At 44.8% G+C, this 144179-nt stretch overlaps 3 protein-coding genes across 8 annotated transcripts; 2 read left to right on the top strand and 1 right to left on the bottom strand.

Moving 5' to 3' along the window:
- The first annotated feature begins 38366 nt into the window (after positions 1-38366).
- LOC307236559 (actin-related protein 2/3 complex subunit 1A-A) lies at positions 38367-51786 on the top strand. 2 transcript variants are annotated; one of them, XM_080009022.1, is made up of 10 exons: positions 38367-38458; positions 39036-39149; positions 40914-41018; positions 42029-42251; positions 42723-42830; positions 44680-44886; positions 45059-45092; positions 45323-45513; positions 46595-46685; positions 51249-51786. In XM_080009022.1, exons 2-10 carry the CDS (start codon positions 39086-39088, stop codon positions 51252-51254), a joined length of 1029 nt encoding a protein of 342 aa, XP_079865148.1. In that variant the 5' UTR covers positions 38367-38458; positions 39036-39085; the 3' UTR covers positions 51255-51786. The 2 variants fall into 2 exon arrangements, with proteins under 2 accessions (XP_079865148.1, XP_079865147.1); XM_080009021.1 differs by having other exon boundaries at positions 45059-45134.
- Positions 51787-64586: 12800 nt separating this feature from the next.
- On the top strand, positions 64587-115388 carry eci1 (enoyl-CoA delta isomerase 1). Of its 2 annotated transcripts, XR_013844400.1 has the most exons (8): positions 64587-64695; positions 68082-68207; positions 69071-69198; positions 72273-72419; positions 74365-74486; positions 76259-76437; positions 77611-77840; positions 115241-115388. XR_013844400.1 is itself a non-coding variant. In XM_080009611.1 (7 exons), exons 1-7 carry the CDS (start codon positions 64647-64649, stop codon positions 77775-77777), a joined length of 918 nt encoding a protein of 305 aa, XP_079865737.1. In that variant the 5' UTR covers positions 64587-64646; the 3' UTR covers positions 77778-77897. The 2 variants fall into 2 exon arrangements, 1 of the variants encoding a protein (XP_079865737.1); XM_080009611.1 differs by lacking the exon at positions 115241-115388 and having other exon boundaries at positions 77611-77897.
- On the bottom strand, positions 82965-136568 carry arhgdig (Rho GDP dissociation inhibitor (GDI) gamma). Of its 4 annotated transcripts, none has more exons than XM_080009613.1 (7): positions 136332-136568; positions 121939-122112; positions 120579-120662; positions 98337-98413; positions 91582-91645; positions 91058-91289; positions 82965-82989 (listed from the first exon to the last, which is right to left on the bottom strand). In XM_080009613.1, exons 1-6 carry the CDS (start codon positions 136402-136404, stop codon positions 91072-91074), a joined length of 690 nt encoding a protein of 229 aa, XP_079865739.1. In that variant the 5' UTR covers positions 136405-136568; the 3' UTR covers positions 82965-82989; positions 91058-91071. The 4 variants fall into 4 exon arrangements, with proteins under 4 accessions (XP_079865739.1, XP_079865738.1, XP_079865741.1 ...); XM_080009614.1 differs by lacking the exon at positions 82965-82989 and adding an exon at positions 90923-90935; XM_080009612.1 differs by lacking the exon at positions 82965-82989 and having other exon boundaries at positions 89018-91289.
- Between the last annotated feature and the right edge of the window lie 7611 nt (positions 136569-144179).

The raw sequence follows: 144179 nt of genomic DNA, 5'->3' as shown, positions 1-144179 counted from the left end.
ATTAAAGGAAACCATCGATCAGCGTTGTTCAGCGCTGTTCTGCGTCTTGGTAAGTGAACTGCGTTTCCTCATGTGATCTAACGGGAATATTTAACTCCACTGTTTAACATTTTGTACTATCTACTAGCACTATACTGTTGAGAGATCAAAAAAAAAACACAAAGGAACACGTATCTTGAAAAATCTAATTTTCCTTCAAGAAAGGTTTTTTCAACTTATTTTGCTGCTTCTGGCAATTTTAGAAATGCGCGAGATGGCGGCTTTTGCTGTGGTGGGACACAATTTTGTTAAAAAACATTCATTGCAATGACTCTGTCAGCCTGGGGAAAATTCAACAAACTCAGTGGTTACACTCTCAAAAGAAATTCACTCCAATTTGGCACAACCTGGATTTTCTGGGCAAAAACAAACCAATAATATTGAGGTCTTGGAAACAACAAGGAATTACTATGTTTTTGAAGACAATTCACTTTTATCTTTCCTTACCCTGATCTAAAGGTATAATATCGTTGGTCACAGTTTCCCGCAATTTCTTCAACTGCTGCAGTCTCAAAAAGTAAAAATCGAATTAACAGACATCGTACAACTATCTCCAATGATTGAACATCTTACTCATATAAGTCATCCCAAAAATCCCTTTTCCAGGATATACTAACTTTTATTAAAAGCAGACACCTTTTCTGTGACCTGCAATTCCACAATTCAACGCATCTAGTATAAGGTTTTGCACAAAGCACATATCACCCAACACAAAATGTTCAAAACGGGTTCCCTGGATAAAGACGTCTGTTCTCGTTGTTCCCTCAATACCAGAGATCATGAGCCATCTGGCTCTGCCCATCTATTGAATTCTGGACAAACGCACTCAGCTACGTGGGTGGGTGCTTGGGGCTTGTGGCCAGGTGGGGCATCTGGCCAGTTGCTGTATGGCTGGCCTCGCCTTTGCGCGTTGGTGGGCATGGGGGCCCCGCTAGTGTCAGTCTGTTGGTGCGGGACCTGGCTGCGGGCCTGTGGCGTCCGCGGCTTGGGTTCTGCGCCTGTGGGTCCGTCTTATGGCTGCATGTGGGAGTGGGTTGAATGTGTGCACTTCAAGGGTGCAAGATCTCCTCATGCTCTCTGGGACTGGTTTTGGCCGTGCGTGGATGTTGCAGGCTCCCAGCTTCCCTGGGGGCTGAGGGATCTTCTGTGGCTGCAGGGCATGGTGGTCGGGACTTTCCTGCGGTTGTGGAGTGTCTATACGGCTGCGGGACTCAGGGGTGGCTGCGGGCCCATTTCCACTGCTTGGGAGAGCTACGATATGATTCTGACCTCACACACCAGAACTAATTGGGACAAGTTCCATTCACTCACAGGTAGACACACTCATACAGGAGTACTCATCAGAGGCACATACACACCACCAGCACCTGCTTTGAACACACCCCCAAATAACCTCCTGATAACATCCCTCTCCTTTTCTCTCTCATTAATTGCCATAGCTATCACAGGAAGAGGCCCCGTGCCAAATTGCTTTTCCAATTTTCCTGGAATTAATCAACTCTGTTTTGTCTGTTAGGTCTGATGTTTCTTTGTTTATGTTTTTCCATGTATATGTTGTTTGTTTTTATGTTTGTCTCAACGTGTGGTGGTTTCCCTCTCTTGGTGTAGTAAAGAAGATCGGTAGTTTATGGACCAAAACATGGTAAGATTGTTCTCCAAAAGAGGGGGATTGGTAGCGTTTTTTTGTACCAAGAAGTTGTGCTCTTGTCATCTTACAGGTCATCTACAGGACAGTTATTGCAAGCAGTTCTGATGATTCAAGAATGATTAAAGAGCGACATTGCAGGTTGAGAAGTTGAACTCCACTTGCAGACTAACTCTGTCCTAGATGCAATGGCATACAAATACTCTGTGTTGCATGCAAAGCATGCTGAAGGCACAGGTTAAAACTTTTTTTTTTTTTGTCATTTCCAGTTTGTGAGTGGAAGATTCACGGACACTCTTGCCCGAGTGACTCCTGAGTCTTTTAAAAGATTTTCCTTGGCTATGAACAAATCGTTTGAGTCTTGCATCACTCACTTTTCATAGGCCAATAGTTGTCACAGTTCTATATGTTTGATGAAATCTTTAGTGGTTAACAGACTAGTGGTGTGCCGTGGGAATATTTAATTTTGTGACATTCAGAAATACGGTTGGGAAACACTGATATATAGACCTATCAGCCACTACATTCGAATCACTGATATATGAAGTGAATACATTTGATCATCTCGTTCCAATGGCACCTTTCATGGGCGGGTCATATGTCATATGTCACAGTCATATGTCAGCCAGCAAGTGAACAGTCAGTTGTTGAAGTTGATGTGTTGGAAGCAGGAAAAATGGTTTGACAAGGGACAAATTTTGATGGCTAGACAACTAGGTCAGAGCATCTCCAAAACAGCAGGTCTTCTGCAGTGTTCCTGGTACGCAATGGTTAGTACCTACCAAACGTGGTCCAAGGAAGGACAATCAATCATGTGGATGTTACTTTGACACATCCCACCTACCTAAACATTGTTGCAGACCAAGTACACCTCTTCATGGCAACGGTATTCCCTGATGGCAGTGGCCTCTTTCAGCCCGATAATGAGCCCTGCTACACTACAAAAATGTTCAGGAATGGTTTGAGGCACATGACAAGAGTTCAGGACTTAAAGGATCTGCTGCTCATGCCTTGATGCCAGATATCATAGGACACCTTCAAATGTCTTGTGGAGTCATGCCTTGACAGATCAGACCTGTTTTGGCAGCATTACGGGGACCCACACAATATTAGGCAGGTGGTATCAATGTTGTGGGTGATCGGTGTATAATACAGTATGTAAAACAGGGTGCTTCTTTCGAGGGTGCTGTTCTCTTTTTAGAATGTTCATCCATATTAACAGTTTAATGACCATAGAAAGGCATGTGACTGCCTTTCAGTTTTTGCGCATGTCCAATCTTGCCGGGGTTGCGTGTGCAGGTATTCTGGTCAGGAAACGCAGACCCCACCACCAACAATGGAAACAGCATTGAGAAGCACATGTGTAATGCATACAAATTGAATGGCTGTTTCTGAAAAAGTGCCAGCTTCGAGTATCAACTATGAGCATTTCCAACAGAATAACTAAATAATCTTACTGATTACCACTTTATTTAATTTTTTATTTTTATTTATTTTTTTTGCTGTGAAAGGGAAAAGGAAGTCAGTGAAAAGGAATGTAAAGGAGGAAATCCAAGACTTATCTATGGGAAAGCATGGGAATGGTAGTATAGTTATTGCCTTGGATGCACTGTGCCATCACCCCCTAACTAGCTTCAATGACACCCATCAAGTTTGTTAGTTGGAATGTGAGAGGCTTGGGCTCACCTGCTAAACGTAGCAAAATTCTAACTGACCTCATATGAACCCCAGCTTCTGTCTACTGGAAGAAACCCACCTCACTGCATCTGAGCACCTCAAACTCAAAGCTAAATAGGATAATCAGATGTTTTCTGCATCATACAACTCAAAAAAAAGAGGTGTATCTATATTGATCAATAAAAGTATCCCATATCAAAATAAAACCACAATATCAGACCCAGAAGGGTGTTACCAAATGATTAATGGGATTTTAAGTAACATCAAATTTACCATAGCTCATATTTATGGCCCCAATGAGGATGACCCAAATTTCTTTCACAACATATTTTCAAAACTCTTAGAATTTTCTGAATCAACTATCATATTGGGAGGAGACGTTCTCAAGCCAGAAATAGTCACAAATCCTGGCGTTCATCGGACACTATAAAACAACATATGAGTGATCTTCCTCTAGAGGATTGTTGCCGATCAAATAACCCACATTCTAGAGAATACACATATTATTCACCACCTCACCAAAGTTTCTCTAGAATCGACCATTTCTTGACAAGTAACTCCGCACTGTCCAAAATCACTAATCCAAAAATCCACCCTATCGTAATTTCAGATCACGGGCCGATTAGTCTCAACCGGATAAATGAAACAAACCGGATTCCTCCCGGCAGGTGGCAGTTCAACACCTCACTTTTAACAGATAAAGAGTTTAACCATTTCTTTTCCAGAGAATGGACTTCCTTCATTGAACTGAATGACTCCTCAGAAATATCACCATCCTTACTTTGGGAAACAGCTAAGGCAGTTCTAAGAGGTAGTATTATTTCATTCTCCACTCAAAAGAAAAAGAATGGACAAGAATGCCAAAATAAATTCGAACAGCAACTAAAGGAGTTACACTCCCAACAAGCCCACTCATCTTCTGAGCAAATCTGAAATGAGATCAGGACAATTACATCTCAATTTGATATAGCTTAATATCTTCCATCATAAGACACAATTCCTTATGCAACGAACAACAGCAAATTATTTTGAATTCAATTACAAATCAGGTAAATTTCTTGCCAATCAATTGAAACGTGATAGAGAAAAATCACTTATTACAGCCATCAAAGATTCACAGGGTAGAATAACATACTCTCCGCAAGACATCAATAACATATTTAGAGACTTTTATAATAACCTGTATCACTCAGATAATGAATCGAATATATCAAACATTCACTCATTGCTTGATGATATTGGCCTTCCTAAACTTTCAACAGAGCAGGCTACCACCTGAGATCAACCACTTACTCTTGAAGAACTCAGGAAAGCGCTCTTCTCTATGCCCAACAATAAAACACCTGGATCAGATGGCTACCCAGTGGAATTTTATAAACACTTCTGGCCACTTATCTCCCCATTATTCATCAGAATGGTTACAGAGGTCAAGTCAACCTCCACCATGCCTCCGCACATGAATACTGCTCTCATTTCGGTTTATCTCAAACCCAATAAGCACCCAACCCTCGCCTCCATTTACAGCCTCATTAATTGCGACCTTAAGATTATAAGTAAAATACTAACCAACAGAATTGAAAAAGTAATTCATTTATACAGTAGTTCACCCAGACCAAACAGGCTTTGTCAAAGGCAGACACTCATCCAGCAATATGCGTTTATTCAGTCTGATCAGCATATCTCGAAGGAACAACTTTAATACTATTATTGACTCTTTGGATGCCGAAAAAGCATTTGATAGAGTTAATTGGACATATCTCTTTTCAATCCTCAACAAAGTTGGCTTTGGAGAGTCACTCATTCAATGGATTAGAATCCTCTACAACTCTCCATCTGCTTCTGTCATCACCAATGGTTACACTTCACAGCCTTTCACTCTATAATGCGGCACAAGACAAGGATGTCTGCTCTCCTTTTGACTATTTGCCATCTTTATTGAACCCCTCGTGGCGGCTATCTGTCAAAACAGTAATATTGTAGGCATATAAATAGGAAACTCTGTTCACAAAATCATTTTTTTTTATCAGACGATATCCTGTTGTACATACGGAACCCAATATCATCCCTACCAGAGGTTTTCAATCTTATATCTAAATTCTCAGCTATCTCAGAATATTTAATGAATTGGACTACAACCACAGTCTAAGCACTCAGTGGGGGGAATTGTAATGCTGCAACCCAGAAACTTCACTTAACCATCACGGTCACCAACGGGCAATATAAGATACTTTGCTATTGATATCTCCTCCAACCTATCAGATTTGTTTACCCTTAACTTCACTCCATTGCTCAAATCCATTGAAGAAGACCTAATTCAATGGAACAACCTACTCATCTCACTAATTGGTAGGATAGCAGCAGTGAAAATGAATATACTTCCAAAAATAAACAATATATTTTCAATGACCCCAGTGCAACCAACAGTACATTGGTTTAATACTCTAGACTCAATAGTTAACAAATTCTATTGGAAATACAAGAAACCGAGAATTAAACGAGCAACACTACAGAAAAAAGGCTGTGGAGGCCCTGCAGACTTTAGATACTACTATCTAGCAAATCATCTTCAATTTATAATTAAATGGTTACAACCAGAGCAACAATTGGCCCATGGATGGCGAGACGTTAAACAATCTGAATTTCAGGAGTTATCATTATCTGATCACCCATTCCTTACTGAATCTATAAGGAAACATAATTGCTTTAAAAACCCATTTATCGCAACAACGCTGTCAGCCTGGTGGAAATTCCTCAAACTCAGTGGTCACACTCTATCTTCAAACAAATTCACGCCAATCTGGCACAACCTAGATTTCTTGGTTAAAAACAGACCAATAATCTTTAGGTCTTGGAAAAGACAAGGAATTACTCATCTGAACACATTTTTGAAAACAATTTGCTTATATCCTTCCCAACCTGAACCCAAAGGTATAATATCAGTGGCCACGGCTTCCTTCAATTCCTTCAATTACAGCAGTCTTTAAAAGTTAAAATCAAATTGACGAACAACATCCTACAACCACCTGAAATGATGGAACATCTCATTCATATCAGTCACTTGAAAAATCCCTTTTCACGAATATACAAACTTTTATTAAAATCAGACATCTTACCTACAATGAAATGGGAAAGAGACCTTGCTTTTCCCACCGAGATCAACCTGTGGAAGCTTATTTGCAACAACACCTTTTCTATGACCCGCAACTCAGAAATGCAACTCATCCAATATAAGTTTTTGCACACAGCCCATATTACGGAACACAAAATGTTCAAAATGGGTTTTGTGGATGAAGACATTTGCTCTCACTGTTCCCTTGATACCAGAGATGACTGCCTTCATTCCTTCCTTCCTGCCCACCTATCCTCGCATTCTGGACCAACATCACCAGCAATGTCGTTGTGCTTTGGGGCATGTGGGGGTCCTACTGGTCTGCTGGGGCTCCACAGTTCCAATAAAAATCCTAATTGGCTTTGTTAACTCCAGTTAACTTGGGGATGGGTTTTAACCAACTTCATCTTTCATTTTCATAAACTTCCTTTACTTGATTTTTCTTTAGTATCAGGGTTAGCGTTACGTTACAGATTGGGTTAGGTTAAGGTAAGGGTTGGATAAGGTTAGGTTTAGGAGTTAGGGTTCGGGTTTGGATAGCTCATTTTAGTGCAAGAATGGCAGATAAAAAAGGTATATATGGAGAGGAAGATAGAGGGAAGTAGAGGAGTTTGGACTAGGACTCTCCCCCGACGGATCGAGCGGTACACTCTACCTTCATCCACTCCCTCATTTTCATGAGGGAAAGGAGGAGAGAAGGGTGAAGATAGAAGATAATGTATTGTCAACCGATTTAAATGCTGAAAAGACGGTTAAAAGCTTGTATGTGTGCCCCACACCAGCCGTGTGTTGGTGGGGGTCGTGGTTGTGGGTTTGGGTGCCGCACCCCCTCTGGTTGCGATTCGCCTATCTCTCCCAGTGCCAAAACTTATACTCAGCACATACACCACACAATAGGCCTAGGGCTTGCGGGATGGGTGGGGTGCAAGCTATATAGGTGGGGATGCAGCAGGCAGCTGCCATCTTGCCTGTCACGCTCCTGCCCCAGCGTGCTTCTCGTCCGTCCCGAAATGTTTATCCCACTCATATTAGCTTAGAATGCATACACTCACACACCAATCCTACCCCAAGCAACACTCCACCAGACCAGGGTCTGCGGGGCAGGAGGGCATATGAGCATTTTCAAAACTTTGGACGGTTTGCTCTCTATCTGAATTAGAGAAACACCGAACCATTGTCTCTTTATAGGTGAATGATTCAGAATTCTGCAGTACACCATCGAGCTTTAATTATTATGAGGAACTATTATGTGCTTCTTAAGTGTTTCTCACAGAGTTCTAGGCCCATCTAACATGTATTTCTGGAGTTATGATCATTTTCCTCAAAGTGTGCACAGGTGGGAAAAAATGCATTTTCAGCCGATTTAAACGTCGAAAAGGCAGATCGGTTTCCCGGTTGTGGGAAAAATAAGCAAAAATAAGTACATTAATGCACAAAGCAGATTGAAATCATTACGGGTATATGGTATTTCACAGTTACCCTCAATGTGTATCTGCCATGGGCAGAACTTGTTGTATCAACTACAAAGAAGGGTACATGAAACTTTTCCATTTGGTGTTTGTTAGAAAAATAATTTTGCTGAATGCCCTGTTTTCTGATAAACAATGAAGAGGAAAGAGGTTTTAGTCTCAAAGTGAATTTATTATCTTGTACAAGGGCCGGTTGTACAAGGATTGGATCACAGATGTGCTTAAGGCAGCTCTCTGGGATCATCAGTTTATTTTGGGAAGTCATAAACAATATGTAGTCGTCACAGATTCGTAAAGAATGGATGTTGTTCTCGCCCTCTGCAACTGCGTCACGGTGAGGCCTAAACACTGATAGCTAGATAGGACTGTCTTTGGGAATTAAAGCTGTGTGCTGATATGTTATTACATAGATTTACAAGGATATATGAGGTTGTGTTCTTCATTATGTGTGTGCATAAATGTTTCTGCGATAACATAGACTTAGATATATTGTTACTGTAGTTTAGTTTCTTGATGGGTGTGATGTGCTGAAGAATGAAGGAGTGACCGCTGACACTGACTTGAATAAAATAATAATTTTATTACACAAATCAGCATCAAACCAGACTTGCCATGGATGTCCTGGGAGAGACCCGAGCCGGATGGAATCTCTGCCAAGTGACGCTCTGCATTCGCTTTTAAAGCTGTACAGAGATAACATACCACATCTGGTTCCAACCCATAGGTGCCCGCTCAGCCTATGTCCTGTCATAAATCTAAACATTTCCTCCTCTGGTCGAGCTGGAGGAATAAACAAAATTCCTCTCCCATAGGGCCTCTGAACAGAACCTTGACGTTCTCATTCTTAAGCAATAAATCTAATAATAACATAGTTAATATTATGACCGCACTATATCTCAGCTTTGGGAGCTCAGTGACCTATTCAGCTCAAACCTTCCAGACACCTCATTACACACACAAGTTTATATGGCCATGGTTACACAACATAGCAAAGTTATTAATAAAATTCCCTTCACGGGACATGACAACAAATTGTACAATTGTACTTACACCATCTCTGCTTCACAGCTCTGGGTGGTTCAATGAGAAGCGGTTGGCTGCAGAAAAGTACTTAATACCTAAAAACAACGATTATGACGATAGAAATATGCATACAAATATGTCACCTTTGTTCATTAGAAAAATATTTATTGAATTGGTTTGTCTAAAAATATAAACTCTGTTATACATTTAACTGTTCTTAAACTAAAATATGCTTCCAACATACCCATGCATGTGAGTAATGCATGGGTACCATGGGTAATACCATGGGTATTACTCCATGAGTAATACCCATGGTATTACTCATGGAGCAAATCCTCCAGAACCACCTCCATAGTCAGACGCTGAGGGAAGTCCAGGACAAACACCTATACAAACACACAAAAAAAAAGTATTTATTACAGTAAATTTGTTTTAAAAATGTAAAATACGTTCTGCAGAGCTCACAAAGCAAAAGTATTAATAGTACCAATACTACCAAAAATTGAATAAAGATCAAGTTTACCTTTGGCCAGCGACTGCAGACACTGACCAGGAGACTGCGAAAGTCTACTGCTGCCTCGTCGATGGTCCTGCTTGGCCATCAAGTCATTGCTTGGAGCTACAACACAAACTTTGTCAGGCCTCCGAGACAAAAAAGCATTCAGTACCTCCGCCCCCTGGCCTCTTCACAAATCCATCCACAATGCTCTGTAGATGGGAGTCACCAACAAGAAAAACATACTACAAACATAGAAAGTCATTTATTTTTATGAAAATCACAAGTTATTCATCAGAACAAGTATTGTTCATAAATAATCAAACAAAAATACCTTCTTATATGAAGACTCTGCTGGAATGAGCAGCTTGTGGCTTCATCCGGTCACAAGGGAAATTGGCTACAGGCGCACTTTCTGGTGATCACCTGTACCGCAGCCTGTTTATTAACAGACAAAAACCCAATATAAATACTATTGACTTTCCACGAGGCTTCTAAAAGTGTTGCGGCACAATAGATAAATAAGAACAGCACAAGACACTAATTTGACAATAACATTTTGAAATGGCTCCATAACTTAGAAACTGATAATTTTCTTGAACAAGTGTACTGTAATTTCAAGCACCCAAAAACCTTACTACTGTTAAGGTTAAACTACTTTTTCTATTGATTGGCCTAGAGACTATCATATCGGTTAGTCAATTAACTCTACAAGTACCAGCAGAATGTAGAGAAATAAGAATAATATTAACAATTAACAGCAAAACGTGGACAAATAACAGACAGGAATAGGAAGGTATGCCCCACGTTGCATGCTGGAGTTTTCACGTGGCGTACCCCATGCTTACGCGTCCTTGTGTCTCGTAAAATTTTAGCGTTGAGTACATAAATCACGGGACATTATAAAAAACTCATTGTGTGTCCAAAATAGGTTTTCAATGTTCTCCTGGAACATGAATCGTTTTAAATATTCCTTTAAATATCTGGCTCTCGAGGGGACAGGTGTCTTTTCTGCGGCAAGCAAAATGATCAGTGGGGGAGCTGGGCGTCGGGTATACAACAGGATTGAAGCAGTATTTCAGTGCGGAATTGCGTAGAAGATGATGTAAACATTCTACACGCTGTACACAGTGTGTGTATATATATCGAGGTTACAACCAGAGCAACAAAAGGGCCATGGATGGCGAGACATCGAACAAACAGAATGTCAGGAGTTATCATTATCTGATCTCCCATTCCTTACTGAATCAATAAGGAAACAAAATTGCTTTATAAACCCATCCATCACAACTTTGTGGGCCTGGTGGAGATTCCTCAAACTCAATGGTCACACTCTATTTTCAAAAAAAATCACGCCAATCTGGCACAACCCATATTTTCCGAATAAAAACAGACCAATAATCTTCAGGTCGAGGAAAAGACAAAGAATTACTCATCTGGAACATATTTTTTAAAACAATTTGCTTATATCCTTCCCAACCTTAATCCAAAGGTATAATCTCCATGGCCACGGCTTCCTTCAATTCCTTCAACTACAGCAGTCTCAAAAATATCAAATCAAATTGACGAACAGCATTCCACAACCACCTCCGATGATTGAACATCTTAATCATATACAAACTTTTATTAAAAACAGCTGACACTTTATCTTTACCTACAATAGAATGGGAAAGAGACCTTTCTGTTTCCCCGATATCAAGCTGTGGAAGCTAATTTGCAACACCTTTTCTATGACCCGCAATTCCAAAATGAAACTCATCCAATATAAGATTCTGCACAGAGCTCATATCACGGAACACAAAATGTTCAAAACGGGTTTTGTGGATAAACACATAAACTCTCACTGTTCCCTTAATACCATGAGGACTACATACAGTACATGCCTTCTGGATCTGTCCACCTATCCTAGCATGGGGTGTCCGGTCGGCTGCGGTGGTGCAGGCCTCTCCCTTGCACGGGGCGTGGGTGGGCATGGGGGTCCCGCCGGCTCGCCAGTGAGGCGGGCGGTTTGGGCGGGGTGTCAGTTTGTCGGCGCTGGGCCTGGTTGCATCCCTCTCCTTTCCTCCCTCATTTACTGCCATAACTATGACAAGAAGAGGCCACCTGCCCAGTTGTAGTTCTAGTTTTCCTGGACCTAATTAAATGTTTTTCAATAAATGTTGTCTTCCAATGTTTATGTTTTTGTGTAAATGTTGCTTGGTTCTATGTTTAATTGTCTCACTCGTGGTGATTCTCCCCCTCTTGGAGTAGTGATCAGTTGTTTATAGACCTAAACATGATAAATAGTTCTCCAAAGAGGGGGATTGGTGGTGGTTCTTTATAACCAAAAACTGCGCTCTTGTCATCCTATAGGTCATCCACAGGACAGAGTTATTGCAGCAGTTCTTGATGATTTAAGAATTTATAAAGGGTTGCATTGCAGGTTGAGAACTTGATCTCCACTTGCAGACTAACTCTGTCCTAGATGCAATGGCATACAAATACTCTGTGTTGTATGCCCAGCATGCTGACAGCACAGGTTAAAAGAAAAAAAAAAAGAAAAAAAAAATATATATATATATATTCTGTTTCATCATCACATTCTGGTTGAAATCCGCTGTTTGAAATGTTCTCCAAGTCCGGGATAATGCCGATATCAGATTCAGCATCACTGTCAGAGAACTTGCTTTAATCACGGAAAATGAAGTCCAATACACGCTGCTTACACTGACTTGGATCTATTGCACTGGTAAGTTTAAGATCCGCAAAATGATTTAGAGCATATGTGTCAAACTTAAGGCCCGCGGGCCAAATGTGGCCCGCGAGAGCTTAGAAGGTCTGATTATCTTATAATGCCGATCATGCCGATCATGTTACCCGTGAAGTGACGGCATCCCACCACTAGATTGCAGTGTTTTCACATCAGTACCAGCACATCAGTGCCATTTTCCGAATTAAGAAATACAAACAATGATCCCAAAATGTCCAGGAAGAGAAAAATTGATGCAGGCTGTTTCAAGAAAGATGGGAAGGCGAATATATGCTTGTGCTTCAAGGAGAAAAACCGGTATGTCTTTTGTGTTATGAGGCAGTGGTGGTTGTCAAAGAGTACAATCTACGTCGGCATTTTGACACCAAACACGGAGCTTAGTCTGCCAAAGTGAGCCTTCAAAAAAAACAACAAATGGTGCAAGAGCAAATTGCGATCGCAGCAGGATGTGTTCAAGAGAGCCACAAACAAAAACAATGCGGCAGTGAAAGCTAGCTCTATTGTGTCTGAAGAAATTGCCTGCGCTGCAAAGTCTTTTTCAGAGGGTGCATTTTTGAAGCAGTGCGCGCTGAAGGTCTGTGACCACAGTGACCACAGTCATGAAAACAGTGAACTTCATCGGGCGCGTGGCCTAAGTCATCGTCAGTTCCAGCTGTTCTTGCAGGAGATGGGCTCGGAGCACGGCGACGTGCCGTACCATTCACAAGTACGGTGGCTGAGTAGGAGCAAAGTCCACAAACGATTTTTTGAGCTTAGGGAAAATATTGCTATTTTCATGCAGAGTAAAGGAAAACCCTTGTCTGAACTGTCAGATCCAAACTGGCTGTGTGACTTTGCTATGTTGTGTGACATAACTGAGCATCTCGCCCAACTGAATCAGAAGCTGCAGGGACACAAACAAGTCATCACGCAGATGTCCGACATGATCACGGCTTTCCAGCGTAAACTTGATCTATGGATGTACCAAGTGAAACAGGACAATCTTGCCCACTTTCCTGTTTGTCAGAGCATCTCAGCCGCATTCCTGGTACTTTTTCATGTACTCAACTAGCTACCAAACTGAGCCGGTTAATGAATGAGTTTGATCGACGCTTCTCTGACTTTAGAGCACAGCACTCAGGCTTTGCCATCTTTGCCAATCCTTTCACCACCGACGTCTGCACTGCACCCCAACATCTTCAGGTGGAGTTAATAGAGCTTCAAAGCGATGGTGGCCTGAGAGCAAAGTTCCAGGATGCTGCATTCCAGGACTTCTAAGTCAACTGCCCCCTGGTTTGATGCCACAGCTTGGACTTCATGCTGCCCGTGTTCTGTCTATGTTTGGGAGCACCTATCTGTGCGAGCAGATGTTTTCAATCATGAATCTAAACAAGACCAAGCACAGATCACGCATCACTGATGACAACCTCCATGCTGTTCTACGGATTGCCTCAGCACAAGACCTAAAACCAGACATTGACACACTGGCCATGGAAAAAAGGTGTCAGACATCTGGTCAGAAAGAAGAAGAAGAAGAAGAAACAGTCTTTATTCATCATGCAACACACCACACTATTACACATGCTTGCACACACATACACACACATGCACATGCTTTGATGGTGGCCGGTGAAATGGTTCCTCTGCATTTAACCCATCCTGGCTTGTCCTTCCTCCGGGGCCACAGCCAGGAGCAGTGGGCAGCATACGTAGACGCGCCCGGGGACCAGGTGATAAATGTCCATTGCTGGTCAGACCATGATGGGTGCATGTTTTTGGTGGGGGTCCTTACTGACGTGAGGTGGAGGAAACCCCATGTGAGCACGGGGAGAACATGCAAACTCCACACAGAAAGGTTTATGTGTTTATGCAGATAAATTTTCACTGTAATGAAACCATCTTTCATTAGTTGGATGTATCCCCTTGCAAGGCTGTGTGCGGCCATTTGTTTATGTAAAATGCTACACCTGTCACACATGTTCTTAGCAGCTTACAATTGTTGGTTGGACCGTTATTCTGCCCCTCTCAACTATGACAAAAAAGTTGTGAAAGTTGTTGATGTCATAACTTGTTATTTATCCTTATTCACTTGGATAGTTTGATCGTTGATTGATGGAGTAATGTGGATTTCATAAGTTGACGAATTAAAAGGATTTATGTTATAACAGAGCAACAAGCAAACATTTATTTATACATTTATGCAAATATATATGTAATATTTGTAAGTTGAATAATAAAAATCCAGAGTTATTTAACATTAAGGAGTAGTTGCATTTATTTTACATTACATTTAGCTACATTTATACTGCCTCAAAGTTACATCCGGCCCTTTGAGGGCAACCATTATGCTGATGTGGCCCTCGGTGAAAATTTGTTTGACACCCCTGATTTAGAGCTTCCACCACCCGCTTCTCATAATACATAAAACACGCCCATGAAAATTTCACAGACAAGTGAAACCGAAGTCTCCATGTCTTGTTTACGGAAGTGACGTCAGCTTCTCTTCTTCGCGGGTTACGCCCCCTACGCAAAAATAAATACAGGTGTGTAAAACTAGTATGATTTGAAGGTTGAACTCTATCAAAACGGTTTCACATTGTGACTTCACATGACATGGAATTTGGAGGAATGATCTTCACCTGGACAGTTGCTTTAAAGAAAACGATCAATCTGCATTGTTCACCGCTGTGCAGTGTCTCACTAAGTGAAGTGCGTTTCCCCATGTAATCTAACTGGAATATTTAATTTGACGGTTTATCTACCAATTATCAAAGCCAGTTTTCAAATTGCATTGAGAGATAAAAAAACAAACAAAAAAAAAAAAAACCCAAAAAGAAACACAAATCTGGAAAAATCAAATGTTCCTTCTAGAAAGGTTCTTTCAACTTATTTGGCGGCTTGTGGTGATATTAGAAATGCGCAACAAGTCAAGTTTTTCTGCGGTCGATCACAAATGGCTTCACCCAGCTCGCCGAGATTAAACATGCAATGCAAGTTGGGGGTGAGCAAACACATCATTGCATACACAGATTCAGTGTATGCATCATGTTTATGGCAATATATGGAAACAGAGAGGTTTCCACAGAGCCGGTGGCACACCCATCATTCATGGAGATGCCATCACTCAGCTGTTAGCAGCCATGCACCTCCCTACCGCGCCTGCATCGTCAAATGCCCAGCACACCAGAAAACAAACACCATCATAGCCAAAGGTAACAATGAAGCAGCCTGACATGCAGCATCACTCAATTCAATAGAACCCCTACCGGTTGCAGAGGACCTGGCGCCGATCATGCCTCTGCCCTTACTCATATAAGGCCAGAGCAGTGCTGGTGGTCTCGAAAAATCTGTGTTGATAAAAAGATGGGCGATTCCAATATGCAAGACGAGTCCCAGAATGGCTTGTGGTGGAGCAACGATGGCCATTTTGTGCTACCCACATCACTGCTACAATTTGCCATTATCAACATGCACAGAGGTGCTTCCCTTGGGGGGGGGGGGGGGGGGGGTTCTGGTTAGGCGTTCTGTCTGGTCCTGTCAACCAGGGTCCTGAACCTGTCTGGCTGTGATAGGCGCGGGGCTCACCATGTGGCCTCCTTCGGTGGGGTTCAGTCATCACACGGGCTGCCGGGGTACCTGTCCTCTGCCGCTCTCAGTGTGCAGGGTGCTCGGGCTGTGGGTGGGGGTGCCGTCTGCTGCCCTATGTTCTGTGGTCCGCATGCTCAGTGGCTGGGGGCTGACCAGGATTTGGATGCCTGTATCATCCTCAGTCGCAAGGGACAGTCTAGTGCGCTAATGGAAATTTGAAGGCTAAATTGGCCATACCACTGTCCATGCAATCAAGCACTAACAGAATAACACACCTAACCCCGCATTAGTGCTGTGCCTTACCTCAGAGGTCCATATGAAGAACTCCCACATGAGCAACTGGAAAGGGAGCTGCAAAGCCACCTATCACATCTAACACAAATACATAAAACTGTGTTCCTACAGGTGAAAGGTGCCACAGACGACAGCGAAGCAGACATCCCTGAGGACCAACAAAGAATACAACCAAGGCACTGGGCATACTTCAAGGTGTTCAAAAAAAAGTGGAACCAACCTAGGTGCGAGGGACCGTTCAGCGTTAGCAAACAGAACTGCCCTTAAACTAGAAGGTAAGAAATTCTGGTTCCACCTAAATCACGCCTGCTGTGCAGAAGACCCAGAGACAACATTAGCAGCTTAATAGAATAGAGCAACCACCCTGGGGGCAGAAGGGGCAGGTGAAACCGCCCCGCAGGGACAGGTGGAATAGAAAGGGCCAGGTGAGATGCCTCACAGAGACTGGAACACCCCGACGATGGGAAAGGTGACGCCTCCCCGCTGGGAGAGAGACGATCCCGGAGACTGGCTGCAAAGCGGAGAGCCACGGGGCATGAAAGCAGAGACACGACAAGCGGCAGCCCAACATGCAGCAGCTTAGCAAGTAGTGAGCAGCACCACTAGCAGCATTTCAGTTTTGTGTAGTAAAAGGACAAGAACTACGCAGAATGGTCACTTGATACACCACAACCCTAAATAACACAGAAGGTTTAGTGCAATGTAAAATCAAAACATGATTCCCGAACAACGTCACCACTACCGACTACCTGACCTCTCTAGAGGAACTCTCCCCCTGGCGGACCTGTTCTGGTTTTGTGAGGAAAATTATCAAGTTGTGTCCCAGCTCCAGCCTAACTGGACAAGAATTTGTGTGCCAGCCCTGTTGACAGGCCAATTAACAATACTAGCCCCTCCACCAGAGGAACCAAGTAAAAGACACAAAAGAAGTGCGGCCACCCCATGGAAACCAGATCCCCAGGTATATGTCACATTTAACAAGGAGCCGTGTTGATATAGATATGCGACTGGCCGAAGATCAGGGGATGTGTGACATTGTGGAAGAGAAGTTTTGCACTGTAATCGCCATGCATGGAGGAGAAGGAGGTCCCCACACTGGCTGATAATATTTGGAAACTTCTATCAAATCTGTCCTGGTCTAAGGTCCTCAAAGCATAGGGATCTCAATTGGTATGGTTCTATAAATAGTAATAATGACATACCACCTGTATAGCCTCCCCATCAATACCCAGGCATGTGAACCCACAGGTCAGACAGATGGCTACCACCCCGTAAAACATCCCCAACAACACTCAGGCATGCTAACACAAAGGTCAGATGGACCCCTACCACTTGTACAGTGTTCCCACCAACAACCAATAGGCTCAATTTTTCAATTCAGGCCCTTTGATAGTACCTCCTATCAATCTTTCGTTCACAGGGCCAGGCTCTATATCACTGTAAATGCTCCCCCGGCCTGTCCCCCTGGAAAACCAGTGGTCTTAAAAATAGAGATTTCTAACAGCTAATCAATGACCCCAGAACCCCCAAAGGTACCACTCAGGTGAGTTCACACCCATGCAGGCCCAATTCCCCGTAGGCCCACACCCCATAGCCCACAGGGCAGGCTCCACCTTTTCAGGTAGAGCGGCCGCGATCCCAAAAGCAGCGCCAGGCCATGCACTTCCAGCACCAACGGCCTCCGCCACACCAGCTCTAGAATGAGCATGCTCTACCACCTCAACCCACACCACGGTGTCCTACTGCCAACTGCTGCATGTTCAGCAGCTGCGAGGGGGACTTTGTGGACTTCATTACCAAAGGCTACCAAGGATTAATGGTTTCTTATATACCTGTTTGTGGTGTGGGAATGATCTGGTTTGAGCAGCCACACCTGACCGGGATCTAGCTGATTGGGATCAGAGTGGATGCATACCTGTTGCTCATTGGTTGGTCTACAGAGCAGCAGGTAAAACCCCCATCCCTACACACACTCAAGATAGGGGCCTGTGTCATGACATGTGTCTATCTGCTCCTGGGCTAATTCCAGCTAACCCATTCTCTGCAATACACTTGTGTTTAAAACCTCCTGTCTTCTGTGTCTCTGTGCCAGAGTTCCCTGAAAAAGCCACTTGGGTGGGGCGTGTGGTAGGTGAAAATGCCACACTGTTATATTGAGGCTGTTGCTGCATTATGGTTGATATTTGGTGATCTTTTTACGTTCATACCACAGAAAAGACGGTTTTGCATATGTTTATCCATCACAAATATTATTGAGTGTAAACTGTTTTTTTTCCCTGATAACCAAATATAACCACTCTAATGCATACATGCCAAACTCCATACGCGTATTTTTAACATAATTCACTGATCCTCACATCTCACATTTGTTGTTATCCTGCTAATTCGCACAATGTATCCAGCATACTCTGCGTTACCACTTAAAGTCATTAGTTTATCCTCGTAATTCTGTTGGAGTGTGACTTTAGTCACGGGGGGGGATTAATTATTAACCCCCACATGACAAGAAACCTGATTACATGTTGTACTAAGCCACGAGTCCATAACTAAATGTTCAAGTTGTATGTAATTAAAAACCTTTTATTTAAATGTACACTAAGAAATCCCCAAAATACTGGTGACACATGATCAGAAGAACTCCTGCAGAAACATGCACGAAACATGCCTGAAAATGCACAGACAAGACACCAGTAATTCAAAGGTGTAGGACTCAACATGCACAAACATGTCCAAACATGACACAAGTACTCTATGAACCGTGATGAATTCCCTGAAATATAGGCGGATCCCAAAGACTGTGATTGGTTCTTTGGAATACATCCCACAAGACTGTGATCGGTTCCTTGGACCTTCAGTCGGTCTCCGGAGTCCACTCATTGTTTATTGCTGTACTTGACTCTCAGGTACACAATAAACCCTTTTGCATCAGACTCTGCTCGGTTCCAGTTTTGTTTTTTTTTCTAAATTTTGAGACCAGAACAGACAGAAGTGTCATCCAGAGATCCAGACTTTTTACACAGGCTATGGGGTTGATAACATACCAGTTTGGTATGTTCTCAACCCCATAGCCTGTGTCTCTGCACCGGATGGCCCTGAAAACGCCACTCGGTTGGCATGTGGAGGCGAAACTGCCACAATGGCGCCTGAACAGAGAATCTCTCCCAACTTGCAGCAGCATCATCCAGGGTGTCCAGTGGAGGACCAGAGCAGAAGCAGCTGCAGCAATCACCATGGGTAACCACCTGCGGCTAGCTGCTCCACCCAGCAGCCACTGCCGGGAGTATCCAGCAGCTCAGCAGTCAGGCCACCCTTCCAAGCAGCCCCTGCAACAACCAAACCCTGCCACGGCTTGAACAGCCTGCACAGCAGCCCGAGGCCCTATGCTCCAGAAGGGAAGAGGGGTAGTCTGCATCATTGCCCTGTGGGAGGGTCGCCGGTGGACCGTGCTTTTCCGGGGAACCAGACCCCTTGGAAGAGAACCAGTTTGGTTTTGTTTCACTGTTTTGTTAGTTTGGGAACCCTGTTTCAGAGTTTTTTTCAGAGTCCAGTGTTTTTATTTATTTAAGTTATAGAGTAGAGTCTGTCTTTTTAGGTCTGGTAACAATGTGTCAGAGTTTGTATTTTTAGGTAAGGGAAACCTGTGTCAGAGTCCAGGCATTATTTATTTATTTATTTATTTTTTCTCTGGGTAGTTGGGGGGGGGGGGGGGTAGGCTTCAGTTTGGTGTCGGGGGTATGTGGTATGGGGATGTTGCTCGTTGGTTGGTCTAATGAGCAACAGATAAAACCCCCATCCCCACACACACACAAGAGAGGAGCCCTTGTCATGACATGCTTTCCATCTGCTCCAGGGCTTGTTCCATCTTGCCCACTCTCTACAATAAACTGGTATGTTCTCATCCCCATCGCCTGTGTCTCTGTGCCGGAGGGCCCAGGCGAAACTGCCACAGTACACACAACCAGGAGACTGAGTTCTAGTCCAGAACGTCAGTGAATATAGCCAGGGAACCGGATGAACCTGCAAGCTCATGTCTCATTTCAAACAAACAAATTTCCACCCAATCCTGCCTAATATGGGGCGGGTTTGATACATTGACGATACAGAGGAGTGCCGTTGATGCATTTTCATAAACAACCAAGATAGCTGCCGCTTTTGTGGAATGGTCTGTTTAATCCGCTATCGCAACAGTATTTAACAAACTGGACAGTATATTTTCTCTAAAAAGCTTTTGTTGATAAGAAAGATGTGTTTGCTGTACTTCCAAATGGATTTGGATTTGATAAAAGTTTCATTTTTCCATCTCACTCGCATTGCCGTCACACATTTCGTTGCTGTGATTGGTTGTAGGTCTATCCAATTGCATCCATAGACATTTTTGTCTGTGCATTGGTAATGCCCCTTGGAAATTGAAAATGAACGGAGCGATTCCAGACTAATATGCATTTGTTTAATTAGGCTGGCGATGCCAGGCTACAGTGAACAGATAGGACCAGGCAGATTATGATCGTACTGGGAGAAGACGATTTACATTGTCTGTCCTGAAACAAGTAGAAAACCAGAACACTGCATTGCAATCTGATATTGCTGGTAAACGACTAACCTGTTGAAGTCCCTCCACCTCATGCCAGACCTATCCCTGAAAGGAAAACACACCATAAACAAAAACCAAGAAAGAGTGACAGACATTCAAAGACAAGCAGACACAAGACACGAACAATGAAAATTATACAGATGATGACTGTAACTGGAGATACTGGTTAAGGATACCTGCAGAAAGAACAGAGAAAATACTTTTTCCCTAGCATAAGCAGCTCACCATGCATCAGGGGGAACCTATCTGAGAAAAAGATAGAAAAGACTCAGCTGTTCCAGCACCTGCAAGGAACGAAAGTTACACTATACTTGAATACAGCACTTACTAGACCCTGTCCTGTTACTTGAAGAAAGTGGAGCTAAAAGGAGACAAGATACTGATGAAAGCCTACCTGACCTGACCAGACCTGAGGAAGTAAGAGATAATGGGCACCTAGATTCTGACTCAGAAGGTCGACCGCTGACCCCCCGTGTAGAGCACACTAACTCAGAGGTTAAAAGGTCTACTCCACGAAGGTTTCTCACATATGAGTCATTAGGTGAACCGTCAGTGCAGTCACATGCTACAGTTAACTAAGTAGCTGGACACACAGTGCCATACTTACCTGGTGCACCTCATCACACTTCACCTGCACACCTACGAGTGCCTATTTGTATGCCATGCTCACAACCCATCTTTTACACCCAGATACCATATATGCCATATACTTACCATGCATCAGCTACAAACACTTCACCCACCATGCTTGTCTGTTGAAGAGACTTGAGGACTAGGAAGATTGAGAAAAGTTAAAAGTCATATATTAAAGATTTGGGGGAATGCCAGGAGCCATTTTTATTTTGTCAGGGAATGTGTGATCACACTTGTGTAAATAGAATTATTTGGGTTTTAGGGTGTTTGATATTCTGAGAGTATGTGCGTTTTATTTTTTCTTTAGAAAATAGTGTCTTTGAATTTTATATGAGTAATCTGGTTTTAAACCAGAATAATTAATCTGCTGTAGCAGTTTTTCAACACCAGGTGGCAGTACAAGGCCGTGGCCAGTCAGGAGAGCATGCACAGGAGCGATACCAACACAACTGCGTATGGTTCAGCAACGTCCAAACCATGACTCCCTGTCTCAGTGTTTCTTTCCTGTATTTCCGGTTGGTAATGCGTCAAAAGCACACCGAAATTACTGTAGTGTGTAAACTAATGCTGAGAAATAATTTGAGTTCAAATATAATATTAAAACGGGCAGTGAAAGAGTTTGTTTGTCTGGTCTGAAAACCCATTCTGTTGCGTAGTCTCACGTGGCATAATGTATCCGAAACTGTGTCGAGTTATATAGTATATAAGTATAGTATATAAGTATATAAAATGATAAAAATGTTCAGTTACTAGTGTCGTTATGGGCAATGAGTGATCCTTGATAGATGTGTCAGCTCATTAATGATGCAACTATAGCCAAAACTTATTTGGAAATGTGAATGTAGAGATATGAAAATGACAGAGAAAAAAAAGGTGTTTGTACTGGGTTTGACATTTTATTTTTGGATATGTTTTATGAACATGGAAAATATGTCTAGAGAGACAAATGTCCAATAATAATAAAAGGACAATGCACAGTATACAGTGAATTTCTTTACTGTATTTCAGGATCCATATAACTGTTTATGGGTGCTGCACCCCAATACCTGAAACACATAGACTAGTCTATGGCCCATAATCTGCAACTGCAGACAAATTACAGGAATGACAGATGCAATATCCCATTTACAGCACTTTATTAATAATTATTTTTGATACAAGTAAACATTAAATCAAGAAGGAACTGGGACTCAATGCATTTAGCCTATCAAGTTCATACAACATGTAATTATTTTTTGTAATACAGCTGCAATGAAAAAAGTTGAATTATTTGAAGTACATGAAATTAAACAGAAACCCGGGGTAACTGACAGCTGGCAAATTCAAAATAATGCAAATAATTCCTAGATGAAAAGGCTGTTCTTACTGCCGAGCTACACCTGTGTAGACAGGCTTGGCTGGTGGCAATGAAAAGCCAATCAACTTGGACGATCCAAAGCTGACCTTTCACCTCTAGCCAATCACACTTGTCACTATGGAAAGTCCCCTCCCTCTTGGGTGGGTTGCGCTTAAGTTGTAAACACACAGGCAGCGGTGGTCTGGTGTCAGATGTGCCACAAGATCTACCATTGAAACCCAATTGCTCTTTTATCTGTAAAATTGGACACAGAGTAATGAGCTCATGATAGGCAATTTGAACTTGATCCCTAACCTTTTGATCCACAGCCAAACACACTACCATTGCGCCACAAGATATACCATTTGAAGTCAATTTGTTTTTAAGCTGTGAAATAAAACACAATGTAATGAGATCATAAAAGCCAATTTTGATTTGAGCCCGCACTCTTCAGACCTGGAGTCAGTTGTGCTACCGTTTTGCCACAAGAGCTACCATACTAAGGCAGTTACTCTTTACTCTGTAAGAAAAGTAAGGCGCTCATATAGAAAAGATCATTATAGCAAAATTTAATTTGATCCTGACATGATTTGAACATGCAACATTTTGATCAATAGTCAGACAAACTACGGATCCGTCACAAGATGTACCATTGAAAGTCATTTGGTTTTCAAATTGTGTAATATTTCATATGGTAAAGAGGCAAAAAATAAATCACAAATTAGATTTGAACAAGAAGTTCTGATATGGAGTAAGACGCACTACCCTTGCACCACAAGGTTTACCATTGAAGGTCAACTGCTATTTAAACTGTGAGAACAGTCGCATGAGTGGTTGCTGTTGATGGAACTAGAAACAAGCACTAGGCGCTAGGAAGGGAGCCAGTAGCTGTACAACTCGGGTAAGCTAGTTGACGGTCTGGCAAGAAATGACTGGGAAGCTGAGACTTAATTGCTGTGCAGGTAATTGATCCCAGGTAATTGTTACTGATTTGATAGGGGCTTTGTGTGGTTCGTGCAGATCGGCTCTGAGGCTGGGCAGTGAGTGTTGAAATAAGCATCTGGAGTCACTCAGCGCTGTGGGCAGCTGATCTCGAGCGGGGGGTGATACTGGCTGACCTTTACTGGAGTGGTAGAGCCTCACAGGGTGAGCTATATCAGGACACAATCAAATGTAAAATTAAATAAACTAAACAATAAACTAAAGGTAAATCAATGAATGTAAAACTACACTTTAATATACAGGCAAAATAAAAACAAACAAAAATAAATAAATAAAAAAGATAAATAAATAGGCGAACAAAATAAATAATTAGAATTTTTAAGGATGATTAAATAGATAAAGCAAAACTAGGTGCGATAAAAGAAAAAAGGTCGTGTGCAAATTTTAAAACAGCAAGGATGATGATGGCACCTGTACAAATTCTGGGGAAATGGTTCCCACAAAGTAAGGAAGAAATAAAATAAACATCTCAAAAATGGGCAAAACATACTAAAAAGCTGATGACTATATGGCCGAAGGAGGGAACATTTGACACAGCATTGTGTTAGGAAATGGAAACTCTAATAAAAAACTATAAAACAGGAGACAGAAGATGTTAAAAGCTCTTTCGGCCAGAGTTCTGGGGACGACCAAGATGGAAACTGTACTGGCAAATGGTCATCTAGACTGGATGAACAGGACAGTGGAGAACAACGGTGTGGGTTTTGATCTCTACAGACATGAAACATGGGGTGCACTGAGGGAGGAATTCCTATCTCGAATAGACCAAGGAGCGCTACAGGGGCAGGCGCTGGGGGACACAGAGAACCCTGCCTCCTACATCCAGGAGGAGGTCAAAAGGTGGTGGCTGGAAACCGAAAGAGGTCAGGAGACGGACACATTAATATCTGCCATTTTCAGGAGATCTATGGTAGATAATGTGTTAGGATTAACCTCATCCAAGAACCATATGGAGTTTTGCGACCATGCCATCCGTGCGGTCGATAAATTTCGCCTGAATGAAGAAAAGCTGGCAGAGTAAGGCAAGGAAACACAGAGAAAACTGTCTAAGCTCCAGCTGGAGGAATTGACAAAGAAAGAGAAAGACAAAAAGAAAATGCAAGGCGTGGCAACCGCAGCTGAACCAGGCATCGTGATACCAATCAATCAGCCTGGTCCGCCCACAGTTCAACAACCTCAGAGTCAAGGGTTACCCACCAATCCTCTAGTAACTGTATATACACAAAGTATGGGCCAACCCCCGAAGCTACAATAGAAGGTTTGAAAGCAGCAGGGGTTTTGATAGAAACTCAGAGTTGTTGTAACACCCCTCTGCTGCCAGTGCTGAAGGCCGATAAACAAAAATGGCGGCTAGTTCATGATCTAAGAGCTGAAACTGATGTCGTAGAGGATCAGCAGGCTGAGGTTCAAATCAAATCCCCACACACTGTTGGCTAATGTCCCCCCAGACGCCAAGTACTTCACAGTAATTGATTTGTGTGGAGCTTTTTTCAGTGTTCCACTAGCACAGGAGAGCAAGCATATATTTGCATTCACATACAAAAGAAAACGGTACATGTATACGCGCATGCCTCAAGGTTTTAAACAGTCACCACATATTTTTAATCAGGTTTTGAAAGCTGACATAGAGGAACTGGTGTCATAGTGATTCCATGGCAATCACAATGTTGTCAACCAGAGCAGGATTGTTTGGGCCGGACAATAGCCCATCAAACAAAAGCAATTGCTCCCGGTCAGCTGGAAGGGGCCAGCAATGCCCCACAGCCGCAGACTGTGAGACAGATGATGACGTTTTTACAAATGACAGGATTCAGCTCCAATTGGATTGAGAATTATGCTCTTAAAAACGCCACTCTTAGAGAAATAATAAAAGATGCAGGCCAGACTAATTTGCATGCTCGGTTGACATGGAACTGTGATGCTGTAACAGCTTTTAAAAAATATAAACAGGAAATGCAGGGTGCTAGCACGTTAGCAAACCTGGATTATACAAAACCATTTATTTTGTATGTGGCTAATCGTAGTCAAAACTATGCTTCTGCCGTTCTGATGCAGGAAACATGCAGTGGCCGTCGAAAACCAGCCATAGCATACTATAGCACCAAACTGGATGCAGTAGCCCAGGGCTACCCTCCATGCTGTCAGGGCCTAGCTGCCGTACAGTATGCATATGGCAAAGGGTCAACGATTACAATGGGATATCTGGTAACAATATACACCCATCACAAAGTGACAGAGATGATAGAACAGGGAAAGTTTGTGCTAACCAATGCTAGGCTTTTGGAACATTTAACTTTGTTAACATACCCAGCTGTAATATGTAAATCCAGCAGAGAGAGTCCCTCATGACTACCAGGGCACACCGCATGAGTGTGTGACAGAGTGAGGCTTGTCTACAACTATGCTCAGCGCAACTGGCGGAATTGAAAGCCCTAACAGCAGCATGTAGAAAAGGTGAAGGACATAGAGTAAATATTTATACTGATTCTGCATCACACTCAAATGTTTGACTTAATGACAGCGTTGCTGTTACCAACACAGGTGGCAATTGTTAAGTGTCAGGCGCATAAAAAGGGCAATGACTACATAATCGTTGGCAACAATATAGCAGACGAAACAGCGAAACTAGCTTCAAAATGTGCAACAGGAATTCAAGCAACGCTATTATACCCTAGGCAGCGCCAAGCTTAGATGATCTTATCAGAATGCAGGAGAAGGCGGGTGTGTATGAACACAGTATGTGGATGAGAAGAGGAGCCAAGCGGGCTGAGGACGACCTGTGGAGGGCCCAGGATGGACAGTTTGTGGCTCCTACAGCATTACTAGAAATTCTCATTATCGAAGCGCATGGTTTTGACCATTGTGCAAGGGGGGGAATGCTGAGAATTAAAAAGCAAGGATATTGGTCTCCATATCTTCAATCAATGGTGGATGCATGCCTGGCTGAATGTGAAGTATATGCCCAAAAAAATGTGCGAAAAGGCATCACTTCACCATTAGGACAAATTCCAATACCAGAAGGACCTTTTAGACAGTTACAGATCGATTTTGTCGATATGATTTAAAAGGTCAGTGGTAAAAGGTATATGCTGGTGATAGTAGACAGATTCAGTAGATGGGTGGAAGCTGTTCCATCAGCAGACTTGGGAGCAGGGACAGTGATAAAGTTCCTGACTAGAGAAGTAATACCTACATTTGGTATTCCAACAGAGATAAGCTCAGATAATGGATCATCATTCATACAGAAGGCAGTGAAACAAGTGATGCAGCACCTGAAAATAAAGCAAAGACTTGGATATGTGTATCACCTACAATCACAGTAAAGGGCTGAGAGAGTGAATGGCATGCTAAAGATGAAAATTAACAAAATATGTGCAAGCACAAAATTAAACTGGGTGGATGCACTCCCACTAGCACTAATGAGCTACCGTATGCAAGCTAACAGAGAAACACATCTAACCCCGCATGAAATGCTTACAGGTCGACCCATGCCTGTGCCTGTGTTACATGGACCACATAAAGGTCCACTGTCAGAACAATTGCAAATGGAATTAAGAGAATATATCACACAACTAACTACAATTCATAAAGTGATATACCAACAGGATATCACTGCGGCACCTGCGGACTGGGAGCCCCCCGAAGATCTGTGGAAGGAGAGCCCCCGGAGGAGCCCCCAGAAGGGGGGCCTCAGGGGGAATAAACCCTGTTTTCAGACTCTTTGGTTACTCAGGTTGCTGTTGATAAACTGTGAACCATGGCGAATCCTGCTGGCTCAAGGGACAAATGTGGAAGGCCCAAATGGGGACCTCACCACTGACCAATTTGACAACACCTGGTCTAACAACCAAACATCACAAAAGGAGGGTAACTACAAGACACATGGTAGCATAATACAACCAGAAAAGGTTTGGTTTGTCAAATGTTTGGTGAGCAATGTTGTACATTTCTTCCCAATAACACTTTACCTGAAGGGAGTTTTACTCTTGCCATGAATAAACTGAAGAATTTGAGGAGGAACGTAACGGCTGCTGCGGATAAGGGAGCCCACACATGGGATTGGTTAGAGGGTAGCATAGGAAGATGCCATGCTTACGAAAAAAGGGATAGTGACAGGAATAGGGCTTGTCATAGTTGGATTAATCTTCTGTTGTTTACTTCCAGTACTGAGAATGTTTATTACTAAAGTGCAGACATCCATCCAGGCTGCAGTCAGTATTTCAGATCACTGTTGCATTTTCTTTGAAGTGTCTGCTCTTCCTGTACAACAGAGGGGTACCCGAACAATTAAAAAACGTATCATTAACAATAATACCATTGAAACCTTTAAGAGAAATGGAAATAAGTTACCGCTGTTCAAGACATCATCAACTGAGGATCCTGTGAACAACTTCAACTCCAAAATACAAAATATCATTGATAAGATTGCACCTAAAAACATAGAAAAACAAAAAGCCTGCTGGAGAAATGGAGCAGTTGTTAGGCAGCTTATGAGAGAGTGTCGCCAGGCAGGACGAAAATGGAGAAAGACAAATCTTCAGGTTCATCATGAAATTTACAAGGATGGACTCAATCGATACAATATAGAAATTAAACAGGCCAGACAGTCTTTCTTCTCTAAAATCATTAATGAAAACCTCAACAATAGTAAAGTGCTCTTCTTCACCTTTGATCGACTTATTAATCCACCATCTACAACCCTGTTAGAGATGTTCTCCACTGAAAAATGTGAGGCGTTCGCTACATTCTTCAGTTACAAAATTATAGCAATTAGACAGAATATTAGTGCCTCAACATCCAGCAATGAACCTACTCTTCAGTTCCCCAGTAATATGACTGCCATGTCTCATTTCGTCCCCTTAGACATAAAAAGACTGGACGATATTGTTGGTCAGCTCAGGTCCGCCACCTGCTTCCTGTACCCCCTCCCTACCACATTTTTTAAAACAGTTTTTAACTGCCTAGCACATGAGGTATTAGAAATTTTAAACAGCTCTCTTCAATCAGCTATATTCCCTGCAGCATTTATAACAGCTGTCATTAAACCACTCCTGAAGAAGAGCAATCTCGATGCAACAGTTATTGCCAACTACAGGCACATTTCCAACCTGCCGTTCCTCAGCAAAATACTTGAAAAAACTGTTTCAGCTTGACAACTATCTAACCTCAAACAGCCTTTTAGACACCTAATCTGGCTTTCGAACTCACCATAGGACAGAAACAGCACTTATTAAAGTTCTGAACGATCTACACATAAACATTGATGCAAAAAAAAACCGATCTGTTCTTCTGCTCCTGGATCTCAGTGCTGCCTTCGATACTTTTGACCATCAGATTTTATTAGCGAGATTACAAAAATGGGCTGGCCTATCTGACCCAGTTCTAAATTGGTTCAAAACCTACCGACAGGACGGGCAGTTCTTCATGTCCATTGGAGATTTTGTGTCAAACAAGGTGGATATTGTATGTGGAGTGCCCCAAGGTTTGATTCTGGGACTATTATTGTTTAACCTCTATATGCTTCCACTGGCACATATTGTAAAGAAACACAAAATAAATTACCATAACTATGCAGATGATTCACAACTGTACATATCCCTATCTCCTGATGACCTCCTCCCCATACACTCCCTTACTCAGTGTATTAATGATATTAATGCATGGAAGTCAAATAACTTATTACAACTGAACAAAGACAAAACAGAAATGCTCATCTTTGGTGCAAAGGCTTAAAGACAAAAAAATTGCAGCTCATCTTAGTTCTCTGTCCCTGGAGAGCAAGAATGTAGCAAAAATCTATGTGTAATCATAGACGGCGATCTAAATTTTAAGAGCCATATGAATCAAATCACAATATCAGCCTTCTACCATCTAAGAAACATTTCAAAATTAAGAGGCTTCCTGTCAAAAGGAGACTCCGAAAAATTAATCCATGCATTCATAATGAGTAGATTGGACTACTGTAATGGCCTATTCACTGGCCTCCCGAAATCAGCTGTGCAGCGGCTACAGTTAATCCAAAATGCGGCTGCACGCGATCTCACTGGGACAAAAAAGTTTGAACATATCACACCTGTTCTTAGATCTCTACATTGGCTCCCTGTCAACACTAGAATTGATTTTAAGATTCTGCTTATGTATATAAAGCTATAAATGGCCTTGAACCTCAGTATATAAAATAAATGCTAATTATAAACGAACCAGCAAGAGCTCTCAGGTCCACAGGCAGTGGTCTTTTAACTATCCCTCGTACCAACTCGGAAGCAGGAGAAGCTGCTTTCTGTATCTATGCCCCAAGTAAATGGAACACCCTACTGAGGGACCTGAGAGAGGCCCCCACACTGAATGCTTTTAAAAGCAGGTTAAAAACCTTGCTGTTCGCTAACGTCTATGACTGACTGACATCTGTCTGTCTGTCTGTCTGTCTGTGTGTCTGTGTTACTGGTGCTGGTGCTGTGGCTGCTGCTAACCTTATACCTAAACTTAACCCTTGCTATGCTGCTATTTCTATTTCTGTTGTTGTAGTTTCTGTTGTGATATTACAGTGAGAGGATTATAAAAAGGGTGTGTTTTCAGAGAGATAGTCAAATGGATCTCCCTCCCGAGGTCAGAATGAAAAACTTGACATCTTTAACATCTCTAACCTGAGTGACTTTTCCGGTTCCGGTGAGGCTTTTGCGTGTGCGTTTCTGTTGTTGCTCCTTCTTTGGTTTTGCTGTTGTTGCTGCTGGTGTTGATGTTGCTGCTATTTCTGTTCCTGAGGTTGTTTCTGTTGTGATATTACACTTAGAGGATCATAAGAAGGGTGTGTTTTCGGAGAGAGAGAGAGAGTCAAAAGGATCGCCCTCCCGAGGTCTGATTGAAAACTTGACCCGTAACTTAGGGTCGCTAATTAAAGGACCGTGACTGGATTAAGATGAGATGGTGCACACAGTTTAAATTTCCGTTTCCGGTGAGAGCTACCACTTCCGGTCCCGGTGATGTCTTTGCTTGTGCGCTGTTGCTGTTTTTGTTGCTGCTGTTGTCTGCTGCTGATATTCTCACTGCTGCCGTTGCTGCTGCTGCTGATGCTGTTGGTGCCCCTAACCTTATACCTTAACTGGTGCTGTCGTTGCTGCTGCTTAGCTTATACCTAAACTTAACCCTTGCTTACCTTATACCTCAACTTAACATAACCTTATACCTCAACTTAACCATTTCTAACCTGAGTGACCTTTCCAGTTACAGTGAGAGCTACCACTTCCGGGTCCGGTGACATCTTTGCGTGTACGTTGCTGCTGTTGTTGTTGCTGCCGGTGTCGATGTTGCTGCTGCCGTTGTTGTTGTTTCTGTGGCTGTTGTTGCTGCTGTTGTTGTTTTCTGTTGCATGTCTCAACAGAGAGGCCTCGGTAAGTGGTAAAGCCAGAGAATGGCGGCTTTCTTTGAGTGACCTGTGACCTAAGTAATTATCTCCATATGGTGTTTAAGCTCAGAAAAACATGAAGACAAGGAGGAGTCAATGCTTTGAGAAGAATATGTAACGTTGTAAACCAAAGAGTTTTTCAGTGTACACTGCAGACCTCTCACACTGGTTATTTCTTAATAAAGAGTCTTATCTGTGTATACAACTTACCTCAAGTGCTGCCTATTTGTTTAAAGACCCTAAGGGTGGGGTGTTCTCCATGACAGTTTCCACAGTTCTATTGAGACTGTAAAGTATGTGAAAAAAGATGATATATGATGATATGACATGATTAAAAGGGAGAATAAGTAAACACCAATTGACACAAAGGAAATCCCCAGGTTAAAAGGCAATCATAAATAGAATATTGTTGTACTTTCGTCCCCAACAACAATGCCGACAGCCATGTCATAGACCAAGCTTTACATACGCTTACCAAATTACGCAACTGTTAGGAGGTGTGCTGAGTGAACCCAGGTGCAGAGAACAAGGCAGAGGCGAGGTGGCAAAAATAGAGGTTTACTCAAAACAAGTACAAAAACAGGGCAAAAACAAATAAGAAGTCTCGGGAGCTTGGAACAAGAGTGTTGTCATGAGGTTAGACAAACTCAAGACTGAGCGCCCGAGGACACAAACGACAGGGTCTAAATAGGGACGACCAAACGAGACACAGGTGAAACATATCATCTAATGAGGCAGGGTAATCAGGAACAGAAATAGGTGAAGCAGAGCAACCTTGAAAAGGCAGTACTGGCGGCATCTAGTGGCTGATGCTGGTAGGACCCGGGTGAACCCTGACAGGACCCCCCCGTCTAGGAACGGCTCCCGACGTTCCTCCAGGGAGTGTCGGGTGGCGACGGCGGAAATCCTGGATCAGAGGGGTCCAGGATATCCCGGGCCGGAACCCAGGAGCGCTCCTCCGGCCCGTAACCCTCCCAGTCCACCAGGTATTGCAGGGCCCCGCGGGAGTCCAGGAGCCGGCGGACCGTGTAGGCGGGCTGACCGTCGATGATGCGAGGCGCCGGAGGAGGCCTCGTGGTGGGCGCCAAGGTGCTGGTGACCACCGGTCGGAGCCGCGACATGTGTAAGGTGGGGTTTATCCTCATGGACCTGGGGAGCAGAAGACGGTATGCGGCAGGATTGACCCGCCGCACGATCTTGAAGGGCCCAACATACCGTGGCGCGAGCTTGCGTGATTCCACCCGTAATGGAAGGTCCCTGGTGGACAGCCAGACCCTCTGGCCCGGACGGAGCATAGGCGCTGGTCTGCGCCGTCGGTTGGCCTGGATCTGCTGCTGCCGGGATGTCCTCAGCAGGGCCTGACGAGCCCTCTGCCAGGTCCGTCGGCACCGCTGGACGAACCGCTGGGCTGACGGCACTCCCACCTCCGCCTCCTGCTCCTGAAACAGAGGAGGTACGTACCCGAACTGGCACTCAAACGGGGACATGCCAGTGGAAGAGCAGCGCAGAGTGTTGTGAGCGTATTCCGCCCACACTAGATGGTCGCTCCAGGAGGCAGGGTTGGAGGACACGAGGCTCCTCAGTGTTGTCTCCAGGTCCTGGTTGACCCGCTCCGTCTGGCCATTGGATTGCGGGTGGAAACCTGAGGACAGGCTGACGGAGGCGCCGAGGAGCTGGTGGAATGCTTTCCAGAACCGGGATGCAAACTGCGGACCGCGGTCTGACACCACGTCCAGGGGCAGGCCGAACACCCTGAAAACGTGCTGCACCATGAGCTCAGCAGTCTCCAGAGCTGAGGGGAGCTTGGGCAGAGGAATAAAACAGCAAGCCTTGGAGAACCGGTCTACAACGACAAAGATGACAGTGTGGCCCCGAGACGGTGGATGAAGTCCACTGAGAGGTGTGACCAGGGCCGACTGGGGATGGGAAGGGGATGCAGCAGCCCCATGGGACGTGACCGGGGGTTCTTGTTCTGGGTGCAGATGGTGCAGGCAGCGACGAAGGACCGGACATCCTGCTCCATGGTAGGCCACCAGAAACGCCTGCGGAGGAACTCGAGGGTCCTGGAGATCCCCGGGTGGCCAGTGAGGCGGGATGAATGCCCCCATTGCAGGACTTGTGATCGGACAGCCTTCGGGACAAACAGGTGACCCGGGGGCCCGTTGCCGGGATCCGCCTCCCTCCTTTGGGCCTGCCGGACCTGCGTCTCGATTCCCCAGCGGACCGGAGCCAAGATGCAGGAGCTCTGGAGAATGGGCTCGGGGAGTTCAACCAGCTCAGGAGGGTCAAACTGTCTGGAGAGAGCGTCGGGCTTGAGGTTCTTGGACCCAGGACGATACGACAGGATGAAGTTGAACCGATTGAAGAACAAGGCCCATCGGGCTTGACGGGAGTTGAGGCGTTTGGCCTCCTGAATGTATGTCAGGTTCTTGTGGTCGGTCCAGACGACAAATGGGTGTTGGGCCCCCTCCAGCCAGTGCCGCCACTCCTCCAACGCCAGTTTGACTGCCAGTAGCTCCCGGTTCCCTATGTCATAGTTCCGTTCCGCTGGGGTGAGGCGACGGGAGAAGAAAGCACATGGATGGAGCTTCCTGTCGTGAGTCCTTTGGGACAAAACGGCCCCCACTCCCACATCGGAAGCATCCACCTCCACCACGAAGGGTAGGGTAGGCTCTGGTGTGGCCAGGACAGGGGCAGCGGTGAACCGCATCTTGAGAGCCCTGAACGCCCCCTCAGCCTCCGCAGTCCAGGCGAAGCGGGCTGTGGATGTCCTAGTGAGGGCGGTGAGGGGAGCTGCCACCGTGCTAAAACCCCGAATGAAGCGCCTGTAAAAATTGGCAAACCCGAGGAAGCGCTGCACCTGTTTGACCGAGGTGGGTGGTGGCCAGTCCCGGACGGCCTCGGTCTTGGCAGGATCCATCTGGACGTGACCCTCGGTGATGACGAACCCCAGGAACTGAACGGTGGTGGCGTGGAACTCACTCTTCTCCAGCTTCACATAGAGGCCATTGGCAAGCAGGCGGTGAAGGACCTGTCTCACATGCTGTATGTGTTCGGGAAGGGTCCTGGAGAAGATGAGGATGTCATCGATGTAGACGAACACGGAGCGGTTGAGAAACTCACGGAGGACGTCGTTTACAAAGGCCTGGAAGACAGCGGGAGCATTGGCCAATCCAAAAGGCATGACCAGGTATTCATAATGGCCGGTAGGTGTGTTGAAGGCGGTCTTCCACTCATCCCCCTCGCGGACGCGGACGAGATTGTATGCGTTTCGAAGATCGAGTTTGGTGAAGATGGTGGCGCCTTGCAGTTGCTCGAAAGATGTGGACATGAGAGGAAGGGGGTAGCGATTCTTGACCGTGATCTTGTTCAGACCACGGTAATCAATGCAGGGACGCAGGCCGCCCTTCTTACCCACGAAGAAAAACCCTGCGCCCGCCGGGGAGGTAGAAGGGCGGATGAACCCTGAGGTGAGGGCCCCCCGGATGTACTCCTCCATGGCTGTAGTCTCAGGAGCAGAGAGAGAGAAGAGACGCCCTCCTCGAGGAGGGCAGGTGCCAGGCAGAAGGTCGATGGCGCAGTCATAGGACCGATGGGGAGGAAGCGTGGTGGCCCGTCTCTTGCTGTAGACCTCCCTCAGATCGGCATACTCGTGGGGCACTCGTGAAAACTCGGGATGGACGGGACCTTGAATACGGACTGGAGCCAGGACACGGACAGGAACTCCGGAGTGGGCAGGGGCTTGGGAAGGGGCCCGAGCTTGGACACGGACTGGAGACTCGAGAGGGTGAGAAGACGGACTAGAACGAAGACAGGTGGTGTGGCAGGCAGGGCCCCATTCGGTGAGACGCCCGGAGGCCCAGTCCAGATGTGGGTTGTGACGGGCTAGCCATGGGTAGCCCAGGACCAGTGGAAACTCAGGAGAGTGGATGAGGTGGAGCTGGATTACCTCTGAATGTTTTCCCTCCAGTGACAGCCAAAGGGGGGCGGTGAGATGGCACACTCTACCGGAACCCAGTGGTCTTCCATCCAGGGCTGTCACCGTGAGAGGATGCTCTAGAGGTGCCAGAGGGAACTTTAGGGCTTTTGCTAGCCCTACATCCAGGAAGCTTCCTGCAGCGCCGGAATCCACCATAGCTTGGAGGGAGTGATGTTGATCTCCCCAGGCGAGGGAGGCAGCCAGCAGGACCCTGGTCGCCTCGAGCTCGGGAGAGAAGGTTGGCCTCGTCGCAGTTCTCCCTACCCGGGACGAGAGTTGGCTTTTCCCGAGAGCTCAGGGCAGGAAGAACGGAAATGCCCCGGGATCCCACAGTACAAGCAGCAGCGCTCTCTCATCCGCCGGTCACGTTCGGACCGAGAGAGCCGTGTGCTGCCTACTTGCATCGGCTCCTCCCTTGATGCTGGAGGCGAGCTCGGGATAGCCAGGAGATGCTCGGGAGGCCTCGTCCCCAGAGCCGCTCTGCGCGCTGGTGTTGGTGAAGCGGGGAAATCGCGTTCCCTTTGTCTCTCCCGGAGGCGGTTGTCCACCCGAATCGCTGCATCGATGAGCGTGTCCAGGTCCTCCTGCGCCTCCCGGGATGCCAGCTCGTCCTTGACCCCCTCATTGAGGCCCTCCTGGAAGACCGCGATGAGTGCCTCGCTGTTCCATCCAGACGCCACGGCGAGGGTGCGGAATGCGATGGCGTAGTCCGCCACGCTCTGTCCCCCCTGGCGGAGCCGGAGTAGCCGTGTCGACGCCTCCCTCCCACTGACTGAGTGGTCGAACACTCGGCGCATCTCTCCGGCAAAAGCCTGGTAGCTGGAGCAGGCCGGGGTTTGCCGATTCCAGATGGCTGTGGCCCAGGAGAGTGCTTTGCCGGTGAGTAGCGTGACCACGTATGCCACCTGTGAGCGCTGGGTGGGGAACTGTGACGGCTGGAGCTCGAAAGCCAGGGAGCATTGTGTCAGAAAGCCACGACAGCCCCCTGGGTTACCGTCGTACCTCTCTGGCGCCGGCAGTCGTGGTTCGCGGTGCTCTGGAGGACGCGGGTCCATGGGAGGCAGCGCTGGCGCAGGGGCCATAGGTGGAGCCTGTGCCTGGCTCTGCTGGACGGCCTGGGCGAGCGACTGCAGGTTGTCCAGGACTTGTTGGAGAAGCCGCTCGTGTCGGCCAATCGCAGCCCCTTGGTTCGTCAAGGCCACCCGCAGGCTCTCCACCTCTGGAGGCTGGCTCTCTGCTGGGTCCATGTTGTGGCTCAGTCTTGCTGTTAGGAGGTGTGCTGAGTGAACCCAGGTGCAGAGAACAAGGCAGAGGCGAGGTGGCAAAAATAGAGGTTTACTCAAAACAAGTACAAAAACTGGGCAAAAACAAATAAGAAGTCTCGGGAGCTTGGAACAAGAGTGTTGTCATGAGGTTAGACAAACTCAAGACTGAGCGCCCGAGGACACAAACGACAGGGTCTAAATAGGGACGACCAAACGAGACACAGGTGAAACATATCATCTAATGAGGCAGGGTAATCAGGAACAGAAATAGGTGAAGCAGAGCAACCTTGAAAAGGCAGTACTGGCGGCATCTAGTGGCTGATGCTGGTAGGACCCGGGTGAACCCTGACAGCAACGTTACTCTCAAGGAGGAAGTCAACGACGCTCAGAATGGGTTCTGGTGGTTCATTATGAATTGGCGCCACTGGCTCACTCTTTGTGCCGCTGCTTTGCGGCCCTGACGACTATCCCGACACCCCTTCCTTACAGGACACTCGAATTTAAAACCACCCATCATGCGCTACTTTGAATCTTTGTGAATTTGTAGTGTTGATGTTCTGGTTTCCTCATATGTATAAATATATACAGTTCATATAATATATATATATATTTTGTGCAATTTGCTATTGTACCATTTTTTCGTATTTTATTCCACACCAGCTGTGACATGGTGTTTTGAATCTTCATGAATTATCACCACTGATGATTTATTCAGATATTGTGTTTTGTTTTGTTTTTTCAGCATTCTATTATGACATTTTACATTTCATGTTTTAGTGTTTACGTCTTACAGTGGTGTTTTATTATTATTTCTTTATGTGATTAAAAAGGGTGGAACGTAACAACATATCTAAATCTATGTAATCACATGAAAATATATGCCCACACATAATGAAAAACACAACCCCATGTAACCTCTGTCACATGTCTTAATTTCAGCACACAGTGTTAATTCTTTCAAATATCTCTTTAGGTTGATTTCTTCACTAGACTCCTACGGTGAAGTTCGTCTTTTCATAAGGTCTGCCTTCTTTCTCATGTTGTGAGGTTTGCTTTGTCTTCCTGTCATAAAGTTTGCCTTATCTTGAGCACCTTCCATTTGTCGGGTCAAACTGACCATATATTCTCTGACTCCCTGAAAATAAACTGTTTGAACTGTAAAACTGTAAAATCACAGATTGACAACCTGCAGATTAAAGCGACCCTTTAATTTCTGTAATAGATTTACATTAAATTGCAAATTGTTTTCAAACCACAATATTTACCACAATGTAACAAGATGATACACAAAATGTGCCACAAGCTCTACCACAAACTTTGACACAAACGAATGAGTTTAAGTCGTTTGAAAATTGTAGTTAAAGTTGACACAAAGTCCTGAGATGATACAAAACACAAAGTACGCCACACTATCACCCGTTGAAAAGTCAATACCGCTTTAATGCCGATGTGATTCATACATGGGTCAGGAGTCACAGGTATTTCTATTGCGCCACAAGATCCTCCACTGAAATTGGCACTTGTTTTCCAAACTGCAAAATTGAACAAGAAGATGATACACGACGATGAACAACTGATTGATAAGATTAGGTTCACACATCTAATATGCAATAATATTTGTTAGCTGTGTCTGTGTGTCTGTACAGGCCTGAGGACAAAGAGTCAGTGTGTGTACTGTATCCAGATGTACATGTTCATTGTATGTAGGCCTGGGTATCAAAGTTCAATCCCCTTATGGCACTGACCGAATAGTATTGAGTGTCGAAACATTCTGCACCACTCCATACCAAAGTAGTGTATCCAGTGAGCCAAGTGACCAGAGAATAATGGTCTGCACAGCCACAAAGAACCTCCAAATATGTTTTATTTTTCATTTAAAGGATAGGTTCACTATTTTCAACCCATGCCTTATTAAATAACTGCCAAATAACTAACAAGTTTCATCTCAAAATCAGTTATGGAGTAAATTTTATCTAACTATCTCCCGTGATCCTTGTTCAGAAACACCTCCCTCCCGCCCTCCCTCCATCCCTCCCTCCATCCTTCCTCCCTTCCCTTTAATCTTCAACCACTGCTCCCACCACCATTGACTCACACAGCCTCGTTCTTGTTGACTGCCCACAGTCCACGGATATAGTCCAGGAACCATCTCTGCTGCGACCACAAACTCACAGAGTCAAAGGTAATCTCAACTACTTATGTCATATTTGTGTCTCAAACACAGGTGTAAGCTTTAACGCCTAATGTGTAGAGCTACAAGGCATTAAACAACAATTCCAGACTGTTTTGATGTGCTTCTTTCTAAAAGCACTTACCCTTATTAGATAACTTCATATCAGGTGAAATGAGAGTTACTGGGAGTGAGTTACAGTCATTGTGTTTTCAAGGAACAGTGGAAGGAAATATATATGTTTTGCTTCAATGATTTGGTACCTGTTTGATCTCTGACTGGAATGTTTCTGCGATAAATATCTAGTCTGACTTGGTTACAGTCCATTCCTTGTAGTATAAAATGATTGGCATTTAAAAACCAAGGCATTTGCTCTGTCCAAACCGGGAACTTCACAATCAAGGTGACAATCAAGGCATGTTTACATCAAGGCATGTTTACACACCTATGCTTATAATCATCCACTACTAGTTAAGCCATTACTCATTGAGCTAACATTGACTAAAAATGTCAGTTGTGTGTCAACCCCCCCCCTCTCTCCATTGCCTTTCTTCATTCCTGGACATGCTGCTGCACAATTTCTTGACAGGCACTCCATTCCAAGCTGCATTCCAGAGCCTTCTACCCCTCCGTCAAGACATGTCTCTGTATAGCTTTGGCTTGGAGCCCCTATCCTGCCACGCCTGGAACAAAGACGGGACGCGTACGTCTGCAAACCCCTCAGGCCACATTCATGCAGGAACACACAATCACAAACACACTGCTGCCGTACACCGATTCTCTCAAACCTGCTGCCAGGATGACCTAAGGGGCCATTCTCAGATGTGTTGCGCTCACAAATGCACCCCGGGGATGCATTTACTCTTTCTCCTGTAATGGCGGCCTGTCTCGGTTGTCTGGAGGGGCAGAGTAAATTAGTTTAATAGTAGCGGAAATTTATCCAAAGAGTGTCCCAATGCACTTCAGTCTCTGCTAGCACTGCTTTGCTCAAAGCTATTGTCTGTCCAGCGGAACTTGACGTTGCCCTGCAAAGCAGGTGCAATATTGTTCTGTGACAGTGTCATTCTCAATATGAATATTTATCGAATGACATTTGAACTTCCATTTCAATTGGATACAGTAAGCTGCTTAATAGAGTCTGATTATTTCACCACTTTAATGTCTCTGCCTATTTCCATTTCTTGGACAGAGTTCCCATAGCGATGCAGGACTCATAAAGGATTTGCTCCACTCAAGATTCAGGAGATACTCGGGCAAAAGAGTTAGTCATTCGCTTTGTAACTGCAGCCAGGCACACAGGCATTCACTTGAGTCTCGAATCTTTATGCGCTAACAAAAAGAGCCGTGAGCTGCGGGCTATACGCCTCAAGCATAGGCAATAAACTAGACCGCCTAGCAACATGCCCAACAAGCTCTTTAAGTTTGGGTTCAGTGAGTGAGCCAGTGAGTAAATCTTCAACTCATAAACTACAAATAATTAAGAGTACTAAATTAATGTGGAAAAAGTCCAAGGCATTTCGTATAATTCATATTCAATGTGACTCATTAACACTTTCAGTTTCACCAAACTTAATCATTCTGACAGAAGTAAATTATTTTTGAGAGATTATGTCCAGCAATTCTGTCTATTCACAATTCAACAGAGCAACTGACTCTTCTGAGTCAAAGAAACGAAGAGTCTGAAAATGTATCCAAGTCAAGAACCAAATCTAAAAAAAGAGACAAACCTTTCATTGCTACTTCCTTTATATCATAACACAGTTCACCCAGGAGAAAGTCAACATAGTTAGTACTTAAAACACCAGAAGCCCTGCTCTTTCGGGAACACCTTAATACTTGATCCTATCTTAGCTATGACTAACTATTCTTGTTCTCGTTGATGTTGACTTAATGAGTTTTAAGTTGTTGTATTGATATATTATACATATGGGTACGTATTGTGAAGAAAAATATAACCTAATAACACAACTTTTATTCTGATTCCTTACAGCTATCTTGCACTTGTATCTGGTTGCATTTATAAACAGGTGCTCATGCACTTAAATTCGAGGTTACTCCAGAGGTCAATGCATGCTTTGACTGTTTCTAGCCTCTTGTGTAAGTTGCTTTGGACGAAAGCAGTATGATAAATGAATGAATGCAAATAAATGAAAATGTACTTGCTTTTCACAATCACTAGTCCAAAAGCGTGATGGAGTCTATAAAGACAACTGACTGGACAGGGGTTTAGCAAACAGTCTGTTATTAGAAAGTATGGTAGCCCTGGGGAAGTTCTGTAGTAAGTTTATGGTCATGACTTGTTTTACTTTGGGGTGAAAAGAAGCAATTCTAAGCTTTATTGCTGTCTTGATCATATGACCTATTTATTGTTCATATGACCTATTTATTATCACACTGTGATTACTAAGCATTAGTGATCATGTTGACATGCAATGAACTGGGGACGTCCTCACCTGTTTGTCTGTAGAGATTGCGGTGAGCCCCAACAACAATGTGGTGATCATCTATGAAAAGAAGGGCAAGGAATGGAACAAGATCCACGAGTTAAGTGAGCACAGTGGGAGAATCACAGGTATGACTGCCAAAATTATGCTTATAACGGTTGACAAAAAGGTATGAGAAATTCCCATTCAGGTAGTTTTATTGAGGTCGGCACTCATGGCTCTGCTGCCTCAAAACTCCAGAGGCTAACTTGAGACACCTAAACTGTGTGTGTAAGTGTAGTTGTAAATAGCATGTGTTTCAGCCTGTAATGGACAGGCTGTCTCCCTTTTATACCAAAAGACAAAAAGACAAAGAAAATGAATGGGTGGACGGTTTTGTTTGTGTCAAACCTGAGATTTTATGCTAGGTTCAAAGTAGGAAATGGGTCAGATTCTCTTATTTAGACATTGACTTCACTTCCCTATTCAAATTTTAAATGTTAGAAAATCTGGCAAATTTTGAGTTTGACATTTTCACTTTCCTTGTTTCATATCTTGTAGACATGAAATGACTGACGTCTTCATGGTGGACAATACTTCAAATTAGCTTAATTTATGGGCAAACCGTCAAGCCTTCCATAAAGGCAGTCATACTAGCCTGCACGTTATTTTGTACTGGAAATGCCTGAACTCTAAATGTGCCAAATTTTACAAAGATTTTTAATAGATTTTAAATTTTAATAATAATATACTAATAATATATAATAAAAGTCTATGTCCTGTTCTGTATGTATGAGCCATTTTCTATTTTTAAAATATATGAATTAGCATTTGTAATTGAATATAAAATGAACGATGATACACTGATTAGTTGGGGTTAGCACTTATAGTGTTATGGGGAAATTAACTTTATATCTATCTTATCCATATTCAGAAGAAGAATAATGTCAACATCAATTTCATTCCTGTGTGTCCAGCCCCGAGCTAGCGATGGGCTGCATGCTAACTGCCGGGCTCCGTGCAAGGCTGCAGAGGGAAACTTAGTTAGCTACTCTGAAATTACGGAAATATTTTTATGTTTAAGGGCTTCACAGCTGATAATTAGTGTGCCCAGTGGATAGAGTGGAGAATATTTCCTTTATGGTAAATGTGCTTCCAGGCATTGACTGGGCCCCGGAATCGAATCGCATTGTGACATGCGCCGCCGACCGGAACGCTTACGTTTGGACCCTGAAGGATGGGACATGGAAACCTACGCTGGTGCTGGTTCGGATAAATCGAGCTGCCACCTGCGTGAAATGGTCCCCCCTTGAGAACAAGTTTGCTCTTGGCAGTGGGGCCCGCATCATCTCCGTCTGCTACTTTGAGAAAGAGAATGATTGGTGAGCACTACAAAGTAAAAATATCTATACACCCCCCCCCCCCCCCCCCCCCCGAATAATGCGAGTTAGTGCAAGTAATAGTTAAACACATTTTCTAAAATTCATGACTTATTTCGATTTTATAAAGATCCCAAGAATTTTCAAGTAGGCTGAATGGCCTTATACACACCATTCATTCTAGGCCACTCAATTTATCTTAAAAACAAAACAAGGCATTCCATTTATTTAATTTTTTGTAGTGCACATTTCTTTTTTACAAACATAACTATGTTTCCAACAATCTCTACAGACACCAAATGATGAAATATAAATGTGTGGGAAGCAATAGGGATACAAGTAATAAATACTCTGTGAAAGGCAAGTAGCCGATGTATGTACATACATACGCTTGTGTTACGCATATGTCTGGATGTCCAGGAAACAGAGAAACTCTGTTTTTTGTTATCAAAACACCCTTATATTTCCTTCCAGGTGGTTGAGCAAGCACATTAAGAAGGCTATTCGTTCGACTGTGCTGAGTTTAGACTGGCACCCAAACAACATCTTGCTGGCTGCCGGGTCTGCGGACCTGTACTGCAGGTCAGAGACCCCCTGCATGGTTTTTACTATTTGTATATGTAGCTTAATACATACAGCACTTTCAAATTAGAGTGATGGCAGCACATTAACATCCTTGTTGATCTTCACAGGCCGGAAGCTCAGTCTTAAAGGGGTACTAATACTATGGATTTTGGACGAATTCACTTTTTGACATTCAGATGAGAAGGTCAATACTAATTTAATCTTCGTGTCCTTATCGAGATAGGGATGGGCTGCATGCTAACTGTGTTAGAGTCATGCAAAAGCTCAAAGCTGAGTTAAACAATATATCTTTCATCTTCATGGTGAGAAAAAATACAATACATACAAACAAGATCTTAGTTCTTTTAAATGTATTCTGAGATATATATGATGTATAGCCATTATCCATCCAGTGATTATCAGCTGTGAAGCATGGCAAAAAATAAAGTAATAACATATTGATGAATCAAAATTGTTTGCTTAATACTTGTGCACGTTATGCACAGTTTCTATTGCCATTGTTTACATTTCCCGGGATGACGCAGAGTAAAAAACAAACAAAGGGGCATTGTAATGCAGAGATACGAGGGGCAGTCATTATCCCAAAGCACGTCCAATTCATCAAGTTTTGTCTTTAGCCACAACATCTGTGTTTAAAAAACATCAGTCAGGTACGTACGTGTGTAGTCAGGGACTAGGCTTGGGCTGATTTACGATTAAATTGTCTATCGGCGATCGACACAATCGACAATTGATTGATTGACATTGATGACAGACGTTTTTTTTGTTTTTTTTATCAACCCGGAAAAATCTGTCAACACTATCAACACTTCAAAAATCTCTTTACCGTGTTCTGAAACTGGAGCTGTGAGAGGGAGAGAGAGGGAGGAAGCTCTCGCCCTCTCCACTCAGTGCTGTTGAGAAACTATTCGGGATCTCACTTCCCCTCTACAATCCCATAGAGAAACGTTGCCCCAAAAAAAAAAAAAAAGGCACATGGACCCCCAGCTCCGGTTCTAGGCATTTTGCCGCTCTGGTCAAACAGAGTAGCACAGCGGAGCGCTGATCACTGGAAGGAGCGCCTGTGATCTGCACTCCACTGTGCGCACGTTGCAGCCGAACCCCACCACGCGAGGGCCCCCGATAAAATCGTGTATCGCCGTTTCCTGGGGGGCAGCAATCAGTGATTGGAATTTTGAATATCATCCATCCATTATCCATTATCTCCCTATTGGGAGATAACCCACCGTGCTCCGTGCTCCCAAATAGGAGCCTTTCTGTGTGGAGTTTGCATGTTCTCCCCGTGCTCACATGGGGTTTCCTCCACCTAACGTCAGTAAGGACCCCCACCAAAAACATGCACACATCATCGTCTGACCAGCGAGGGACACTCGTTACCAGGTCCGGGGGGGCGTCGACGAATGCCGCCCACTGCTCCTGGCTGCCCCCCCGGAGGAAGGACAAGCCAGGATGGGTTAAATGCATAGGCCTCATTTCACTGGCCACCATCCAAAGCATGTGCGTATGTGTGTGTGCATGTGTTGTAGTGTGGTGTGTTGTGTGATAATTAAAGATTCTTCTTCTTCTTCTTCTACATATTGCACTTTCCTGGCAGTTTGATTAAACTAGATCAAAAATGTTATTCTTGGATTTCTGCTTTGAAGATGAGAAAGCAATATTCTTATCAAACCGTTATTAGATAAACATAACGGCAGTCTTTCCGGAAAATTTCAAGTTTAAGATTGTGATATTTAAAATAAAACAGCTTAGCAGAGTTAAACCTTAACTTCACTTCAGTAGATTAACTAAAGCTTTTAAGCGGGCTTGGACCTGATTGAATACTGTGTCTGACCACATTTACATTCAGGGTATTCTCCGCCTACATCAAGGACATTGAGGCCAAGCCAGGCCCTACAGCCTGGGGAGCCAAGATGCCGTTTGGGGAGCTGCTGCTGGAGCATAAAGATTGCGGAGGCTGGGTGCACAGTGTCTCCTTCTCTCCCAGCGGGGATCAGCTGGCCTGGGTGGCGCACAACAGCAGTGTCACGGTGGCTGATGCCACTAACGGGAAAGAGTGAGTACTGCAGAGGAGTTAAGAGAGTATTCTCACAGGGTATAGGATTAAATATACAATATTTATCATGCAACCAATGATTTGTGGATCCTGAACTTCCTCACATGCCTTTTTCAAGTGTGTTGCTCCATTACTGTATGGCAGCTCTAACCTTTGACTTTGTGACCTTCAGGGCAACCCAGCTGACAACTGAATATCTGCCTCTAGTGAGTGTGCTGTATGTCAGCCCTACTGAGTTAGTAGCTGCAGTGAGTATCAGCTGTTTACACATGTGTGTTATTCTGGGGGGGTTGATTGGTGGGTTGCAGTGTTAAAAGTATTGGGAACCACTCGTGGGAATCGCTTGTGTTTATTGTGGAAGAAGGATTCCTAGTAGCTTTGATATGAATTTTAACCCGTTCAAATTTGTTTTTAATCCTTCATCCTTTTGTATTAGGGTCATGATTGTTGCCCATACAGGTTTACTTATAAGGTGCCTGGGGCTTTGGAGTTTGTCAAGAAACTGGACATTCCAAAGCAAACCTCCAAGGGTAGCATTTCGGCCATGCAACACTTCAAGAACCTGGACAACAAGGCCACCGAGGACGCCAGAAACGAGATGACCACCCTGCACCAAAACAGCATTATGTAAGGATAGATAGGAAGGAAGATAGACAACATTGGTTACAAGGGAACATGACTCTCCACTGCAAGCCATTATATAACCATGGACTAGTGCTTCAATAGCCACCCCTATAGTCAGAGATGCTTGTATGAAAGTGTGCACACCCAATGCTCCACATTTTGATTATGTGTCAATTACGAATACTGTAGAACTACATATAAATACTTTTAAAGAATAAATACTACTTTCACTACCATAGAGGCAAGGAAAAACTGCAACAGGATCTGATGATGATAGTTGAGGAGTTATTAGAGTTATTACATTGCATTATTACAATCAGGCCTATTTATACATAGGCCTGATTGCTCTTTTTTATGCACTTTTCTTTTTACATTTGTTAATTCCATTCTGTCTTTTCATTTTCTGTCACATACTCCCTATACTCTTGTGGCACTGGCCCCCTTCTCAAAAATTCTTAAGAATAGAGTGCAGACGACCACATTGTGAGATGATTGGACAAAACTACACTGAATTATGGCTGATTTTGTGTTTGCGAGATCCAGTCTTTGTGTCAAACTAGGTCCAGTGAGGCTGTGGTGCACAACTGGCCTTGAAAAAATAAAATTTTCCAAAAATTCAAAATATTTAAGAGCAGCTTTTCTGCATATGTGTACAATGTTTTGTGTTCATAAGACATTCAGACATAGGTTCTAGGAGCTATGGTCACTTAACTCAATCTTGAATCTGTTGTGCCACCATCACACTGATCTGGATATTTCTTTTTGAGAAGCATTGCCAAGTGAACATCTATGCATTTGCAAAATTGTATTTCTCTATCATTCACCATATCACAGGAATTTGCATAATTTTTTTTTAGAAAAGAATACAGTAGGAGATTTAATCCCATTTTTTAAGTCTTAAACATTTGCTTAATTTGACTGCAATTTAGCACAGTGAGAAACTGCCTCAAAGTGGTGCATTTTCAATAGAAAACCGTCCAGCTAGGTTATGGTATGAACAGTTATTAATTATGGAACAGACATATTTAACACTACAACATATACAGAGAAAAAAACAGTACGGCCTTTCGTATGTTTTCTGCAGCCAGCTGCGTGTTATATCTGGAGAGAGGGACAAAGTGGAAAAGTACAGCAGTGTGGGCCTGGATGGAGCAATGGTGCTGTGGGAATTTAAGGTACAGTATGTTTGTTTTTCTTTCACTTTTGCAATTATCAAATCAGAAGTAAATCTGTAAATTGCTCAAGTTTGCTTGTCATCTGAAGTGCACCTTTTGTTTTATTGAATCTTTTCCACTTCTGCAAATCAGCTCTTTTGGCTACATCCATGCTAACCTAAGACCAGAAACTTTCCCCTAGTGATGGGCGATGCCAAAATTTTGTATTTGATATGGATATGTTCGAATACATACAAATAAGATATTTTATGTAACAATATTACAGATAAGTTCTTAAATGAAAATGCGATTTTTTTTTTTTATGAAAATGATAGTAATTTCTTTCTTTATTCTTATTATTAATTGGTATCAGTCCGTCTATATTACTGTTATTGGTAATATAGTACTGGCCACTATAACAAATGTATTACAAAATACAAATATAAGTAAAACAAAATACATAAAACTAAGATTTCTTCCTTTGCTAATAGACGCAAAAATAGGCCAGCATTTTACAGAAAATAAAGATAAATATAAATAAATAAATAAACAACAAAATAGTATGCACATTTGTACTTTCATAAATATTTCGTTTTGAACCAGAACTATGAACACTTCCAAACAGCAACTTTTAAAAAGCAAAGTCCTTCCTTCATTCAATTTACTCAGTGTTCTCAAGAAAAAGATGTTGGGAGTATGCTATTATTTTACAGAACAACTTAAACGGATCCCTTCCTAGAAAGAAAAAACAAAAGACCAAACTAAATTAACATTCCGTTATCCCTTCATGTGTTCACAAGGTAAATATCTTGGCATTTTTTTAACTAAATAAGTAAGTTGCAGATTGGTGTTTGTGGAGGTGTGTTCTGGCCCAGGGCCAGGGAATGAGGAAGAGGCGGTAGACGGAGGCAAAACAGGGTTGGTTGGCGTGTACTTATCTTCTGGTTTAAATAAAAAGGTTTCTCATAGGCCAAAAAGGAAAACGCTTGCAGGCAAAAAATGCTTAAATTGTTTGTTCGGTGCTTCGATGCGCTCCTCATGTCGCACTTAGGCCAGGTGCTGTCCGGCCGACAGCCACCCCCCATCCCCCACCCCCCCGGAGTGGGAGAGGAAGTCGGCTACGATTAAATCCAGCGTCGTAAAAAAACGAGCTGTGTCTAATCGGTTGAGAAGCTCGTCAACACAAACAGTAGCTCAAAGAAAACCCTCTGCCGGACTGGGGAACCTCCCGCACCGTGAACAACAGGGGGTTCAGCCATGTGCCCCAATTGCGGCTGTCATTGTGGACTAATTTCCAAATCATGTTTTTCAACGTGTTGCTGAAGCACTCGACCAGGCCGTTTGTCTGCGGGTGGTAAACGTTGGTCCTAATTGAGCGGACACCAAGTAACCTATGCAGTTTGCGCAGTGTGGGTGACAAACAAAGTGCCCTGGTTGGTCAGGATTTCCTTTGGAATCCCGACCCGGGAGATGACCTGAAACAGCGCCTGCGCTACATCTTTGGCCGTAATACTGCGCAGCGACACTGCTTCTGGGTATCAGGTCACGTAGTCCACTAGGACTTACACAAATCGATAGCCCTGAGGACTGCGTTCTAATGGCACGATGAGATCCATAGCGATTCTCTTAAACGGCGTCTCGACTAAGGGACAGACTCACATACTACACTTGGGACAGGCAGCACGGTGCCGCCGTTTTCTCGATTCCTAAGTGACAGGCCATCGGATTATAATGAGCAGCCTGAAGGCTTTTATGGACTAACAATTGGGTAACCTCTTCTCCCCCTCTCCCTTTTCTGAGTGTCACAGTTCACTTGATATAATCTATCCCTAATCACTGCAAAATACAGGTGAGGGAGCACAGCATCCGGACGCACCAACACGCCATCGATTTTATCTACGCACTCAGAGGCCCCACGAAGCGTACCGTCCCGCGATTGTTCCAGGGGAAAATCCTCCATGGGATGGACTGGGGGTTCCAGGGAAGTTACCACCTGGCACTCCCCCTCCCCTGCTTTGGTGACCTCTGCCGGTGCAACCTCCGCATCGCCCTGCTCCGTGCAACACTTAGTACGCGCATACCTACAGACCGTGAACGCACCCCCCCTGCTTCTCTCATTAGGACTGAATTGAAACCCAGCCAATTTGTACCCAAAATCAGGGGGTGGAACAGGCGGGGCCTAGGGAACCTTTACCATATGCTTTTTTCCTTCATAGCGAATTTGGATATGTGAATATCCCCATGCACACAACAAATATCCACCTATGATGCCTCTACCAAAGCCCCAGGTCGAATGAGGTGTTGCTGAATCATCGTCTGCCAACAGCCTGAGTCCAGCAAAGCCTGATGTCTACTCCCTTGTAACCTTACCAGCACACGGTAGGTCCCTTCTCGACCGGGGGAGGGATCCAGCGGACCGGCCGCCCGAACGATCTGACCGACCTCCATGATTGGGCAGTACTGGAAGTCGTGGTCGGGTCGCCGGCATCGCCAGCATACCTGCCCAGGAGTCTGCCCAGCTTCCAGTGGTCCCGAGACCACTTGGCGGGGTGGAGCGGGGTAGGTAGGTAGCTGGTCTCCTACCGGTGGTCATCCTTCCTCCGCCAGGGGGAGGGGCAAAATGAGGATGGTGATGGCCGCCAGGTCCGCGGCGCTGGTACTGGCCATCCTGGGATGACTCCAACGCCAGATCCAGGCGCGGGCCCCTCAGTGGTCGCTGACAGTTGGCGTACCGCTGCTCCCTCGGTGGGCCCCTCTTCAGTCCGGTGCGGTATGCGGCGGTGTGGGCGTACCCCTCAGCTATGGCGACTTGGAGGGAGTCTTGAAGGGAGGCTGGCCGGGGGCAGCGCACTCAGCTAGCGGCGCGGGCCGGGAGATTGTCCACACACTGTTCAGTGGCCTGATTGATGATCTGGTGTGGGGAGTGCTCCTTCAGTTGTATTCACCGCTGGGCCACCTCCAGGAGCAGCTGGGCATGCAGGAATGGCTGGCCCGTGGTGTCGTAGGGGAGTGACCGGAGGCGGAGGCGGTAGCCCTCAGGTCTTCTCCCAACACGTTCCATCAGCACCCTCCGGAAGACAGCATAGCTCGTCCGCTGCTCCGGTGGTAGGCCATGCGCTGCCAGTTGGGCTTTTCCCAAAAAGAGGGGAACGATCGCCTCATCCGGCCGCCTCGGCCATCAGTTCAAAGTTGGCGAGGAGCGTCCTCCCTTGTCATCTTCTGTACCGGGGGGACAGGGAGGCCCGGCAGTCGTTCCTCGCCCTGTCTGGTGCGCTCCCGGAGGAGGACCTGGATGGCATGGAGCACCTCCTGGTACCACTCAATGACCCTCGCCATTTCCCAGAACTGCAGGGCTTGTTGTTTTTGCATTGTGGCAACGGCTGCCACCATCTGTTCCAGGGGGGAAGGTGTCAGCGATTCTGCCTCGCGCTGCTCCATCCTGTTCTAGTGCCAGTTGTGGGGGTGTGCTCTGGCCCATGGCCAGAGAATAAGGAAGAGGAGGCAGGTGGAGATAAAACAGCGCTGGTTGGCGTGTATTTATTTGCTGGTTTAGGATCGGATGAATCAGCGGAGTCCCTCCATTGATTCGGCCGATCCGCAGCAGCGGAGTGGCCCCTGGATGGTAGCCTGCACTGCCTGCCTGCAGTGGCGGCTTGACTACACCCCCTTGGCCCACCACAGTGTTGAGGAAAAGTAGCACATTAACATTTTCAGCTTAAATTCGATTTTGCCTGCTTCACCTGACTAATTGTCTGTTCTGCCTTCGAAAACATTCTCTCTGCTGGAACAGAAGTGGTGACAGTTTCCAGGTATCTCTTTGCTGAGGACTAGAAGTGTGCTCTCATTCCTTTTCCCTGCAAGAGGCAGGAAATGGGTGAATCAATCCTGTGAATACCACATGATTCTTGCTTCACGTGGGCGTCGCCCATCTCGTGATGCGCGCCAACAGTGCCATCTATCTTACTCCTGTCTCACGACTGCTGTTTTTTCATTGGCAGAAACATGTGCTACGAAAGTGCAGAGAAGACACGGGAGTGACGCAGCCGCATATTGAATAAAAAAAACAAAACTTTTAAATCAATACTTTTCAAAGGGAACCGATACCCAATGAGTAGTATGTGAGTATCGATACTGCAGTATTAATCCAGCCATCCCAAATTTCCTCCTCTCCAAAAGACTGTAGCCAGCCCTGCGCTTTGGATGTTCTGCAGCAATTACAAAAATGTAGTTCTAAATAAAATGTATCTAATTGATAGTATTGTGCTTTGCTAAAGTAGATTTTACATTTTTTAAGGGTTAAACGAATGCCCCATGGTGCATTTAAGCACCATTGTGGGATGCTAAAGCAGAGCAGCAATTTTCTTAATAGCAAAATGTTCAGCAGGGTTGTGCTATGAACACTTATAAATGATTGGAACCAACCAATAACCAATAACCAATTTTTCTGGGTCGAAAAATAACAAACCTGTCCTTGAAATTGCATTACAAGGACATTACTTGCAAGGATTTTTTTCTGCTTCTGGTGAAATGCACTGGAATATGTGCATGTAACATATTTTTCTTGTTTTCTTTTTTTTTTTTCAGCATTAGACTGATGGACGTTGGTACTCCTGAGAAAGGACCTGTGAATATATTGTCCAGTGCTTTTCCGATTCTCCCAGACAAAGTCGATCTCCTACCCTCCAATTGTATCAGACCACTTCCAAGAAAATGTAATAAATGTGCCTTTTTGGTGTTAGTTGATAAATTACTGCTCTTAAAATTATGAAATAAAGACCCCTTTTTTTTTTTACTGGCTAGAAACCATTGTCTGTTGAAATTGATATCATCGTCCATAAACGCAATGAAAGCTAAGTTTTCATTTTATTTGCTACAGCTACCAGTTGTATACGAGTCCGACAGTCTTCAATGGCAGTTAATTGCACATGACAGAACTACACAGTGATTTTAGGTAGCTTTCAAAAAGCTGCAGCTCCAGTGACAACATCCTGGAAATTGGTGGAAGACATGGCTTTCCATAAAGTCTGAACTGGGGCTTGTTCCACCTTGCCCACTAAATAATGCAATAAACTGGTGTGTTTTCTACTCTTTCATCCGTCTGTCAAATAAACCTTGAATCCTCTTGAATCTCTTATTATGTTGACAGCGCAAGTGCAGCACAACACTAGCAAAATAAAATGTCTTTAGTGCCATAATTAAAGCCCGCTCTTTAAAGGTTCAATATGTAGCTTTTCACAGACATTGTCAAATGTCAATTGCGTCATATCCCCTTTACCCCTTCTACTTCTGCAATAAGTTCTGTGGAAACACAGGGAAGACCGAATGATAGTAGAGAGTGAGGAGGGGACTCGACTTGGTAGCTAACATTAGCTAGCCACTGTTTTGTACTATAACATGATATGGAGTGGCATGGAGACACGTCAGATTGATTTTCATTGGCAATGGTGCAATGAAGACAACTTCCATAATCCCACACTACTTCACAACATCATCAAACTCTGTCTTTTGTTATTGTTTTTGATTGAGAGACCCCTAGCGGCAGAGATTACATATTGTGCGTTTAAATAAGAATTTAAAGTATTCCATTTCCTTTAGATAATAGTATTAATTTAAAAAAATTAATCAATAAGCAATCAAATATGCAGCAGCAAAATGTCAGTTGGCATGAAGACCAGGTCCACAGAGCCCGTGGACCCTGTTTTTATAGAGGGACATCTCCGGTGCAGAGGAGGACCAAAAGCTTCCAGTTCTAGGAGCTCCATTGTCTGCTTCTTTGGGCAGCAGGGACAGGGCGGTCCAACGACACAAGGCGGCAGGCCATCCTTGAGGTCTTCTCCCAGACGGCTCGGCGGTCCAGCTGCACGGCCTGGACAATGAGCTCAAGGACCTTAACTGGGCCTGCCTCCACATAGCCATGGCGGTGTGAGCCATCATGCACCAGCACAGCTTGGCAAAATCCCCTGGGTGTCCCCGAGTTGTGTGCTTGGGGGAAAGAGACCAACCGCCATGTCATGTGGGACTATCAATTTGCGGGTGTTGTGTGGGTGAGGGCGGGAGTCCTGCTTTGGAGGGTAAGCGAGGATTATGACATGACTGGGAGAGGGTAGAGAGCGGGGTTGGTAGTGTGGGCAGTAGGAGTGAGCATTTCCTGCTCTGGCTGATCGCACGCCTCTTCAAAAAGACTTGTGGGTGGCCAGGATGGACCTCATAGGGCACAGAAGGGACTGGGGGGTGGGGGATGGATCTGAGAGGGAGGATCAGGACAGATGTGAAGCGATGGGGCCAGCATGCTGACCTGGAGAGGTGGAAAGGACATTTGGGTTTGATTTAGGTGTTCAGATTTTAGCGGGTGGGCAGTTTATGGTTTGTCTGTGTTATGTAGTCACCGGTAGGTTTTGACCCGATATATGGGGGTGTGCTGATATGCCCTATGATGTTGTGTTTGAAATAAAACCATTAACAATCAAAAAGAAATCGGTCCATCTGATTTATAATAATACTTTTCAGACTCAGTTCAGGTTCCAGTGTTTTTTCTTCTAAGTTATTTGAAGCGAGAATAAGATAGAGACGTCCTGCAGAGATCACGATTTTTCACTTGCCCCAATTCTGGACCTCTGTTTAGCCATGACACCACCACCCACCCAAGGGCGGGCAACCCCAGCAGCGGGCCGCCCACCAACCACAGGGCCAAGACCTGGCCCCGCAATCCACACCCCAACCCATTCTTTATCGCATGTCAATTGATTAGCAGGAAATTTACCTGATTTGTCATTGAATTCAAAATAATTCACTCTTGTTCATTGCTTGAGGAATTGTGATCAGATAACACATGGCCGTTATCAAGTTAAGGTTAATTGTTTGGATCTTGTTTTTGATTTGCTCAGTGGTTGAGTGGGCTTGTTGGAGTGCAAGTCTTTAAGTGGTTGTTCTAGTTTATTTTGGCATTCTTTTTTTTGTGAGTTGAGAATTGAATAATACCTCTCAGAACTGTTTTTGCTGTTTTCCAGAGTAAGGATGATGGTATTTCTGAAGAGTCATTCATATGCCTGCTTCACCTGACTAATTGTCCTTCATCCTTCATGGACATCCTTCATATATGAAGGATGTCCATTCTCTGGAAAATAAATTAAATTTAATTCTTTATCAGGCGCGACCCGACCACGACTTCCAGTACTGCCCAATCATGGAGGTCGGTCAGATCGTTCGGGCGGCCGGTCCGCTGGATCCCTCCCCCGGTCGAAGTGAGCCACCTGCCACTGGTGTTGAGGTTGGTTTTGTCGTGGACAAAGAATAATGTATCTGCATAATGTTTCTATCTTATTCTAACTTTCAAAATTTTGAAAAAAACACAATCTGATGCGATCAAGTTGTATTGTGTATCGGGAAAACAAACACAACAACAAACTCAGAGTTGGCTTTGCGAAACCAACTGATCTTACATCCCTTTGTTCTGATTTGTTCTGTATACCTGGGAATCTAGTGGGCCATGGGGTGGTCGCACTTCGTTTATGCCTTGTACGTGGTTTCTCTGGTGGAGGGGCTAGTATTGTTAAATGACCTGTTAACATAACCGGGGTGCACATTCCCGTCCCCTGTCAGCGTTTTGTTTAGTCTGGCTGGGCAGACGTTTTGGTCGGCACTCTATCCTGTGGTTGTTACCCCTCCTGCCATGTGCATTGTGCACTTGGAGAAGCAGTCCAGGTGTGGGCAGTCTCCAATTTTTCTTCCTGGAATTGACCACGCAGGTCTCATGACTGACTTTCTTGGCTAAAAACCCTAGCCATTTATAGAACATATTGGACCTCCACTGTGATGTTCTTTGTTTACTCAGTCCTACCTGACGCTTTATCCCTGTGCCCTTTTTACCACTGTAATCCTGTGTGGTGGGCATAATCAGCCCGTCACTCTTCTGCATTACTCCCATTACTTCTGCTGCTAAAGTCCCGTTTGCTGTCTGTATCTGTGTTCTGTTACTGATGGTTGGAATTAACATAAGTGTCAGTATTATTATGGCTGCCACTATTGTCAAACCAGGCCTCCTAGGTATAATTTCTTTGGCCCTTCTCCTAGGATGGTGTGTTATGTCCTCATGTTGTTGACCCTCCCGTCTCAGGACAGGTTGTCTATCCAGTCTGACTTCCTGCTGGGCTAGTGGTTTCACTACTGACTCCTCCTCCCCACCTGCTAAAACGACAGCCCATTATACGGATGTATCTCATTTTCCCTATGTGTTATGTCATGTCCACATAGTCTGTCGTTAAATGTCTAAAAGGGTGGTGGGATGTGTGCTAAGGGAGCGGAAAATGCTTTTCTGATGTTGTAATGTGCGCACACTTCCCATTCAGGCAATGCTCATGCAATGCACCCAGCGTTTAGAGGCGTCTTATAACCTCTCCTCTTGTGCACTGATCTCTATGAGTGTTCCTAATGGCAAAGTGTAATAGTGATGTAGGTAGCACAAATTGGCCATTGTGACAACACCACAAGCCATTCTGGGGCCCCTCTTACGTGTTCGGAGTCGCCCCTCTCATCATCCATACAGATTTTTCCAGAGCGCCAGCTCTGGTTTGGGCCTGTATGAGGGAGGGCAGGATCATGATGGGTGCCAGGTCCGCAGCTACGAGTAGGTGTCCTATTGAAGTGAGTGATGCTGCATGACTGGCTGCGTCATCAGCGGCGTTGTTACCTTTGGTTATAATGGTGTCAGTTTTGTGGTGTGCTGGGCATTTGATGATGGTGAGCGCAGTAGGGAGGTGCATGGCCTCTAGCAGCTGGGTGATGGCATCCCCATGAATGATGGGTATGCCGTCTGCTCTGCGGAAACCTCTCTGTTTACATATATTGCCATGAACATGACATACCCCGTATGCATATGCTAACTGTATCCCGCCATGCCCAGGAAATACAGCATGTCGCCCACCTTTGTGGTTTCAGGGCGTTAACTACTGATTGTATTTGTGATGGGACGATTAGTCTCTTGTCGCCCTGCAGTTGCATCCCCAAGTAGTTAACCTCGGGCAGAATTGTTGCTTATCTTTGCAAACTTTGGGGCCCCTAGTTCCCAGTCCCAGTGCTGTTAATGGCCCTCAGATCATGTACCAAACGATAAGCATGAGAGTGTGGTTTCTTAATTGAGAAGAGGAGTGGACTGTTGCAGGAACTTTGAGGTTTTCCTCAACGCCACGCTGTGTTCAGTCCTGCGATTGTGAGACTGATCCCTTCAGTGGCATGTGGTTTGAGAGGATACAGTTTTAGGTGGGGTAGTCTAGCTCCTTTTTTAGTTTTATGTATACAGGTTCTGCTGACTTTACATATCCTTCATCTGTCTGTTTTGTGTTTTGACCATACTTCCTGTGGTACTTGGTTTAGCAAGATCTTGTGTTCTAGGGCCATAAGCTGTCTGGTGGGGACACGCCAATTCCTTAGGATGCTCTCTGCCTGTCCTACATCAAAGACTTGCCCTGATATTCTGATGAATTGGTTATCGGGAGAGACATGGATGTTCTTATTGCTGGTGGGCTTCTAGTCGTGCACCTATAGCGCTGCGTTGACCATTGGGCCTAGTTCATGAGCCTCGTGTCCTTCGGGGTAGAGTTCTGGATCTGAAACTACTCCTGTAGTTCTGGTGACAGTGTTACAGCTGCGGCCACAGCTGCGGCCACAGCTGCGGCCACAGCTGCGGCCACACCTTGGGGCCCGATGTATAGGTCCTGGCTGATAATGGAGAACAGTTTGCCGTTGATTAGCTCTTTCGAACATGCGTTGTAATCGGTATGGCATTGAGGTCAGTCATATAGGAGCGTGCAGTGTAGGGGCAGGACTGGACTGCTGTGCACATAATGTTAGCTCTTAGAGGGCACAGGATGTCTCTTCCCAACAGACTGATGAGAGTGTTTGCTGAGTATAGAAGTGGAGCAACTATAGTGCATCCTGCGATCAGTATGGGATCGGCTGTGTAAGGGGTGTATAACTTGTGTTTTCCCAGAAAAGCCTATTGTTCTGATGGACGAACTGGACAGGGGGAGACTGGAGCCGTTTTTCCCAATGCATGAGTATGTCTTGCCTGTATCTACCATAAAGCTGTGTTCTTTCTTTTGTATTAGAACTGGTATGATTTGTTTATCCTGTGGTTGTGATGAGATGATCGGTGACATCACTTCCCCCTCCAGCTTCCACCGCTAGTATTGTCAATTCAGTGGTGGGCCTTCCCCGTGAGACGTTTGGTTCCCTGATGGTTTTTTAGGGCAGTCCCTTCTTAGGTGGCCGGTTTGCACACATCCCCAGTATTGGTAGCTGTGGTGTAGATTTGGGTTGGATTGGTGGGATCTGTATTGTGGTGGGAGGTTGTCTTCCGCCCCAGTGCATCAGTCGTCCTCGCATCATAGGCCTCCCTCGTGGCGTTGTGCATCCTCTGCCCTGCATGGGGCGAGTTGTCCCTTGTGGGGTTAACATGTACATGAATTGGCTGAAGCGGTGCTGCATTAGGGTTGAGCAGTGCTCCTGGAATCTGAGGGAGAACATGAGCACCTTGAGCACCACCGGAGCTTGAGCCGTTGTTGCTCCTGGGTTTTGGGTTTGGACAGTCATTATCACAGTGACTTGGGTCTTCATTTTTTCTTTCTTTTGCTTGTTCAGTTCCCCCAGCTGCAGTTGGGTCAGCTTGTTGGCCAGTTGTTTGTTTAATTCCTCTGCGTCTTGTCTTTTCTTCCTGCAGTTTTCCACATGGTGGATAATGTGTTCGGAGAACACGGGCCAATCCATCTTCATCAGCCCCACGATGTTGTCAAATCGTTCCTGCACTTCCTGTGGCATCGCCTTTTTTATCATCAACATAAACAGTCGTTGTGTGGTGCTGTTGGTATTCCAGGTGCTCTCTGTCTCATCTTTCCACTTGCGTTGGAAGGCGTGTATAAACTTTGATGGACATTCCTCATCCTTCAGAGTTTCTCTCTCGTGTAGTTTCTTGTTGAATTTGATGTGTTGATGATGAAGGAGAGACCACTGACGCTGACTTGAGTAAAATAATAGATTTATTACAAAAGAACAGCATCAGACCAGACTTGCCTAGTACATCCGGGAGAGAACCGTGCCGGATGGATTCTCTGTCGAATGAGACTCTGGCAGACTTTTATGCTTGCCCAAAGACAATGTTGACCCTTTGGTTCCCCTACATAGGTCACAGGACACATTTCACCTCCCTTATCACCGGGCCCCCTGGCAATGGGCTCTCTCTCTTGGGAGCCCTGGCACTGTCTCTTAGTATTTATCTTATACGATGGTGCTGTCTTGGGACGCCACACATTCCAAGGCCCCTCACTAGCTTGGATAGATCCATTTTCTCTGGGTAATATTTTTTTTAGCTCTGCCCATATCTGGTTGTGGTGTCCACCAAAACCCACGTTGTTGGCACTATTGCTGGTCACTACTCTTGACAGCATTGCTCCGCAGAAGATTTCTTCTGTGGTGTGTTTCCCTGCTATGTGCATCAGCACAGCCTTGATGTCTTCCAGGGCCAGTGTTACTCCTGCCGTGCTTTCTTCCAGTGCTGTTATCCATTTGTTTGCTCCTTCGGTGAGAGCTGGCAGTCAGTTTGCTAGGCCCACCATTTCCATAAACGACCATGGAACATAGCGTCGATCGCGTCCGGGCCCTTTTATTACTAGGCGGTACATGATTTCCCATTATTTCTCATCGTCGGAACTGCTTCTTCTGTGCAGCCGTCCTGCGTCACTTTTCCACGTTGACCGACACTTTTGCTTCCAAAAATCGACTGTGTCTTTGTCCTTTTCTTTTTCTCCTTCAATATGTTGGGACTTGAGCATGCCGTTCAGTACAGTGTTTCCCCCTCTTCTTGTCTCCATTTACTATCTGGGTCTCCCCGTGATTTCCTTGTGGATGTTTTCCTGTGTTGATCTTAGAGCTCTGTTGCTATGACTTCAGTGCTTTTGCCCACTCTGGACAGCATTTCCTCGAGTTTATTTCTTTTCAGTGGAGTCTGTTTGATTCTGTGCATTGATGAGGCACATGGCAGTTTAAGCTGAGCCCACCTTCCCTCTGTTGGGGTCTTGTTTGTTTCCTGTCCTTGGGGGATCATGTATCCCTCCAATTTGATTTTCTCCAGCACTTTTGATAGTCCAGCCTATCGTTGAACTCTGCTCTGGTGTCTCCCTCTACTGTTGTTTGTTGGTAGTGTGATTGGTCTTGGATGTTCTGTGATGCCGTTTCTGTGTGTGAGTCATCAAGCTCTTCTTCCGGCCGGGTGCCGGATTTGTCTGCCTTCCCTTTCTTGTATTTTCTTCTTTTGCCTATCTGTCCTTCCTTTAGTGTTAGGGTTAAGTCTCCCTGTAACTTTCTTGTCACTTCTCATTATTTATCTTGGGTATGGCCCTGTGGGTATTGAGCCTATTCTAAACAGGTTCTTATCATGTGGGTAGGGTGGTGGGTTAGCTGAATAAGGGGGAACTGTGGGGTGGGGTCTCTGACCTTCTTTTATTTATTTCCCCTTTCCTTTCTCTCCTTTCCCTGGCTTCTCATTATCCTCCATCACTATCTTTCATACTGCTTTAACTGTTTGTTGGTGATTATTTCCCTCTGTCTGAATGAACTTAGCATTTCCCTTTCTTTTGCTCTTTTCCCTGCCCTCATGTCCCGTGTCTTTGGCTTTGTGATGTTTTATGTTAGTTTACATCTCGCTACAACACGCCACGTTAAAAGTGTCCTCTTTTGACCACTGCTGGATTCTGTCATGCCATTTTTTCATGCAGTTTTGAATTTGTTTTTTGTGATCTGGATGACGCCTTATGATAAGCCTCACTGGTGACCCCTTTGTCGTCATAAAGATTACTCAGGCAGAGGCCTGTGAATTATTGCGGTCGGAAAGATTCAAGCCAAGGGCTGTGAATTATTGCAGTCGAAAAGATTCATGGACGAGGCCTATGAATTGTTGCAGTTCTTGACATGTAGCGCATGATTTTACTTTAGTCTCCATATCCGCATCCATGTGAGGCCACCACATGTAACTTCTTGCCAAACCCTTCATACGGCTCATTCCTGGGTGTGACTGGTGTAATTCTTCCAGCATATGAGCTCGTCCTCTTTCTGGTATGACAACCGGGCTCCCCACAACACACAGCCATCTTGTACACTCAACTCACATTGTCTCTGCCGATAAGCATTAAAGTCAGTGTCATGGTTATCTGGCCAACCTCTCAGGATATACTCTAGCTCCTCTGGTACTGACACAGGACACTCCGGTAGTGGGAGCTGGCTAAGAGCATCTGCGTGGCCATTGTTACCTGCTCTGTAAGCAATGCTGTACTCGTATGCTCTCAACAGCACAGCCCATCTCATGATCCTCTGTGACGCCATCTGTGGTACCGCTTTCATCTCGTGAAGTAGACTTGTCAAAGGCTTGTGATCAGTGCAAATCACAAACTTTCTCCCATAAAGATACTTATGGAAGCGCGTTACACCGAAGACAATGGCTAGACCCTCTTTATCTAACTGGGAATAGTTCTTTTCTGCAGCATTGAGCGTTCTTGACATAAACCCGATGGGTTTCTCCTCTCCATCTGGCATGCGGTGTGCTAACACAGCTCCAACTCCATACGGCGAAGCATCGCACGCCAGTATTAGTTCTTTGTTTTCATCATAGTGAACTAACACACTGCTTGACTGTAACAACTCCTTGGACTTAGCAAAAGCTTTCTCCTGCTCTGGCCCCCAAGTCCATGGCTCCTCTTTTCTCAAAAGCTTGTGTAGTGGTGCCAGGAAGGTCGATAGGTTTGGAAGGAACTTGTTGTAGAAGTTTAACAGTCCCAAGTAAGCTTATATTCAGTCACTGACGTAGGTGCTGGCGCTTCCTGCACTGCTTTCACCTTTGCTGGCACTGTATGAAGTCCCTTGGCGTCCACTCGATGTCCTAGAAATGTCACTTCCTTCTCCATGAATTTGCATTTGCTTCGTTTTAGGCGCAAGCCTGCATCTTCTAGTCGCTCTAACACTAAATCTAGTGTGTGGATGTGGTCCTCATCATCCTTTCCTGTCAGAAGTATATCATCTAGATACACAGCCACATTCTTTAGTCCCTGTAGCACACCCTCCATTGTGCGCTGGAAAATAGCTGGACTAGAGCTCACCCCGAAAGGTAACCTTGTGTATGTGAATGTGCCCCTTGTGTGTATTCACTGTTGTATATTTTATAGCTTCCTCCTCAAGCACAATTTGTTGATATGCATGACTCATATCGAGCTTACTGTACTTCTCTCCCCCATCTAAGGATGCAATCAGGTCCTCCATTCTTGGAATGGGGTATTGTTCAAATGGAGACACTTTGTTTACTGTGAGCTTATAGTCTCCACAGATTCTCACTTCACCATCTGGTTTTAAGACAGGCATGATGGGTGCCGCCCACTATGAGAATTTCACTGGCTCTATGATTTTTGTTTTCTCAAGCCTCTCCAGTTCATGTTTCACTTTTTTCTTCATCGCAAAAGGTACTGATCTTGGCTTATAAAAGCATGGGGTGGCGTCCCGAGCCACATGTATTTTAGCAGTGAATCCTTTCAGCTTCCCTAACTCATCCTTGAACACTGTTTCATGCCTTGAGAGTACTTCCTGTACAGTAGCCTCACTATCCACTATCTTGTGTACATCTTGCCAGCCTATGGGTATTTTTAGAGCTTTTATCCAACTCCGCCCGACTAGACTCGGTCCCGAGCCTTTGACTACAACTACTGGTAACATCTTGGAACTGCCTTTGTACTCTACTGTTAGTTTTGATGCCCCACGTACTTTTACCCTGTGACCACCGTATGTCCTCAGGTTTATCCTACACTTCTGTAGTCTAGGCTTCTGTACCCTTCATAAGTTGCGGAATGTTGCCTCTGCCATTATGGTCACCCCGCAACCTGTGTCTACCTCATAGGTTGCTCTTGTGCCATTTACACTTAGTTCTATCTTGATGGGCTCTTCTTTGGGAATCACTATCTCTACCTGCATGTTATAGTCATTTCTGTACTCTTTATGCTGTGATAGGCAAAACCTCATCACTGCTACTGTCCCCTCCATCTTCTTGCATGAAATTTGCTCTCTTATCCTGCTTTTCACTCCCCCCTTTCAGCTTTTTCTCGCCTTTCCTCTTCCCTCTATCAACAGGTTTTGACCTGCAGGCTCTCTTAATGTGACCCACCTTCCCACAGTTATGACACTTTTCATCCGCAAACCTGCATTCATTGGCCATGTGGCTTATTCCCCCACACCTGTAGCATTTCCCACGTCCAACCTGCTCTTTTGTGTACGTATCGGACACTTTGCATATGGTACATGTCGCTCGGCTCCATTTAGCATTGTCTCTCGTACTGTTCAAATCTTTAATGTCCTTGTTCGTAGCCTTCATTGCCTGCGCGTACCTCAGTGCAGTCTCAAGCGATAAGCCATCCTCCGACAGCAGCCGCCGCTGTATGCGGTCATCGTTCATTCCACAGACTAATCTGTCCCGCAACATTACCGTCAGGGTGTCTCCAAAGTTGCAGTCCTGTGCAAGCCTCCTTAGCTCCGCCACGTACTCTATTACACTCTCGCCGGAATTCCTACTCCTGGTATTAAACTTCCACCGCTGCACTATCTCACTAGGCTTCGGGTTGAAATGGTTCTTTAACAACCTCACCAGTTCCTCGAACGACTTGTCTCCCGGTCGCTGCGGACTCAGCAGATTCCTCATCAGCGTGTAGGTCTTCGCGCCCACACAGCTCAGCAGCACGGCTCTTTTCCTCTCTGCATCGCCGATTCCGTTCGCTACGAAGAAATGATGCAGGATCTCGCAGTACTCTTCCCAGCTCTGCGACTCGTTGTCAAAGGGTGCCACCGACCCCACTGTAGCAGCCATGTTTTTGTCTTTGTCTTTACTCCGTGATAAAGGGAGCGCCCAGCTTCTTCACGCTTGTAGCAGCACGCCCGTTACCGCGATAGCCTTAGCTTTAGCTAAGCTAGCTACGCTTCACTCGGTAACAACTTTCTGCTCAAACTCACGCCACGGTTTGTCGAACATTCTTCCGGTTTATCCTCGTCGCCATATGTGGTATCTTGGTATTTTGCCGTCAGGTAACAGAGACAAACTCCTGGTTTGTTCACCTTTTATTAACAGTCTTCAGCAACAGGTGGCGCGGCCGTAACATGCCAGGCTGGCTATCAGTGCAACAACTTAGCAGAGAGAGCGAAGGAGCATTTACTTAAGTTAGAGTCCCTCTACTGGTGAAGTCATATAACTGCACTCTATCACATATATACACACACTGAACTTAGAACAGACCAGTGTTTCTAGTTGCAGCAGCGCAATACTTCAATAACACAAATTGTCAAGTAGGGATGGTGAAATTAAGCTTTCTGAAAGCATAACTGTTTACCCAACACACAAACTGTGTTGAAAATGACAAAATAAAAACCTAACGACTACCAAGTGAATATATACAGTAGAAGAACAATCTTTTATTGTCACACAGCACACCACACTACAACACATGCACGCACACGCTTTGGAAGGTGGCCGGTGAAATGAGGCCTCTGCGTTTAACCCATCCTGGCTTGTCCTTCCTCCGGGGGCACAGCCAGGAGCAGTGGGCAGCATTCGTGGATGCGCCCGGGGACCTGGTGATGAGTGTCAATTGCTGGTCAGACGATGATATGTGCATGTTTTTGGGGGGGGGTCCTTACTGACGTTAGGTGGAGGAAACCCCATGGGAGCACGAGGAGAACATGCAAACTCCACACAGAAAGGCTCCTATTTGTGAGATAGCCCACCCGGAGCACGGTGCCAAAAGCGCCCCAGGCGGGAATTGAACCCAGGACCTTCTTGCTGTGAGGCAGCAGTGCAGCACCTGATGAGGTTTTTACACTGTTTGTGATATTGTGTTTTATTTTTATACCAGAACATATTATGATGAATACACCTGTGAAGTATTGTTGTAATGTAATGCAATGGCCCACAAAGTGAATGGCCACCCGGCCATATGCTGGTTGTGAGTAGGTTTTGCCCCCAGAAATAGTCATGGTCTGGGAGATTTCCCTACTCATTTGTGAGGAATTGTAATATGGACACTTACGTGTCCAAGGAGGGAATTGTCAAGATAAATACGCACACATACATATATATTAATCACACAAAGCATTGTGTAACAACTGTCTTTGAGACCTCACACAACATCCCGCGATAACTCACACGCACATAGTCAGCAGTCTCAAATAACAAGGAGCCACACTCTGAAAACGGCCATCTGTGTCGATTGAAACTGGTAAACCAGTCTGGAGCTCGCCCAGAAAACTGGAACTTGCCCTGCAAGTTCCAGGAGGCACACTGCTCATCCCCCATGGAGGAGCTAACACTATATAAAAGACATACACACAAAGAACTCTGGACATTCGTGGCTTAGAATCTCACTGTGCACATTCAAACTAGCATTCCCTCCATTTGCTTGCTAAAGAACTGCCATGAAAATCAAAACCAACAAAAGAATCCAAGCCACATGCCATCTATACAAAGAAAAGAACACCGCAGTATTCACCACACTAGCGTTCGCAATCGCAATCGCGAAATAACACAGGTATCGCCTATCTACCTATCGCTTAACGGCCTGGTCTCGGAAAATAACTTCGGTTGTTAAGTGAGGAGTACCTGTACAACACACACACATCAATATATGTGTGCAATACCCCATATTATTTATTTATTCTTAATTGTTAAATGTACCTCACAGGCTCAAGGCTTTATAATGATATCCTATATATAAATAATAATAATAATAATAATAATAATAATAATAATAATAATAATAATAATAACTAGTAGTTAACAACAAAATAATAATAAATGACTCCCTAGTTTAGAGTACAATTGGTCCATCTCAGTGGACTGCTGCGCCCTCTAGCTTTTCGGAGGGCTGGATAATATTTGAAAGAGGAAGAGACTGCGGCGACGACGACGACGACATGGCCACGTCCAGCCTGTTGAGGAGTATATCCAACTGTGGCTTCTCAGGTACACCAAACAAATGTCAGAAGGAATTCCAGCCCCTGCGTTTTACTGAATATTGTTTGTACTGTGGTAAATCGCGGCCAGCGCGGGCCGCTTTGTCCTGACGTTTAGGTCTCGGAAAGTGGGACAAAGGTCACCGTGCTTTGATCGGTTCAAGAGGTTTATTCGTCACATACATACAGTATACTGTACATACGTTCATAGGTATGTATTTGTCACATACATACAGTATACTGTACATACGTTCATAGGTATGTATTTGTCACATACATACAGTATACTGTACATACGTTCATAGGTATGTATTCGTCACATACATACAGTATACTGTACATACGTTCATAGGTATGTATTTGTCACATACATACAGTATACTGTACGTACGTTCATAGGTATGTATTTGTCACATACATACAGTATACTGTACATACTTTCATAGGTATGTATTTGTCACATACATACAGTATACTGTACATACGTTCATAGGTATGTGCAGTGAAATGTCTTTGCAACGCACCGGGAGATTAGGCACAATAAGTTCTAAACCGAACATAATTGCTAACCTAATTTCTACCTAGGTAATTAACTGAAACTAACTGATTCCTAAAACGTAATGCAGTTAATGAATAGAATAATATAAAATAAAAATAAAATCAAATAAGACTCCAAAAGGTAATTCAGAGTGGGGGTACGAAATATAAGTAAAGGGAATAGAGTCATGCATATGGGATGGGCTATTTGTATATACAGATATGTGCAGTAAAGTGTATGTGAATAAAGTGTGTGTGGAGATATACAGTACAGTATACAACAGTACGACACAGCAATACAGTAACACCGAACAGCACAGCAATACAGCGCAGTAACCTAGAACTAACTTGTATGTCCACGCTCAAGAATAAACATTTTTTTAGTTGGGCAAAACATCTTCCTGAGTTTTAATTAGCATTAATATTTCAATTTTAAAATATTAGTTTCTGCCTACATATATATATAATTGGCAGAAATTAATATTTAAGTTCAGCCAGGATAGCTCCAAATAAAACTGTTAAACTTGACAAAAAAAAAAGAGCTGTTCATCACCCAGCGAGACTCGGTTCCCTTTATTCCTACAAAAGAGAAGGAGAAGGAGGAGTTTGTAATAAAGAGGGACACGGCCATCCCGGGGTTTAATTTTCCAACTGGACACCTGATTGACTGCACTCTTGCACAGAAACATTTCTATGTAGTTTTATCTTGTGGTTCTATGACAAAGCTGCGTGGCTGTGCGCACTTGGGGGAAAAAAAAAATATAGACCTCTCGCGCAGAAATAGACAACAGCTGCACGGCTCCACGCGGACCCTGCATGACTGACGTGGCTGGTGGAGCAGCAGCAGTGCATGCAATAAGAAACAGCATTTGACTCGGCCAACGCGTCTGGTGGACTTCTACAGTGATACCGTAGTGATATCGCGTTCCCAACGGTTTGATATCATACTGTGTACTGTTGAATACCTATGGACATGCACCATGTTTGAACACAAGCTGCCTCATAATGCCGAGTTCAGACTACCTGATTCTGGCCTGATTTTCAACTCGCCGACAGGTTTTTGGAGATCACCGAGCTAATCCCCAGATGTGAGGAAAATCATAGTGTGGACTGCTCACGACATCCGACAGCTTGCCGAGCAACTTGCAGACACCGGCGAGTCCCGCACATGGTTTCCATGGTGGCACTTCTCTAGTGTGTTTTCATGACAAAACGTAGATTGGAGACCTGACAGATTCGTCTGGGATGGGATGGGAAGTTGCTGAGGAAAAGCACATCTGATTCGCTCTGCTAAGCCTGCTGGCTCCATGACCCAGACCAGGAAAACTTTCAAGAAAATTAATGAATTGCATAATCATTCTTCAGGACTTGACCAATGTCAATAAAACTAAATCACTGCAATATCCAAAACCAATGTCAATACAGTTAATGTAATGCAATAAATACAATTGGGAAAAGGCTCATGCAATGCCAGTCAATACATTGCCAATACCTCAGGACCCATACTAGTCCTACATAGAAACCAATAAGTAGGCGGCTACAGTGCCTTGATACATACAATTTTACACATAACTGCAGGCTGTACGTTCTATTTAGTGTGAAATTATTTTATTATCATGGGCAAAGGTCAAGGTTTGTTTCTGGTGTCCTTGTTCGAGTATGACGTAGGGTTAGGATGATGGGTAGATTATTTTTATTAATGCATTTTTTTCTCCCATTGTGATTACCTGCTGGGTGTTGGTGAGAGTCTGAATCTGTCTTGTTTGTTTTTCACTAATAAGGATGTTCACAAAAATATGTGTCCTATGATGCAACAAATATATTTGTTTCTTAACAAAATGTAAGGTAAAGTGATTCCATCAGCGTTTCTGTTATTCAGTAATTGCCAGTTTTTGACCGGGAATATCTGTTGAAGTCTGACATATCTAAATCTCTCCAGTCATAACGTCCGTTGAAAATCCTCCAAGCACAATTTGAATTAGTGCTGGTTGGATCGTTTCGATAAAAAAAATTAATTTCCGCGCTCTGCAAGTTGCAACGGGAAGTCAATCAGTTTGGATGATCTGAAAGCTTTACCTCTAACCGATCACGTTTGTCGATAAAGAACTAAGCCCTCCCCCGTGGACACACGGAGTGGAAACGGAGCCGCAGCTTCTAGAACTTTGAGGAGAAAGTAAGATAATGTATTGTTGGGACACATACATCCATAGTTGGGCTTTTTTTTGGGGGATATTTAAGTTCCGACCTGAAGCAGATGGTAAATATCCATTGTGAAAAATATATAGACGGTCCGTCCTGATGAATTTGATTCATTTACCGACTTGCCATATATATTTTGTTTTTGATTTGATCAAAATTTTATTTTAGTGAAATGGTAATTAAAGCGACTGCACTTGTTATTTATTGTTCACTAACAGAATTTATTTGATTTCAAGTAGTAATCATAATTTTTATTTATTTTTAAAATGGTGTTTACTGGCGGGACTTATTTTCTTTATATTCAATAAAAAATATTATACATCTACATGCCTTGATGATGTCATTCTCTATATAGCCTGCTTATCAATTGTTTTTAAGCTCAATAAACAAAGATAATATTTGACCGGAATCTCTACCATTTGTCCGGGAAATTGGAATCTTCCAGGACATGTTGATCGCGGAAACTCTGGATTCCATTACGTTTCTGTGCCATGAAATTTTCATGTCCTTCCATGCCTACAGTATGTAGGGTCATCTATTGGTCATTGGTCATAACTCCTGTCAGTCAACTTGCATATGTTTATTTTAGTCATGCTTATGTACTGCTAAAATGCATGTGTATATGTCCAGAAAATGACATTTCTGATGGTGTTTTCCCAGGTCTTGTGTCTCGGTTGGCCTTGTCCAGTCCACATGGCAGAGTGTGTGTGTCTCCATGCCTGCACTCCCAGCAGAGGAGCAACTGCACCTCGTCCAAGATTAAAGTAGACCTTAACAGTAGCACCGGTAAGTTTTATGCATATAATAGTAATTTCAGCAAATGGCTTCAATGTTCTTACTCACCTTATCTCTTTTATGAAATAACTTGGCTGTTATATACAGATAATTATCTAAATTGATTTAAAGTATTTTTAATTCCAATGTATCATTGAGGGTAGTCACTGGACATGTCTCTTCCATGCATGTATACATGGAATGGTGATGAGCTGGGGGTCATTTTTTTGTGTGCTTTATTAATGCCCCTGACGGAAATTGGAGCAGTGCGGTTCTGAGATGCCTAGTTCTTCTCACTTTTCTGCAAAAAGGGAGACATGTATTATTACAGTATTATGATATACTCTTATAGAACAAAAAATACAATTCAATTGTCATGACTGATTGTACCGCAAGCGAAAGAAAGAAAATGTCAGCTGTTTGGAGGTACTTCAAGGTAAACAAAGAAGATAAAAATCCAACGGAATGCAAGCTCTGCTCAGCCAAAATATCAAGAGGTGGTACGAAAACTAGTTCATTCAATACTAGTAACATGATAAAACATCTTAAATCGACATGAGGTGGAGTTTGCAGCAGTTGACAGCAGCAACTAGGCTTGGGCCATTATTCGATAATATCGCAATATTTTCCACCATATGCAATATTTTCAGAGTATCAAAATATAGCTGCTAGGGCTCAATGATTTGGGAAAGTAATCAAATTGCGTTTTTTGTTTGACCAATATTGCGATTTAGTATGCAATTTTTTTTTTAAGTTCTTATGTATTATTCACTAAACACAAGCAATTACTCATTCCATAGTATGACCAACAAAACATTGGATACCGTCAATATATAAAGTGCTCTTTCCTGCTTATTCATGTGTTGTGCTTCCAGGTGTGGCGGTGATGCAGATGCAGAGTCCTCCAGTCAACAGCATGAGTTTAGAATTCCTCACAGAGTTCAACATCACCCTGGAGAAGCTAGAAATGGACAAGAGCTGCAGAGGACTGATCCTCACCTCGGTATGTTGTGGGCTTCTGGAATAGTCACCTGTTCATGCAGCAGTACAAGGGTGATGATTGCCCAGGGGATTGACAATTAACTCATCTCAACCAAAAAGGTCCTGGGTTCGATTACTGCCTGGGGACACTGGGTCATACTTGCATGGTTCTCCTCCAACATGAAAAAGGACCCCAATTAAAAACATGTACTACGCAGCAGGGCTGCCCACTGCTCCTGTCTGCCCCTGGGGGAAGGACAGCTAGGATGGAAGAAACACAGAGGACAAAATTCTCTCTCCTCTCTCTACTTTTCCATTTATATTTACTTTTCGTGTAAGTGATGCAATGGTACAGTGGGCTCATGGTTCGGTATGTATCACTGTTTTGGGGCCACGCTACGGTATCGGTATCTTTATAAAATAATAATAATTATATATATATATATATATATATATATATATATACACACACACACACACACACACACACACACACACACACACACACACACACACACACACTGGTACCTTGATTTACGAGTGCACTAACATACAAGTTTTCTGAGTTCGTTCCGCAAGCTTCAGGTACGCCACCGCTAGTTGGCGTGGCGAGCGAATCCGGCCAGCATCCCGCGTCTCACTCCTTCACTTCACGTGGTTACCTGACCGTGAAAGCATCTCTTTTGCGTTTTCTGCAGTTGTTTTGCCCCAAAAAAAGTGTTCTAGCCATGGGTCCTAAGAAAGTAAGTGCTGAGAAGAAGAGGATTATGTCGATTGAATTAAAGCATGAAATCATAGAAAAACATGAGCAAGGTTTGCGTGTGATGGAATTGGCAACTTTTTTGAAGTGAAAGTGAAGTGGAAAAAAAAAAAATTGTTACAATTTAGTTCAGCAATAAAGTGTAGCAACAAACAAAACGACCGAAAAAGCACAAAACTAACTCCTCCAACCTCCTCCGCCTATCTCCTCCACCCTCCACCTCCGCCAGCATCTTTCGTTAGTCCAAGTCGTCTGATCTCCAAGGTAAATACACTTTATAAAACCAGTTTATTTCTTTACATTCTCTTTTATTATGTTTTATTCTTTTTTTATACAATATTTGTTATTTATAAATACATTTTCTTATTTAAAAACACGTAACAAAAAAAAATTGGGGTCGTTTTTGTGGGGCTGGAACGGATTACGGCATTTCAATTAATTTCAATGGGGAAAATACGAGCAGACTGAATTACGAGCTCTGTCACGGAACGAATTAAACTCGTAAGTCAGATATATACATATATTTATTTATTTGGTCATTTATTTATTTTGTAATTTTATTTATTTATTTACATTTTATTTTATTTATTTTTTTAAGTTAAAAGGTGTAAAAAATATTTTTATAATAGTCTGCCATTAATAACTAGAGTAATGCATTGTGTGTATGACTGGGGACGGGGGGTTAAAGTTCATTGGTGGGTTGTAATAATTGGCATAAGTTCATCTGATTGGAGGGAAGGTGTCCAGGATAGTGGATAATTAAAATATTAATTTCCATTAATATTTTTTTATAAAAAGGTACTCCTCACTTAACGACTGAGTTCTGTTCCTCGGGCCAGGTCATTAAGCAAATTGGCAAGGACCCGTGTTATTTCTTGGTGGTGGTGGGGGGGGCGATTGCGAACACTAGTCTAGTGAATACTGGCAGACTGCGGGAACGAGACTAAGAACGGTGATGCGCCATGAGATGCTTGATGCTGAGACGCCGCATGCCTCGGTATTGTACGCAGCGCACAATACTGACTGGGCAGAGAGTTGGTCTTAAGTCTGAACAGTCGTTAAACAGGTAGGTCGTTCAGTGACGAGTACCTGTATATAATATTTTGAAAACGTTTCACAATAGAAAATAAAACCGGTATTATAGTTAGTTATTTTTGTGTAGAAGAGGTTTAAACAGTATTCTTCACACATAAATAATAATAGTAACTTAATAATAAATAATGACTTAATGAAATAAAACCTCACAGCCAGACCAGTGCATGTGTGCCTTCACTTTGTGAACCAACATGACAGTGAGTGCGCTCCTTTTCAGCCAGGGCAGGCTATAGGCTATCTCTTACATAGGGTGGAAACATTTGCCAGTGGCAGGAGACGGCATCTTAAACAAACAACACAACATGAAACTGTAAAACTTGACCAAAAAAAGAACGGCAGCGAGACTCTGTTCCGTTCATTCCAACAAAAAGCCTTTCAAAAGAATCAAATCGTTCGTGAACGACCCAACACTAGTGCGAGTGTCTGAAGAGAAGTCCGTAATAAAGAGGGACGTGGCCATCGCAGGGGGTTATTTTCCCACTAGATACCTTGATTGATGGCACTCTTTACAAAAGCATTTCTACCTAGTTTTATCTAGTGTTCTTATTGAAAAGTTTTTTGTTTTTTTTAAATAGACCTCACACAAAGAATAGAGAAGCAGCACATGGCACGCCGCGCCCGTACACTGCACCAACATCTTCGGTAGACTTCTACCAGGGTATTGTAATACCGCAGTTCACGTGTGCATATAGAACCATAGGGGATGTACCGAGCGGTTCGTGTGTGTGTGTGTGTGTGTGTGTGTGTGTGTGTGTGTGTGTGTGTGTGTGTGTGTGTGTGTGTGTGTGTGTGTGTGTGTGTGTGTGTGTGTGTGTGTGTGTGTTGCATTGCACCTTTGAGATCAATAAATTATGATTCTTCTCACTTGGCGTAACTGCCATTTGCCCACATTGGGCTCACTAATGCTAGTAGTTGGGATAGTGCTACTCCATGTTAACTCTGTGGATAAAAATTTTCATATTTTGTTTTTTATCTCCATCATACTTCATATCCCTTTCTTGACTTACACTGTTTTCTGCTGTTGCGACACTTGAGGAAGTTTGATCTTGGTCTTTGATCTTAATTGATGAAAAACTACATTTTAATGAGGCCTGGATTGAATATGGACTTCAAATGGTTTGCAGAAATTCAATGTAATTACTCCAGAAATATTGAGCATCAGATAGAAGGCCTGAGTTGCAAAATAGTGAACCCCAATCCCTTTAATTAACCTGTCTCTGTGTGTGTCTCTTTCCATCTAGTCCCTGCCCAAGATCTTTTCGGCAGGGCTGGACATCATGGAGATGTATGGGAAGAGTCCAGAACGCTGTGGCGAGTTCTGGAAAGCTGTGCAGGAGATGTGGCTCAAACTCTATGGCTCCAACATGGTCACCATAGCCGCAATCAATGTGAGTATCCCGATTTTGAGCTATTCTAGGAGCGTGATGAGATCTGTGATGAGTGCTCGCTAGACTCCTGGTGTCCTGTCGATTCTCAAGGTGGAGGAACCTCATAATATATTTGTTTATATCACTGTTTTCTGCAAGCACTGTGAGGACTGTTTAGGGTGTAAAGCCTAGGGTTGGCTCAATACCATGTTTTCATCTTCGATCCCTGATACCAATCCGATACCGATCTTTATCCTTCTCTTAAACAACTAAGCTGTTAATAATACATTTGTCTGGATGCACTTTGTTTCACCTATCCCAACCTAGCCATCTAAAAGACATCATGCTCAAACTTTGAACCAAATATTCTATTGCCCTAAAGGAAGAAATACATAGCCCACAACATTACTACTTTTTTTTATACCAAAATTAGGGGACCCAGTTATTTTGGTGATTGAAAAATAGGCGATTGATACCTTTCCCATTGCCAGGAGATATGCCATTTCTTTCTGGTGTGTCACGTTCAACGTCACAAATACATCGGAAAAGGGCTGTGTCATGGTTCTAGTGTGATTGGGAACAAAACTGTAAAGGAGACAGCAACTTCAACAAATGACATGAAACTGTAAAACTTGGAAGAAAAAGTATTTTGACCTGTTCAAAAGAATCTGGTTGTTTGTGAACGACCCAACACTACAGTAGAAGCAGCATGGATACTCCATGCTGCTTCTACGCGCACCGGTTCTTCGGCGGCAGAGCCCAGCAGCAAATGTGTTGTTCTCCGCTGTGCTCCCCACGGAGCAATCCCCACACTCAAAACATTTTATGGTTTACCATGCAGGAAAAAAGTCATTAACTTCTGATTTTGACTTTGGATTTAAAATTTGATATGATATGATTGTATGATACACAGATATTCTTGTTTATTTATGTACCAGCATCTGGAACTTCAACGTGTGAGGCATCGTGCCGGTAAAGGGGCCAAAATTGACTTGTCTACCCGGGTGTCCTGTTTACATCAGAGACGATCGGATGTGGAGCCGATAGAAACCTGTCTATTGCATGGTCATTTGACCAGGGACTGAAACCCAGGTTTTACCTTTCCCACTGATGACAAATGCCGGATGTTAGCGGGTGTTACCAGATTTTTGGCGCAGTGGGGTATCAGGGTATCAGTTATGCAGAGTCAGAGTACCTATCTTCTCATTCAGCTTATGGTCTTCTGGAAACTGAAACACGGGAGGTATGAAATCTGCCACTTCCACTGCAGTTAAACAAGTTCAATGTAGAATTTCCATTTAAATGCTATATCTTTGTCAGAAATATCAATAATATGTTTTAATATTTGTTGTTTTTTATGGGCATAATCATTAGTATAAGCAAATGTTATTTATTTTACCAAAATACCATCACATAAAACACAGACTTTTTATGTCTTTTATATTTTTTACATTTCTTTATTTTTCTATGCTCTTTCCTTTTTATCTTTTTGATGTAAGGCACTTTGAATTGCATCCCTGTCATGGTATCTATGGAGTGAGTGACTTTCAAAATTTCCCATCTTTCTTTATGTTTAGAATTTATTTTGGTGGCAAGTTGTTGTAGCGTTTGAGGTTGATCAGTGATCGGGCTTCACCAGGTTGACACGGAAGCGCAGCATTAAGATCTCTGCTGCTTACGTGATAGTTTAGGCTAATGGATCGGATTATACATTTTTTCCCCCCAATATCCGATGCAGTGATTTTGGCCAGTATCGGATTGGCGCATCCCTAGTAAAGCCAGCTTGAGCACGATCTATCAGCTACCGTCTTTTTTTTTTTTTTTTTTTTTAATTACTAATGATTGGTATAACAAGAGTGATTTTATCTTTTTAAAAATGTAATTGTTAAGGCATCATTCATCATTAAATAACTTGTAAATATTAAAAAGCCCCCTCCCCTCTCTCTTTCTACACCTTGTTCCACAGGGCTCCAGTCCTGCAGGTGGCTGTTTGATTGCCATATCGTGTGACTACAGGATTATGGCTGAAAACCTGCGCTACAGCATAGGCCTCAACGAGACACAACTTGGCATCACGGCACCTTTTTGGTAATGAATAGTTGCTACCGCACCAACTGATTCTGAAAGGATAGGTTCGCTATTTTTCAACCCAAACCTTATTAAATGATTGGTTCCTGTCATTTCTAACTGTTCATAGCACAATCATTCTGAAGGCTATATAATTGAGAAAGTTACCACTCTGCTGCAGCTTCTCACTGTGCTTAAATGCAGTCCAATGGGGCAAATGTCAAAACCTGAAAGGTCACATATTATACTTCTTTTCAACAAGTAATTATAGGTCTCTGGGGTTTTTTCTGCTGAAAATACCACTCAGATTATGCATTCTAGCCATTCTTGCATGCCTCTATACCCCTTGGTTTCAGTCCTTTTCTCAGCATGCTGTTTCTGTGTTTGTACCTTTAAATACAAATGAGCTGCTGTTCCCCACAGCCCACTCCAGAACTGGTTTGTTTCAGTCTCCCGTTATTTAAGAGTGCTGATAAGATGGAATTCATCTTACAGACATTTAACTAACAAACTAATAACGTAAACTTTATTGTGGATCCTGCAACAAGTAACACCTGTAACTTTCTTGAAAATTACATCTAATATCCTATTACCTTATTTTTTTAAATACTTACCAGTAAGGGTACAAGGGATCACCAAACACACGGTTCAGATCGTGTCATGGTTTTGAGTCGTGGATTTAAAAACAAAGCGAGACAAATATAACTTTGCTTTTTATGTGTCCTGTAAAACACTTAAAGCAAGGAACTTTGGCCCATGATCTTAAATGAAAACAACATTCAAGATGTCAATGTTTCAATAAAATCTTAAAATATATAAAATATTCATTACTAAATTGTGAAATATGGTCACACTGGTGCACCTAACTTTTTAATTTAGGTGCTAGTGATTTTCACTATTCAAACACGCAGCTACATTCTGGATCAATTCCGTCTTTTCACACATGCCATGACAATGCCGGAATATATGGGGCAACGGACAGTCGGTTCCAGTGTAGATGCATCATTTGGACATTCTGTCAGCAAGAGACATAGAATCTGATCGGTTTCGTTGTTTTTCTGGCTCTCAGAGACCAGCACTTAGGTTTCCATCTCCCTGCCTCTCCCAGGCGGACTCGGTTCCCTCCGCTGATGGACGGGGACAGAAACGGCTCTGTCTGTCATGGGAGGGAACCGTCCTCGGACGCAATAACCCTAACTCAATGTTCTTGTGATGAAATGTAATATTCCGTAAGTTTGCGAGACAAGTACTGTTTTTTTCATGATCTACTTGAATCAGAAGCATGCATTCAATATATTTAAAAGAACATCAAAAGAATGTAAATAAGTTGTGGATTCAGATACTGTATGTCATCAACAGAGTCTTGTGATTGTTTTGCTCGGTCCATGTGAAAGCATCTTTCATCAGGCGGACGTAAAACACTTAAAGCAAGGAACTTTGTATATATTGTTACACTAATGTTGTTGTTACACTAATCTGTCGCAATGTAGCTTGAATGTTATTCTCCCTTGTAAGTCGCTTTGTATAAAAGTGTCTGCTAAATGACTGAATGTAAATGTAAATGTAAATGTAAACCTTCACGTGCTTGTCCTGGCAATGTTACTGCTTCTATTCACAACACAGCCGTACCTTGAGGTTGGAATTTTACAGAACAACTTTTACGTAACATCGACACTGGCTCCTGTTCCCACATTACGCCTGTATGGAACATAGCCAGTGGATTTTTGGCTTTCAGTGCAAGGGGAAGGGGCTTATGTCTCATAACTCAGAGAACATTTTAATGGAATCTGCAGGTTTAAGGACACCATGGTGAATACAGTGGGCCATCGTAATACAGAGATAGCGTTGGAGCTGGGCCTGCTCTACACTACACCGGAGGCCCTGAAGATTGGACTGGTGGACCAACTGGTGCCGGAAGACCAGGTTCTTACCAAGGCAACAAAGACCATGGCCAAGTGGCTGGCTATTCCAGGTATGAGATGCAGTTCTGTTCTGCCTGTTTCTAACATTAGCAAGCATCCGTGGCTCTCCTCAGGTAGTATATCCTCTGGGTATACCAGGGCTTAAAAGCTTGGTGGCCTCTGGCACATTCTAATGCGACCATCATATACACTGATCTTTATAATTGCATTTTTTAATGAGTTTACCTACCCAATTGTAAACGTTGTGAATTATTGTAAGGGACAATTAGGCTTTTTGTGCGTTTTAGCCCACATAGACTGTAAATAGCTATTAATATTTAAAACCACACCCATTCCTGACTGATCAGCACTTTTGGAATTAAGAATCATTATACGCTATTTTTTATTTATTAATTGCCACCATCACTGTGAGGTTTATCATGACATGCCACTATGATTGTCAATGTATTGTTTTACTAAAAATATAAATGCACGCTTATTCAATGAAAATAAACAAGGTTATTTTAAGGGGGAACATGTTTTTAATCCAATGTCTTATCTAGCCTATGTATTGGTTTTCTAAAAAAATATATATAACATAAACCCATGCCTAAAATAACAAAGCATGTGAATCACTTGACTCAAATCATGCAGATCTACTTCCAGTCATCTTCGTCTGCCTATATATATATATATATATATATATATATATATATATATATATATATATATATATATATATATATATATATATATATATATATATATATATATATATATATATATATATATAAATAAATAAATAAATAAAATAAATAACATTCCACAAGTATTACCTTGAGTTACACTTCAGTAAGTACATTTTTCAAGTTCATACATACATACATATATACACATACGTGTGTGTGTGTGTGTGTGTGTGTGTACACATATACACACACATTACTGTGCAAAAGTTAAGGCTTGGATCCCAAGAAGCATCTGTGCAGCCCCCTCTGCAACAGTTATATTAAAAGCAGCTGGTGTGCAGAAAAACAAAGAAAATACTCATGTGAAAAGTGTGAGACTCAAAACATTTGGGGCTTCAGCTTAACGATGCCCCTGCCCCACAGCTAGTGGGTTTAATGCAGTTGAGAATTTTAAGGTAGTCTGACAAGGAATATCACAGTACCACCAATAATTAGCTAGAAATCATAGTAATTTATATTACCTCTATATAATGTTTTGCTGGTTGGTATTCACAGACCATGCCAGGCAGATCAGCAAGTCCATGATGAGGAAGCCTACCCTTGACAAGCTGCTATCTGCCAGGGACGGTGATGTTAAAAACTTTGTTAATTTCATCACAAAAGACTCCATCCAGAAGTCGCTGCAAATGTACCTGGAAATGCTGAAGAAAAGGAAGACCTAAACAACACATGCACACACGCGTGCGAGGCTTGGGGCTTTGCAACTATACTGAAAGATGCACTATGTAAGTGTTTGATGAAGTGATGTACATTATATCGACATGAATAAAGTGTGTAAACAAGTGAGTGTTTTCAGAAAACCTATCCATCCAGAATTCCATAAACTCACGGTGGAACACGGTGGAACACCTCGGCCACCAGCGGGTCCGGTCTCCCTTGCCGATGGTAGTTTCGGCAGGGCGAGGAAGTGGGCCGCCTTAGAAAAGCGGTCCACCGTGAGGATGGTAGTGTTGCCCCGGGATGGTGGGAGACCAGTGACAAAGTCCAGGGCGATGTGGGACCAAGGACGAGTCGGGATGGGTAACGGGCGGAGGAGGCCGGAGTCAGGGACAAACAGGCGGTTAGGGGGTCCGGTACCTGGGTCAGGCTGGTGTTCCTGCGCTTGGGTGACAAGGGACTCGGATCTCCCAGGTGAGCGTGGCGGCAAGGCACAGGGGTGGAAGGATGGGTTCTGGATCCCCTGTCTTCTCTTCTTGCGCGAACACACGGGACAGGGCGTCAGGTTTGGTATTCTTAGTGCCTGGGTGGTAGGATAGAGAGAAGTTTAACTGGCCAAAGAACAATGCCCACTGGCCTGCCGGGAGTTGAGCCGCTTCGCTGTCCAGATATAGTCCAGGTTCTTATGGTCCAGATTACGAAGCGGTGGATTGCTACCTCAAGCCAGTGGCGCCACTCCTCCAGGGCTAGTTTGACGGCCAGGAGTTCCCGGTTGCCCACGTCATAATTGCGCTCGGGTGCGGTGAGCCTGCGGGGGAGAGAGGCACAGGGTGGAGCTTACCATCGGTTGGAGAATGCTGAGACAGTACCACTCCTACCCCCATGTCCGAAGCGTCCACCTCTACCACGAACTGGAGGTTGGCGTCGGCCACCTTCTTGGGGTCCATCTCAAGCCTCCCTCGGCCAATGATGAATCCTAGGAAGGAAATGGACGGAACATGGACGACACACTTCTCGGCCTTAACGAAGAGACAGTTCTCCAGGAGTCGCTGCAGCACCAGGTGTACGTGCTTTACGTGGTCGGAGAGGGATTCTAGGTACACAAAGACAAACGACTTGTGCATGTCCCGGAGGACATCGTTAATTAGGGCCTGGAAGACCGCTGGGGCATTTGACAGACCAAAAGGCATTACCAGATACTCGAAGTGTCCGAGCGAGGTGTTGAATGCGGTCTTCCATTTGTCCCCTTCACGGATGCGGACCAGGTGGTAGGCGTTGCGGAGGTCGAGTTTGGAGAAGTGGGTGGCACCCCGGATGGGGACAAAGACTGAGACCATCAGGGGTAAGGGGTACTTCTTCTTGACTGTGATGTTGTTGAGTCCCCTGAAGTCGATGCAGGGACGGAGGGTCTTGTCCTTCTTTGCGACAAAGAAGAACCCTGTGCCCAGCGGAGACAACGAGGGGCGAAAGATCCCGGCAGCGAGAGAGTTGCAGAGTGCCCTCCTGTTTGGGACAGGAGACATAATACAGCAGACTGCAGGGGAGGGGGGCGCCTGGCAGGAGGTTGATTGCGCAGTCGTAGGGGCGATGAGGTGGTAGGGATAGCGCACCCTGCTTGCTGAAGACAGGGGACAGGTCCAGATATTGTAAAGGAACCAAGGACAGGTCAGGGCTCTTGGGGTCCCCCGGCGGTGGGGTTGAGGCCAAGCAGAGGCAGTGGGCATGGCTGTGTGTGCTCCAGGCGCTCACGCTACCCGAGCACCAGTACAGCGACGGGTGTCAGCCCTAGCTGGCATGTTAGTCCCAGGTCGAGAAAACTTGCATCCGCCCCAGAATCTATGAGAGCGGAGGAAGAAAGTGTTATACCCCCCCACGAGATGGTAGCTGGGAGCAGAGGATGGGAGAGAGGGTTGGAGCTGGAGCCACAGGAACGTAACCCTAGCGAGGAGTCGCCGACTCCCAGCCGGACCGGCAGGTGGCTCGGAGGTGTCCCAGCCGGCCACAATACAGACAGGCGCCGGTCTGTATGCGGCGGGCTCGCTCCTCGGGGGAGATCCGGGAGCGACCGAGTTGCCTGGGCTCGGCATCGGAGAGAGTCGGGGGACTTCTGAGGCGCCCAAGAGTAGTGGGCGCTGGAGACCGGGGTGTGGCCGCCCAGGCGGGCGGCACGGGCTGGAGTCTCGCCACCTCCCTCTCGTGCCGGCGCTCCTGTAGTCGGTTGTCCAGGCAGAAAGCGGTCTCCACCAGTTGGTCCAGGTCCGTGGGCTCATCCCGCCGCGCCAACTCGACCCGAAACTCGTCGTTCAGGGGGCGCTGAAACACGTCCTGTAGGGCTCGCGTCATTCCAGCCGCTTTCTGCGGCTAGTGTCCAGAACTCGACGACGAGGGAGGCGACGCTACGGGGATCCTGGCGGAGGGAGAGGAGTCTTCTGAGTCTTTCTTCGGAGCCTCCTTGCCGCAAACTGGGTGGTCGAAGACTCCTCATTTCGCGGGTGAACAGATCGTAGGAGAGACTCACGGGGCCCCTCTATGTCGGCTGGGTCCATCTTTTCTTGGCCAGACCATACTGTCACGACCAGGGCTAGGAGAGACCCAAACGCACGACACGGGGAGACGGGAGGCAGACAAAGGATGTTTATTAGCCCACACAGTGGAGCTGGCCTGGGGGACCCGGTCAGGTAGGGATGGAGCAGGGCTTGGCAGGGATGATGATGACCGGGAGGAGGGGTCCAGGATCCGGGTGGAGAGATGGGGAACCGGGCTGGATGGAGAAGGACGGACAGCCTTGGTCAACGAGCGGGGACAAGCCGGTAAACCGGGCTGGCTGGAGATGGACGGACAGACTGGGTTGACGAGAGGAGACAAGCAGGTAAGGGGAATACGAAACAAAGAGACATAGACTAGAGACTTGAAACAAGCACTAAGAACTAGGAATGAAGCCACTAGCTGTACAACTCGGGTAAGCTAGTTGACAGTCTGGCAAAGAATGACTGGGAAGCTGGAGACTAAATACTGTGTGGAGTGGTGCAGGTAATTGATCCCAGGTGTGTGGAATTGGCTCAAGGGGGGAGCTGCAGATAAGGCAAGAGCGGCATCTAGTGGTGCTGGGAGGCCGTGGGCCTAACACTCTTACTTGTTAACATGGGAGTTTTTTGTTGGCAGACAGGTCACTGTCTCTGACCTCCTGGATGAGAACTACATCATAGCGATGGACAATCTAGCAAAGGTCCCAGAAACAAAATAGCAGCACTGATTAACTCACATTAATGAATTACTTTTTTTGTTTTGATAGATGCAGATCCCAAAAGAAAACTTGTAAGGTACCATACCGTGCTAATTATGTCCATCAGGGTAGTGTTGGAGGCTTTTTTGTCCCCAAAGGTTTTGATGTTGAAAACCCCCAATACAGAGAACTTCCCAGCTGCAGCAGGGCCAACAGCATAACCAAGGTACGGAGGGAATGCATACTAGAGGGAGAAAAGGTAAATTAGGTTAGAGGTGTGTAAGATTTGTGTTACTCAACACATGACTCTTGAGTCTAAATTATGGCATCAAAGTATATGTTAGAAGAACTCAGGATTTGGGTAAGGGATGGAGGTAGCAGTAGTCTGCTAAAGCAGCTGACATTTTTTTTTGTGTGTCTAATTATGAGATGCTAGAAATGTCCTATATAAATGGAGTCCATTTAGAGTTTGTACCCCTTTTAATAGACAATTTACAATATAGTATACTGTATACAGTAAGTATTTGTCCATATTTGTACAATATAATAAGAGCATTAATACAATTTTAACAGTTTTGGCATCTCCTGGCCATTCATTTAGGACAGTATTTCAGCTGTGGGGAGGTTTACAGGTGCAAGGATTTTGACCCCTCTCTAGATTATGTGTAATAGCTGTTTATCATCCTGAACAGTGCAGAATGGATGGACCTGTTAAAACCATATGTCCTCCTAACCATCAGATCACAAGGTGACAACATGATGACGCGAGAGTGAAGGGTCAGCTACAGTATAGGTACAGTATGAAATTGCCAATGTTTCTGATTTTGGAGTGCCTTCAATCGCGGAGTTTAATATTCAGTCAGCTCATTTAGATTACTTTAGCCTTTTTCTTATTCTCTTCTGTGGGAGTTAATGGGAGCAAACATAACTGGACACGGTCTAGCTTTTACTGTGAATGCTCACTATTTCGCCTGAGTGAGCATGAAGCACATTTATTATGCAGAGGCACTTGCAGTATTGGTATGCTCAGTTAAATATTACTCCAACAGGAGAGTCTTGTGACTCTAGGCACACTATCCTGTTACTCCTCTTGTGGAGCTGACCCAGTGTATCGGTGAGAAATATATTATTTTAAGTGTAATGTTTTGGATGTAGATGATAAGGTTGCATTACTCACTACCTCCGATGCTGGCTTTAGATTATGGTTCCACAACTTTCAAGAGCTTTCCAAGTCTAACAAAACAAACAAGGTCTCGTGCCGAGTAGACTTTCTCCTTTTGTTTAAAAAGAGACTGAGAAACTTAAGAAGAGTCTTTGAGTCTACAAGTCCCATATGTTGAGTAAACCTTTGAGTATTTATATTCCTTTACCTGGATAAATAAAGGATATATATATACTGTGTGTGTATATATACATATACTGTGTGTGTGTGTATATATAATTTTTTTTTTTCCCCCAGAGGAAAACAAAAGGCTTGAAAGACTTGTTGAAAAGTTGTCAACCAACTTCATAATCATTTTGGAGTCCATTCAGCTTACCTTGAATGACTGTTGTGTGTTACAAAAGCAGGTGCAGAAGTGGTGCATATCTCCCTGTTCCTGTAAATCTATCCCCCTCCTTTGAGTAAGGGTGCACTTTTTGGGATCAGAGTCTTGGTGGTGGGTGGGGAGGGTTAACAGAAAAATAGCCTGAGCACTGCCAGAGCAGTCAAGTCAGGCTTTTATTTACCTGCAGCGTGTGTGTGTGTGTGTGTGTGTGTGTGTGTGTGTGTGTGTGTGTGTGTGTGTGTGTGTGTGTGTGTGTGTGTGTGTGTGTGTGTGTGTGTGTGTGTGTGTGTGTGTGTGTGTGTGTGTGTGTGTGTGTGTGTGTGAATTTGGTGATGGGGGGCATCAGACTGGAGGTGAGGTTAGAGGAGCGTCTGAGTGATGTGATCGCTTTCACAAATGACGATTGTTGAAGTTCCTGACCCCGGAAGAACCACTGTGATGACATTCCTGTAAATTTGTGAAATTAGAGAAGATCAAATCAGTGGAATTTTCATAATGTTGAGAAGCAACCGTCTTAAAATAATGGTGCTTTCGCTTAAGTCACTTTGAAATTAATTGAACTTCAGTGAACTCGAGTGAGCGTAAGAATGTATCAGGTCAAATTGTTACTCGACTACTTATTGACTTTAAGATTTTTTCTCTCCACAATATCAGAATCAGAATTGTTGGAAGTTAGTTGTAGGAAGTTAGGTAGCGGGAAGTAGTGGTAGGAATAATAGTACCTTTCAAAATGCCCTCCAAGCGTTCCAATCTAAATATAATTTGAACTTGTTCAAATGCAACATCTATATCCATTTTTTATATTAAGAAATTAATTGTAATGATTGATATCAAAATGGAATTTATGATATCAACAATCAAATCAGAAAATGGAATTTAAGTAGTTAAAATTCCATCGCTCATTTAAATGAATGTGGAAAAGTAATTGTAATTCTCACAAGTTAAAATCTCTCTGGTCACGGCGGTCAGTGAGCGGCATGAGTTGGGGCCGGCGGTTCAAAAAGCAGCCGATCATACCGTGGCCCTGTTAAGTGACCATCTCTCTCAGTCTCAGAGGGTTGACGTGGTTGTACTTAAGGTTTGCTTCTCTAATGTTTTCTACTCCCTGCCAGGCCTCACGTCCATCATACACCACCATGTGGAAACGACCCTTGGGGTGAAGTGCGCTCTCGGCCGTATCTCCTGCGATTGTGTAGGCGGAATTAGGGGCCATGCTGGACATGGGTGTGATAGCGGAGTCCACGAGTGACTGGTCTAGTCCCATTGTTGGACTGTTTTAACATTACACAGCACGTTCAAGGTCCCACCCAGGCCAAAGGCCACACGCTTGATCTTGTGTGCACTACTGGCACTTCTCCCTCCCATCTTCAGTGCCTCGACCTGGCTGTTTCTGTTCACTGTTCCTCTCCCCCTGCCCAAGCAATGCATTAAACGCACAATCATGTTCAGGAACCTTAAGTCATTGAGTACACGACCCACCTGGCCCTAGATCCCCCTGACACCACGGTGGATGGCCTGGTTGCCCATTACAACTCTACCCTCATCCTCAGTTCTCTTGCCTCCCTCAAAACCATCTCCTTCACTCGCCCTGCCCCCTGGTACACACCTCTGAACTCTGCACCATGAAGGCCAGCGGCGGTCAGCTGGAAAGGCTATACAAGAGATCTGGCCTCACTTTCCACCTTGAGGCCTTCAAACAGCATGTGATCTCCTACAAAGAAGCTCTCTCCAGAACAAGATCCAATATTACTCCATCCTCATTGGCATCAGAAAAACCACCCCAGAATGCTGTTCTCCACCATAAACCGGCTGCTCCGCCCCCCTGATCCCCCTCAATCCCCGACCCCTCTGACCGCTGCTCCATGTTCCAGGAGTTTTTTCATGCCGAAGTGGACACCATCTATCAGCATCTCCAATCGCCTGCCCTCCCACACACACCCCAACCACAGGGTGTTGCAGTCCCAGTGCTGTCTCTCCTCCTTCTCTCCTGTGGACACGCCGCAAATCACTATTCTGGTCACCAAGGCCAAGGACTCCACCTGCTCTCTGGACCCCATGCCCACAGCCCTGGTCAAGGCTGCCTACCCTCCCTCTCCCCTGTCATGGTGGCCATCATTAACGCTTCCTTGAAATCCGGCACGGTTCCCACCAGCTTCAAAATGGCCTCAATCACACCAATCATAAAGAAGCCTGGTCTCGACGCGGACAACCCCAACCAATACCGCCCGATCTCCAACCTTCCGTTCCTAAGCAAAATCCTGGAACGAGCTGTAGCCGCCCAACTCCAACAGCACATGTCCAACCATGAGCTTCACGAACCCCTTTAATCCAGATTCAGAACTCACCACAGCACGGAGACCGCCCTCATTAAAATCACCAACGACCTCCTCATCGCTGCTGACGCAGACTTCATCAGTATCCTCATCCTCCTTGACCTCTCAGCTGCCTTTGACACAGTCTCCAGCACTATCCTGCTCAACTGTCTATCCAGATACCTTGGCCTCTGCGGTACAGCACTCCTGGTTCCAATCCTATCTCACCGACAGGAAGCAGTATGTCTCTATCGGAGACTCCTGCTCCTCCCCTGGCCCAGTCGACCAAGGCGTGCCTCAAGGCTCCGTGCTTGGCCCCCTCCTCTTCACCATGCTTCTTCTACATGCTCCCCCTTGGTCAGATCATACGCCCTCACGGTCTATGCTTCCATACCTACGCAGATGACACCCAGCTATACCTCAGCACAAAACCATCCTCCCGCCTCCCCCCTCAGTCTCTTCTCAACTGCCTCCACGACATAAAAGACTGGATGTCATCAAACATGCTCAAACTCAACAATAACAAAACCAAACTCATGGTTGTGGCTCCCAAGGCACTGCTCAGGAAAGTTGGAGATCTCGTCCTGGTTGTTGATGGCTGCTCTATTTTCCCATCCCCCGAAGTATGCAACCTAGGTGTCATCTTCGATTCATCCCTTTCATTCCACTCACACATCAAATCAGTAACCAAACCTGCTTTCTTCCACCTCAAGAACATCTCCAAACTCCGCCCATCACTGTCAGAATCTGTGGCAGAAACATTAATCTACGCTTTCATCACCTGCTGTCTGACTACTGCAATGGAGTCATGTCTGGGGTTCCAAGCAAAGTCCTGGACAGGCTCCAGTACGTTCAAAACTCTGCTGCTAGAGTTCTCACCCGCACCAAGCCCTGGCAGCACATCACCCAGACTCTCATCCATCTCCACTGGTTGCCTGTCAAATCCCGTATCTCCTATAAAACCCTACTATTACCCTACAAATCCCTCCATGCTCTCACCCCGCAGTACCTAACTGACCTCCTCCACCCCTCCACTGCCCTCCTCCACCACGCCCCGTCCCGGAAGCTGCGGTCCTCGGACACGGGTCTGCTCTCCACCCCCCGCACGAGGCTACGAAGCTCGAGGCTACAGAGCCTTCAGTGTGGCAGTCCCCACTCTCTGGAACTCTCTCGCTACTGACATTCAAAATGCTACATCCCCGGCCACCTTCAAAAATCTGCTCAAAACTGACCTCTTCAACGAGGCCTACTGCCCCTGACCGTTTTTGGTTTCCTTTTCTGTTATTTATCTTTTTCGATTTATCTACCCTGTCTTGTTTTTTTGTTTTTTTTTTTGTTTTTTTGTTTTTCCGTTGTAAAGTGTCCTTGGGTTTGTGAAAGGCTCTATATAAATCCCAGTTATTATTATTATTATTATTATTATTATTATTATTATCATTATTTTATTATCGTGCTGATCTGTAAGCCCAATGGGTCGGTGCGCTTCTACGTAGACTACCAAAGGGTGAACAGGGTGTCAAAGTTTGACGCCTACCCGATGCCCCGGGTCGATGAACTTCTCGACCGGTTAGGTACGGCTCATTTTTCACAACCCTGGATTTAACCAAGGGCTACTGGCAGATTCCCTTGTCTCAGGAGTTCAAGGAAAAATATTTGTATGCCATTGCATCTAAGACGGAGTTAGTCTGCAAGTGGAGTTCTACAATCTCAACCTGCAATGCCACTCTTTAATCATTTTTAATCATCAAGAACTGCTTTTTGATGCTTCTGTCCTGTGGACGATCTGTCTGATGATAAGAGCACAGCTTTTTGTTACACAAAACCACCGCCAATCTCCCTCTTTAGAGAACGATTTTACCATGTTTTGGTCTTTCAACAACTAATCATCATAACTACTCCAAGAGGGAGATAATCACCATGGGTGGAACAAATAAACATAGAACCAAACAACAAAATGTACATGGAAAAACATAAACATCGGATGATATGTATCGAAACAAACAGAGTTAATTAAGTCCAGGAAAATTGCAACAGTAATTTGGCACATGGCCCCTTCCTGTGATAGCTGATGAGAAAAGGAGAGGGATGTAATCAGGAGGGTGTTCAGGGGAGTGTTCAAAGGTGTGTGTGTGTGTGTGTGTGTGTTTGCGCGCGCATGTAACCTCAGGGTGTGCAGAGTCATGGCTTGGGTCATTCACTGGCGTCCCCTCCTCCCGGCGTCAACTCTGATAATGTCCTGATTCCCATTTGACCTCAGTTGTCCTGTGGTCGTCTGTGTTGTGGCACAAAACCGTTGTGGGCCCAGTGTCCTTCCTGGCCACAGTGATAACAGGTGTTGCGGCCTGTGTTGGTACCACGCACGGCCCAGGGGAGCATAAACCAGTCCCAGACAGTGCGAGGAGACCCTGCACCCCCGAAGCGTACACATACAACCCACCCCCACATTCAGGCATAAGACGCACCCGCTGGCGCAGAACTCGGGCTGCGCATGGAAAGCATGGACAGGGGCTTGTGGTTTAACATGCTGATGTGAACAAAATGTGTGTAAGAACGTCTGCTTGCAGGAGAAATTGGCAGCATGTAAATAAAACTTCTCGACATACAGTACAAGCACACTAAAATGAATAATCTACCTGACGACTCTACCAAATTCTACCCCCAGTGACATGGGTCAAATTGATCAATTTATATAAATATCCAGGAGGACTAGAATTACTCATCTAGTAGCACTATAGTAAGTGGCAGTAATTCTATACAGTAGTATTGCGGCATTAGGCATACAAATAAAATTTGCATATAGTAGTAACAAAAAATTACCTTAATTATATCTAAAGAAAAATGCATATTCTTATAACATGGTTTATATACAACCATTTTAAGGAAGGTTTAACAATTCATTCAATATATATAAAATATAACTAGTTCCATGTTTTACTAAGTAGTATCATTAGTGTATCATTAATAAGTAAGTGTTTAATAAGTGTATCATTTTAATTTATTTTGCTCAGCACAGGTGTTTTGCCCCCATAACCATCTGTGCTACTTCTTAATTACACATATATCTTTTTTAAATGTATCACATTAGTATTTTTGGAAGCAAAAACTTTCAAACTGTTATTTTTGTGAAGACAGCAGTGTCAATATTATGTATTAAATATAAAATAATTATCAAAATTCAAACAAATAGCGTGCTGTTGTTGCATGGGGAGCAATCAGTAAATGCTAGAGGGTATTCTTTAACACCCCAGATTTCTTTAATTCAGATTTTATTCGATTTGACGGAGTTGACCAAAACTAAGGATAGAATTTCAATAGATTAAAAATGGAACCATTTTTTCAACAAATATTCAAAATTGAATGCTTATGGTTTAAAATACACTCATCTTTTCTGTATTATAGAAAATAGATAATTTTAACTCTTAACTTTTGTAACTCTTTTTTAAGCAATATAAATTAATGAATCTTGTTTCAGGTCAAGTGCTTTTTATCAGGTCCAGTGCAGACATTTAATCATATAAAATTAAAAATGTTTGAGATATAACTAACAATACTATGTTATTGTGCTAAGCTGCCTCTGTTTCAATTATTGATTTTTTTTATAATTACATTTTCAACAACAACAAAAAACATTATTTTATCTGCCGGACATGTGTTGTCTCAGTTCCCAAGAATGACAGCCGTGAAAAAGTGATAATACTTAGTTATCTATAATCATAATTTAAAACCATACCAATAGCTTATCTTGTCCATTGCATTGCAAAGTCTGTATATTTTAGATATTTATCTATTCTTGTTTTGCTTTTTTCGGCTATTTGTGTATATGGCAAAAATATATATATTTTTTGCTTCTTTTTTTATTTACTTTTATTGTACTTTACTAATAATATTAATATTACTCATATGTATTAATATTTATTTCGGACTGTTTTTGTTTTTGTAATGCGTAATCATCTGTAGACAGACACGCAGCAATAATCACCATGACAATTTCCTGGTACTGTACATGTAAATGAACCTGCTAAAATAAATAATTCTGATTCATTCTGATTCTGAAAAACAATAGAATATTCACTTAAAATCCAAATTCAGAGTGTAGACCTCACAACCAACTCCTCATTTTAGTCTTTCAAACAACCTTTATTAAAAGATACAGGATGCTTGACTAGATTCGACACAGCTATATTTTTATTGATACAGGCTTAAATTGTGACAAAGGCAGGCTGCGGGTTTGTCTTTTTTTTTCCATTTTAAATCAGTTATATTTTTACAGCAAAGTCGTAAAAAAAATGGAAGTGAGATTCTTGGGAAACCATGCAACATCCTACAAGCTAACATTAACACTAATTATTCGATCAACAACCATCTTAAACGCCGTTTCAGCACTCAATATCATCAGCATCAATAACAATATCAAGACTTGACACGAAAGAAAGGAATCTTTTTTCTTTTTTTTTTTTACCTTTTAAGGGGGATTTGATAAATTACTATCTACTTTTTTCTGACAGGTGCTAATGGATTGTTACCTACCTATCTTTAACTAATGTTTTACTTAAAAAAAATACTGATTGTAGAATTATATTCACATCTCATGTCCTCTATATGGGTGAGATTTAGAAAGGGGGCTGCCCCCCCCACACACACACTTCTTTTAACTAAATGAAAAGTATCAAAACACTAAGTCTCTACATGCAATTATTTCTACAGTATAATACACACACATCTGAATCCAGTTGAAAGAAATTCAAAGGTTCTCGTTGAAACATAATAATAAATTATAATTCGATTTTTTTTTAAGGAATTCAAGGTGTATTCCTGGTTGAAGGACAGTCACAGATGATTCTTTGAAGTTTATCTGGATTCCTGCTGTCTTACGTTCGACTTCACAGTTTGAAACGCGCAACAGAAATGCCTGAAATCCCTTTTTTTATTCTGATAAACTCAACAAATAGAAAACCTTTATGGTTTCACTGTGCTACACTATGAGCCTACTTTTGTCTGGTACTGTCGTACCATTACGAACATCAGATACAGTGATTTAGACAAAAAAAACAAAACATGTCTTTCTTTAAAATTCTTACATTATAGTCGACAGCCTGCAAAGGAGGAGAAATGTGCGACAATATCGGATGATCCTTTGAAAACTTGAAGCTCATAATGTGCAACCTTAATCAAACAAAGGTAGGGAGTAAATAAGCAGAAACTAGATTAAATAAATACATAATGAATATTTGGTTTGTACAGTTTTTGATGTGTCACTCTTTGAAAGTGAGGAGCAAAAGTCAATTCAAATTTAGAACTTCAAGCAGCCTTTAATGGGGATGCAACCAAGAAGAGTTTTCTTGTCGCCCAATCGTTACATCCTACACATTTTCATAATATCGGGGGATAGTCGCACAATGTCTTCATGACTTGGAGCAATTTTTAGGGAAAATGGGTCACTAAAATTAAAAATGTTTTCAGGAAAATTCTAAATGTTATGTCTTAAAGTTTCTGAGATCCATATACACTTGCGCAGAAAAAAGCAGAATAATAATAATCCACCAACAATTTCAACACAATGTGTTTTCTGATCTACTTACTATTCTTTCTATCTGCCCAACTGCTCAGGGAAGGATTTACTAACTTGACAAATGCTTAAAATATGACCTACCATGACTTCAAAAGTACCAAAATGATGTTGCATTGACTGAACTCTCTAACCTTTGTCAAACACAGCTGGAGTTGATTTTGTCCGATTCGAATATCAATATATTTAGATCTCAACACACAGTCCAATTTCTACATCTGCAGGTTGAGTTTTTCTGCCAAAATGACACTTGTGCCTTGTATTTGACTTTGTATATTCAAATGCTCACTAAACGACAGACAGCAGAAGCATACGGTGTACCCTATATCTACTGTTGCACATATTTTGGGTCAAGGATATTCACCAGATATACTCTTAAGATATCGGCGAGCAGACTGGAACGCTACAAGATGGAGGGTAAGGATGGAGGGGAGTGGCAAAGAGTGGTTAAAATAAAGAAAGATACAGTGTTTAAAGAAGCTTTCCGACATCTCAGGGCATTTTCCAATATGGTTCTGCTGAAGAACAGAGTGGGGAAAAAGAGAGAAGCAGGAATAAATAATGGATGAGAGAAATGAGAGACATGTCCATCGATTGTTCATTTCAATTGTTGCCATTAAACATCAGCTGCCCCCACCCCCTTCTCCATTCCTATTCGCTCCAATCCTTCTTGATGTCGAGGTTCCACTCCCACGTCAGGTGGTCCGTCTTGTCGTCGTCGGTGAAGCATGACTTGATCCGGTAGCCACCCCGGATCACCATGCCCCTGGGCACCTCCACCGGAGTCACAAACTCGTGCTCCTCCGCCCGTGGGCAGTAGCTGCCGACCATGTACTTCGCTTTGTCCACTGCAACAAGACACAAAACCACTACCCGTCGTATATTCAGTCCTCAAAAACGGGCTTGTGTGGCGTCCGTAAGCTATGTGCTGTGTTGTGGATGGAAAATTACCTTGATTCAGTTTGAGCGGTTCTTAGAGGATTGAAGTATTCTGTCATGTGTCATTTCTCATGTCTTAGCTCTGCTCCTCCACCCTTGTGGGCTGCCTATCCCTATCAATGCTCCGTAGACTGTGAAATCGCTCAACGGCATGCATTAAAATCCCCTCCCTCACCCCGTTATGTGTAAAGACCCTCTTTAGACTGTTTGCGGTGAACCTACCCCTCAGTCCTTTTCTGTAGGTCAGATGGATGTACTTCAAACCAGCTACAATTTCTCTGTTCACCTGCGGAAAAAGCAGGGATACGGAGCGTTAGCCGATTCCAACAGATAGTAAGTAAAAATGTTCAGCCCCTACTAAATCACCTCCGTAGAATTAAGATGCAGCTTTGCACGTCAGGGGTCATGAGAGCCAATATTTGTATGCATTCAATGGGATGCAATACACACACACACACACACACACACACACACACACACACACACACACACACACACACACACACACACACTTTCCTATGAATTCAGAAATCCGATACAATCCCAAACAAATGTGGACAGATGGCAATTATGCTAAAGTAAGTTGGGGTAGTACCAGCAGCATAGCAATAATGTGCAAGGTCATCATAACAGCAATAAAAATGTCAATTCAGTGAGCAGCAAGAGCAATAATTATAGAAGTAAGAATAATGCTTATTAAATTACAATTATAATTGGGTTTGTGAGGGAAAAATGATTACGATCAACTATTTTGAATGAGGACAAAGGCCTCTACCTCCAAAAGGGGGTTTGAAAACATTTGTCTGTCTTCCCAGGAACCCCCCAGAGTTCATGGAAAGAGAAATGTCTTGCTCCTACAATGTCAATTCTAACATGAAAGAATCAGATCACACGTGGCCTGTTTACCTTCTATAGAGATGGGGGACACCTAGAAGTGCATTGTCATGCAACCCCCATTCGGCCAGGTCAAGGTTGCAAGTACCTGTTATTTACATTCTAGGAAGGGAAGGCACCCAGGAAGACAGTTAGGGGAGGAAGCACCCAGGAAGACAGTTAAGGGGGAGGCAGACTCGTCAGAGACCTCTGACCCAAACCACTCCCTGTTTCTACTGTATAAAGCCTCCTGTCTTTCTCTGTGATATCAGATTGATCCCAGCGCTGCTTTGGAGCAGTACTGAATCTTTCTCTTTATTCTGCAGAATAAATAAACTTGGATATTCTCAGTTTTGTCTTCTTGTAGCGGGCAGATTAACCTCACCCATCATTGCGGAAGAACTTCCTTAACAGGTTCCATATAATTCAACTCCTCCACTAAAGCATTGTAGTTGGGAAATGCTGCGGTGAATAGAGATATTATTTGGCTTTGACAAAGATGATATACTGTTGTCAGGACAGTGATACATAAACCCAACAGTGATGTACAAACAGTATTCTTTGTGGCTTATTTAATGGTGAAATGATACTGCTCTTAAGCGTAATGGTGAAAACTCCTATTGGGACATAGCCATACATAAACATCAACATAAAGATTTAATTTCCCTGCCTGCTAATCACTGTTAAAAAAAGATGTGATTGAGGTTCAAGCCGAATGAAGTGTGCCAGGAGTGATTTGGCAATCAGATATTTGTTGTGTAATGGTTATGTAATCACTGGCTTCATTGCATTTGAGAGGGATTTCTCTACAGTAGAGGGTCCAGAATGACCGGAGGAGTCTACTTCTCAGAGCTTGTGCTATCATGGTACAAACCATACATTTATTGTCAATAACATTATTCTATAAGATAGAACAGTATTCTCAAACTTTTTTCAATAATTTACCCCCTTTTAAATATTTTTTCAGGCAAGTACCCCTGACCAGTGGAAAACATTTTTGTTAAAAAAAAAAAGCTTCCCTATATATATATAACCTATGTAGAGTCTGGTTGTCTGGTTTATTAAACAACAACCTTAAAAACACAGAAAATACAGTTAAATGCTACATTTAAATAGTTTAATAATATCAGCCACAACATTAAAACCACTGACAGGCGACGCGAATAACAGTGCATATCTCATTCCAGTGGCACCAGTCAAGGGATGGGATATATAAGGCCGCAAGTGAATAGTCAGTTCTTGAAGTTGATGTGTTGGAAGCAGGAAAAATGAGCAAGCTTAATGGTCTAAGCGATTTTGACAAGTGCTAAATTGTGATGGCTAGACGACTGGGTCAGAGCATCTTTAAAACTGCAGGTCTTGTGGGGTGTTCCCGGTGTGCAGTGATTAGTACCTGCCAAAAGTGGTCCAAGGAAGGACAACTGATGAACCGGCAACAGGTCATGGGCTCCCATGGGCCCTTTGATGTGCGAAGGGAGTGAAGAGCTACTGTACCACAAATTGTTGAGAAAGTTAATGCTGGCTATGATAGAAAGGTGTCAGAACACACAGTGCATCGCAGCTGGCTGAAAGCGTCTAACAATGGGCATGTGAGCGTCAGAACTGGACCATGGAGCAATGGAAGAAGGTGGCCATGTCTGATGAATCATGTTTTCTTCTACATCATGTGGATGGCTGGGGTTAGGGTTCGATCCGATCGAGCATCTGTGGGATGTGCTGGAACAACAAGCCCGATCCATAGGGGAGCCACCTCGCAACATACAGGACTTAAAGGATCTGCTGCTAACGTCTTTTGGCCAGATACCACAGGACACCTTAAGAGGAGTCTATGCCTCAACAGGTCAGAACTGTTTTGGCAGCACGAGGGGAGCTACACAAAATTAGAGGTTAAAAAAGTGGTGGTTTTAATGTTGTGGCTGATCGGTATATATATGGGTAAATTTCTGTGTATTCCATTTTTTGCTGGTGCTGTGTGATATGAAATATAAACACAATAATCATTGTTTGGTTATCATCATTGACTACATTCAAGGTCTCTTGCTCCGCTTCTAGTCACCTTAGCTTTGTGTGCCACGTGCGAGGGGGAGGGACAATCCATTAAACATATGGGGGATTTATTTTGTTTTTTGTTTGTGTCCAATTATTAATAAATATTTCTAGGCTTTATTCAATAAGTAAGCAGACCACAATAAAATAAATGTAAAATAGTACACTGTCTTTATTTGTTTTAAGAATGCCGCAAGGGGACTAGGAGACTATTTGGCAGAGGCAGAGATGAGTGAGCGTAACAACACAGAAAGTCATACTGTGGCTCCACTGGTCCCTAGGTTGTACTGGGGATGTTAACGACACAGTTTTGACAAAAAATGTGAGGTTATTTTGCCAGATAGACCTATTTATTTTCCACACTTAATCACCGCTGTTCCAACAAACCGTGTCTGCGCTTTGCTTTCAGCACCACAGCCCAAAACAGCAGTTAACAATTGCATTGAAAATAAGAATATTGAATATAAAATGTGGTTTACATTAGATTTTTTAAATTGTATTAATGTAATTTATATAATTACTTTGGGACAGATTTTTTTTCATTCATATTAAAAAAATCTCACGTACCCCCTGCAGTACTCCAAAGTACCCCTAGAGGTACGCGTACACCCATTTTGGAAATTCTGAGATAGAACATGCTGATATACTAAGTTGAAGTTCAAGAGATTATTGTCACATACATACATATACATACGGTCATACATACAGGTGCTGATATTCTACACTGCAGATTGGATCCCATAATATGAAATCATGTATTTTAATTTTAAAGTCTTTCAAAGCTCTGAATAATACGCTACAGATTGGATCCCATCATATTAAATCACATACAGTAGGACTTTTACTTTGAAATTCCTTCAGAATCTGTCTGCTTTCATGCTATTGGCTCTGATTCTCAAATCTGGAATTAAATTCTTAAAAACTCCAAAGAAGCAGACGGCAACCATGTGGAATCAGCTATCTGGAATCGCTCCCTGCTTTCGGGAAATCTGACCATGCCCCGATCTCGCTGGTACCCATTTACAGGCCTCTGATCGCGCGAGAACTGGTGGTGACGAGGGAAGTGAAGCGGTGGATGGACCAATCAGAGGCTGCGCTTCAGGACGCACTTGCTGACGTAGACTGGGACATGTTCCAATCAAGTTCAAGTGACGTTAGCGAGTTTACGGACGTAGCAGTGAGCTTTGTGGCTACGCTAGCAGACAGCATTGTTCCCACGGTGTTCGGATATTTCCAAACCAGAAACCGTGGGTTGACAAATCCATCCGCTGCGCTCTGAATTCTCGCACGGCCGCTTACAACGACGGTCTTGAATCCGGAAATATGGACAATTACAAAGCGGCGTCGTACAATCTGCGGAGGGCGGTGAAGGACGCTAAATGGACGTACAGAGAGACTGTGGAGCTACAGATATGTGTCCCCCCGCTACAGCGGGGGGACACAAGACGCTTGTGGGAGGGGATGCGGACGATAAACTACAAGAGCAGCTCCTCCCCAGCCACGAGTGTGGACGCCTCCCTAGCCTACGAACTGAACTCCCATTTATGCGCGGTTCGAGTCTGGCAGCAGCACCGCTAGCTCGCCGGCTAATTGGAGTTACACCGCTGGGGATGAGCACGCACTCTCAGTGTCCGTGCACGAGGTCAGGAAGGCTCTGATGCGGGTGAACACCAGGAAAGCTGCGGGCCCAGATGGCATATCTGGACGAGTACTGAAGACCTGTGCTAACCAGCTAGTTCCGGTGTTCACTACAATATTCAACATCTCCCTGGCTGAATCAGTGGTCCCGTCCTGCTTCAAGAGGTCCACCGTCGTTCCTGTCCCGAAGATCGCCTCTCCTGCCTGCCTGAATGACTACCGTCCGGTGGCCCTCACCTCGGTGGTCATGAAGTGTTTTGAGAGGCTGATTAAGGATTACATCTGCGCCTCCCTCCCCCGCACCTTGGACCCGTTGCAGTTTGCGTACCGGCAGAACAGATCCACGGATGACGCGGTCTCCCAGGTACTGCACACCACGCTCACGCACCTGGATGGCCGGAAGGGGGCCTATGTGAGAATGCTGTTCATCGATTACAGTTGAGCTTTCAACGCCATAGTCCCCACCAGACTGGCTGTCAAGCTGAAGGAGCTCGGACTGAATACTCCGCTGTGTGCCTGGATCCTGGACTTCCTCACAGCCCGGCCCCAGGTGGTCAGGGTGGGGAAGCACATGTCCAGCTCCCTCACCCTGAATACAGGATCCCCCCAGGGCTGCGTCCTCAGCCCCCTACTGTACTCCCTGTACACACATGACTGTGTGGCCAGGTCCAGCTCCAACACCATCATCAAGTTTGCTGACAACACCGTTGTCGTGGGCCTGATCACCGACTGAGATGAGAAGGCCGACCGCGAGGAGGTGGCCGACCGTGACCGTCACTCTGGTGCCAGGACAACAGCCTACACCTGAACGTCAGAAAAACTAAGGAGCTGATTGTGGACTTTAGGCAAGGATTACAATCGAGGACGCACACGCCCTTGGTGATTATTAGGACGTCTGTCGACAGGGTGAGCAGCTTCAAGTACCTGGGAGTCCACATCACAGAGGACTTAACATGGACTGAACACACAGACACTCTGGTGAGAAAGGTGAGGCAGCGTCTTTACCACCTCAGGCAGCTGAGGAAATTCCGGGTCTCGGTGAGGATCCTCAAGTCTTTCTACTGTAGAGCGGTGGAGAGAATCCTGACGGGCGACATCACCGCCTGGTTTGGGAACTGTACTGGTCAGGACAGGCGGGCCCTGCAGACGGTGGCGCGTTCAGCTGAACTACCCCCCCGCAGGACTTATACACCAGGAGGTGTAGTAGCAGAGCCCACAGGATCATGAAGGATCCTCATCACCCCAACAACGGACTGTTCCAGCTGCTGCAGTCAGGCAAGCACCTCCGCAGTCACACAGTGAGAAAAGAGAGACCGAGACAGTTTTTTCCCGCAAGCCATAAGAACTGTCAATGCTGACCTCACCAGGGGTCCTCACTGAGCCAAACACATAAGCTCCACTACCTTCTGTACTGTATGTAGCATACTGTACCGCATACTGTGTCACTGTTCTGGGTTGTTCGGTGTTACCGTATTGCGGCGCCGTACTGTTGTATACTGTGCTGTATTATCCCACAAACACTACCTCACTTTATTCACATGTCACTTTAATAATAATAATAATACATAAGTCAATCCGATACACGTAAGCCTTTGTCGATTCCATTTTATTTTATTCTATATATTTTTATTTTATTCTATAAGTATTTTGACTTACAGTATTACGTTTTATGAATCAGTCAGTTTGTCTAGTAAAAAATAAATTTTCCTAGGACATATTGTGTGTAATCACCGGGTGCGTTGCATTACATTTCACTGCATATATGTATGAAAATATGTATATGCATGTGACGAATAAACCTCTTGAATCTTGAATGAGAAGTAAAACTGAATGTCTACAAACAAAAAGCATTCTCAAAATGTTAATTCCTCCATGAATACCCACTCTGATTGGTGGGTCCTTTTTTATTAATTGCTAAATATGAATTGATACCTGAATTTCTCCACAGGGGGCTAATAAAGTGTTACTTGATTTCTTATGTTATCTTATCTCTGCCTGGTCCTGTTTACATTGCACCAACAACATGGCAGAGCCTACTGTCTCACCTCTATTTATAGCAGGCCTAGAACTCCAGCTCAGGAAAACTCACTTGTTTCTCTAATTTGCAATGGAGAAGGCCAGGTCAATGACCAGACAGTTGTGATCAGGAAAGAAGGTGAGAATGGTCAAACACAGACAGGAAATTGAGAGAGAGATAGGAGAAATGGAAATGGAGGCCCAAGATGCTAGTATACAGCATGCATCGTACAGTATACAAGAAAATATAACTCTTCAAGTAAAAAGAACAAGAAATTAACCAGAAGTTGCTGCATCCTAAATGAAAAACTAGCCATAGATAGATAGATAGATGGGTAGATAGATACTGTAGATGGATAGATAGTTGGATAGATAGTTGGATAGATAGCCTGTCGGTCTCTTACCTTAAAGTGGATCTTGACCCTATAGTCGACTCCCTCCTTCATGGTAAAGTACTGCGTCTTCAGAGCCTCTGGGTCTCCTGCACAAAACAAGTTGACATCACAGTCACGTCATCATGCATGACCCCAGCAGCTAGGCCATGACAACATGCAATATCATGACTCATTATGGGATCACACTGTGTTCTACGTATGAGAGCCAATGGGCCTCATTCACAAACACGTGTATATAGAAATGTTCTTAATTTGTGTGCAGAAAAGCTGGATACGCAAAATTACCACCAGATTCAAAATGTGCGCGTGAAAGTCAAATTTGTTCGGAACCTTTGTTCTTAACCATATTAAATTGACAGGCACATGCCCACAGCTTCTAATTAGCATAAACCACACCATGATTGCTTTATATTAGGTCGTTACTAATGATAGATGTTATTGCTTGCTTTGAGGGGCATTTGGTGTAATGTACTGCTGCAATCTCGTTGGGCATCCAAGCAACAACCCCCCTCTATAATGTCTGTGCTCTTTGTTATAGGGGAATAGGATATGATGTGATATATCATATTTTTCAATAAGCATGTGCTTTATCAAAATGTGTGTACACTGATTTGTGCAATTTGTGAATGAGGCCCCATGTGTATAAACTTATCACGCATCATGGCCTACTCTCAAGGCAAACATTTAAAAGAACATACATGTTAATAAAACATTTTTGAAGACGTGCGATGATGAGGCTTAAACGGTTGCCTTGATTGGACTGCATTCAAGCACAGTGAGAAGCTGCAGCAAAGTGGTTATTTTACGCCTGGTTTGAAAACATGCAAAACTATCCTTTAGGCCAGTGGTTTTCAACCGGAGGTCTGCTACCCCAATCTTCTTTTATGTCAAAATTATATTTGTGAAAAAATAAAAAATATATTTTGGACAGAAAATTATATTGAATGGTATTGGGCGGTCCTTTTTATTAATTGCGAAATGTGAATTGACACCTGAATTTCTCCACAGGGGGCTAATAAAGTGTAACCTGATATCTTATGTTATCTTATCTCTGCCTGGTCCTGTTTACATTGCACCAACAACATGGCAGAGCCTACTGTCTCGCCTCTATTTATAGCAGGCCTAGAAATCCGGCTCAGGAAAACTTATTTGTTTCTCTAATTGTTAATTTGCATTGGAAAAGGCCAGGTCAATGAGCAGACAGAGTTGTGATCAGAAAAGAAGGTGAGGATGGTCAAACACAGACAGGAATATGAGAGAGAGATAGGAGAAATGGAAATGGATGCCCAAGATGCTAGTATACAGCATGCGTCATACAGTATACAACAAAATATAACTTTTCAAGTAAAAGGATCAAGAAATAAACCAGAAGTTGCTGCATCCTAAATGAAAAACTAGCCATATATAGATAGATAGATAGATAGATAGATAGATAGATAGTCCAACCATTAATATGAGAACAGCTGCATTTTTTATTACAGTTATGAGCTGAAAGTGAGCCAATTCGCAGCTACTGACATTATGGTGCATTCAAAAACCTGATTTTTGAGTAACAATTTTTTTTGTAACCTTCGGGGGCCCTTATTTTGTGAGATTATGGTGAAACCCTCTGAGGTGTTCCAGGGGCATGTATTCAACATTTACATGCATTAATCTGGTGCACCTTAAAAGGAAGAGGCTAGATCTGTGAAAGATTCTTAGCTTCTTAAGCCCTGAGCCCCTTTCTAGGGCTGCGAGTGAGGTGGAGGGGTTGGAGTTTGGGATGGGGGTCAGCAGCTGGTGCCACATACAAGTGCCTTACACCATCAGAAAGCTAAGATCATTTGAGGTGATCATTTAAGGTGTAGCTTGACACTATATCAATATTTTCAAAACTATTAATATTTTGAGTGTAGAGGGGTTTTGAACATTATACTCATGCCTCATATTGGCCATTCTCATGCTCAATTATGTGTGATTAGTTACATATTTCATCACACATGAATGCAATTGGGCTCTTTGGAGTCACAGCTTTGTAGCCATACAATTTCTAGAGTTCCGTGAGTGTTAAGGTACCACAGCGTGCAGAAAAAGGAAAAGAAAAAAAAAAAAAATTACATTTTCACTGCATACAGAAAATGGTCTGTTTAGGACCCTGAAGCCAGCACATCCTCTGTAGCTGACATACACCGATCAGCCACAACATTAAAACCACTGACAGGTGAAGTGAATAACATTGCTCATCTCATTCCAATGGCACTTTTCAAGGGGTGGGATATGATTGGCATCAAGTGAACATTCATTTCTTTAAGTTGATGTATTGGAAGCAGAAAAAATGAGCCAGCATAAGGATCTGAGTAACTTTGACAAGGGCCAAAATGTGATGGCTAGACGACTGGGTCAGAGCATCTCCAAAACGGCAGGTCTTGCAGGGTGTTCTCGGTATGCACCCCAAAGATCCAACTCTTCTCATTCATCATTTATCATAAGTCCTCCCTCACTATCAAAAGGAAGGAAGGACAGCCGATGAACCGGCGACAGGTCAGGGGTGCCCATGGGCTCATTGATACATGTGGGGAGTGAAAGCTAGCCCGTCTGGTCCAATCCCATAGAACAGCTACTCTAGCACAAATTGTTGAAAAAGGTTAATGCTGGCTATGATAGAAAGGTGTCAGAACACACAGTGCATTGCAGCTTGCTGGGTATGGGGCTGCATAGCCGCAGAGCGGTCAGAGTGCCCATGCTGGACGACCGACCACCAAAAGTGCCTACAATGGACACGTGAGTGTCAGAACTGGACCATGGAGCAATGGAGCAGGAAGATGGCCTGGTCTGATGAGTCACGTTTCCTTTTACATCATGTGGATGGCCAGGTGCGTGTGGTTTACCTGGAAAGATGCCACCAGGATGCAACATGGCAATAAGGAAAGCCAGTGGAGGTAGTGTGATGCTCTGGGAAATGTTCTGATGGGAAACCTTGGGTCCTGACATTCAAGTGGTTACTTTGACATGTACCACCTACCTAAACATTGTTGCAGACCAAGTATACCCCTACATGGCAACAGTATTCCCTGACAGCAGTGGGTCCTTTCAGCAGGATAATGCACCCTACCACACTGCAGAAATTGTTCAGGAATGGTTTGAGGAATATGACAAAGAGTTCAAGGTGTTGACTTGGCCTTCAAATTCCCCAGATCTCAATCCAATCAAGCATCTGTGGGATGTGCTGGAACAACAAGCCCCATCCTTGGGGGCACCAATTCGCAACTTACAGGACTTAAAGCATCTGCTGCTAACGTGTGGGTACCGGATACCACACCACACCTTGCCGGTGCTTTAGCCCCAACAGGATTTTGAATAGCACCAGTGCAGCACCCCCAAGGATTTACTTAGTTTTTAATTTTCATGAAACACTTTAAATCAAAATAACTACTGTCCGACAATTTTTTAAGTTTTACATTTATTTAAGATTGATAATTCATAAAACAGGCAAGTGTAGAGCAGTAGCGTAGTAGATGTGTAATGGAGACTCACCATTAGGCATTTACGCTCCACTCTGCATGCCTTTTTCCCATTTTTTTCAAGTAAAACAAATAAAAGCCGTGTTTTTTAAATTATTTTGGATGGAAAGAATGTGTCCTGAGCCATTGATAGCCCCCCGACACACAGATTATTTACGCTGCCACATGGATAATGGCAATCAGACACAAAACAAGGGCAAAGGCATATCATTATCGCGATATCTTTTCTTAATCGGACACTAAGACGAAGCAGATACCAGGCGCAATTCATGGTGCCATTAGTGGCTGCGATTTTGATTCTTGGTCCTTTTATTGTCTGAGCTGCTCGGGTTGAGTGGGTTTACATTTAGGAGAGAAAAGCATCCAGAGCCCTTGTATATCAGTGTGGAAGCAATCAGGGAAGCATTCACCGGCTAATCACTTTATATCTCAATATGAGGGCCAGACCATCAGCCCTGAGTGCCGCTCTAATGGATGAGAGACAGATGGGGATAGAGAGAGACAGAGACAGAGAGAGAGGAGAGGGAGGAGCATGGCTGAGAGGAGAGGCGAGGAGGAGGAAGATGAATTTGGGACCACCAACAGTTGTACATTTTAAAAGTAATTACAACGTAAGCGATTAGTACTCGTCGGAGACCCCGTCCATCTCCACGTCCATCTCCACGTCCTCCGCTAAACGGGCCACGTGATCCTCATCGGAGTAGTTGGAGACCCCGTCCATCTCCTCGTCCTCCGCTAAATGGGCCACGTCCTCATCGGAGGAGGAACCCCCAGGGTTGACATCCTCCACCTCTGAAACATCGCTGGAGACGCAGACAAGAGAGGTGGTGGGGTCTGCGGTTGGGAGGGTTGACCTGGTCTGGAAGGCTGGTCAGGATTGCGCTGATGGAAGCTCCTGATGAGGGTGTAGTTCAGAATGTGCCTCGCAGGGACCCAGGACCTCTCCTCCGAGCCGTAACCCTCCCAATCCACCAGGTACTGCAGGCCTCTTCCATGCCGGCGGGAACGTAGGAGACGGCGGACAGAAAAGGCAGGGCCCCCGTCAATGAAGCGCGGAGGAGGCGGGGAAGGCATTAAGGGGACCAGAGCACTCTCCCGGACCGGCTTAACTTTGGACACGTGGAAGGTGGGATGGACGGGCATGGACCTAAGGAGCTTGAGCCGCACTGTCACCGGGTTGACGACCTTCTCGATCATGAACGGGCCGATGAACCGAGGAGCCAGCTTTTTGGATTCCACCTTAAGGGGGAGGTCCCGGGTGGAGAGCCAGACCTTCTGGCCTGGCTGGTACTCCGGGGCCTGGGAGCGGCAACGGTTGGCGGCAGAGGCGTTGCGGCCAGCTGCTTGGAGGAGGGCGGCCCGGGCCCAGGTCCAGGTCCTGCGGCAGCGGCGAATGAAGACCTGGACGGACGGGCAGGAAGCCTCCTTCTCAAGGGCCGGGAACAGAGGCGGTTGGAAGCCGTAGGCGCACTGGAAGGGGGAGAGGCCTGTGGCCGAACTGGTCAGGGTGTTGTGGGCATATTCCACCCACAAAAGCTGCTCGGACCAGGACGACGGGCGTTGTGATGTCATGCAGCGAAGGGCCGTCTCCATCTCCTGGTTCTTCCGCTCCGTTTGGCCGTTGGAATGGGGGTGGTACCCTGAAGAGAGGCTGACCGTGGCCCCCAGGAGCGCACAGAACTCCCTCCAGAAGACAGGCAAACTGGGGACCCCGGTCGGATACGACATCTACCGGGATGCCATGGAGGCGGACGACATGGTACAATAATAGCTCGGCGGTGCCCTTGGCGGACGGGAGCTTCGGTAGAGGCACGAAGTGAGCCATCTTGCTAATCCGGTCCACCACGGTCAGGATGGTAGTGTTGCCGCTAGATAGTGGCAGACCGGTGACGAGGTCCACGGAGATGTGAGACCAGGGGCAATGAGGAACTGGCAGTGGGTGTAGGAGACCAGCAGGAGCAAGAACAGAGGGTTTGTGCTGGTTACAGGTGGGGCAGGCATTGACGAACCCTTGGACGTCCTCACCCAGGGAGGGCCACTAGAAGAGACGCTGGACGACCTCCTTCGTCCGCTGGATCCCTGGGTGGCAGGTGAGTCAGGAGTTGCGGGCCCACTGGAGAACCTCGGACCAGAGGTCAGGCAGGACGAACAGACGGTCGGGCGGACATGCGCTGGGTCCAGGTTGGTCCTGGGCGGCGGCTCTGACCTTCTCTTCCACCTCCCAGGTGAGTGTGGCAACTAGACGGGAGGACGGTAGAATGGTGTCAGGGTCAGCAGCGTCTTCCTCCTCCTCCTGGAACTGCCGGGACAGGGCGTCAGGTTTGATATTGCGTGACCCCGGCCGATAGGAGTGGGAGAAATTTAACCTTGTTAGGAAGAGCGCCCAACGGGCCTGACGGAGTGCAGTCTCCTGGCGGACTGGATATACTCCAGGTTTTTGTGGTCAGTCCACACCAGGAACGGCAGCTGGGTTCCCTCTAGCCAGTGTCGGTACTCCTCCAGGGCCAATTTGACGGCGAGAAGCTCCCTATTCCCGATGTCGTAGTTCCTCTCGGCTGGGGTTAAACGCCTGGAGAAGAAGGCGCAGGGATGAAGCTTCTGGTCGGAGGCCGTTCTCTGGGACAGAACAGCTCCGACTCCCACGTCGGAGGCGTCCACTTCAACCACGAACTGCCGTTCAGGGTCAGGCAATACCACAATGGGGGCTGAAGTGAACCGTGCCTTCAGGGCCAGGAAGGTGCCGTTTCGGTGGTCCAGCGACGCTGGAACAGTTCGTAATGAACGGACTACAGCCGTCTGCGTCTCCGGCGTAGCATTCTGGAACCCCCACCCGGGGCTCCAGGGAGTACCCAGGCTGGGCCGGTGCAGGTGGGTCCGGGGAAGCAGGCTGCAGGATGAACTGACCGAGAGCGATGGCAAGCTGCTGGACCTGGGCAGCTAGCATGGCGAGCCCTTGCTCCTGGTTGCGCTGCTAGCCGAACGTCCGCTGAGGTGGAGGCTCGGACAGCCTCCTGGTGTTGGAGCTGTGACTCCACCCTTCCCAGGCTTGCCAGCAACTCGGGGTTGTGTGCTGGGTCCATTGTTGGCCAGATTGTACTGTAACGGGTGTGGTTAGGACCCAATTGCAGCACAAAGACAGGCAGGGATATTTGGTAATGTCTTTTATTTGTAGAGCAGACGGAAGACAGGCAGGGGGCAGGCAGGATACATCGTCGGGGACAGGCAGGTTCGATAATGAGGAGTGCAGACAGAAGACAGGCAGAGTGGCAGGCAGGATACGTGGTAGGAGCGAGGCAGAGTCGGTAGCGGGGAATCAGTCCGGGGAACGCTGGAGAGTCTGGTGCAAGCATCGAAGACAATCTGGCAATGGGTGACTGGTGAGAGAGGCATATATAGGGGTTACATTGCAGATCTGGAACAGCTGTGTGCGCAGGTGAATAGAGTTGGGCTAATGGGACAGGTAAGGAGAGGGAGGGGAAGTAGAAGGCGGCGGAGATCATGACAATGTTATGCTTTTAAATCGAATAGATACATATACAGTACATAAGCATACATACAATTGGATAAGCACACAAATTAAATTTCACGCCCCTACCTTAAACCGTGTTATTAAAATACTATTATTAGCATGAGTACTATAATCCTTATTATTATCACAACTGTTGGGGAGTAGTGAACTACATGTATTTAAACTAGTAGTTTAACTACATTTTGCAGTAGCTTGCTGGTAGTTCAACTTTGCATAGTGATTCAAATTGTTAAATTACTTTTTTGAAAATTTTTGTGTAGTTAACTATTGAAACTACAAAAACTTTGGCCCATAAAAGTAAAGGAATGATTCTTTTATTTTTATTTTACCATATCTTCTCTACTGTAGTTGAACTACCTTTGACCAGCCCTGCAACCTTTTTCTTTCATCCTGACCATCCATCCATGGCCAGGCAATGCATTTGCAAAAGAGCAGGCGTTGCTCAGTGCTCACACAGCGACAGTGTCATCATGGAATCTCCCAAATCTCAGCCTGAGGAAACATCACCATGGCCACACTGAAGGAAATACATGACACTGACTAGCTCCACGACAAAAGCTATGTTTTTACTCGTGAGCTATGCTGTTTATTAACAAATTTTCAAAGATGTTGTTGCATGTTATTTTAGAAGTAACCTGACTAACTGAGTAATCCTGCTTGGTGCAATACCCCCATCTGGACTTTAGTTTCTGGAAGGCAGGTGTTTGACTGATGGACATTGTATACACAACCAAAGCTGATATTCCATCGCTGGTCAGACGATGACGTGTGCATGTTTTTGAGGGGGGGTCCTTACTGACGTGAGGTGGCAGAAACCCCATGTGAGCACGGGGAGAACATGCAAACTCCACACAGAAAGGCTCCTATTTGGGAGATAACCCGCCGGAGCACGGTGCCAACAGCGCCCCAGGCGGTAATCAAACCCAGGACCTTCTTGCTGTGAGGCAGCAGTACAATGCACTGTGCCACCATGCCACCTGTAGTTCAACTTCTTCCAGTGTGAAGCTATTGGTAGCTTGCAAAGCTATACTTTCAAAGTAGCTTCCACAACACTGATTATCACCATTATTAATATTACAGTTAGTATTATGACAATGCCATATTTCTCTAATTCAGCTATGCAAATATGGGTCCCAACGCATACTTTAGGGTCATTTGGCGCCTTTCGACTTATTTTTTCTTTCACATCATTTGAAAGTGGAGAATCAGAGCTTCCAAACAAGGTGTGCAAATCAAATCTTGTGCAAATCAAGCAAATGTTTTTAAAGCCATGACAAGGGTGTGGCAAACCAGGCTTCTGTGATAATCACCTTCAAAGTTTTACCCCACACTTGGTTTTTTCAGCCAGCTCCCAGAATGCAAATGGTTGGAGGACTAACAGAGTCTAGCTAGTTGTCACATGGCAACTTAACATCCTGCTCAATGGGGACTTGACACCCTGGTGAATAGGGCAATCACTGCTTTGTTCTTGTGTTTTGAGGGAATGTTGAACAGTGTCATCAACACACAGCTATTTTTGTTTTTAAAAAAGCTTTTATACAACAGTAAGTATATACATGTTTTATAAAAGTGGAATTATTTAGGAGTAAAGACATAAGGATAACAGAACAAAATGTAGAGTCTATCAATAATATAAGTCTTGGAAAATCTGAAATCTGAAAAACTGCCAATCACCAACGTCAAAGGACTTCATCAAGTCATCAGCTTCTTCCGTTGTAACAACAACGGGCATATCGTCGGTCTCCCCCGGTGGTTCTTGAAAATATTCTGTTTCATCGTCACATTCAGGTTGAAATCCACTGTTTGAAATGGTCTCAAAATCCGGAATAATATCAGATTCAGCAGAGCGTTCGTTCTCAGCGTTACTGTTGGAGAACTGACTATCATCGCAGAAAATTAAGTCCAGTATGCGCTGTTTACACTGACTTGGATCTATTGTACTGGTCAGATTAAGGTCCGCGATATGATTTAGATCTTCCTCCACCCGCTTCTGGTAATCCATAACAACACAGAGTTTTCACAGACAAGTGAAACCGAAGGATCCTCGTCTTGTTTACAGAAGTTTTCACAGACAAGTGAAACCGAAGGATCCATGTCTTGTTTATGGAAGTGACGTCAGTGATGTCAGGATTTCTTCTTTGATGGTTATCGATTTAAAGGTTGAACTCTATCAAAACGGTTTCACATTGTGACTTCACATCACATGGAATATGGAGGAATGATCTTCACCTGGACGGTCGCTTTGAAGGAACCGATCGATCTGCGTTGTTCAGTAATGTAATGTTCAGTAATCCCCATGTAATCTAACAGGAATATTGAACACCACAGTTTAACATTTTTCTACTATTTATAAATCGAACTCAGTTTTGAAATGTTGACAGATAAAAAAAAAAAACAACACAAAGGAAGACGAATCAGGAAAAATCTAATTTTCCTTCAAGAAAGGTTTTTTCAACTTATTTGGCTGCTCTTGGTGATTTTAGAAATGCGCGAGACAGTGGGTTTTGCTCAATGGGTCACATATTTATTATACCAGCATATTTACTAACACTATCATCGCATATTATTGCTACCCATTGCTTCTATATACTATTTGTACTGCCACCTGCCCATATTGGCCTCTCACGTTAGCATAGTTAGTTGCACTAGTGTTACTCCCTGTTAATTTCTGTTTATGTGTAATTATATTGTAGCGTTCCGCTCAACGCTTCGAACACACACAAGGGGTGATAATGCTGTAGTCTAGTGCATTTATTGTATAACAGCATAGGCTACTGTCGGCCGGAACCACACTGAAGAACAGATCCCGCTCGCACATTAACCTGGCACACCTCATCACTTCTGGTCTCTCTCTCCCCACTTCCTTCCCACCCACTGATGCATCTAAGCCTGCAACACGGTAACACTAAACACATCAATAACACCGTTTGAACATTTCGAACAGGGTTGCAACACTTTGAATAGGGTTGCCCCTTAAAAAGTCCCTGATCCCGAGGGATCAAACAGTCTCTGAGATGACGCAGGGCCCGTCTCAGTCTCTGGGGTCATGATCCTGGTATTGGCAAAGGCAACTCGGTCTGGTGAACTGCACCGCTGACTAGCAGGGACGATGGCTGGAGAAAGGGAGGGACAGGGAGTGTGCATGGGGAACGCAGACAGCAAATCTTGAGAATTTGACGCAGGGGAAAGGAGGCTCTAACCCCCTGGTAGTCTGAGGCCAGCTCCCTCGGCCTAAGCGAGTTGCTTTGCATGGTGTTTGTGTCACTGTCTCTCTAGGAGGGTGCCAGAACCTGAAGGGGACCAGAGAAATCAGCCACTGGAGAGCTGAGTGATCAGTCCAGGCAGTGAAGGGCAGGCCACAGAGATAGTACTTCAAGTGCCTTACCGCCATCACCACGGCCAGAAGTTCCCGACGAGTGATGCAGTAACAGCACTCAGACTTGTTGAAAGTTTTGTATGCCACCACTCTCTCCTGCTGGCCCCATGTGAGCCAGCACCGCACCAACACCAACGTTGCTGGAGTCGGCATCCAGGATAAACGGCAGGGTGGGGTCTGGGGGAGTGAAGATGGGGGACTCCATCAATGCCCCATGGAGAGAGCTGAAGGCCTGCTGGCACTCTGGTGTCCACATGAAACTCCTGTCCTTTTGCAGCAGATGTACAGGGGAGCACCTGTGCAGGAGAAGCCTCATACAAACCTTCTGTAGTATGAGGCCAGGCCCAGGGAGATTTTCGGCTGTCATTGGTCAGTGGGAGTGGGCCAGTCTCTTACCGCGTGTACCTTCTCCTCCAGGGTGCTGACCCCCCCCTTCCAGTCTGTGCCCTGGAACTCCAAGAACTCCACCTCCTTTCTCATGAAGTGGCACTTTTTGGGGTGGAGCTTCAGACCTGCTGCTTCCACTTTCTGAAGTACCTGCCACAGCACCCCCAAGGCGACTTGGAAGGTGCCTCCGTGTTCCAGGATGTCGTTCACATACACAAGACACTCCTGATGGGGGATACCAGCCAGCACCATTTACCTCTCAAATGTGGCTGGGGCCTGGCACAAGCCAAAGCTAGGGAGGCGAAACTGCCACAGCCCCGTACCCATGCAGAAGGTCATCTTTGGTCTTGCCTCGGGGCTAAGGGACATCTGCCAGTAGCGCCTTTTCAGGTGAAGTGAGGAGGACCTGGACGAACTAGACACCAGGTCCAGTGACTTGTCGATGCAGGGCAGTAGGTATGAGTCTTTCCTAGTCACAGGGGTTGTTCAGGGGTCTGTAGTCAACACAGAATGTCATCTTGGGGCTACATTTCTTTGAGACCATCACAACCCCCGAAGCCCATAGGCTATCTAAGGGCTCACTGATGCCTGCCCACTTCATCTCCTCAATCGCGCTGTCTACGGCCTCCCGGTGCATCATGGGAAGACGGAAGGGACGTGTCTTGATGGGCTGAGCGCCCCCAGTCTCTATTCCATGCTGCACCACATGTGTCAGGCCCACATCACCATCTGTCAGAGCAAAAATATCCTTGAATTGGCTACAACACCTGCCCCAACTCTTCCCGTTGCCAGGGCTTTAGCCCGTCACAGTTCACATATCTCCCTCACCGTTGACAATCTATCCGTCTCTTCCATCGTGGTTGGCTGTACCAAGGGAAGGGGGCTCAAGCACATAGAGGGAAGTGTTGCCAGGGAGAGGGGGGCTGTCTGTCGGCACGAGTGTGGGCTGCCAAACTGCTGAACAGGTGGGGGAATACCTCTCTTGAGCACCTGAACTCGGTAATGTGGAGCCAACGCTACTGACTGGGGGATTTCTAATGTCACATTGTGTCACTTTGGCCATTACAGTCAGTGGGGCCCCCAGGGAAGGTCAGTGTGTTCTCCCCTAGGTCCAGCAGGCAGAGAGCAAACCTCAGGAAGTCCAATCCCAGTATACCGGGTCCTGCTCCAATTGTGTCCCTGCTGTAACAACGTCAGCCCTCATTAGTGTTGCCGTCGAACCTATGTCCACAAGGGCCGTGCAGAAATCCCCAACATGTGTCCAACCCACCACCATTGCGGACTCTGTGGTGTCATTTGCTTCAGGGGGAGTAGAGTCCAGCTCCCGTCTGTGCTGTTGGGCTCCTGCTGCGGGTGATGGGGTGGCGTGGGTTAGAAGGCCAGGGGTCTGTATTGTCCCATCTATACGGGCTCTGAGCCGTTTACTTGGTAACTGACCTTTTCGTACACTGCCTGAGGAGATGGCTGGGTTGGCCACACCCCCAACAGACCAAGGGGCATTGGTGAGGTTGGGTGGCACTGCCTGGTGACTGCAGTGACACCGCACGGATCACAGATTGACATTTTAAATGACATTATTTATTTCTATTTCTATTTATTTACTGTTGGATGTAGTATAGCGCACAAAATGGCAGCTGATAGAAATGACAGGGCATTTTACTTAAAATGGCCCCCAACATAGAAAATGTCTCTTTATGACATCTCTCATCCAAATAGCCTTTATTTCGACTTGCCTAGGAGGAACTATATAGGAGTGTATCTGAGAAGACTCTCTCTCTCTCGCTTGGTCGCTCTTGCTTTAGGCTCATCTCTTGGTCTTTGTCATTGTGCCAATAAAGGATCCATTCTGCATCGCATCCGTCTCCGTCTTATTGAGGAAGCTCCCGACATCAACCAACCTGGGAGGGATCTGTCTTCAGGATCCCAACATTACAGGATCCCAACATTAATCTGCAGTTTAGGTGACTTCCCCTTGGTGCGTTTAGGTGCATAGACCCACACTAAATCTTCTGAACTGAAGTGAGTCCCTTTTGTGTGCTGGTCATAAGCTCTCTTTTGATGAGCCCCTGCAGTCTCAGCTTGCCTCCTTGCAAACTTGTGGGCCGGGTCTAATCTCTCCCTAAGATGGGTAGCATACTCAGGGCCAGCTGGTACTTGGGGTGTATCTGGAGGCCGCCCATATGCCACAGTAGGTGGAGTCCAGAGCTCTCTACCCAGCATTAATAAGGCCGGCATGCACCCAGTGGTCTGAGTTGTTTGCACATCTCCTTGAACAGCTGGGCCTCAAAATTCCTTCCCTGATCGGCGTGTAGCTTGGCCAGGACTGTGAAGCGGCTTCCACATTCCGCCCACATGTGCTCCAATAGAACCATTGTCGCACTCTATTTAGCATTTTATTGACGCCAAAGTGCCCTACTCCTGGTGGACCATGATGCAAACTAAGCACCTCCTCCTGTCAGCTCTTTGGCACCATCACCTGCCACCTGCCACGGTAGGAACTGGGGAGGCGCCAGCTATAGCTGTGGTGATAGCTTGTGTGAAAGCAGTGATCAGCAGTGCAGTGGAGTCTGGAGGGGGCAGGTGATTGGAGTGAGTGGGATCATCGGGGGTCCCACTAACCTGATGAGCCATGGGGCGGCAGTAACTCTCTTGTGCACTACAAATCCCATCCATGAAAGGTCCCGACACTTGTGAACTCATTCAATTAGCATGGTTAGTCGCTAAGTCAACATCAACTCTGTGAAAGCTGGGCTGGTTGCTGGAGTCATCGCAGTATGGCTCCACCCTGAAGGGCTCATGTTATTAGCTTGGTCAGCGGCTAAACTAGTAGTCTCCAGCTGAGAAAACCATTGCTTCTAGTAGTTAGCTTCCTCAGGCAATGGGCTGTCAAAAACAGGCTGTGGTATCCTAGCCCAGTTAGTATTAGCATTCAAACTAGTTGATTGAATGTTGCAGGGCGCCGCCTATGTTGTTGGATGTTGCAACCTTATTTAGATCTGGAAGTAGAATAGAGTAGAATATTAATCCATGTCCTGTAGAAAGGTTTGCTAGGCAAGAACCAGAGTCACATTTTTGCTTGGCAGAACATTTGCGCTGTTCAACCATCTCAGTATAACTTGCCTTCAGCCACTGTCTAAACATCTCTCTCTTCATTTCCATTTGTGGCTACACAAACTTATCTCCGCTCCATTTAAGAAAATGAGCCCTCTTCCACCTGGCCCTGATGAAGGTCTGCCTGAATTGAATGCACCTCTGTTTTCCTTTTTGGAACTTGACTCGAATGCATCTCCATTTCTTCCCGAGTTTGACTTGAACGCACGTCGCTCACATTCGGTTCTACTGACGGAGGTGGAATCCACTCACATCCATAGTTGCGGGGTAACTGAACGATTGGAGAAGAACGGCGAGGAGACGATGATGCGTTCGATAGCTCAACTGAGCCCAGTTTTATTTACTTTTTCCTTTTTCCTATTCCTATTTCCTTCCACCCTGAAAGGACTTCCCAGCCAATTAGCCACTACGGTGAACACCTCCCTCAATAAAACATTGCAAAACAACTATAGATAAACAGGAACTTATACCCAGTATTACAATACTGTACTTTAATCAAGAACCACTTGCGATTACTCTGTCCTGTGGACGACCTCTAGCATAACAAGAGCACACCTTTCTTGTTATACCAGACCGCCACCAATCCCCCGCTTTGGAGAACGATCTTACATGTTGTAGTCGATAAACAACTAATTAGCATTACTTCTCCAAGAGAGGGAGAATCACCAAGGGTGAGAAAAATAAACATAGAAACAAACAACATGTACCTGGAAAAACATAAACATAGAAACATCAAACGGCAACATGTATCGACAAAACATAATCAATCAATTCCAGCAAAATTGGAAGAGCAATTTGGCATGTGGCCTCTTCCTGTGATAGCGACGGTAAAGGAGGGAGAAAAGGAGAAGGATGTAAACAGGGGGGTGTTTGGATGTGTGTTCGAAGCGGGTGCTGGTGGTGTTTGTGTGCCTATGACGCCTGTGTGTGTGTGTGTGTGTGTGTGTGTGTGTGTGTGTGTGTGTGTGTGTGTGTGTGTGTGTGTGTGTGTGTGTGTGTGTGTGTGTGTGTGTGTTTGTCTGTCCACCAGTGAGTGCACGGCACTTGCCCCAATTAGCTCTGGTGTATGAGGTCAGAATTATATCATGGTGCCCCCAAGCAGCAGAAAAAGCCCTGTGACCACCCCTGAGTCCCCCACCTGTATATACCACAGGTAAGCTTTGAGCACCATGCCCTGCAGCCACAGAAGAACCCCCAGCCCCAAGAAGCCAGGAGCCCATGGAGCAACACCCACGCATGGCCCTGAGGACCATAAATTAGTCCCGGAGAGCGCACGGAGATCCTGCGCCCCTAAAGTGTACACACACATAATAGGTGTGTGTGTGTATATATACTGTGTGTGTGTGTGTGTGTGTGTGTGTGTGTGTGTGTGTGTGTGTCTGTGTGTATGTATGTATGTATGTATGTATGTATGTACATACAGGCATGTGGATGATTCTAAGGGCCTGTTGCTGAAAGGGGCTCTGTTAATCAATTATTATAACATAAATAATAAATAAACGTACATAACAAATTATAAATGATTAGAGCATTAGGGTTGGGCCCAATGTGATATCTTTTCATGGGGCCCAAAATCCCTGGCCACACCCCTGTGTACAGGTATTTATGTATGTCTGTATGCATGTCCGCATGTTCTGTATATACACTATGTATGTCTATAACACTACCACCTCCTACCGTTCTGTCATCCTTGCTCCTATCCTCCTCTCCGCTCTCTTTCTTTTCTTCTCACAGGAGATTGAAACAGGGAGACAGTAACTACCCACCTCACCCTACCAACCTCCTCCTCCCACTCCCAGATTGTCTGACTGAGAAAATAGGTCACTGCCACACACACACACACACACACACACACACACACACACACACACACACACACACACACACACACACACACACACACACACACACACACACACACACACACACGATCACAGATGAAATAGGAAATGAATTACAATACTTATTGTAATTAATAACTATTTATTGTATCCATGCCTCATTTTCTCGATGACACAATTCCATGACAGAACTTAAATTACATCACTCTAAAGAGGCATGTGATCAACTGTTAATTACCCAGACATATCAAAGAAGGTAGACCGCCACTGTGGCATATGTCCAACCCGTCCTCAAAAAAATCCACCCTCAAGCCAACTAAATTAGATAGATACAGGATCATTTCGAAACTTAAATTTCTCTCTAAAATCCTGAAAAAGTTGTTGCTGAGCAAGTCCTTGAGTTGGTAGAAGGTCAAAATGTTTGATGAATTTCGAGTACCGAGCCTGCACTGCTAAGAGTCACCAATGATCATGCGTGTCAACAAGGGTGAATATTAATTTAAGGGCTGCGTGAATGCCTTTGACACCATCAACTGAGCAATTCTAAGTGATAGGCTTTGTATCTCGGTTTGTATTTCTGGAACTATACATGTTCCTCTTGGTCATCTGTTCAGCCATTTCCATAGCATTTCTTACCATTTCTTGTTATGTGTATGACACAGCAGTTTTTGCCACGCCAAACAACCTGAATGATGTTACCATCCTTCATGACTGCCATAGCTGCCATTAAGAATTGTGACTTTCCCAGATCACTTGGTTAGTCAGATTGATCAGTATATTGGTCTCTTTGTGTTAGGCCCACGGCCTCCCAGCACCACTAGAGGCCACTCTTGCCTCATCTGCAGCTCCCCCCTTGAGCCAATTGCACACACCTGAGATCAATTACCTGCATAACTCCACACAGTATTTAGTCTCCAGCTTCCCAGTCATTCTTTGCCAGACCGTCAACTAGCTTACCCAAGTTGTACAGCTATTGGCTCCATTCCAAGTTCCAAGTCACTAGCTCCTAGTGCTTGTTTCAAGTCTCTAGTCTATGTCTCTTTGTTTCGTATTCCCCTTACCTGCTTGTCTCCTCTCGTCGACCCAGTCTGTCCGTCCATCTCCAGCCAGCCCGGTTTACCTGCTTGTCTCCGCTCATTGACCAAGGCTGTCTGTCCTTCTCCATCCAGCCCGGTTCCCCGTCTCTCCACCCGGATCCTCGACCCCTCCTCCTGGTCATCATCATCCCATCCCATCATGCCCAGCCCTAGTCCATCCCTACCTGACCGGGTGCCCCCGGCCAGCTCCACCGTGTGGGCAAATAAACATCCTTTGTCTGCCTCCCATCAACCGTGTTGTGCGTCTGGGTCTCTCCTAGCCCTGGTCGTGACACTTTGCCTTGAACATTAGAGCCGCAAAAAGGTTTGTGCCGTTATATTTGACCAGGACCTTAACTTTAATAAACATGTAAAGTAAGGCAAGATTCTTCCAATTACACAATATTTAAAAAATCAGATCCATATTATCAGCTAATCCCCTCTTCTCCTGCCTCAACCAAGCCTTTCTGTCTCACCTAGAGTACAGCTGGTTCAAAATTCTGCTGCCAGTCTGACAAAAACAAGCCGCAGATTCCATATCGATCGATTCTTGCCTACCTTCATTGGCTCCCTGTTAGCTTCAGAATCAAATTCAAAATTGTATTAATCACTTTCAAAGCCCTGCATGGCCTAGCCAGACCAATCTATATCTCTGATCTGCTGAACCGTTACTCCACCTGCCGGTTACTCAGATCCACAGATCTAATCGCTCTAATCTTACATCAAAAGGTGACCATGCTTTTAGTGTTTTAGCTCCATCACTGTGGAACAACCTCCCTCAATTCATTTGATCAGTCCAATCTGTTGATTGTTTTAAGAAGCTCCTGAAATATTATTTTTATAGGTTAGCGTTTTCATAAAGCCTTACTTACTCGTTCATTTCATTGAGTATTTGTAAGTGCACAATATAATCAGATATTAGGGGGTGACAGTAACTTGATATTGCACAGCACATTGCCCTTACTATTTCTTTTCTTCATGATGCGTAAAAATCAAAACAAAGAAATGCATTTAATACAACTAAGAATCTGTTTTATTTTTACTCGTAATAAAGATGCAAGATGTAGCGTTTAAGTAATGAATCATATATTTTAGAAAAATGTATAGTTATGTTACATTACAGTATTATACTATATTAGCAGAATTCAACAAGCCAATCAGAGTGTACAACTTACCAAGCCAATCAGAGGGAAGTATTGACCAGTATACACCAGTGTCAAAAAAGAGCAAATGTTTAATCACTATACTTGCACTGAACCATTTATAACCTAAATATCTAAACCTTTTAGTTATTAATATCTGATTCCATCAGCCACTGATTCCCCATAAACACATAATGAGCATGTCACAAATATGTTATGTTACTGGAATGGTATGTTATTGGAAATATTTTTTCTATATACTGTATATTATAAAGAAATGTGGCATGAAATAATCCACCATAGACAATACCAGTAAAGGAAGCTCAATGACCAGTAGCAAAAAAAGCTCCCCAGTTTGAATCTCACCGTGTAAATGTGAAGCAGGGCGTTGCTGATAAAGTCCTGCTTGCTCAGCGAAACTAACCATACCATTGCCTTGAGCTACAACCATTATTCCTGAAGCACACAGACAGTGCTATGGAAATGGCCAAAAAAAACGATGCACAGTGAACATACATTCACTCCTGCATGTATTACTGTAGGAGAGAAACAGTTCGTTATTTTTATATTGAGTATGCATCAAAAGAGAAAAATGATTTACGGACACCGCAGCGGTTTCGCGTAGACTGCTTTTCCATCACTCCAGAACATCTGTGGTCGTCATTCGATAAAAGGAGAATTACCACGGAACAGATTCAGGAAGTTACAGACAGACTGCACATCAATCGTTATTTGAAAGAGTGTATATCCGTTTTTGGCCTCTCAGTCACAGATGATTTTGCAAAAGGAAGTGCCAGGGAAGGGTCAAGCAAGGACGGCGTTTCGAGCACACACAGTAGGAGCTAAGACATAAGACTTAAGATAATATCAAACCAACCTGATATTTTCGCAAAAGTCCCAGATTAGTCTGCTGCTCTTAAAGACCTTTCAGACAAGAGTGCTCCTTATGATTTGACTTATGATCTGGAAAGTTTATGTGGCGAGTCAAAAACCCAAGCTAAATTGATACTAGGCATAACACTACGTTTAAGGAGTCGACAGTACTTTCAGCCCCATCCACATTTTCACTCTTACTGAAAATAATCCAAATGATGATCGCATTAACAATAGGTGTGCATTACCAATATGATTGCAGTTATTATTTTTGCAGTTATAATTACAAACACATATTTAACATACTGTATTTGGTACACATATCAAAGGAGTTTTTGGGGGTTTTTTTTAACCTGTGTTGTCAGCATACTGGGCATGCAACACAGTATTTCTATGCCATCGCATTCAGGACAGAGTAGGTCTGCAGGTGGAGTTCAAGTTCTCAACCTGCAATGCAACTCTTTATTAATTCTTAAATCATCAAGAACTGCTGCAATAACTCTGTCCTGTGGATGACCTGTAGAATGACAAGTGCACAGTTTTGGTTATGGAAAACCACCACAAACCCCCCTCTTTGGAGAACTATTTATCATGTTTGGGTCTATAAACAACTGATCACTACTCCAAGAGGGGGAGAATCACCACGGGTGTGACAAATAAACATAGAAACAAATAACATTTACACAAAAACATGAACATTGGATGACAACATGTATTGAAAAATAGTGAATTAGGTCCAGCAAAACTGGAACTACAACTGGTCACGTGGCCTCTTCCTGTCATAATTATGGCAGCAAATGAGGGAGGAAAGGAGAGGAATGCAACCAGGAGGGTGTTGGGGTGCACTTGAAGCAGGTGTGGTGGTGTGTGCGTGTGATGGGACCGCCTGTATGTGTGTGTGTGTGTGTGTGTGTGTGTGTGTGTGTGTGTGTGTGTGTGTGTCATGTCCACCGGTCAGTGTATATGACTTGTCCCCATTGGTATTGGTGTAGAAGGTCGGTATTTTGTCGCGGCGCCTCCATGCAGCGGAATGGGCCCCAAGGCCCCCACGAACTCCGCAGCCCTGTGGAAACCCTACGGCTGCATGAAAGCCCCGAGTACCCTGCCCTGCGGCCACAGAAGACCCCCAGGCCCCCAGAGAAGCCAGAGGGCCGTGGAGCAACCCCACGCCCAGCCCCGAGGATCATGACCCAGTCCCAGGGAGCACGAGGAGACCCCGCCCCCCAGGGGCGCACACATACAACTGACCTCCAGGTGCAGGGAAAAGAGCCAGCCGCCGGCACAGAACTCGGGCCAGGGGCGTAAGGCATGGACCGCAGGCCTCGATCCCGGCCCCACGGCGACAGACCGACACCCCGCCCGAGCCACCCGCCCCACAGGCGAGCCGGCAGGACCCCATGCCCACCCCACCGCAGCCAACCACACGCCCCACCCAGCGTGAGTGCCAAGTGCCCATACACGTAGCAAGTGCGGGGCACCTCGATGTTACCCCGGCTTCTTTCACACCTCTCCTCTCCCTCACTGCCTGTTTCTCACACACACACGCACACACGCACACACACACACACACACACACACACACACACACACACACACACACACACACACACACACACACACACACACACACACACACACACACACACACACACACACACACACGCTAATACTCATACAGCGTCAGTGCTGCCTGCCCACGCGGACATCTATCCAGTGGTTCCCGTCAACAAGGAGATGTCAAAATGAATGCTAGAAAGCCACATTATGTGCACAGAAACTTCACTTTCTTCTCTGTCATCATCACTTCCATCCCATCCTCAGTCGTTCCTTCCATCTTCAACCACACCCTCTCTCTCTTTCTCTCTATCACTCCCTTGCTCTCTCTCCGAATCAGAGGAAATCAGATTGTAGAAGATCTGTATTGCCTCGCAACCAGGTGACCTCTCCCATTTGTCTTAAGAGCCTAAGTGTGTGTGCGTGCGTGCGTGGATAAGTTATGGGAACAAGAAAATATCAACGTTGACGAAAGGCATCAAACTCTTCTGTGCTAGTATACACACACACACACAGCAACTTCCATACAGCCACAGAAATCACTGTCCTGCACGGCAGACACACCATAGCCCACGCGTCATCTACAGGTAACGATAAACAGAAGCGTACATGCATCAATTCTTCTCCACCTCTCCCTCTCCATGGTGAATTGCGAAAGAGGATGACATCATGTTATTGCAGCCTAGGGCGTCGGCACCCGATTACCATGCATAGCACACACACTCTGCGCCTGTTCTTTTTCCCAGGGGAGACACCATGTCAATACTGCCCAGTAGGCAAATGGAGGTTTCTCCCCCCCCCCCATATTCGGACTGTACAACAGAGTGCTTGTATTAGAAAGAGACTTGTTACCAAGGAAGTTCTTTCATTCTTTCTTTCTTTCTTTCTATCCTCTCAATAGCCCCGCCCTGTTTTGTGTTTTTCCACATTTGAGATTTGCTTAATCCTTATTTTGTCGAAAAAAGAACTACAAATGCTTTCAAGTCCCTTTCTAAAGCTGTCCGTCAAGCCAATGAATTAATTACTTGACGGTATATTATGTTATTTAGCAGACTTACAACTTACAACTTATTCAACAAAATTCATTTACAACAACACTAACATTCATAGTTTATAACAGGAGTGTTCAATCTTTTTCCGCCCAAGGACCCCTTGCATTTTAAGCCCGGCCTATAATTACATATTTATAATGCCTCATTAACCTATTTATATACAAAATTATGATGCTTACAGTTCCTGTGTGTTTTTGTCTCAGATTTATATGTATTCTAATTAGTTTCATTCCGTTAATAGTGGAAGAAATAGAGTGAAGTCCACCTTTTTCTTGTTTTCACAAATAGAATAAACACTTCACACATAGGGTTTGAAATGCTGTTTAGGCTTTTTATTATAATCTATATTCTATTTATAAAAATCAATTTTTTTTTTCGAGACCTGGTCTGTGTATATAAAATGATGAAATCCACCTTTTCTTCTTTGCTTTCACAAATAAAATATAGTTTTCACAGATCTGAAATAATCAATTAAAAATCAATACAAAAATACAAACCATTTACCATGTGTTTTTATTGAAGTGAGGCCATGCACCGGTTATGTCTATACACAGTACATTACTAGAAATTCAGAATGTTTTGAACGTTACTAAAAAAAATATATTGTTTTTGAATGCACCATAATGTCAGAAACAGAAAATTGCCTTCTTTCAGCTGATTACTGAAATTTAAAAAGGCAGCCGTTTTATCATTAATTGTTGGAGTTTACGCAACCATTTATTATTTTGTCTTTTGTCTACATTCAAAATCTTTTCACAAAACTTATTTTGACATAAAATAAAATATTATTAATATATATCAATACTGCACCTGTGAGATCCATACTGATTGGTCCAGGTGCCTGGTCACACAAAAGGGTCAGTCTGGTCACCTGCATGTTGGGGATGGAAGGATCTGGGGGAAAAAAAGGGTGATTATTCTTTCTCCTTTATTCGTTTGCATGGTCCTCCATCTATTCATTCATTAGTTTTTTTGTGTTTTGTGTCTCATTCAATCACTAACTTACGCAGTCCATATTGTCAGCTATTATCTGTCCATCTATCTATCTATCTATCTATCTATCTATCTATCCATCTATCTATCTATCCATCTATCCATCTATCTGAACCACAGCAAAAATGTATTCTCTGCTCTTTGTTTAGTCTGTCAAATACTCATTGTTTTAGATGACGCAAGGAGGTGATTCCGCTCTACTCCATTCGGTCCTATTCCAATCCACTCAATTTGATCCAGTTATGTTACATTCTGAGACTGAGATTCTGATCTCTGACTCCTGAGCAGAGGAGTCAAAGCTCCTCTGCTGCTATCCATTATCATGGTCTAACAGCTGGATCTGACCTGCTGAGGTGAGCAGCTCTCCTCTGAGGTGTGTTGCTACTGTATCCAATGTTGCAGCTACCTCAATAATAGCACTTGCTCAGTGGTGCGCGTGTGCGCGTGCGTGCGTGTCTCACACAGTGTGACTCACACAGTGAGTTACACATGCACAGCTCACAGTTCTTCTTGTTTGCAGATCAAGATATTCAAGACCCAAGAGAGAGGCAGTATGTGAGTAACAAACGACTGACGCCACACCGTGTGTGGCACGGTGGCGCAGTGCATTGCACTGCTGCCTCACAGCAAGAAGGTCCTGGGTTTGATTCCCGCCTGGGGCGCTGTTGGCACCGTGCTCCGGCGGGTTATCCTCCAAAAACAGGAGCCTTTCTGTTTGGAGTTTGCATGTTCTCCCCGTGTTCACATGGGGTTTCCTCCACCTCACGTCAGTAAGGACCCCCACCAAAAACATGCACCCATCACGGTCTGACCAGCGATGGACACTTATCACCTGGTCCCCGGGCGCGTCCACGTACGCTGCCCACTGCTCCTGGCTGTGCCCCCGGAGGAAGGACAAGCCAGGATGGGTCAAAAGCAGAGGATCCATTTCACCGGCCACCATCAAGCATGTGCGTGTGTGTGTGAAAGCATGTGTTGTGGAGTGTCGTGTGACAATTAAAGACTGTTTCTTCTTCTTCTGGCTCTTTTGCCGGAGTGATTCCAGAATCCTGATTAATTTAAAGGATTTGCTCGCTACAAACCAAGCATTCCCAATTCTCACATCACACAATTCCTGAGTTCTCATAACTGCACAAGCATACAGTTTTGAATGACAGGGAGGATCATGGTACAGTACCTGACACTAAGGGGCAGGTGCCCAGCAGTGTCTCCTTATATTTGTTGAGGCTCTCATCATCCTTGTCCAGCTCCTGGATCTCCCGCAGAGACTTATGAGCCGGGGGGGTATAGTTGAGCTCAGTCTCTTCCTCTTCCAACGCAACTGGCTTATCCTCCTTGTCGGACATCAGACCTTTCCCAGCAAAGAATCATCGAAAGAAAAGTTTAATAAGAGCGTTAGGGTTAGGGTTAGGTAGGTAGGACTAGGTAACCCCAATCCTTAGAAAACATTGAAAATATTTGTTAAAATCTGGGTTTTAGGAGGTCTGTTTGGTACTTTGGATGTAATTTATGGAATGTAATGTATTATTGCATACATTTGCTTCTCTTAAGCACAATCTATTTTTTCAGGTTTATCTGAAATGCCTTGTCTCGTGACTAAGTTGCATCTGATGTTGATACTTTGAAATATGAGGAAGGGTCAGCAAACAGCATAAGTGTGCTTGATTGCCATTTTCACTGGATTTTACTAATGTTCAAAAAATTTGTGAGGCTTTATTCAGATTGGAAGTTTCTCGGAGTTAGCGCAGGTGTATTAAAAGAATGTTAACATAGGAATGATAATAATCGTCTGATAATAATGGCAGCAGCAATTACACCCTTCATCTGCTCTGATGTCAGCGCCTTCTAGACCTGTCTGCTCTGTCCCCTCTCCTGTGGAGGTTCACAAACAGTTCTAGTGACTAATATTTTTTTTTGTTTGTGTTTGTCTTTTATGTATGTCCTGCTTTTTCTTTTTTAATAATCCGGAGTTTCAGAGTTTTTTTTCTGCCAAACTCAACTTGTTTTGTTTTTTTTTCTGTCAGAGAGATGCATCACTGAATTGAGCTTTTCTGAGCTGTTGAGATCTCCATGATGCACAAAGTCCATCATTCAACACACAAATATGCGACTAGAAGACGTTACTATTCACTGATTGTGTAATGAGCCGCACCCCTAGTAATCCTAGTTAATTTCATGCAGAATGCAAGCACAATTTACATGAAAGACGCAGCGTGATGCAAGTGATTTTCTGTGAGTGCATGTTAAATACAGTGTGGTTCAACTTACAAGACATATACACAACAAATACTGTTCCTTCTGATAAAATGTAGAAAACAATTTGAATAGCAGCAATTCATAACGACTGATGACCCAGGACAGGAAGTGTACTAGTGCATCGATATTTACGGGCAAATAAGTTTGCTATCGGCACATAATTTCCAGCTGACTTTTTAGTTAATCAAAGCATGAACGCCAATCCACCCCAATGAGCATGTAGTATTACAATAACGTTAGCAAAAATTTGCTCTGACGATTGATGAACAGCCAGATACATAATGGCCACTCCCTACTCTAATGATGTGAGGAACTGAACATTGGAGGCAGATGATCCGCTGTGGTGCCTCCTAACGGAAGCAGCCCAAAGACAAAGTGTTATTGTGTATTAGTATTAACCCAGGCTGTGTTTAACTGTTCATAATGAGACATCTCCGTATACATCAGCTCAGAGTTGTGAGGACGTAATTGCATGAAACAGATATTGTAAAGACACACACACACACACACACACACACACACACACACACGGTTGTGTGTTACAGATTCTGTGAACGCTCAGGCAATATCGAATGAGCTAATTAGGAATACTAGCGTAGGGTTCAAGTTCAAGAGATTATTTTTCACATACATATATGTCATATACATACGGTCATACACAAGGGGTTCAACACAGCACGCACACACAGTGCAGTAGATAGGGTTAAAAACACCTTTGATTCCTACATTTATGATATTGATACTCTAGCATGCTCTCTTGCACACACACACACACACACACACACACACACACACACACACACACGACAATGATGGAAGGAGATAAGGACTTCTGATTGAATGCATCGGAGAAAAATCACACAGTGGAAATCTACAGTGTCTCAGATGTTTGTGCATGGACATATGTGTGCATTAGTGTGTGTGTGTGTGTGTGTGTGAGCAATGGCATATGAGAGAATGGCTGCACATCGAAAAGAAAACTAATCTGTGAGTGTGTGTGTGTGTGTGTGTGTGTATATATACACGCATCTACGCATTTTTGTGTGTACATGTTAATCTTATTTACAGCAGCACCCCACCCACCCGGGGCAAAATACAGGCGGCTATCGCCATGGCAACCCTTTCAACTCTCTCTGCGATGACATCACCATTACTGAGGTTCCCTCTTTCAAGCAGGGCTGAAGACCACACTGTAGCCAATGGTTTGGCTAGTACATTTTTATTTTTTCCCCAATGAAAATCAAAGTGTCCTTGTTTAGTAATGAAAGTAGTCAATCTTCTACTAGGGTGGGGCTGTTTTTCTGTGATGAAAAGATCGGGATCGGGAAGTACTGGATATCAACATGAGATTTTGACGTTGTCTATAGTGTGGTACAAACAATTTTGTTGTCAAAGTTAATGGTAAATGGTGGAAGTTCTATGATTTCAAAGGCCACACTTTGACGAACTCCTCAAACCGAGTTATATGCCCTCCATAGAAGGATCCAGCTGATAGTTAGGCACAATACAGATTCTGTCCCGACCGTGGAACTATGGACCTGTCTTTCCACTATCATGGATACTTGAGGGGTCATGAGAATTGACCAGACCAGTCTACATGTGTTTTGTGGACTTGGCAAGAGCTTGTGACTGTGTGCCCTAAGGGGTTGTCTGGGAGGTGGCATGGGAGTATGGGGTAAAAGGGCTGCTGTGGTGTGCTAATTGAGGTGGTTCAGGCACCCTTTGGAGGTGTACCTGGAACAGTGAGGTCGACCCAGGAGCCGCTCGATAAATTATATCTTTCAGCCGGCATGATAGTGCCTCGTAATGAAAGCCAGGGAATCGCTGGAGGAAGTTACTGGGGTAAAGGACGTCTAGGTTACTTTGGTGCCTCCGTGACCCAGACAGAGATGCAAAAATGGTCAGATAATTATATCCCACTCCCCTTCACCATTCTTTCATGCATACTTCCACACAAACTTTGAGATGAGTATCCTTACAATTATTATCGATACTACTACTCATTTTTAAATACTTAAATTTCCATCATCTGCAGTTTCTTTACGCACAGGTATTAATTCCTCTTTCTTTTAAAAAATGTTCCTGCCCTCTGCAGCCAACAGAGAAGTTCCCATGCATAGCTCTTAGCTTCGATGCTAGGTGGTCCAGTTGCGCTCCTGCCATGGGTGGAATTACTCTCAGATGGAGAGTGGCTCTAATTCTACTGAAGCCCTGAATTATGTAGATCAGGGCTGCAAATCTGAACAGCTTGTTTCACCTCGTTTTCTGAAATAGACAGCTCACAAAAAACTGACCGAGTTGTCTTATTTGATAGTTTGTGTGTTAGTAGGCCCATCAGAGACCCAAACGTATGTACACAAGCACTGAAAAAGTTTTTCCTAATAGGTTCCATTTAATACAATCCACATCCTAGACAGAGAATGCCTGTTTTTACAAACCAGTTTCTTGTGTGTCTGTATAGAGATATGACTTTCGTCGAGCTGACCGGTGATATACTGTACACCGATCAGCAGCAACATTAAAACCTCTGACAGGTGAAGTGAATAACATTGCTCATCTCATTCCAATGGCACCTATCAAGGGGTGAGATATATTAGGCAGCAAGTGAACAGTCAGGTCTTGAAGTTGTAAGCAGCAAGAATTGTCAAGCGTCAGGATCTGAGCGAATTTGACAAGGTCCAAATTGTGATGGCTAGACGACTGGGTCAGAGCAATTCCAAATTGGCAGCTCTTGTGGGGTGTTCCCGGTATGCACCCCACAGATCCAACTCTTCTCATCATCATTGACCGGAAGTCCTCCCTCGCTCACCCGCCGTGCATTATACCAAAGAGTCGTAAAATATTTTTACTGAGTGACTCTTCAATAGCAGAGTATCCAAAAACAGCATAGCCTTTCATCACTACCCAAGTATCAGTGAGCATGTGTGTGAGAGAGCAGAGCACAGCTGCCCTCCCCTTATGGAAAATAGGCTCAGAGAAAGAGAGAGCTGACAGATTTCCTCTGGATACACAAACCCCAAAAACCTGGAGACGCTATACCTTCATAAATGATTTATCTTCACATATCAAACAATGCCAAGCTCGGCCCCATAAGCCTATGTATCCAAGCACCTCCCCGCACACATGTTTTCGACCAGTGCCGTAAGTAGTTCATAGTTCAAACCAGTTTCCCTTTATGACAAGGGAGGGCACAAGGACCAATATTCCTTCCCTATGAACTAGCAACCACTGACTAGTTACCACTAGTAACTATCAATTTGTATTTATATTTTAAAGGTGCGAGCTTGGTGCCCCTAGAAATGTACAAGCTAATATTGGACCCAACAAGGTGTTTCGATGTGGATAAATATTTTAACTAATTTCAACTACATTTCTGGCACATTTTCACCCCGTACCAGCAGTTCTTCACTGTCAGCAAGGCTGGTGTTGACAAACACAAGATACAGTATGTCCAAATGTTATCTGTTGTGGTTTGATGAACAATGCTTCAGGTACAATAACTCGTTGTGCACTCGTAGTGCAAATTGACCACGATGTGATGGCAGACCAAAGCCGCTGTACCAAGACCCCTCTGCTACAAGGCTACTAAGCCATGTGGAAAAGAAGCAATGAATGTTGGTGTAGTTTCTATTGTAACCTTTAATTGTTGATACTTGCCACTGATTGTCCAGTGTTACTGATTGAGACTGTAAGTAATGATTTCACTGTTGGAAAGATAAAAGACAGCAACTGCAATGCAAAAGATGGATGCAGTTATTCCTGTCAGAGAGATAGTATAGATAGCATAAGAGATTAAGCAGTCAATTATAGCTTCTGAAACTCTGATGATACTGAACATACTGCACATACTGCTATTGTGGCATGTATCAGGAATTGACAGGAAGGGGGGTACAGCGGTCTGACAAAGGCCTTTAGCCACTGGAGCGAACTCCAAGACCAAGGAGATTATGGTGGATTCTCACAGGTCTAAGTTCCCTCTTCAGCCAGTTAGTATCTGCGGGGGAACATTGAGGTGGTGCAGACCTACAATACAAATTTCTAGGTGGGCATCTGGATAACAAGCGAGACTAGTCCTTAACACAGATGCCCTTTCCCGAAAAGGGCAGAGCCGGCTCTTTTTCCGAAGGAGGCTCAAATGCTTTTACATCTGCAGGAAAATGCTGCAGATGTTTTACCAGTCAGTGGTAGCAAGTGTCCTCTTTTATGCTATGTTCTGCTGGGGAGGCTGCATGAAAAACAAGGACATGGGGTGGCTAGATAAGCTGGTGAAAAAGGCTGGCTCAGCGCTTCGCCAGTGGTTGGACTCACTGGGGACTGTGGTGGAGAGATGCACAATGAGTAAGATACAGGCCATCCTGGACAATAACGATCATCCCCTCCACAATATTCTGGTAGGCCAGAGAAGCAGCTAGAGCGGGCAGCTCATCTCGCTGCACTGCAGGACCGAACAGTCCAGGAGATCCTTTGTCCCCACCCCACACGTTGCCAATTGCTAATAGCCAGTAGCTCTCTCTCTCTCCCTCTCTCTCAATTATTGAATCACTGGACTCTGTGCAATAATGCTGAATTTTGTTGTCTATTGTCTCTAATCTACATTGTGTGAGCTACTGGACACCTGACTTTCTCCAAGGGCATGAATAAAGTATGTATCTATCTATCTAAACCAGCTTCTCCCAATTTAAATGCACAGAGACACTGCTAAAAATGTCAAAAGACATTGCTAAAACCAAAACTATGTGTGTGACCTTATTTACAGCAGCCGCAAATTCAACTTGTGCAATAAGTAATTTTCTTCAAACTACAGTTTAAAGAGTTCCATTTTTCCAAACAAAAAATGTATGTTTACAATTTATTTGAACGTAAATGATATCTTTGAAACTTATATTCTCAGACAAAGTCAGCACTCACCCACCCTAAGTGAACAGCCTAGGCTGTGTCCTTCTTTCCCCTCTCTTCGAAGAGGCCTTCTTAATGGCCTCTCTGAACTCGTCCCACACCCGAACTTTCGCAAATGATGTCGACCTCTTTACCTCAGTCTGTGATCTCCAGCATGCACTTGACCGGTTTGCATCAGAGTATGACATGGTGGTAATGAGGGTCAGCACCTCCAAATTGGAGTCCGTGGTTGCTGGCTTGTCACGTCTGGGTGAGGAGAGAGCAGCTGACCGAAGTGGAGGAGTTTGGGTATTTCAGTAGTATTCCTCCACGTGGCCTCCCGTGTAAGTAACAAGATATGGTGCAAGACCAGCTTGTGAAAAAATGTCGCCACCCAATCACCCAGCTGGAAGACCAAGGTGCAAGAGGCCGGGGGGACGCAGGTCCATGTCAGGGCAGGCGGCCATCCCAACCATCGAGCGCCAAGGAATTCCAGTGCTTCAACTCAATGTCGAGGGCCTTACCACCGCCAAATTGGAGGTCATACACCATCTGGCCAAAACTAATGTAGTAGCAGCTGTCCTTCTTCCGGAGACCCACTGCACTGAAGAGGACAAGCTCAGACTGCCCGGGTTCCATCTCGCTGGGTCCATCTACAGTAGACAGCATGGCCTGGCAACCTTTGTGAGGGATGACCTCAACTGGACAGACAGTAGCCAGTCCCCACCTGGCTCCAGTGTTGAGTGGCTGGTCACTAAAATCCAGGACACATCAGTGGTCAACGTGTATAAGTCCCCACCATCAACGGTGCTCATGTTGGCCCTCCCGCTGGTCCCAGCACCCGCCATCACAGAGGACTTCAACTGCCAGCATACCGACTGGGGATACAGCGATACATCTGCAGATAGAGAGACGTTGTGTGAATGGGCCTCCGGCGCCAACGCTCTGCTCCTGTACAATGCAAAACAGCACCCAAGCTTCTACTCTTCCCGATGGAACACCCATACCAACCCGGACCTGGCCTTCGCCTTGAGCTGCAGCGCTGACCCCACACCAGAGAGACACATCCTCGATAGGTTTCCCCGATCACACCACCGACCGTCCATCATCCAGGCTCCCTCCCTGGTGCAGCCAGTACCAGGTAAGCCCATCAGGAGATGGAACTTCAGGATGGCCAAATGGCAGTCATACACAGCTGAGACAGAAAGAAGATCAGCCTGTCTCCCGGACCCAGATTCTGCCGATGTGGACGCTGCGTATGCTGCCTACTGCAAAGTCCTCCTAGGGGCAGCAAAGAAATCCATCCCACGAGGCTACAATGAGAGCTATATCCCGGGCTGGGATGAAGAATGCATCCAGCTCCTGCAAGACCACCAGCAGGCTAGCTCAAAGGAAGATGTGGTTGCGACTGCAACGGCACTACTCCAAAAGCTGGATGCGACCCGTAAGGCTAGATGGACTGAAGTTGTTGAGTCAATCGACTTCACCCACTCCAGCTGCAAGGCATGGCTGACCATCAACCAGCTGACTGGCAGAAAAGCATCACCCCCACATGCCCGGTGACAGCAGATGCCATCGCATCCCTGCTTCTCAAGAATGGCCGTTTCCCTGGAGCAGACAAGAATTTCACCCTCCTGACATCGCGCAAGATTTCTACCTTCTCTTCTGCCAGTGCCGATGCCAACCTATCAGGAGACTTTACCACAGCCGAACTCAGTGCAGCCATCAGCAAACTAAAGCAAGCCAAGGCACCAGGCCGTGATAACATCCACCCGGAATTTGTGATCCACCAGAGTGCGACAACATCTGCTTGGCTCTGCGCCTTCCTCTCGTCCTGCTTCCGGAGATCCAAGCTCCCCAAGACCTGGTGTTGTGCTTCAGTCATAGCCCTGCTGAAGCCAAACAAACCGTCGGAAGACCCCAAGTCCTACAGACCCATCTCGCTGCTCTGTGTTCCATTTAAGATTCTTGAGAGGGTGATCCACAGCCGCATTGACCCAGTGGTGGACCTACAACTTCCCAGGAAACAGGCCGGTTTCCGCCAGGGCAGGTCAACGGTGGACTAGGTAACACTGCTCACGCAAGACATCGAAGACAGCTTTCAGGCTAATGAGAAAGCAGGGCTGGTGCTACTGGACCTGACAGCCGCATATGACACCGTCTGGCACCGCGGACTCCATCTGAAGCTACTGAGGAAAATCCCAGATAGGCATATGGTGAACTTCCATCATGAAGATGCAGTCGAACCGCAGCTTCATCCTACAGACCAACAATGAGAAGTAGGCTCAGAAGACTGAGAAACGGGGTTCCCCAGGGTTCTGTCCTCTCACCGATGCTTTTCAACATCTACATCCATGACCTTCCAGATACAACATCTAGGAAATATGATTACGCAGATGAGCTGGCCATTATGCTGCGTCAACCGACATGGAAAGCGATTGAGAGGGCCTCAACCAGGAAATGGACATCTTGGCTACCTACCTCCACAGGTGGCACCTGCAGCTCAGTACTGGGAAGACGGTGTCCGCAGCATTCCACCTTAACAACAGGGAAGCAAAGAAGGAACTGGATGTGTTTGGGGATAACAAGCGTCTGGAGTTCCAGCAAGCCCCAAAGTACCTCGGCATACACCTGGATAGGACACTTACCTTCAAGCAACACCTAGAAGATGTGAGGGCCAAGGTGACATCAAGGGCCTCGCTTATCCAAAGTCTTGCTGGTACAAGCTTGGGGGCCTCGGCCAAGACACTCCGGATTTCTACACAAGCCCTGGTCTTCGCTGTAGCTGAATAGTGTGCCCCAGCCTGGTGGAGGTAGGAGCCCACATGTCAAAAAGGTTTACACCGTGATCAACAACTGTTTCCGGACAATAACCGGCTGCCTGAAGCCCACTCCTGTGTCCTACCTGCCAGTCCTTTCAGGAATGCCCTGGCCAGACTTCGACGAGAGGCTGCTACCATCAACCTTGCCAGAAAAGCCCAGACACACAGCTGGCATATCCTGCATGACACAACCGTTAAATCAGCGCCCCAAAACAGACTCAAGTCCAACAGATGTTCCGCTCCATTCCGGAGGACTTGTCGACTAGTGCATGGCTTGTGGCAACCTGGAAGCAGGGGTGGAACTCAGCTGGGCCATCACATATGCATTCAGGACCCGGGAGATGGTGTTGAAGGAGAACATCTACCATGCCGGCATTGGAACCTGCTGAACGGCCTGCGAACCGGAGTCAGCCGCTTCAAGTCATCTTTGAAGAAATGGGGCTTGGCAGACAGCGCAGCATGTGAATGTGGCGAGCCAGAGCAGACTGCCGAACACATAACCACCACCTATCCTCTGTTCAAACCACCGTCAGAGATCAGCCTCTTCCAAGTGGGACCAGAGATGAGGGCGTGGCTGCAAGACACTGAGTTGGACATCTGAGGATGATACACGAAAGAAGAAGTAGTATTCATGAGTGAGGGTAAAAGAGAGTGTGATATCGACGGATGGATAGGTGCAGCATCCATCTGCAGTAATGCAGGCACTGTATCGGACCGTTGTGGTCAATCTTCAATCCGTCAATCTTCATTCCAACCCAAGTTGATCCTGAGTATTAAGAGGAAAAATTTGAGGTGGTTCAGGCATATGGTAAGGATTCCCCCAGTGTTGATTTCCCGTTTTAGTTTTTACTTTTCAGATAATAGAGAAGCATTGCAGCGCATCACAGGACCAGTGGCAGCTTTTACAATGCCGAAAAAGTTAATGTAAATGGAAATATAATACATTGCAGTTTCTTCTGTCAAGCTATAGCGAGCCAGGAGAAACAGAGCATTAAGAAGAAGGATTACGGTCTAGCCGTCTTTGGTAACTCCAAATTATGTAATCCTGGCCATGTCACTGTGACGTTGCACATTTGTACTCAAGCCAATGACCTGTTGGCTGTTCCTTTTAAGACCTAACTATCTACCTCTGAGGTTTTTGCAAGGCATTTTTGTGTCGTTTACATCCAACTGTGATCCATCCTAACATTGTGGGACTAAAGATGCAGCACCTCGGTGCTCTCGTGGTGAACAACAGGAAATTACAATCATGTCCCCCTCTCCAAAACTCTGACAACCCTCACCAAATATGCGACCTGTAAGACAAGAGAGTACAGGATTCTGGACCTGATGTATGCCAAATTTAAGGAGGCTCCAACGCCCTGCTCCCCCGCAATGGATCAGATCACAACCCGATACACTGTGTACCTGTGTACAAGCCTGTGGTCAGGCAGCAGTCTGCCATCAGCAGGACAGTTAAGGTGTGTGTGATGTGAGGATGATGTGGTTTGAGCAGCCACACCTGACTTGGATCTAGGTAATTGGGATCAGAGCGGCTGCATACCTGTTGCTTGTTGGTTGGTCTAACGAGCAACAGGCAAAACCCTCATCCCCAAACACGCAGGAGAGGAGCATGTGTCATGACACATGTCCATCTGCTCCTGGGCTTATTCCAACTGGCCCACTCTCTACAATAAACTGGTGTCTACAACCCCGTCTTCTGTGTCTCTGTGCCAGAGGTCCCTCAACACACCACTTGGGTGGTGTGTGGTAAGCGAAACTGCTACAGTGGGCTCTAAGGATGCTGAGGAGGACCTCCAGGTCAGGCTACAGACCTGACCAGACCTCTCCATCTCCATCAAGTGAAAATGTCTTGAAGCAACAACAGCTCAACCATGAAGCGGCCACACAAGCTCACAGAGCTGAGTGGTGACATGTTTTGTGCGTAAAAATCACCTTTCCTCAGTTACAACACTCACTACCGAGTTCCTAACTGCCTCTGGAAACAACGTCCGTACAATAACTGTTTGTCGTGAGCTTCCTGAACTGGGTTACTATGGCGAGCAGCTGCACACAAACCTAAGCTCACCATGCACAATGCCAAGTGTCGGCTGGAGTGGTAGAACTCACGCCACCATTGGACTCAGCAGTGGAAATGCATTCTTTGGAGTGATGAATCACCCTTCATCATCTGGCAGTTTAATGGACGAATCTGGGTTTGGCAGAAGCCAACAGAACGCTACCTGCCTGAATGCACAGTGCCAACTGTAATGTTTGGCAGTGGAGGAATAATGTCCTGGGGCTGTTTTTCACAGTTTGCGCTTGGCCCCCTAATTCCAGTGAAGGTGAATCTTAATGCTACAGCATACAATGACATTCTAGAGAATTGTGCACTTCCAACTCTGCGGGACAGTTTTGGGAGGGCCATTTTCTGTTTCACCATGACAATGCCCCTGTGCACAAAGAGATGCATAACAAAATGGTTTACTGACTCTAGTGTGGAAGAACCTGACAGAGCCTAAACATGAATCCCATTAAACACCTTTGGGATGAATTGGAACGCCTACTGCAAGCCAGACCCCTACGCCCAACATAGGTGCCTAACCTCACTGATGCTCTTGTGTTTGAATGGGAACAAGAAAATCCCTGCAGCCATGATCCAAAATCCATTGAAAAGCCTTCCCAAAAGAGTGGAGGCTGTTATAGCAGCAAAGAGGGACCAACTCCATATTAATGCCCAAGGTTTGAAAATGAAATGTTCAACAAGGAGATGTGTGCGTGGTCTTCCAGTGTCCACATATGTTGCGCCATGCTGTAGATGCCTTCATTGACAGGTATATTGTTCATGTCTAAGCATCGTTGCTGTGTTTTGTCATTCCTCTAACTGTCTGGTGTTTTCACTCGCCACTTCAGCACACCAAGACCCCACCTTGCTGCTCAAATATACAAAGCTCTGGCTCCATCCTGCTGAGATGACGGTGAACATAAACCCAAACTAGAGACTTCAAATTCTGGGTAACATCACAGATGATACATCAAATTTTTTATAAAGTCTATGTTCAGGCATTATGAAAATGGAGTGGTTGTTGGTTGCACCCTCAATCAAAACCAAAATTTGGCCCTGTCTTGGCTGTAGCAATTTTGCACTAATGAATTGATTGTATTTTGCAACTTTGACTTTCATTTTTAAAAGTGTTTTATTTCGTCCATTAATTTTATAGATTCATTTAAACTGAATAAATTTAATAAATGCATTTGTTAAGACTCTGTAAAGATTTTAATTTTTTGTTTTCAAAAAATGTGAATTCATGTTTTGTTATTGGTTGCAGAATATTGCACAATTTAAGAAAATTCCCTGTGGAATTATAATTTTTAATGTCATTGATTTTCAAGGGGGGGGGGGGGGGGGGCTGCTAAGGAAACTGTTTGCCAGTTTCCTTATTTAATAATCAGGTGACGTGGAGGCCTTAAGTTCAGGATCACACAGGATCGCCAGTACCCCTGCCCCCCAACACCACCCCCAAAGTCAATAACCAGAGTTTTATTTGAGCAGAAGCCATGTTCTTCTATACTTGGGAGGAGAGGAACTTTCTCTGAGCTCAGCTCAACCTTCCGATACAGTGGCCAAATGTGAACGGTGGTTCATTATGAAACCCATGACTGCCTGTTCATATCTTATTATATATTTAAACCTTTGTTAAAAGTACAGGGAATAGTTTTAATTTCTAATGAAGAGTAAAATATGGGCCCTTTAATCACCTCTCTTTAGTGATGCCTTCCTTTCCACACACCCACACACACGGTTACTAACTACATTAGGGAGACAGCAGTTCTGCTGATGGCAGAGATAACTGAAGCACAGCAGAGAAGTGGAAGAGGAAAGGAATGGCGAACAAAGTGGAAGAAACGAATAAGGGGAAGCAGTGGAGGGTGTGTGAAGGGGAACTAGCGTTCACACACACACACACACACACACACACACACACACACACACACACACACACACACACACACACACACACACACACACACACACACACACACACACACACACACACACACACACACACACACACATCTGGAGTGGAGGTTGCCAAACTGATTGACTGGGTCTTGAGTGTCTGCTCGCCCGTAGAACCGCATTCATCATCCACTGGAGACTGTGACGGATGGACGGAGGGATGGGCAAAGGGAGGAATAGAGAAGATATGTGTGTAACAGTATAAATTATCAGAAGTATAAGGTGGCCTTAAAAACCCACAGGGAAATAAAGAAATGGAAAGAAGAAATGGAAAGAAAAAACGACAAAAAAAAACCCCCAAAAAACAGCATTTTTATAGCATTTTTATTTTTTGGGGGATCGGAGTTAGTTCCAAAGGCTTTGTTTTACTCAAGGACCTGTGAGAGTATTGTGAGTTGTGTCTTTCATGTGCAAACTCTAGCTGCCTAGTTGCAGGTTCAGCTCTCTGTATTATCCTATCGTCTAATCATCTATTATCTTGTCACAAGATAAGATAACACTGTACTGATCCTCAGGGGGAAAGAGAGAGTCTCAAGTCAAGAAAGATAAGCAAACTGTGTACATATATTTTATTTGTGTGTACAGTACACATCTATAAACAGAAGTTAACAAGGAGAAGCACTTGTACAGCTGAAAGTAAAGTATAGCTAGTGTACTATGTAATAGTATGTCATCGTCTCTCTAAATGAATGATTTTTATGAATATATGAGCTCTGGAATATTAGAGTTTTGGTGTTATATCATACTGCATATCATATCATGAACCTCAATTGCACTGATTAACCCAAAATATATGATCATGTACAGTGACATTCTTCAACACTCAGTCTTTCTCTTGCTCTTTCCCTCTCACACACACACACACACACACACACACACACACACACACACACACACACACACACACACACACACACACACACACACACACACACACACACACACACACACACACACACACACACACCTCTGTGAAGGAGAACCCCAGGGCTGTTCCACCATCTGGAACAGCTAAGTACTACTGCAGTGTGTTACACACACACACACACACACACACACACACACACACACTACAGTGTAAATATGGGAAAACATAAACCTACATATACACACACACATACACCTGAGAAACTGTATTTCAACAATTGACAGTTTTGGTGTCATATTTGTTTTTGAAAAGCCTGCATGTGCATATACCCTCCCAGATATATGAGATGCACAATGCAATATACTGTATGGTTTGACTTGACTAAGACCTTGGTACACACCTCAAATGCCTCCACACACAATCACACTCACACTCTCACACACATGCAGGGATATATAAGGTGTGATCATAGGCTATTGATTTTTCCAGCTTTGGCTTGTCTTGGCCGTGTTTCATGTTGGACAAAAATGTCCACACCCAGCCAGACCAAAATGTATGGAGCGAGCGCGCACACGCACACATATTCACACACGTGTACCCGGAAACTGGGTTTTTACGCTAGGTTCCTAGACTAGTGACGTAGACTAGACCTAAATTACCCAAACACTCCATCGTCCGCATGATGATCAGCGAATAGCAAAGCCCTCACCAGGCACATGCACACATAGGTCCTGCATCTGGCGTCTCACCTTTGTAGCACATGGTCAGCCAAAGCAGCTCCAGTACCTGGCCCCCAAACTCACAGACGTCCAAGCCTAGCATGGCGTCTCGCTCGGGGGTGGGGTGGGGTGGTGTGATGGGGGTGGTGGAGCGGCTACACTCAGCCGGAGAACAGCGGAGAACCTTCCACAGGTAGCAGCAAACTACCGGCGCAAGTACGTGGTCGAAGTGCGGACAATCAGAAAAAAATGTCTTTTGAGGATAGAAACCAGGGTCAAACCGGCATCTCCGCTCAGCAGCAGCCGAGAAAGACACCGCCGCCGGAAGGAAGAGCGAAGAGAGGGGAAACAAGAGGAGTGACAGAAGGAGAGAAAGAGGAGGAGGCAGAGTGTGGGGGTTTCCTTGGGTGTGGTTGTAAGTGAGGGAGTGGATGAGGCGGCGGTAGTGGTGGCGGCGCTTGTGTAGCGTGGCGCATGTGAGAGTGTGAGAGACGAGAGTGGATAGGGAGAGAGAGAGGGAGGGAGAGACAGACAGAGAGGGAGAGAGAGAGGGAGGGAGAGACAGACAGAGAGGGAGGGAGAGACAGACAGAGAGGGAGAGAGAGAGGGAGGGAGAGACAGACAGAGAGGGAGACAGAGAGGGAGGGAGAGACAGACAGAGAGGGAGACAGAGAGGGAGGGAGAGACAGACAGAGAGGGAGAGAGAGAGGGAGGGAGAGACAGACAGAGAGGGAGACAGAGAGGGAGGGAGAGACAGACAGAGAGGGAGAGACAGACAGACAGAGAGGGAGAGCCAAAGAGAGGCTGGGAAACACGAGCACAAACCATTTATTCTACAGGGGCTTGGTTTTTTTTACCCCTGCCCCGCTCTCTCTGTGTCATCCGCGGAGAGACTGCAATGAGCTCATCCTCCACCAAACCCCTCTCCCCCCCACGTGTCTCTTCTCTTCCGCCGTCCATCGCCTGTTCCCTATTTATCTTATTTTTCCCTCTATAATCTACCCCCACACACACACACACACAGATAGACAGACCCCCCCAATCCTTCGCCTCCTTCGCTGAGTACAACCCGTCAGCAATGTCCTTCCATTACGCCGCCGCCCCCCCCCCCCCCTTTTGTTGCTTTTTTGCTGAAATAATCATTATTTTTTTGAAAAACATATGTAGTGAGTCCTTAATCCTGTACAGAAGGGTTCAGTACAAGTACTTTGAAGTAGGCATCCTCCAGTAACAATAACCTCTTTGAGGGTGATACACAGTATGTACTAGATCTTGGTTTTGTTTCTGTGCAGATTAAGGCCTAGCTGTGATGACATTTAAGGTAGTTATCTTGTTCTGTGAAGAGCCAAGTCATCCACAAAGTCTAGGTCTGAATGGCATTTTTTATTTTTGGTGGTCATTGTCATTACCACATTACCACATTATCAATAGAATATCAATCATTTTCACAGGCTTCTCCCGGTATACCGTAGTGCCAGAGAAGCATCTACAGGGTCCCTCTGTCCAGCGTATCAAATGCCTTCTCTCTCAAATAATTGACACATAGGGAAAAATTTGATACAATAGATTGCACGGCGATCATGCTGATAGCGATTTGGTCTCTGCAAAATTGGTCTTGGTGGAAGCCTTCTTGCAGATCGCTTGGTTTTCAGTGCATTTTTGAATCTCTCCAGCATGACCCTGTTTAAGACTTTTCCAGTCACTGTGTAACCTTATAGTTACTATAAGTATCCTTGCTTTGGAATTTTTATGATGTGCCCTATTTTCCATTCTTCTGGGCTTATTTCTCACTACCAGATTTTGTAGAATTCAAGATTCAAGATTCAAGATTCAAGATTTTTATTTGTCACATACATATACATACTTCCATACATATATGCAGTGAAATGTAATGCAACGCACCCGGTGATAGCACACAATAAGTCCTAGGAAAAAGTACTAAAATAAAATAAAATAAAAAGTAGAAAATTACTTTCTAATAGACCGACTAACTGACTCCTAAAACGTAATACAGAAAGTGGAATACTTATAGAATAAGATAAAAAATATATAGAATAAAATACAATAAAAAATAAATTGAAATAAAATGGAATAGGTTGAAGGAATATGCCTTTGTATATACAGATATGTGCATTTAAAGTGGCATGTGAATTAAAGTGGCATGTGAATGTGAATAGTGTGAGGTAGTGTTTGGGATAATACAGCACAGTATACAACAGTACGGCGCAGCAATACGGCATCACGAACAACCCTGAACAGTGATACAGTATGCGGTACAGTATGCTACATACAGTACAGTAGGTAGTGGAGCCTAGTGCATGGCTCAGTTAGGACCCCTGGTGAGGTCAGCGTTGACAGTTCTGATGGCTTGAGGGAAGAAACTCCGTCTCAGTCTCTCTGTTCTCGCTGCGTGACTGCGGAGGCGCTTGCCTGACCGCAGCAGCTGAAACAGTCCGTTGTTGGGGTGATGAGGATCCTTCATGATCCTACGGGCTCTGCTACTACACCTCCTGGTGTATAACTCCTGCAAGGGGGGGAGGGTAGTTCCAGTGGTACGTTCAGCTGAACGCACCACCCTCTGCAGGGCCCGCCTGTCCTGGGCAGTACAGTTCCCAAACCAGGCAGTGATGTTGCCTGTCAGGATGCTCTCCACTGCTCCAGAATAGAAGGACTTGAGGATCCTCACCGAGACCCGGAATTTCCTCAGCTGCCTGAGGTGGTAGAGACGCTGCCTCGCCTTTCTCACCAGAGTGTCTGTGTGAACAGTCCATGTTAAGTCCTCAGTGATGTGGACTCCCAGATATCTGAAGCTGCTCACCCTATCGACAGAAGTCCCATTAATCCACAACGGCGCGTGCGTCCTCGATTGTGATCCACGCCTAAAGTCCACAATCAGCTCCTTGGTTTTGCTGACGTTCAGGTGGAGGCTGTTGTCCTGGCACCAGAGTGACAGGTCAGCCACCTCCTCGCGGTAGGCCTTCTCATCGCAGTCGGTGATCAGGCCCACGACCACGGTGTCGTCAGCAAACTTGATGATGGTGTTGGAGCTGGACCTGGCCACACAGTCATGTGTGTACAGGGAGTACAGTAGGGGGCTGAGGACGCAGCCTTGGGGGGATCCTGTATTCAGGGTGAGGGAGCTTGACATGTACTTCCCCACCTTGACCACCTGGGGGCGGCCTGTGAGGAAGTCCAGGATCCAGGTGCACAGCGGAGCATTCAATCCTAGCTCCATCAGCTTGACAGCCAGTCTGGTGGGAACTATGGTGTTGAAAGCTGAACTATAATCAATGAACAGCATTCTCACATAGGCCCCCTTCTGGCCATCCAGGTGCGTGAGCGTGGTGTGCAGTACCTGGGAGACCGCGTCATCCGTGGATCTGTTCTGCCGGTACGCGAACTGCAACGGGTCCAAGGTGCGGGGGAGGGAGGCGCAGATGTAATCCTTAATCAGCCTCTCGAAACACTTCATGACCACCGAGGTGAGGGCCACCGGACGGTAGTCATTCAGGCAGGTTGGAGAGGCGATCTTCGGGACGGGAACGACGGTGGACCTCTTGAAGCAGGATGGGACCACTGATTCAGCCAGGGAGATGTTGAATATTGTGGTGAACACCGGAGCTAGCTGCTTAGCACAGGTCTTCAGTACACGTCCAGATATGCCATCTGGACCCGCAGCTTTCCTGGTGTTCACCCGCATCAAAGCCCTCCTGACCTCGTGCACGGACACTGAGAGTGCGCGCTCATCCCCAGCGGTGTAGCTCCAATTAGCCGGCGAGCTAGCGGTGCTGCTGCCAGACTCGAACCGCGCATAAAAGGAGTTCAGTTGGTTGGCCAGGGAGGCGTCCGCACTCGTGGCTGGGGAGGAGCTGCTCTTGTAGTTTGTTATTGTTCGCAGCCCCTCCCACAAGCGTCTTGTGTCCCCCCGCTCCATCTGCAGCTCCACAGTCTCTCTGTACGTCCGTTTGGCGTCCCTCACCGCCCTCCGCAGATTGTACGACGCCGCTTTGTAGTTGTCCATGTTGCCAGATACAAGTCCGTCGTTGTAAGCGGCCGTGCGCGCATTCAGAGCGCAACGGATGGATTTATCAACCCACGGCTTCTGGTTTGGAAATATCCGAACTTTCACCGTGGGAACGATTTCATCCGCGAGCGTAGCCACAAAACTCACTACAGCCTCCGTAAACTCGCTGACGTCACTTGAACTCGCTTGGAACATGTCCCAGTCTACGTCAGTCAGAGCGTCCTGAAGCGCAGCCTCTGATTGGTCCGTCCACCGCTTCACTTCCCTCGTCATCACCAGATCCCGCGCGATCAGAGGCCTGTAAACAGGAAGCAGCGAGATCGCGGCGTGATCTGATTTCCCGAAAGCAGGGAGCGACAAGGGCTTGTATCCGTTCTTGTAAGGAGTGTAACAATGGTCCAGAGTTCTGTCTCCCCTGGTGGCACACCTGATGTGTTGGTGGAAATTCGGCAGAACTCTTTTAAGGTTGGCCCTGTTAAAGTCCCCAGTCACCACCACAGCCGCGTCGGGATGTCTGTTCTGAAATCCGCACAACACATCGTACAGAACCGACAGAGCTGCGTCGGTGTCGGCTTGCGGTGGGATATAAACGGCTGTAATGATGACCGTGCTGAATTCCCGGGGGAGATAAAATGGACGGCATAGTATGGTCAGCTGTTCCAGGTTCGGCGAGCAGGAGTGGGAGAGGAATTTGGTGTTGTTGGCGTTACACCAGCGGTTGTTTACCATTAGGCAGACGCCTCCACCTTTGGATTTCCCCGACTCTCCCGTTCTGTCGCCGCGGAACACGGAGAAGGCCTCGGCTGGACGTATGGCTTCATCCGGCACCAGTGGGGTCAGCCATGTTTCCGTCAGGCAGAGGACGCAACAGTTCCTCGTATCACGCTGGAATTGAATCCTCGCTCGAAGTTCATCCATCTTGTTCTCCAGGGACTGGACGTTAGCAAGAAGGATGCTTGGCAGAGGTGGACGGTAAGGTTGCGTCCTCATTCTGACCCGAATGCCGCCTCGTTTACCTCGGTGCTTCCTCCGTGGGCCGGCTCGTGGAACAGCGACTCCATTTCTGTTGTAGTTGTTGTTGCGAGTGTTCCCGCGTAGGATTTCCGCCGGCCACTCTGCTCCCACGGATAAAAAGTCCCAAAGTTGTTCGTTTAGGGAAATTTTTATATCCATGAGTGCATCGCGGCCGTATGAGTTAATTGTTGATGTTTTTCTGGCGAACATTGTGATAAAAAAAGGAAAAAAATACTAAAGAGTAAGAAAGAAACCGGAGCGCCGGCGCAGGCGACCGCTAGGGGCGGCGCCACTATCGCCTAACATTGTTCTGTGAAGAGCCAAGTCATCCACAAAGTCTAGGTCTGAATGGCATTTTTTATTTTTGGTGGTCATTGTCATTACCACATTACCACATTATCAATAGAATATCAATCATTTTCACAGGCTTCTCCCGGTATACCGTAGTGCCAGAGAAGCATCTACAGGGTCCCTCTGTCCAGCGTATCAAATGCCTTCTCTCTCAAATAATTGACACATAGGGAAAAATTTGATACAATAGATTGCACGGCGATCATGCTGATAGCGATTTGGTCTCTGCAAAATTGGTCTTGGTGGAAGCCTTCTTGCAGATCGCTTGGTTTTCAGTGCATTTTTGAATCTCTCCAGCATGACCCTATTTAAGACTTTTCCAGTCACTGTGTAACCTTATAGTTACTATAAGTATCCTTGCTTTGGAATTTTTATGATGTGCCCTATTTTCCATTCTTCTGGGCTTATTTCTCACTACCAGATTTTGTAGAATAGGCTAATCAGTATGTCATTGGAATTGTTTAGGTCTGCTTTGATGCCTACATTAGGATCCCGTCTGGGCCGGGTACTTTGCCTTTGTTCAGGAGGCTGATTGCATTGCTGATCTCTTTTTTGTACTCACATATCACACACATCACCTCTCCTGCCTGCCTGAGGTGAGAGAGTTGGAGGTAAATAAATATTCTTGCAATGAAAACTGCTCGTATTGTGGTTCAGCTGGGATGGCTAGGAAGATTACAAATCCTGAAAAACTTTTATTGTCCCCCCCCCCACCCAAATAGATGCATGATACGACTGGGTTTCAGAGAGATACTGCGGATGACAGCAGAGAAATTTGATTAAATTAAAAATTTGGTTTGATCACTCTGACCTGTACAAAGCGATGGACCAGGGCCTGCTGAACTGTCCTCCACGAGAGCATTTGCCCAACTCCGACATAATGATGCCATACGTGTTTGTGGGCGATGATGCATATCCTTTGAGCCATGGCCTCATGAAGCTGTCGTATCCATTCAGGCAGATGGACCACAGTCAAATGGTACTAAATCACTGTCTCTCTAGGGCACGGAGAGTGGTCAAAAATTGATTTGGAATGCTTGCCATCAGGTTGAGGGTTTTCAGGTACACTATATGCTTGAAACCAGCCAAGGTGGCTAAGATAACGATGGCATCCATAACTTCCTTCGTGAGCACAGGTCTGATGCATATATACCTCCAGCCTTTGCAGACTGGGAGAATGCTGAGCATAAAATAGCTGAGGGAGCCTGGAGGAATCAAGAGATGGGATCTTTACAGCCAGTGGAGTATAGAAGGGAGCGCAACCCAGCAATTACTGCAAAAATGCAAGGAAACCTTCTGCAGGTTGCGTTCCTTGGCAGGAGGAACACATTTAGTATTAATGAAAAATATGTATTGTTAAATTTAAATTATAAATGTTTTCATGTTTTTATTGCATTTTAAGAACTTTGTGTTTTAAAAATTGCAATACAAAGAAAGGTTATTATTATTATTATGATTCCGTTGTTGATTCAACACCTTGTGTTCAAAATGTCTTGTATAGTTTCCAGCAGTGGTCAAAGAAGTGTTCTGGTGCTTCACTTACGTAAAAGTACCAATACAGCAATGTAAAAATACTCCATCACAAGTAAAAGTCCTGCACAAAAAAATAAACAATACAGTAAATGCCATAGAGTTGGAACTGCAAGTTATAAAAACCTTCAGTACGAGCCTGCAGACCACCGAACCCAACTACGATTATGTTTCCTTTAGGGTGTTGTTCTTTAGGTAAGTCACCAGCAGTATGGAGTTTTTCCTCTGCAGGTCCACTTATGGTACATTCCATTGATCCCGTGTCTAACATGCCTTTTTACCTGCACTTGTTGATTTACTTGAACAGAAGTATAGAACAGTTCTCCGAATGCATTTACTCTTTGAACGCTTTATTTTTTTTAATGTATTTATTTATTTATTTTTAACCTGTGGTGTCAGCATGCTTGGCAAACAACACAGAGTATTTTTATGCCATTGCATTTTGGACACAGTTAGTCTGCAAATGAAGTTCAAGTTCTCAACCTGCAATGCAACTCTTTATTAATTCTTCAATCATTAAGAACTGCTGCAATAACTCTGTCCTGTGGATGCCCTATAGGATGACAAGAACACAGTTTTTGGTTATAGAGAACCACCACCAACACTCCTCTTGGGAGAAATCATGTTTGGGTCTATAAACAACTGATCACTACTCCAAGAGGGGGAGAATCACCATGGGTGAGACAATTAAACATAGAACCAAACAACATTTACATGAAAACATAAACATTGGACCACAACATGTATTGAAAAATAATTAATTAGGTCCAGGAAAACTAGAACTACAATTGGGCACGTGGCCTCTTCCTGTCATAGTTATGGTAGTAAATGATGAAGGAAAGGAGAGGAATGCAACCAGGAGGGTGCTGGGTTTCTCTCAAAGCAGGTGTGGTGGTGTGTGTGTGCATATTCGTGTGTATGTGATGGGACCGCCTGTATGTGTGTGTGTGTGTGTGTTT

The sequence above is a fragment of the Zeus faber genome (genome assembly GCF_960531495.2).
Source record: "Zeus faber genome assembly, chromosome: 11".
NCBI classification, from domain to species: Eukaryota; Metazoa; Chordata; class Actinopteri; order Zeiformes; family Zeidae; genus Zeus; species Zeus faber.
The sequence above is the reverse complement of the archived record's forward strand: the minus strand, read 5'-3'. Positions and strand labels throughout refer to the sequence as shown.

What these genes read in the sequence shown, in the direction of transcription:
- LOC307236559 (XM_080009021.1), top strand. Translation starts at nt 39,086, where the DNA reads ATGTCTCTGTATAGCTTTGGCTTGGAGCCCCTATCCTGCCACGCCTGG. An exon ending in TCTGCGGACCTGTACTGCAG is followed by an intron (nt 42,831 to 44,679) that starts GTCAGAGACCCC and finishes ATTTACATTCAG; the next exon opens with GGTATTCTCCGCCTACATCA. An exon ending in CTGCACCAAAACAGCATTAT is followed by an intron (nt 45,514 to 46,594) that starts GTAAGGATAGAT and finishes TGTTTTCTGCAG; the next exon opens with CCAGCTGCGTGTTATATCTG.
- eci1 (XM_080009611.1), top strand. Translation starts at nt 64,647, where the DNA reads ATGGCCACGTCCAGCCTGTTGAGGAGTATATCCAACTGTGGCTTCTCA. An exon ending in TCACCATAGCCGCAATCAAT is followed by an intron (nt 72,420 to 74,364) that starts GTGAGTATCCCG and finishes CTTGTTCCACAG; the next exon opens with GGCTCCAGTCCTGCAGGTGG. An exon ending in CAAGTGGCTGGCTATTCCAG is followed by an intron (nt 76,438 to 77,610) that starts GTATGAGATGCA and finishes TGGTATTCACAG; the next exon opens with ACCATGCCAGGCAGATCAGC.
- arhgdig (XM_080009613.1), bottom strand. Translation starts at nt 136,404, where the DNA reads ATGCTAGGCTTGGACGTCTGTGAGTTTGGGGGCCAGGTACTGGAGCTG. An exon ending in CACCTGCCCCTTAGTGTCAG is followed by an intron (nt 120,663 to 121,938) that starts GTACTGTACCAT and finishes TTTTTCCCCCAG; the next exon opens with ATCCTTCCATCCCCAACATG. An exon ending in AATCAGTATGGATCTCACAG is followed by an intron (nt 98,414 to 120,578) that starts GTGCAGTATTGA and finishes TGTTTTGTGCAG; the next exon opens with GAGACCCAGAGGCTCTGAAG.